Consider the following 136,876-nt stretch of genomic DNA (forward strand, 5'->3'; position numbering starts at 1 on the left):
ACGTTAAGTGCAGAACCACATTCGAAGGGATGGACGTGGGTTTTTTTCTTTCCAGTCATTGCTAATAGGGGCCGAGATCGTCACACCATCTCACCTGTGATGATAAATAATAGGACTTTACCCTTTCTGGCAATAACACTGGGTGTGTTAAGCTGTTCAAACACCAGATGTCTTTTGCGAGGGATCAAGTGTGCATTAACCACACGTACTTGTGGCAAAACATGCATACATCATCATGTTTTATACTGGCAGAAAAGGTCCCGTAGATATAACTTCTCTACCCGATCTATAAGTGTTTCGATAGTTGCATCATCTTTGTGGTGTTCGCCTTTTGGCATTCTCTGGTCTGACACTGGTGAGACTAGGCCATGAAGAAAGCCGTCTCTGGTGTAGGCCAATCAGTTTCAAACACAATGCTTGTATATTAACACATTCCTGCGGAGGGATCTGGTAGGAACGTTGGGTTGCTCGGTCAATGGCCAGGGTCAACGACGGCGTGGTGTATTCCGCAAATATGGCCGACTGTGAGGGCGGGCACAAGCCGGCGTGAGTAGGTTAAACGTTGAGTTTCATAAGGGCACCACAGGGTGACCAGCCCCTCCCCACCCAGCCCCACCCCTCCCACCCCCCACCCAGCCCCTCCCCACCCTCCCCTCCCCACCCAGCCCCTCCCCACCCTCCCCACCCAGCCCCTCCCCACCTTCCCCTCTCCACCCAGCCCCACCCCTCCCATTTTTGGATGCACGACGGACGGACGGACACAATTATCCCCTGTGGGCTGGTGGAACCAGGTGGTTCCTACCAGTATCAGAGTTATGTTTGTTTGCATGTTTTGCCACAAGTATGCATGGTTAATGCAGACTTGATGCCATTCAAAAGGTATATATGTGGTGTTAGAACATCTTAACACAACTGTTTTATTGAAAGGGTAAAAGCTATTCTTGTTTTTCATCATTTTTGATACTGGCAAAATAGTCCCATAGGCAGTCACCTCACCTATGTCTCTGTGTCTGTGGGTGTCCATGTGTGTCCGTGAGTATGTGATTCTGCATGAGTACAGTATATGAGTACCGTACTATATCTGGTATGTATGCGAGTCTATATATAGGTGTTGACTCGGTAAATATTTACCAATATAAAGGAAATTAAAGTGAACATTTCTATTCTCGCTGTATTCCTCGGATTATAAGACGCTCCGGAAAGTGACACAAATATGGTCGCACGTGCACCGGTTTATAAGACGCACCCTGAACTTTTACTTTAAAATACAGGGGGGGGGGGGGGTAGGAAAGTGCGTCTTATAATCCTGAGAATACGGTATTTAATCATAATCAACATCAGCCAATCCAATGAATGTGTCCTTGAGCAACCACCATCTCTCACGACCCTGAGATGTTAATGATAGTCCACATGCCCGGTAGTAAACGTGGGACGTTGGTGCAACGTTGATCCAACGTGGGCATGCTTACTGGGTAACAAAGCGCCCGCGCACGGAACTGGTTTAATCGCTCCATCTGCTCCTCGGAGGAGGGATAAGGATGACCTCCTGTTGGATTCGTTCCATTGGCAAAATTTATCATAACCATGAAAAAAATGATCAGATTATAATTTATGAATGCGTGATTGTGATCCTGAGCAACGGTCACGATGACCGTTTCCTGGACCTGCCTCGCATTTCCTGTAGCAATAACCGAGCGAGTAGTGTCCGTCACGAGGCACATTTCCCTGCTGCTGCTGCTGTTGCAATAAATTGGATACGGGAAGCAGCGCTTCCAATAAGCCATTTGTAATCGCGCTGGGCTCAAATTCAGTCGCTATTTAAAGATGCACGTTTCATTGGGAGCCGCAGGGTGTGCGTTCGCAGTGGTGGTAAATACGAAAATAGCGGCTGGGAGTGGGAGCCAAGGAGCGAGTGAATGGCACGCGTGCCGCGTGGGAGAATGGAGGGATGATATCACTGCTGGATTCAGCGTTGGATCAAAGCGGCTTCTTTTTATCCAGCATTGGAGGCATACCATCCCGCAGTGGATTTAGCATGTCTGCTGCTGCTGATGATGATATAATCGCAGGGTTGCGGCACGGTAATGACAACTTGTACTATTTAAAACTAAAAAAACATTATTTTTACGTTACCAGGTAAGGGCTATTAGATATATAGCTCTTTTTCAGAAGCGACCTGGCCACAATTGATAGCTCAACGAAGTGGCTTCTCATCATCGTGTGGAAATGTTATAGCAGCCAACAACTCTGAACGCGTGATGTGGAGGGCGTCAGGGTCGCGAACGAACCCACGACCTCCTGTACACCAGGCGAGGTAGTTAACATCTCCTAGCCACCGTGGTGGACTGTACCTCGAAGCAAAAGGCGCCTGGGTCCCATTCCCGACTCATGTCATGTAGAGTTTGTATGTTCTCCACCTTTGCTCGAGAGTGAGGTATTTGTCTTAGTGTGAGTCTTGTGTTGTCCCTTCCTGCCCCTCCTATTCCGCACGGATTTCTCCAAAAACTCTCCATAAACAATGTCACTGGTAATGACCAAACGTTGCCCAAGTGCTGGTAACACATCATGCAGTCGTAGTAGTTGTAGTTAATAACACAGGCTAACATCCCCTTTGTCAGTCCACTGCTGGATGAAGGCCTCCCTATGCAGTACTGCGTCGGTCGTGGGATTTGGCCGTCATTCCGTGACCGGTCTTGAGCATTGGGCCACCTTCTGGTGCACACTGTCGGCGGCATAAGGCGGTGTTCTTCATCGCAAGTGCAGGATTAAGCTCGTGCTTGGCCTGTAGCATATGTTATAAATGGGCCCTAAATGAAAAAAAAGGAACACGTAAATATTAAAACATACAATTTTCGTAACTTGCATAGTGAAGTAATTGTGTTTTTTTTAATTCGCTATACAGCCAGATAATACGACAAATGGCGAAGCTGAAACACCCAGTCGTTCATAAAAGTTAAAGGCGGTATAGTACTATAGTAATAGAGCAAGTGCAGAATCACTGAACCGGAATTGAAAGCGTGAAAGTATTTAGCGTGGGGCCCTTGAAAGTGCGGGAACCCATAGCATTACGTAGCTACTTTAGCTACGAGGATAATCCGGCACTGACGTGGTCCCCCCCCCCCCCCCCCATTATCATCATCATCATCGTGCTGCTGTCAAGCCCCAACAATGGTTTTCAAATGTTGTTGCGGCCCTCCTCACACCGATTGACGTCTGAGCGGCGAAGGTGACGAGCTCTGTAAATTAGTGACGAACGCTGTCGCAATGTGTCCTGCTTGCCCACGGCCACGCTCGCTTCTGAACCCCAACAAGGCGACGCGTCTGTTAGAAGCCTGTCCCAGACGCGTCGCCGTCTCTCGACGCAATGACAAGCACGCATCCATCTCTCTCACTGTGCGTCTGCATTTCTATCTCCTTGTTCATCACCCTTGGCTCAATTTGGATCGCAATCTTAGGCGGTCACATTCAGGATCTAGATTATAAAATTCGTTTTTTGGAACGTACTTTTTTGCGTTTAGTTCCTTGGCAATTCCCGCACACGCGGATCCGATCGGCACGGTTGGCTACGTACGGCGCGAAAGAAGTTCAACGGACGTGCTCGTGCATGGTCTCGGAAGAGTAAAACTCTTCGACCGTGAGAGACGTCGGCACACGTTTTTCAGACGTGTCCACGTGTCAGTGTTCTACACTCCTGTGAATGATAACAACAATAATGCGTTACGTATACTGCACCGCGTTTTAGTTTTGGCACTTTCATTCTGATAGCGCGCGGTTATCAGGATGGAAGGTACTGCACTCTTATCAGGGTTTGCAGGAGTTGCTAAGTAGCGGCCGGTGCAGTAATTTGCGGTGAAATCTTTCGAATACAGTGCGGGTACCGCATTGCTAAATTATGATGAATGCAGCCGAAGTATAGTATTGAGCATCACCAGAGCATACTCTTTGGGTTTTTCGGTAAAGTCACGTAGGTAAAACAATCAATAAAACAATACATGGAAACAACTAAATTTAGAATAAAAAATTAACAATTTTTAGTTGTTTTCATTTATTACTTTATTTTATTGATTGTTTTACCTACGTGACTTTACCCAAAAAACCAAAGAGTATGAATCCTTGCAGTCACGAAAGCTTCAAATCTCGAATCATCAGAGTATATTGTGGAGGAATCCGATGATCAAAAATGCGCTTTTTCCGCAGATGTCCAGTGGGGGGCAGGTCCGAACGTTACAACAACAAACAACAACAAACAACAACAAACAACAACAAACAACAACACAGACACACGATACGAGTGCAAAGTATAGGAAAGGTAATCAAATGACTTACAAAAAGATATATATACACAGTGCAAATAAAACTAAACTATTTGTTTTTATCTTACCAGGCCAAGCCCACTGAGCTATTGACTTATCGTGTTTTAGAAGCGACCTGGTCACAACCGACAGCTCAACGAAGTGGATCATCATTAACCAGTGCGGCCTGCTGGATTCGAACGGCGAGCCTCTGCTTACAAGCGGCGAACGCTCCCGTTGCCGTCTGTATAGATGTTGCCAAATATTTGCCGGGATGCGTGCTGTACAAACGTGAAATGTAGCAAATCTGGTCTAAATGTAACAATAACTTACGAAGACTTTGAGCAAGGCTATGTGTGTGTGACATGCGTAATGCGAATTGCACTTTAGACACATTCCTGCGGAGGGAGCTGGTAGGAACGTTGGGTTGTTCGGTCAATGGCCAGGGTCAACGGCGGCGTGGTGTATTCCACAAATATGCCTGACTGTGAGGGCGGGCACAAGCCGGCGTGAGTAGGTTAAACGTTGAGTTTTATAAGGGCACCACGGGGTGACCAGCCCCTCCCCACCCAGCCCCCACCCCACCCCTCCCACCCAGCCCCTCCCCATCCTCCCCTCCCCACCCAGCCCCTCCCCACCCAGCCCCTCCCCACCCTCCCCTCTCCACCCAGCCCTACCCCTCCCATTTTGCATTCACGACGGACAGACGAACACAATAATCCCCTGTGGGCTGGTGGAACCAGGTGGTTCCTACCAGTATAATAAACATCTAAATGGGTTTTTTTTCGATTTAAAGCTTTCGTGACTGCAGGGATTCATCTTCTTGGTTCTTTCGGTAAAGTCACGTAGAAGGGAAGTAATAAAATAATAAAAATAAAACATAATACAACAATTCTCACGACGTTTCGGCCACAACGCAAGCAGCCGTCCTCAGGTGAAAACCAGGTCCGTCGAGGCGACAGAGTCTGAATGAAACAGCACACGGGCTTAGAGCATATATATAAGCTGGGCGCATTGACAAAGGAATTTGCATATCAACAGGAATTTAGCATATTTATGGGAAATGCAGGAATGTAATTAGTACTGCATATGCATGTGCATTATGCAGGATTAACAGCATCAAAGGGAGCTGCAGTTACTGCTGCTGCAGCAGTTGCTGCTGCTGCTGCAGTTTCTGCTGCTGCTGCAGTTGCTGCTGCTGCTGCAGTTGCTGCTGCTGCTGCACTTGCTGCTGCTGCTGCACTTGCTGCTGCTGCTACACTTGCTGCTGCTGCAGTTGCTGCCTTATCCATTTTAATATAACACTATGTATTATTCTACCCACCCTAATGTGTATCATACTGCTATATGTTTACTGTACAATTACGACACCATACATTACTCTGCACACTGCACCATGCCAGTGAGTGGAACGCGGTCTGAAAGTCACCGTTAACGTGAACACAATCAGTTAAGATCCGACTTTCAGACCGCGTTCCACTCACTGGCATGGTGCAGTGTGCAGAGTAATGTATGGTGTCGTAATTGTACAGTAAACATATAGCAGTATGATACACATTAGGGTGGGTAGAATAATACATAGTGTTATATTAAAATGGATAAGGCAGCAACTGCAGCAGCAGCAAGTGCAGCAGCAGCAGCAAGTGCAGCAGCAGCAGCAAGTGCAGCAGCAGCAGCAAGTGCAGCAGCAGCAACTGCAGCAGCAGCAGCAACTGCAGCAGCAGCAGAAACTGCAGCAGCAGCAGCAACTGCTGCAGCAGCAGTAACTGCAGCTCCCTTTGATGATGTTAATCCTGCATAATGCACATGCATATGCAGTACTAATTACATTCCTGCATTTCCCATAAATATGCTAAATTCCTGTTGATATGCAAATTCCTTTGTCAATGCGCCCAGCTTATATATATGCTCTAAGCCCGTGTGCTGTTTCATTCAGACTCTGTCGCCTCGACGGACCTGGTTTTCACCTGAGGACGGCTGCTTGCGTTGTGGCCGAAACGTCGTGAGAATTGTTGTATTATGTTTTATTTTTATTATTTTATTACTTCCCTTCTACGTGACTTTACCGAAAGAACCAAGAAGACATCTAAATGGGCTAAATATTAACTATTTTGCTGCTTTACATTTCCACGTGATAAGCCACTTCGTTGAGCTAGAATGCATTTTGTGGTCAGGTGGCTTCGTAAAAAATAAGTTCATAGCTTCAGTGGGCTTTACCTGGTAAGATTAAATAGTTCGGCTTTATTTGTCAATTTATCTTAAAGTGATTTGTGTACCTTTGGTATTTTTCGATTTAAAGCTTTCGTGACTGCAGGGATTCATCTTCTTGGTTCTTTCGGTAAAGTCACGTAGAAGGGAAATAATAAAATAATAAAAATAAACCAATAAAATAATTCTCACGACGTTTCGGCCACAACGCAAGCAGCCGTCTGAAGCTGTCTTTCCGACAGACCTGTTCTTCACCTGAGGACGGCTGCTTGCGTTGTGGCCGAAACGTCGTGAGAATTATTTTATTATAATGTTAGATTTTTATTATTTTATTATTTCCCTTCTACGTGACTTTACCGAAAGAACCAAGAAGACCTTTGGTATTGTTTCTTGTTGTCGCGGCAACGTTCTTATCGTATTCTGGTCGTGCGCGTGTCACACACCGCCCCTGTGCAGTAGTAGCACCTCACTCATTATTATCTGGCGATTCACAACTAAGGGGCCGTCCATAAATGACGTCACGCGATTTTGAACGATTTTTGACCCCCCCCCCCTTTGTCACACGGCGTCACAAAAAGTCATACCCCCCCCCCTCAAATATGACGTCACAAAGCTCTGCCCCCCCCCCCTAAAAAAAAACATGATTCAAATCGCTTTAAACTATTGTCATTGCAGTGCGTATTTAATGTGGCTCTGCACTCTGATGTTGTCGGAGAAAACATTTATATTTAATTAAGTAGAACGTGTTGTCTATTTATTTAAAGTTGCGCATTTTGATGTGACGTCAAATTTCTCAACCCCCCCCCCCCAGGTGCGTGACGTCATTTATGGACGGCCCCTAACCAAACAAAAGAAAGACGCAACGCGTTCGTCAACAACACTGCATGGCCCTTAATCTGAATAAACACACACACACACTGGATAAAATATATGCTGTGTGTGGACGATAGAAAGCTGTCAACCCCTGATCAGTGCCCTAATCTCATTAGAGACCAATTAAGACATTGATGATCACCCCGTGCCCCTAATACATCTTCAACGTTCACCCTACAAAAGTCCCATCACAAGGGAGAAACACGAACAAATAGAAATCACCACCACTACAAAGATCCCCCGTATAGCCTTAACAGACTGTGGGGGCAAGTGCTGTTAGCGAGCACCTATGAAGGCCGGAACAGTACACGAGGGGGTGGGTTAGCCAGCACCACGCCCGACCGCCTTTGTCTCCCCAGTGGCGATGTTTACACACCGCACTACTCATTTCAAGCTGAGTCGACCTAGGGGAGGCCCAGGACCGGTTCAGATAATCGTCACTGGCGGTGTTGGCCATGAGCGGGAATCGAACCCGGGTCGCCAGGTTCATAGCGCAGCGCGCTAACCGCTACACCACCGCTCCCACTACACTCACCACTGCACCCCCGTCAACCCCTCATCAGTGCCCTAATCTCATTAGGGACCAATTAAGACATTAATTGGTCACCCCGTGGCTCCTAATAAACCTTCAACGTGCACTCATCACGTGGAATAAAACACAGACACACAATTTGTTTGGCCCGGAACGAAACGGCTGTACGTCCGTATGGACCTGAAAACTCAATCTACCCGCACGACAATACGGGGTATAACCGTGTGTGCGTTGACGCGGCGTTAGGACAATAGACGACGTTTCGGGCAGTGGGACCTCCCGCGGAGCACGTGGCCCATATAAGGCTCGAGCCGCGTTTCCGGCGGAGACGGGAAGTGACGTCACGGTGAGAGGCCACGCCCATCGCCCCACGCCCAGAGCTTGCAGCGGAGCCGAGCGGAGCACAGGTGGGGAACAGCGACTCGGTGTGTCTCTGTGTGTGTCTCTGTGTGTCGATCTACACACACAGAGACACACACACAGACACAACTACACACAACTACACACAGAGACAGCGACTCTGTGTGTCGATCTACACACACACAGAAACACACAGACACAACTACACACAACTACACACAGAGACAGCGACTCTGTGTGTCGATCTACACACACACAGAGACACACAGACACAACTACACACAACTACACACAGAGACAGCGACTCTGTGTGTCGATCTACACACACACAGACACACAGACACAACTACACACAACTACACACAGAGACAGCGACTCTGTGTCTCTGTGTGTGTCGATCTACACACACAGACACGCACAGACACAACTACACACAACTACACACAGAGACACATAGAGACACACAGAAACAGCGACTCTGTATGTCTCTTTGTGTGTCTGTGTGTCGATCTACACACACAGACACACAGACACAACTACACACAGAAACAGCGACTCTGTATGTCTCTTTGTGTGTCTCTGTGTGTGTCGATCTACACACAGACACACACAGACACAACTACACACAGAGACACATAGAGACAGCAACTCTGTATGTGTGTGTGTCTGTCGATCTACACAGAGACACGGAGGCACACATAGACACATACATAAAGACAGCGACTCTCTGTGTCGATCTACACACAGACACAACTACACACAGAGACACATACACACAGAGACACATACACACAGAGACACATACACACAGAGACACATACACACAGAGACACATACACACAGAGACACATACACACAGAGACACATACACACAGAGACACATACACACAGAGACACATACACACAGAGACACATACACAACAGAGACACATACACACAGAGACACATACACACAGAGACACATACACACAGAGACACATACACACAGAGACACATACACACAGAGACACATACACACAGAGACACATACACACAGAGACACATACACACAGAGACACATACACACAGAGACACATACACACAGAGACACTACACACATACACATACACAGAGACACATACACACAGAGACACATACACACAGAGACACATACACACAGAGACACATACACACAGAGACACATACACACAGAGACACATGCACACAGAGACACATACACACAGAGACACATACACACAGAGACACATACACACAGAGACACATACACACAGAGACACATACACACAGAGACACATACACACAGAGACACATACACACAGAGACACATACACACAGAGACACAGACACACAGAGACACAGACACACAGAGACACAGACACACAGAGACATAGACACATAGAGACGGCGACTCTGTGTCGATCTACACACAGACACAACTACACACAGAAACAGCGACTCTGTGTACAGCTACACATAGACACAGCTACACATAGACACACAGACATAGAGACACAGCTACACATACACACAGAGACAGCGACTCTGTGTATATCTACACACAGACACATAGACACAGCTACACAGACACAGCTACACATAGACACAGACACAGCGACTCTGTGTCTATCTACACACAGACACAGCTACACACACAAACACAGAGACGGCAACACGTGATGCACGGACGCTTAAGATGGTGGCGAGATGTTAACTCCCTCGCCCGGTCTGCAGGAGGTCGTAGGTTCAATCGATGTACCCTGACGACGCCTGCTACGTATTTGGAGTTTGCGTGTCTGTCTCTCTCTCTCTCTCTCGCTTCTGTCCCCGTGGGTCGTGTGGATTTCTCTCCAGGTCCTGCGGGTGTTTCCACCTCTCCACATTCAGAATCAACGCCACGAGTTTAGAGTATGTGGCTGCTCTGCTGTGAATGTCCACGTGATAAGTCACTGGGTTGAGCTATTGTCGTGTGTGTGTGGGGCTCATGTGCAGGGTGTGTGTGTGTGGGGCTCATGTGCAGGGTGTGTGTGTGTGGGGCTCATGTGCAGGGTGTGTGTGTGTGGGGCTCATGTGCAGGGTGTGTGTGTGTGGGCTCATGTGCAGGTGTGTGGGGCTCATGTGCAGGGTGTGTGTGTGTGTGGGGCTCATGTGCAGGGTGTGTGTGTGTGTGGGGCTCATGTGCAGGGTGTGTGTGTGTGTGGGGCTCATGTGCAGGGTGTGTGTGTGTGTGGGGCTCATGTGCAGGGTGTGTGTGTGTGTGGGGCTCATGTGCAGTGTGTGTGTGTGTGTGGGGCTCATGTGCAGGGTGTGTGTGTGTGTGGGGCTCATGTGCAGGGTGTGTGTGTGTGTGTGGGGCTCATGTGCAGGGTGTGTGTGTGTGTGTGGGGCTCATGTGCAGGGTGTGTGTGTGTGTGTGTGGGGCTCATGTGCAGGGTGTGTGTGTGTGTGTGGGGCTCATGTGCAGGGTGTGTGTGTGTGTGGGGCTCATGTGCAGGGTGTGTGTGTGTGTGTGTGGGGCTCATGTGCAGGGTGTGTGTGTGTGTGTGTGGGGCTCATGTGCAGGGTGTGTGTGTGTGTGTGGGGCTCATGTGCAGGGTGTGTGTGTGTGGGGCTCATGTGCAGGGTGTGTGTGTGTGGGGCTCATGTGCAGGGTGTGTGTGTGTGTGGGGCTCATGTGCAGGGTTTGTGTGTGTGTGTGGGGCTCATGTGCAGGGTTTGTGTGTGTGTGTGGGGCTCATGTGCAGGGTTTGTGTGTGTGTGTGGGGCTCATGTGCAGGGTTTGTGTGTGTGTGTGGGGCTCATGTGCAGGGTTTGTGTGTGTGTGTGGGGCTCATGTGCAGGGTTTGTGTGTGTGTGTGGGGCTCATGTGCAGGGTTTGTGTGTGTGTGTGGGGCTCATGTGCAGGGTGTGTGTGTGTGTGGGGCTCATGTGCAGGGTGTGTGTGTGTGGGGCTCATGTGCAGGGTGTGTGTGTGTGTGTGGGGCTCATGTGCAGGGTGTGTGTGTGTGTGTGGGGCTCATGTGCAGGGTGTGTGTGTGTGTGTGTGGGGCTCATGTGCAGGGTGTGTGTGTGTGTGTGGGGCTCATGTGCAGGGTGTGTGTGTGTGTGTGGGGCTCATGTGCAGGGTGTGTGTGTGTGTGTGGGGCTCATGTGCAGGGTGTGTGTGTGTGTGTGGGGCTCATGTGCAGGGTGTGTGTGTGTGTGTGGGGCTCATGTGCAGTGTGTATGTGTGTGTGGGGCTCATGTGCAGGGTGTGTGTGTGTGTGTGGGGCTCATGTGCAGGGTGCGTGTTTGTGTGGGGCTCATGTGCAGGGTGCGTGTGTGTGTGGGGCTCATGTGCAGGGTGTGTGTGTGTGTGTGGGGCTCATGTGCAGGGTGTGTGTGTGTGTGTGGGGCTCATGTGCAGGGTGTGTGTGTGTGTGGGGCTCATGTGCAGGGTGTGTGTGTGTGTGGGGCTCATGTGCAGGGTGCGTGTGTGTGCGGGGCTCATGTGCAGGGTGCGTGTGTGTGTGGGGCTCATGTGCAGGGTGCGTGTGTGTGTGGGGCTCATGTGCAGGGTGCGTGTGTGTGTGGGGCTCATGTGCAGGGTGTGTGTGTGTGTGGGGCTCATGTGCAGGGTGTGTGTGTGTGTGTGGGGCTCATGTGCAGGGTGTGTGTGTGTGTTGGGGCTCATGTGCAGGGTTTGTGTGTGTGTGTGTGGGGCTCATGTGCAGGGTTTGTGTGTGTGTGTGTGGGGCTCATGTGCAGGGTGTGTGTGTGTGGGGCTCATGTGCAGGGTGTGTGTGTGTGGGGCTCATGTGCAGGGTGTGTGTGTGTGGGGCTCATGTGCAGGGTGCGTGTGTGTGTGGGGCTCATGTGCAGGGTGCGTGTGTGTGTGGGGCTCATGTGCAGGGTGCGTGTGTGTGTGGGGCTCATGTGCAGGGTGTGTGTGTGTGTGTGGGGCTCATGTGCAGGGTGTGTGTGTGTGTGTGGGGCTCATGTGCAGGGTGTGTGTGTGTGTGGGGCTCATGTGCAGGGTGTGTGTGTGTGTGGGGCTCATGTGCAGGGTGCGTGTGTGTGTGGGGCTCATGTGCAGGGTGCGTGTGTGTGTGGGGCTCATGTGCAGGGTGCGTGTGTGTGTGGGGCTCATGTGCAGGGGTGTGTGTGTGTGTGGGGCTCATGTGCAGGGTGTGTGTGTGTGTGTGGGGCTCATGTGCAGGGTGTGTGTGTGTGTGTGGGGCTCATGTGCAGGGTGTGTGTGTGTGTGGGGCTCATGTGCAGGGTTTGTGTGTGTGTGTGTGGGGCTCATGTGCAGGGTGTGTGTGTGTGGGGCTCATGTGCAGTGTGTGTGTGTGGGGCTCATGTGCAGGGTGTGTGTGTGTGGGGCTCATGTGCAGGGTGTGTGTGTGTGGGGCTCATGTGCAGGGTGTGTGTGTGTGGGGCTCATGTGCAGGGTGTGTGTGTGTGGGGCTCATGTGCAGGGTGTGTGTGTGTGGGGCTCATGTGCAGGGTGTGTGTGCGCGTGTGTGGGGCTCAAGTGCAGGGTGTGTGTGCGCGTGTGTGGGGCTCAAGTGCAGGGTGTGTGTGCAGGGGGCGTGTGTGGGGCTCAAGTGCAGGGTGTGTGTGCAGGGGGCGTGTGTGGGGCGTGTGCGAGGGGTGTGACTGTGTGTGTGGGGCGTGTGCGGGGCGTGGTTGCAGGGTGTGTGTGCGCGTGTGTGGGGCGTATTTTGTGCGGGGTGTGACTGTGTGTGTGGTGTGTGTGCGGGGCATGTGCAGGCAGGGTGCCCAGGAGGTGCCTCTGCTTTGTTCCTGCCCCGTGCTGTGAACTTAGGCGCGGCTCAAACGCCATCGTCGCTTTGTGGAAAGAGCACGGCTTTTTACTTTCACTGGGTTTGTTTGTCTTTGTTTCTTGGGGCGTAGTCGTTGGGTGTCGTTAATTGTGGGTGAGGTTGGTTTGGGGTCTGGTTGGGTGAAGTTTGGGTCTGGTTTGGTTACGTTTTTGGGTCTGGTTGGGTGACGTTTGGGTCTGGTTTGGTGTGGGTTGACTCCGGATGACACGAGAACTGAGGTTTGGTGTTTGTCTGGTTCGTTGTGGCCGAGTGCGGTTGGGACTGGCTAGGGTTTGGTTCACTCTGGATGATGGGCGAGTCTAGATCCGATCCGGCCCGGCTGGGTCCGTTTCTTGCTCGGGTCTCCATACGGAGGAGCGTCTTTGGCGCTGCTGGGTGGGATGGCGCCGTCCATCGCGGTGACGCGAGCCCAGCGCTGGCTCGCGTCACCCAGCGTGGTGACAGCTGCGGGGCCTTCACGTGCCTCCCCTTCTCTCCACACGCTGCCCGAGCCTCCCCGAGCCTCTTCCATGCGGTGTCGTCCTTCCACATTCCTTCCCTGCTCCCAACCCCCTCTGTGCCTCCCATTGTCTCCCCGTGCCTCCTCCTCAAGGCTCCCTGTCCGCCGTGGCTCTGCGGGCCAATGCCATTCCGCCCCACGTGGGCTCCCTGTCCCCACCCCCCCCTCATCCCCATGGCTCTCTGTTCCTCTTCCTGCCTTGCCGTTACCCTCCCTGTACTTCCTCTCCGCGACTCCACTGGTTAAAGGGTTATTATGAAAATGTGTTCCTTCACACGGTGCGCGTAATAATGTTGGGCGGTTCACCGGTTGAGCGAGTGAGTGGCGAGCGAGTGGCAGGTTGATAAGTTCAAATCCTGGTTTTGGGGGTTGACTCTGCCCATCTTTCCTGCAGGGTCGATAAAATGCGTACCGCTTTAGTGCGAAAGTTCACGGCGCTGTGGCTGTCCGGTGGAGAGACCCGTGACCCTCCCTGCGCCCCGCCATTGGAATGTGGAATTTCCACCACTGGCTCAGGGTTGTAACAGGGGAGACGTGCACTGCATCAATGCTCGTTTTGTGCAAAAAAAAAACTAATGCGGACCCCAACACACGCAGGCACGCACGCACAGATCCCACATATAACCCTAATGCGATGTCTTGATGCGTTGCACAGAAATGCGCGCTATGAATAATGAATGATGATGAGGACGACCGTCAGGGCGAACGCCGTTAGCGGAGCGCCCATTGAGGGCACCGCGATGCGGCAGCTGTGGAGTTGAGGCGGCGTTGGGCCTCGGCGACGACGCGTGCCCCGACCACCTTTGTCTCTCTAAACCCAGCCCTGATGTTCAAGTCAAAACAACAGCGACAACAACCCACGTGCACCGCCGGCGCGGCCACCACGCATTCCCCGCATCGCTCCGAGTTGCAGTTTGAGCTCGGGTGTTGATTTTTGTTTTTTTGTTTTAAACGCTCCCAAGGTTTATTTTTTTGGGGGGTTGGAAATGTGAAACGTTTTCAGAAATGGAGCACGGCGGCCATGGCAGTCGCGCGAAGCTTCGCGAGCTTTTTGAAGCGGATTAACGAAGGAGGGAAAAAAAATATCTCCTGAAATAATAATAGCTTCTCGATATAATTGGCCCTTTGTGTAAACGAGCGGGAGGAGGAGGATGTTATTCGCTGCTGGGCGGCAGGACGCGGTAATTTATTTGAGCCAAGTGGGGGGCCGGGGGGCGGTGAGTGGGTGAGTCACGCAGTTTAAATAAAAGCTGTCATTCATATCACCGCTTTCACCCGATTCGTAAGACGCTCCGGGAAATAAGACGCACGCCGAAAACGTCTGTGGCCCCGTGCCGGGTGATGCTGCACGAGTCTGGTGAAGCGCGTGCGCCTTACTCGGGTAACGTAACACACATTAACAAAATTGTTAATTCAAATTCAGGGATGGGAGGGGTGGGATGGGAGAAGGGGAAAGTGCGTCTTATAATCGGGAGAACACGGTGCTTGTTACCATATCCGGCAGGTGGATGGCACGTAGCATCATGTCATGAACCCGGCAGCCTGAGTTCGATTCCTGCCCCGTGGCCCCAAGATAAGTTGGGGAGTGATATCCATACAGGCGTCTTCACCAACCCACGGTTGATCGTCGTGGTGGTGTACGATCAAGCAACCTGCTGAGACTGATACTGATACGTGTTCGGGGGGGGGGGGGAGAGGCCTTTCATCCAGCAGTGGATTGATGGAGGGGTGTTTATTATCGTTGTGTATGATCTAACAACGTGGTCAACTTTGTGGAAAGAGTGTGTTTTACTCTCCGCCTTGCGTTTTCGGGTTGCGGCACCGCGTGTCGTTGGGGCACGATGTCTGACGTTCCGCGCCACGCACTGCGAGCTTCTGCGGGGGAAGAATCGGTGCGGAAGCGTTGTTGTGCGTCAAAATCGCTGTTGGCCTGAAGCCAACGGTGGAAATTCCACATTGTTGAATTACTAAACGGTGGGGGAGGGTGAAAAAAAAGTTAATATTTTCCATTGCACGTCGTAACGATTGCGACTGACTTGTCGTCGTCGTCATCAGCCGTGGTCAATTTACTGCTGGATGAAGGCCTCCGTAAGCCGCCACCACCACCTCACTATCCCCGCTGATAGGATGTAAACAATCCATCCGGCAGTCCGCGCGCGAAATGATTCCATCAAAACTGAAACTCTTAAACTAGTTTTATTTCTCCTTGGTCATTTCACCAGGTAAGGCCTGCTGAGCTATACAGCTCTTTTTTTTTAAGCGACCTGGCTATCATAAATGATAGCTCAACGAAGTTGGCTTAACGAGTAGAAATGTATTGCAGCCAAATACTGTAAATGCTTGATTCTAGATATGGAGTGAAAAACCGGAGGACCCGGAGAAAAATACATGTGACCAAGGGGAGAACATGCAAACTCAAAAAATATAGCAGGCGTCAGGGTCGGGATCAAACCCATGAAACCCCTTGTATACCTGGCGAGGGAGTTAACATCTCACCACCGCCAGTGGATGTCCTCTTGAACGCGTTTCGTTACCTCTGCTGCACATTTCTTGACCAAAATTTTTTATAATAATTTCCTGCTGCTGCTGCTCATTGTCAATCCGCTGCTGGATGAACGCCAGCCCCCATCCGTGGCGCCTGTGCGCGGGGGAGGTGGCGGGGGGCGGCTGTGCCGTGTTCGAATGACCGATAAGTGCATGCCCGGCGACTACAATGGGGGCATCTGTTGTTCAGCTGAGCGGTTATTCGCTCGCGAACTGACGGCGATTGTGCCCGGCTTTTATGGCGACGTTGGGTTTGGGCTTTTTTTTCTTTTTTCCCCGCTTGTCGCGCACGCGCCGATGTTCGGTGCTAACCCAAGCCCGTCTCGCCGACGTGCGTGGTCTTGGTTCAGCCCGTGCCAAACCGCAGCCCGGCATCGGTATGCGCGGAGACAGAGGCCCTGCCGGGTTACTTTGCGTGCCAAGAATTCCCTCCCCGTTCGCCGCCCAAAGAATCCTGCCAGGGCGGTTGAAGTGGTGGCGACGGCTGAAGTGGTGGTGACACTGGGGTGGTTAAATTACAGATGGTAGTCATTATGCCCCGGTGGTTAAAGTATTTGGTGGTGGTGGTTAAAGTGGTGGCTGAATCAGTGGTTGTGGTAATGCTTTGATGATTTAAAATTGTGGTGGTGTTTTTGGTTGGGTCGGTAAAACTGGTGGGTGGTGGTGGTGGGATGATTCTGGGCCAGTGAAAGTGGTTGTGGTGGTGCAGCTGGAGTCTCCACTGCTGGGCTTGTGGATTGCGTTGTGTGTGTGCACGCAAGAGGTGGTGACTTTCGGGGTTAGTAGAGCAAGTAGGTTGCTGTCTTTTGTGCGAGTTGAGGGGTAGCGGTAGTGTAGCCCTGCGCTACGAACCCGGCTACCCGACTTCGATTGTCTGAACCGATTCCTGGGCCTCCCGTAGGTCGACTTGGCCTTAAATTAATTCCTGGTGCGGTGTGTAAATGTCACCACCTAGGGAGAAAAAGGCGTCCAGGCGTCATGCTGGTCACCCACCCCCTCGTGTGCTGTGTCGGCCTTCAAAGTTGCTCGCTAACAGCACTTGCCCCAACAGTCTGAGACTATATGGCATATCTTTGTCTTTTTGTGTGATTTGTCTCTGGTAATGCCTAATTTATTGACACTTTTTAAAATAATGATACTTATCCTAGGGTTTAGGCCGCACCTGCAAATAAAGGACCCTCCTAAAAATGAGGCATTAAATTCAACAGGGCTTTTGACGCAGTCTCATCGGACGCGCATCCATTTTGAACGTTTTCCGTCCATAACACAGTATCACCATCCGTGATAGTTTATTATTTTTTGGGCTAGACCACGTCAACGATCGCTGACCAAAAACGTGTGTCGTCGTGAACCCTCGGCCACCCGACGCAGCCGAACAAATTCTGATTCGAAATGGGTTGGCTACGTACGGTGCGAAAGAAGTTCAACGTAGGTACATACGCACACAACGCGCCAACTGTAATTGTTTCGGTTGGTTCAAGGATTATCCTAGATTTGAAGCTTTTGTGACGGCAAGGATTCATACTCTTAGAGTATCAGATACTCTGCTTTGCTGTGCCTTTTTACACCTGATGAAGGAAGCTTGTGTTGCCTCCGAAACGTCGTGATTATTTTATTTCTATTATTATTTCTAATATTATTTATAATTTATTTTTATTATTCACTTATTTTTACCTACGTGACTTTACCGAAAAAACCAAAGAGTATCAAGGATAATTCTTGCAGCCAACTTCAGCAGTTGGTACTCGTGATGGTCCAGTACGAGCGAACTTGTAGTCGTCTGGCTTCCTGAGGTTTGGTTTTGTTTGTTCCGACTTCCCTGAAGATGCTTTTTGCCGCGGCTATCTTCACTCTTCTGTCCCTGAACGGATCGCCGGAGAAATCACCGATTCTGCTTTTCGGGCTCTCAAATGCCGAGCACCACATGGACATCTGCTAACGTCACCACACTCCTTGTAGGGACTGAATCTTTGAGCTGCAGTGAACCAATGATTATGCCCCTTAGATGTATTATTGGGCACGATTGTACCCGGTAAAAATAATAACTCTCCAAACGAAACGTGACGCGTATATTTAGTCGAGCGGTGAACTGAAACAACAACATGAACATGTATAAATAATAAGTATTAACAATTCTTAAAGCAACTCTGAAACCGGCGTTCGCTTGTTGGGTGGTGGACGGTTTGACAACACAAATTTGGCCGGATGATTGAAGTGGCCTAACCCCGACGCCCAGTGGTGAATTTGTCACGTGGCTATTTTGGGGTCTCTGTCCAATTGAACAAAAAACAGTCGTGTTGATCGTAGGGTAATTTCCGAACGTTTGGGAGACTAGGAACAGCAGCGCTAAAAGGATAAACTTTAAAGACAAGTACAGGGACGAGTTTTGCTCTGGGACTGTCATTGGAATTGGGAGGTGGTGGGAAACGAGTGGGTGGGGGGGACGTTGGGGGAGGTCATAGTAACTTTGAGATGTTAACTACCTCGCCTGGTATATATGGAGTTCGTGGGTTCAATCCCGACCCTGACTCCTGTATTTTTGGAGTTTGCGTGTCTCTCTCCCTGTCATCGCTTAGCCTTTCCGGGTCCTCCGGTTTTCCCCCTCTACATTCAAAATCAACATCGCGCATTTAGAGTATTTAGCTGCTGCAATAAATTTCCACACGATCAGCCATTTTATTCATTATCTGTGGTCAGGTCACGTCTGAAAAAGAAACGTATCTCAGTGGGCCTTTAATAGTAAAATGAAATGGTAGTTTACAGTTTGAATAAAAGCGCAGCGTAACGTGCAAATCGCCCCATTTGAACCGTGCATCTTTCAAGCTAGTAGTGGCATTGAGGCCTGCGCTGTGAGCAGTGGCTATAAACGGAAGAAGCACAGAGTGTTGTGCAGACACGGGAAGCTAAGAAACAAGGAAGCTTCTTTCCTTCTTGGTGGTATGTGGGAGGTGGTATGGGGGGGAGTGGGGGTTGCAGCGTTTTGGGCGCTGCGCTACGAACCTAGCGTCCCGAGTCTTGATTCCCACTCGCGGCCAACACCAGTGACGATTATCTGAATCGATTCTGGAGCCGCTCCCCCTAGGTTGACTCGGCCTCAAATGAGAACCCGGTGCCGTGCGTGAACATCATCTCCACTGGGAGAGACGAAGATTGCCAGGCGTGGTGCTGGCCACCCACAGCCCTCGTGTGCCAGGGGTGCCGGCCTTTCGCAGGTTGCCGCTCGCCTACAGCACTTGCCCCCTAACAATCTGTTACAGGCTACACGGGGGTGGGTGGGGCATCTTTGGTGAAATGATTAGCTCGGTGGACTTGCCGATACGAAACTTAGCCGGTTCTGATTCCGCCTGCCTTGGCGCGGCCGTCAAAACGTACACCGCCGCCTCCTGCCCACTCGGTAGGACGGATGGGTGCAACCGCAGTCAACCTGCGATTGGCGGCAGGCCATGTGTGGTGCGTATCCCATCGCCACCCCCGCCAAGGCATCTGGCCGGCGTGGACGAGTAGGCCAACAAAGCTCCACGGTGCGGCCTTTCTCTGCTTAGATTCCCCCCCCCGCCCCGGCAGCGGAGGCCCCTTTCGCGGGTGGTGGTGGCGCGGCGGCGGCGGCGGCGTGAGCCAAGCAAATTGCAGGGAGCTGCTGCACCTTTTACCCGTTATGAGTGAATTTCATTTATTGCTTGCGGTTGAGATAATGGCGGGCTGGGAGAGGGAGGAGATGGGGAGGTTTGCTGTCTGTACGCGTGGTGTAGCGGTTAGCACGCTGCGCTACGAACCCGGCGACAAGGGTTTGATTCCCGCTCAAGGCCAACACCGGTGACGATTATCTGAACCGGTGCTGGGCCTCCCCTAGGTCGACTCAGCCTCAAATAAGTACCTGGTGCGATGTGTAAACATCGCCACTAGGGAGACAAAGGCGGTCGGGCGTGGTGCTGGCCACCCACCCCCTCGTGTACCGTTCCGGCCTTCATATGTGCTCGCTAACAGCACTAGCCCCTACAGTCTGTTCAGGCTATATGGGGGTTCTTTGTGTGTAGACAGTGAGAGATGCTTGGCACATTGGAAAGCGTTGGGTAATCCGTGCACGTGTGCGAGGCGTGGGTTTATCGCTTTTGGCCCCTTGTTTTTTTACAATCGGAATATTTGTTTATACTGGAGTAGGAGGAATCTGAGCCGGAAAGTTATTTTTCACCGATACCCAGCAGGGGCACGGGGTCAGAACATCACAACAACAACAAACGATACAAAGGCACGTTAGGAGTGCAAAGTATAGGAAAGGTAAGAAAATCACTGAAAAAATATAACAAAAAATATTTTTTTTTTGCCTTACTAGGTAAAGTTATTACCTTCTTTTTTCAGAAGGCGACCTGGTCATCACAAACGACGGCTCGATGGAGTCGCTCATCGCGTGGAAATTTACGGCGGCTGCTGAAAATTCAAAATAAATTTAGAAACGCGCGTTTTACAAATTTAATAAACACAGCGACGACTTGGCAGAGGCGACCTTTTTTAGCGAGAGCGGTCGAGCGCCGATCACTACGCATGCAGTTGGGGGGTGGGGGAGGGAGCTCGCGGCGATTTATTTATTACTTTAATTCAGTATCCCCCCCCCCCCCCCCACAGGTCCTTTAAACATTTAACGGGGAGGCCCGGTTACGCGAGTTCGTGCCCTGCATTTTTTTTTGCTTTTGCTTGTTGTTGCATGGAGCCACAGCGATCGGATTCCCGCTGCGATTGGTTTTCCACCGCGGGAATTTCCTGTGGGAACTTTTCCGCCGATTTTCTTTTTCTTTTTTTTGCGTTTCTCGTCGTTTTCCGTCGTCCGTCAGCCAGGGCCCTTCCACCGCTGGTCGCAAGGCCCCCCTCCCTATGGCATTGCCGCCATCGCTGCCTCTCGCGATCCTTGCGATTTAAAACGATAACACCGAGCACATGCCCGTCTCCTCGGAGGACGTCGTCTCCGACGCGTTCCATTCCTCGGCTGCCGCTCCTGGGCGCCACGGTGGCGAGATGTTAATTCCCTCGCCTGGTCGTGGGTTTGATCCCAGACCCCCCCCCCCCCCCCCCTTTATATTTGGAGTTTGCATGTCTCTCTCCCAGTGGTCGTGCGGATCTTTCTCAAGGTCCTCCGGTTGTTCCCTCCAAAGTTAGAATCAACGTTCATTCATATTTATTTGGCTGCTATATATGTCCACACGATAATCGGCCACTTTGTTGAGCGATCGTTCGTGGTCAGGTCGCTTCTGGAGAGCTATTCAGCTCGGTGGGCCTAACCCAGTGAATAAAAATAGTCGTTTAAATAGTTAATTTGATCATTTTTGGCCACCGGATCATCGTGGACACGTCTTGCCCAAGCCCACTCACTCTTCTCAAGAGTCAATATGAACGTCGCCATCTCTTGTGTTGTTCTCTGATGCGTCTCTATTCCTGTTTCCGCCTCTCCATGTGATTCCAAGCGCGCAGTCAGTCTCTCTCTCCGCCTCTCCAGTTTTCTCCACGCTTCTGTGCGCACTTTTCAGCGCCACAACCCAGCGACCTGAACATATCAGTTCCTGGCCACAGCAATCATCTATATTGAAAAACTCATTGCTTTCAGAGCTGCCTTTTGTTGTGTTTAGTTTGTTCTTTCCCCCGCACTTCCGATTTAGCATGGTTGGCTACGTACGGTGCGAAAGAAATTCAACATGCATACGTGACTTCTGGACCCTGTCCCATGAGGCACTCCCCTAGGTCGACTCGGCCTTAAACGAGTACCTGGCGCTGCGGTTTGTTGAAAACATCGGCACTAGGGGCGACGGGTGGGGGGGGGGCAGCGGTTGGAGGGGCGGTGCTGGGGGTTAAAGTGCGTCGTACCGTGCCGTGCCAACCTCGTCCTCAATAGGCACTTGCCTGTGTAGGCGACATGATGGTGGGGGGCTGGGTGGTGGGGGGGAGGGGGAGCACCTTTTCCTTTGTAACCACCTGCACGCTCACTCCATCTTTGGGCGGCTCGCCCCTCTCGCCACGCGGTGTCCGCGATGCTGCAACCACCGCGGCCCTTTCATGGCCGTCCCCACCGACCGACCGGCCGTCGGGCGAGAGACGCGGTCGCGGGTGGGCGTCTAAATATTTACTCGACGCGCCGCGGAACGCTGGAAACAACAAGAAGAAGCACGCGGGTCGTGACCTCGTTAATCTGCACCGTCGTCGCCGTCGCTTCGTCGCCTCGACAGCCGCTGCGACGATGTAACCGAGCGCACGTCCGCCGTCACCCCCCCCCCCCCCCCCCCCTGTCTCGTTATCGGCCGTCTGCTTCGCTGCCTTCTCGCTTATTCTTGTCCGCACAACCCCCAAGCCACCGCTCCGTCTCTACATGCATTGATGCATAGCCTTTAGTTGGACGGTTGAGGCACGGACTGTTTCGTCACACTGACACACTGTGTGGAACCACTGGTATTGTCTCAGGGCCCAACGATAAGCCAGGTCACTCTCTCCTCGCTCGGTCGCTCGCTCACCTATCGACCCACCCACTCAGTCACTCACCCAACCACTCACCAATTCACTCACACGCTGTCACCCATTCAGTCACTCAACTCTTCACTCAACCACCCACCAATTTACCCACACACTTGTCACTTATTCTGTCACTCACCCACTCAGTCACTCACCACACTGCAGGTCACACCACTTCTAGCCACTCTTATGGAATTCCCCCCCTCTCCCTTCCTGGTCTCATTTTCGCCAAAGCTCTCCGTGTAACCCCGCTCAAATCAAGACGTGTGTTTTAAAGCGTTTCTATTTAAACTTTGACCGCGCCTATTGTTGCTGGCTGCTTGACGTATTCGCCCCTTTGGCCCTGTGCTCTGCAACTGTGTGCTTTTTTTAAAGTAGAATGTGTGCTTTTTTTTTAAGTAGAAACAAAAAATGTGAATAGAAAGATCAGACGAGATGAGAGAAAGGGACATTCTGGACGGCCACAGCAGACTGGACGTACGACACCAGCGCACACGAGGCCGTACGGTACAAACGAGGTCCGAGCGAGAAACCGCGGGAAAAAAAATCCAACCCATGAAAAATCGCAATTGACACCTGATGACCGAATGACTGTTAATTACAATGAGTTTGTTTTCATGAATTACAAAAAACAACTGCCATTAAATAAATAAATATCCCAGCAGGCCGCTGTAACCGTACGGTGTTGCTTCGTAGTCGTCAGGTTCGAGGGGGGATTTTGTCTTCAATTGTCCGGGGGACGAGAAGTCGGCGCCTCTGGTGCCGTGGGCGGGTCTCGCGCGGTTCACATTTTGACCATACTTCACCCAAGCTTGGTCAGCGCGCCAGAGGTGGTTGGGGAAAGGCGGCAAGCGTTGGCGTGGGGGACGCGGGGCGCGGAGAGGGGGCACGGTGGACGTGGTGGCGGGATGGGGGTGACCTGGCATCGCCTGCTGTCAGAGTTCACCTAGCCTGGCACAAGCAGCACCGTGATGACGCGTCCGCCACTTGGAAGCGAATGGCGGTTATCGTCGTTGTTGTGTGCTTGTCACGCGCGGTTGTGGTGATTGAGCTGTAAAACTTCAAACAAAAATTGTTTGAACAGGTGAGGCCCACTGATCCATCTGGCTCGTTTTCAGAAGCGCTCTGGCCCTCACAAATGATAGCTCAACGAAGTGGCTTGGCGTCGTGTGGACATTTATCGCGGCCGAACGCTCTAAACCGCGTGATGATCATTAATGTGGCGGGGAAAACCGGAGGACCCGAAGAAAAATCCACGCGGCCAAGGGGAGAACGCGAAAAACTCCAGATATCTAGCAGGTGTCTGGGTTGGGATGGAACCCACGACCTCCTGTATACCAGGCACTGTAGTTAACATCTCGCCAACGTGGTGCCCTGTGTGATGGATGATGATGATGAACAACCGTGTGTTGCTGGTGACGGTGGTTGCTGCTGGTGGGGGTGGTGACTGTGGGCGCAGTTTGCATCACCGATTGCGAAGGTCTGATTTTGTTTCTTCACTCGAGCGATTTTTTTTGCGTGTTGCGTGCGTGCGCGTGTTTAATTTTCGCTATCGCGCCAGGCCACGCGGTGCCCGCCGTTTCCTTTTGCCGGCCGCGTTCGTGGCGCGGTCACCAACTTCCCTGCGGACGATTCCGCTCGTTTCCTGCACGAGGTGGGTGGTGGACGACGACCGCTCCAGCTCTCTCCCTCCGTTCCACCATCTCACTTCACTCCGTCCCTCCTCCACGCGACTTACCCCGACATATTCACCGCCACGCTCGCTCGTCGTCGTCGTCTTGTCCGGCGCGTCTCGCTCGAAGGGCCCGAGATGCGTACCGTGAAATTTGCTCGGGGAGCGAACGCTTCGTTAGAACGATCGTCGTGTTCCCATTGACTCCCCCCCCCCCCCCCCCCCTTTTTTTCTTCTTGGTTCTTTCGGTAAAGTCACGTAGAAGGGAAGTAATAAAATAATAAAAAGAACCAAGAAAATGAATCCCTGCAGTCACGAAAGCTTTAAATCGAAATCAAACCCTTTTTGCTAACGCGAGAAAGACAAATTGCCGAATACATTTTAAAGTAACAAAACATCAAACTGTAACACCCCGCCACGCACGAACAATCGCAGTGCAAGATTCCCCGCCCCCCCCCCCCCGTGTAGCCCCCCCCCCCCCCCCCGTGATGTCACCTCCTTACAGCCACATATTTGAAATAAACACTCGCTCGCTTCTCTTCGCCGCTCAATCACAAAGCGCCTCTCTCTGGCTCTCTCGCTCTCTCCGTGACACACACATCTACACCCCCAAAGACAAAAATCCCCCGTATAGCCTTAACAGACTGTTGGGGCAAGTGCTGTTAGCAAGTAGCACCTATGAAGGCCGTGATGTTTACACCACACCACGGACTCATTTGAGGCTGAGTCGACCTAGGGGAGGCCAGAGTCGTCACCGGTGTTTGTGGCCGTGAGCGGGAATCGAACTCGGGTCGCCGGGTTCGCAGAGCCGCGTGATAAATATTGGGGCCACCGCTCCCCACACTCACCCATTACAGTGGCACCAACGAGGCCCCCACCCCTCATCCACCCACCCACCCACCTGCCCCTCCCCACCACCCACCCAACCGCCCCTCCCCGCCACCCACCCACCCACCCCCCTCCCCGCCACCCACCCACCCCTCCCCGCCACCCACCCCTCCCCGCCACCCACCCACCCACCCCTCCCCGCCACCCACCCCTCCCCGCCACCCGCCCACCCCGCCACCCACCCACCCCGCCACCCGCCCCTCCCCGCCACCCACCCACCCCTCCCCGCCCCTCCCCGCCACCCACCCACCCCTTTCCGCCACCCACCCGCCCCTCCCGCCACCCGCCCCTCCCCGCCACCCACCCACCACTCTCCGCCACCCACCCGCCCCTCCCCGCCACCCACCACTCCCCGCCACCCACCCACCCCTCCCCACCACCCGCCCCTCCCCGCCACCCACCCACCCCTTTCCGCCCTCCCCGCCACCCACCCACCACTCTCCGCCACCCACCCGCCCCTCCCCGCCACCCACCACTCCCCCACGCGGTTCACGCAGCACGGCATCAGTTGTTTTACCAGCTGGGCCCGTGGTGATGCGCCCCCTGCCGCAACGGGACGCAAATCAAATCGGATCGATCGGTCGGTCTCCTTGTTGCGCGATGCATTTTTGCTCGTTTTTCCGAACAAACTGGGCAAAATTCAAAGTGCTCGCCAGAGAGAATTCTCATTAAAAAGAAGAACGCTCGTTGCAATAACTAAAACTTGACTTCTTTCTATTTTACCAGAATTAGGCCATCTGAGCTATACAGCTTTTTCAGAAGCGACCAGACCACAAAATGATAGCTCGATGAAGTGGCTTAACGAGTGGAAATGTATACCATTAGCCAAATACTCTAAACGCGTGATGGTGACTCTAAATGGTGAGGGTGACTCTAAATGTGGAGGGGAAAATCGACACGACCCCGGGGAGAACTTGCGCGCAATTCTTAAGCGAGGACACGCCCCGTACACCGTCATCCTTCTCGTCAGCTCATCTCATCCCATTATTCGACGGTACAAATCGCTAATTCTTTGTTCGGCGCCTTCGCCAAGGCGCTGTATAAATTAAAATAAGATTAGATACAGCAACGCGCAGGCGCGTTCTTGTCTATCTTCCAAAACTTATTTTGTTTTTATTCTCAAATTTTGGTTTGTGCCGTCGGAGAATGTCGCGATGAGCCGTCACGGCCCTCAATCGGTGACGTTGCGGAACTACTCTCCTGGTATTGCATCGTCGTCGTCGTCATCCATGCTCAATTCGCTGCTCGATGAAGTCCTACCACCTCCAAAAGCCGCCTCTGACGATCGTGCGGTGGCGACATTCCACCTGGCGACCGCCGGTTCACTTCTTCAGTCGAGCCTCTTAGCCGCGTGGTTACTTGCGCACATTTAATCACCGTTGTGACTGTTAATGAGAACATGTACGTATTATCTATGTAACACGATTTTTGTTCATGGGTAGTAAGCGTTATATGCCTCAAGTATAGAAAATGGCTGTTATTCCCCACAAACTTTGATTTTGTGACCAGGACTTTACGCGAAGGAATGGCACAAATGCACACCACGTTTTCTCATTGAAAATAGGTTCATTTCAAAATACCACTGTCCTGGTCACAAAGGCAAAGTTTGTGGGGAATAATAGCCATGTTCTGTACTTTTGAGGCATAAGCAATTAGGAAATAACACTTACTACCCAGGAACAAAAAAATATGTATTTTTGTTACGCAGTGATTTTATCATTGAGACCGAGTGTCGTCGCTGTGTTTCCAGGAGACGAATTTGCAGGGAGACTTTGTTTTTTCAATTGCGTGTGCCCTGAATAGAGACTGTGTGGATGTTGTGTCGGGGAGCGGTGGTGCAGCGGTTATGTTCTTTCGCACCATATGTAGCTAACCGTGCTCTACGAACCCGGCGACCCGGGTTCCACTCCAACCTCACGGTCAACACTGTGATCTGAAACCGGTCCTGGGCCGAGTCTCAAATGGGTACCTGGTGCGGTGTGTAAACATCGCCACTGGGGAGACAAGGGCAGGCTGGGCGTGGTGCTGGTCACCCACCCCCTCGTGTGCCGTGCTGGCCTTCATAGGCGCTGCTCGATAACAGCACTTTCCCCCAAACCGTCTGTTCAGGCTATGCGGGTGATCTTTGTGTTTTTGCGTCACGTGTCACTTGCATCAAAGCTATAAATCTATTCCAATGGCTTCTGTCAATGGTAAGGCATTGTAAACAGAAAATTGTATGCAGGCGGAAACTAACAAGCGTAATAAGAATAATAATACACGCCAAAGGTGCTTTATAGGCGGCAAAATCCGCGGTTCTGATCACATTATCAGTGCTCCCATCGTGCCTTGCATGTCACCTGACTTCCCCCTACTGTGTGTACAGTATCATGCACACATTCTGTATTAGGCCACTGACTCAAACCGCAATATTTCGCAAGATTCCCGGAGCTTAAATTGTCAGAATTGAGAGTCCAAATAAGTAGATGTCATCGGCTCGCGATGCCACTGCAACTGTTTTGATTCCGGGTTTGATTGCAGTTTAATTCAAGGAGTCTGGCCAAAACTTGATGAAGACGTTTTAGTAAAAAAACACATTACTCCTGCGGAATGAGCTGGTAGGAACGTTGGGTTGCTCTGTCAATGGCCAGGGTCAACGGCGTGGTGTATTCTGCAAATATGCCCGACTGCGAGGGCGGGCACAAGCCGGCGTGAGTAGGTTAAACGTTGACTTTTATAAGGGCACCACGGGGTGACCAGCCCCACTCTCCCCACCCAGCCCCTCCCTCCCCTCCCCACCCTGCACGACGGACACAATAATCCCCTGTGGGCTGGTGTAACCAGGAGGTTCATACCAGTAAAAAACTATGAAATAGAGGTGGCTGGGTGGTTCAAAGTGCACATAATGGCCATGTCGGATAAACTGAGCATTTTCCAGTGATATTTTGGAGTCTTATCCATAGGTCAAATGCAGTCTATCCATAATATACTGTAAATCCATATCACACAGACAAAGACATCCATCCATAGCTATCCATATCTTTCCACATCCTGTGGAGTCTATCCATAGACACCTATGGAGTGTAGCCAAAGGTCTATCCATAGGTCAAATCCATAGATTATGGAGTGTATCCATAGGCCCAAACCACTTTCGGATTTCCCACAAGGGAGTGCTTAATTGATTGACCCCGAACGAACGATGGGCTGAGTCGATCCCTCCCAACCAAGATTCGAACTCGCACCCTTGCGGTTGCGAGCCGCTCGCCCGACCGCCGTGCCGCCTGACCGGATGAGGTGGCTCGGTGTGGACCGGACAAAGTGGGCGAGCGGGCAGAGGCCGTACGTGTCTCCTTCCCTTATCCGACTCGCCGCTTGGGGGGAGAAAAAAAAAATAGGAGAAAAATTACACAACCCATCGGCCCCACGGCCTGCTGCTGGCTTTGCGTAATTTCAGCAGCGTTGGTTCATCACGGCGCGGAAAGTCCTCGCTTAACGCGCGGCGTTCACGCAGCGACACGTTCCCGCTTCAACGTGCTTTGTCCGTTCGGGAAGACTTTTCGCACAACGCACCATTATAACGTGGATCGCGCCCCGTTATAACGCGGTTTCTGAGCGGCCGACGACGAACTACTTTCCCGAGCTGCGTGGTTGATCGGTACAGTTATACAGTAGTCGGAGTGATACAGCAGCGTGGTGGCGGCGCCGTACCCTCGGCTGTTTGTCCCGCCATCGCACCGCGCGATGTGCGTAGTAGTAGTGGTTCACTTTTCGCGTTTTCCGCTGAACGCAGCTCTTTTCAGCAACACCTGCTTCCCGCGCTGAACGAGGAGTTCTACTGTACAGCCACACACAGCGGCCCAGCCGGGATCGCTTAAATCCATGGCCGGTGAATCGCCAGCTGACGTTGGTCAAGGGACCCCTCTCTTCACGATTGCGGATCGTAGCCCCTGGTGTTGACGTGGCTCCGTGGTGTCACCTGCCGGGGCTCTTCCCTGACCACCTATCTTCACCTCGGTCGCGTAGTGGTTAATTCGCCATCCTGGGCCTCCCCCTACGTCGACTCGGCCTTAAACAAGTACCTGGTCACGTCGTTTGAACGTCGCTGGATGTGTGGGGCCGGGGGGGGGACAAGGGCGACCGGGCGTGGTGCTGGCCACGCCGTGCCAGCCCCCGTAGGCGCTCGCTCGACGCCACGTTGACCCGACAGCCTGCGTCAGCTATACGGGGTGGGGGGTGGGGGGGGATTTTTGTCTATTTTTGGTTAAATAAATAAATGTATCGCGTCATCCACAAACGGGAGTTCTGCATTGTGGCAACGTAAATGCCACCGTAGCCTGGCCTCCAGTGTGAGCGTCACTCCCACTCTGATCTGAGTCTCAATCCCACTCTGATCTGAGTCTCAATCCCGCTCTGATCTGAGTCTCAATCCCACTCTGATCTGAGTCTCAATCCCGCTCTGATCTGAGTCTCAATCCCACTCTGATCTGAGTCTCAATCCCGCTCTGATCTGAGTCTCAATCCCACTCTGATCTGAGTCTCAATCCCGCTCTGATCTGAGTCTCAATCTCGCTCTGATCTGAGTCTCAATCCCACTCTGATCTGAGTCTCAATCCCACTCTGATCTGAGTCTCAATCCCACTCTGATCTGAGTCTCAATCCCACTCTGATCTGAGTCTCAATCCCACTCTGATCTGAGTCTCAATTCCACTCTGATCTGAGTCTCAATCCCACTCTGATCTGAGTCTCAATCCCACTCTGATCTGAGTCTCAATCCCACTCTGATCTGAGTCTCAATCCCACTCTGATCTGAGTCTCAATCTCGCTCTGATCTGAGTCTCAATCTCGCTCTGATCTGAGTCTCAATCCCACTCTGATCTGAGTCTCAATCTCGCTCTGATCTGAGTCTCAATCCCACTCTGATCTGAGTCTCAATCGCACTCTGATCTGAGTCTCAATCGCACTCTGATCTGAGTCTCAATCTCACTGATCTGAGTCTCAATCCCACTCTGATCTGAGTCTCAATCTCGCTCTGATCTGAGTCTCAATCGCACTCTGATCTGAGTCTCAATCTCACTGATCTGAGTCTCAATCCCACTCTGATCTGAGTCTCAATCTCGCTCTGATCTGAGTCTCAATCGCACTCTGATCTGAGTCTCAATCCCACTCTGATCTGAGTCTCAATCCCGCTCTGATCTGAGTCTCAATCCCGCTCTGATCTGAGTCTCAATCGCACTCTGATCTGAGTCTCAATCGCACTCTGATCTGATTCTCAATCTCACTCTGATCTGAGTCTCAATCTCACTCTGATCTGAGTCTCAATCTCGCTCTGATCTGAGTCTCAATCTCACTCTGATCTGAGTCTCAATCTCGCTCTGATCTGAGTCTCAATCCCACTCTGATCTGAGTCTCAATCCCGCTCTGATCTGAGTCTCAATCCCACTCTGATCTGAGTCTCAATCGCACTCTGATCTGAGTCTCAATCGCACTCTGATCTGAGTCTCAATCCCACTGATCTGAGTCTCAATCCCACTCTGATCTGAGTCTCAATCTCACTGATCTGAGTCTCAATCCCACTCTGATCTGAGTCTCAATCTCGCTCTGATCTGAGTCTCAATCCCGCTCTGATCTGAGTCTCAATCCCGCTCTGATCTGAGTCTCAATCGCACTCTGATCTGAGTCTCAATCGCACTCTGATCTGAGTCTCAATCGCACTCTGATCTGAGTCTCAATCGCACTCTGATCTGAGTCTCGATCTCACTCTGATCTGAGTCTCAATCTCGCTCTGATCTGAGTCTCAATCTCACTCTGATCTGAGTCTCAATCTCGCTCTGATCTGAGTCTCAATCTCGCTCTGATCTGAGTCTCAATCCCACTCTGATCTGAGTCTCAATCCCACTCTGATCTGAGTCTCAATCTCGCTCTGATCTGAGTCTCAATCCCACTCTGATCTGAGTCTCAATCCCACTCTGATCTGAGTCTCAATCCCACTCTGATCTGAGTCTCAATCGCACTCTGATCTGAGTCTCAATCTCACTGATCTGAGTCTCAATCCCACTCTGATCTGAGTCTCAATCTCACTGATCTGAGTCTCAATCCCACTCTGATCTGAGTCTCAATCTCACTGATCTGAGTCTCAATCCCACTCTGATCTGAGTCTCAATCTCACTGATCTGAGTCTCAATCCCACTCTGATCTGAGTCTCAATCTCACTGATCTGAGTCTCAATCCCACTCTGATCTGAGTCTCAATCTGACTCTGATCTGAGTCTCAATCGCACTCTGATCTGAGTCTCAATCGCACTCTGATCTGAGTCTCAATCGCACTGTGCTCGCTGAGCATGAACCATGCTACTGTGGTACAGTGTGCTTGTTTTTTGTGAGTTTGCGTTGTTCACCTTTGTGGCTTGTAATCTGAATTCCCGGAGCTGGGAACAGTGTGGTTCATGGTGGGCACACGCGCAACATTTACCAACTCTGCGCACTGCCGATGATGGTGCTGATAGTGGTTGGTGGTGGTGCTGCTGATGGAGATAGCAGTTGTGATAGTGGTGGCAGTGGTAGTGGTGGTGATTATCGTGGTGTTTCCATTGGTCTGGTCTGAGTGGGGAGTGGTAATGTAGCGGTTAGCGCGCTGCGCTATGAACCCGGCGACACGGGATCGACTCCCGCTCACGGCCAACACCAGTGACGATTATCTGAACCGGTCCCGGGCCTCCCCTAGGTCGACTCGGCCTCAAATGAGTACCTGTTGGGGGGGGTGTGGTAAACATTTCGTGGTGCTGGCCGTCCCACTCCCTCTCGTGCCGTGCCGGCCTTCATCAGTGCTACTCACTAACAGCACTTGCCCCTACAGTCTGTTAAGGTTACCCCAGGGTGGTGGGGGTGGTGGAGGCAAGGGAGCAATATTTGTCTTTGGTGCTAAAACTGGTGGTGCTGCTGGTGGTGCTGTGATGGTGCTGGTGGTAGCGGTGGTAGTGGTTGGCACTGCTGGTGGTGCTGTGATGGTGCTGGTGGTAGCGGTTGGTGGTAGCGGTTGACACTGCTGGTGGTAGCGGTGGTGCTGGTGGTAGCGGTGGTAGCGGTTGGCACTGCTGATGGTGCTGGTGGTAGCGGTTTGCACTGCTGGTGGTGCTGTGATGGTGCTGGTGGTAGCAGGTTGGCACTGCTGATGGTGCTGGTGGTAGCGGTTTGCACTGCTGGTGGTGCTGTGATGGTGCTGGTGGTAGCGGTGGTAGCGGTTGGCACTGCTGGCTCTCCGTCACTGCCTCTCACAGTCGCCGTGCTGCTGCCGGTGGTCGTTCCCGTCTGCGATGCACTTGCTGCTGCTGCTGCTGTGAGCGTGCTCTTGCCACCGCTGGTGGTGCGAGCAGAGGAAGCTGCCGCTGCTGTTGCTGCTGCAGCTGCTGCTGCTGCTCAGAATCCGAATCTGCTATTCCTACTATTGCTGCTGTTATAGGGGAGCGGTGGTGCAGCCGCCGCTGCTGTTTCAGCTGCTGTTATCACCGCAGTTGCTTTTGGCCGCTGCCATTGCTGCAGCCGCTGGTATTGCACTCACTGTGACTGCTGCTGTACCGCTGCTTGTGATGCCGGACCGCGCGTGGGTGTGTGTGCGCGCGCGTCCGTGCGTCCGTGTGTGCCTGCGTCCGTGCGTCCTGCGCACGTGCGTGCGCGTGCCGAGCGCCGCCCGAGCGCCGGTGCTAGGGAGGTGACGTAATGCTCTGAGCAGCAGCAGCGGTCGCTGAGCTCATCGGCGAGAAAATCCGCACAGGATCCCCCGCTAGCGGCCATCCCCCCCCCCACCTCTATTCCCCCCCTCCTCCTCATCCAGCCCAGATCTTCTCGCGGACACTCCCTCCGCCTGCAACCACCGAGCACAGCTGCTGTCTTCCTTTCATCATCACCATCCTCGTCGTCAGCGTCTTCAGCATCATCATCATCATCATCATCCTCCTCGTCGTGGTGGTGGTGGTGACCTTTATCACCTAGATCGGTTGAGCCGGCGACCGCTGGAGTGAAGGTTTGAATCTGAGGCGGTGGTGGTGGTGTAGGGAGGGAGGGAGGAGCGAGGCTACCGTTGTAGGTGTGGTGCCGTTTGCAGCAACAGAGCAGGAGAGGCGATTGCCGAAGCTCAAGGGGGTAGGGTGGGGGGGGAGGTAGTTGTGCAGCGGTAGCGGGGAGCGAGAGGAGTAGGCGGAGGAGGAGGCGCTGCTGCTGCTGCTGCTGCTCCGATGCTGGAGCTGGGGCTGTGCGGGGTGCCAGCGCAGGTGCTCGGGGTGGTGCAGGGCGCGCTGTGTCGCAAAGGTGAGCGGCACGCGGCCCCTCCACCCCCTCCTCCCAGCCCCTCTAAGCCCCCCCTCTCCTCCTCAATCCCCATTCAGATCATCCTTTTCGTGATTGTCATCCTTCTCATCCCGATCATCATCATCATCATCAGCCTCCTATTATTCCTCATCCTTGTCATCTTCATCGTTGTATTCGTTCTGGTCATTATCATCATCCTTATCATCCTGTTATTCCACATCGTCCTCCTGATCATCCTCCTCCACCTTATCATCCTCATCGTCGTCATCATCCTCCTATTCCACCTGTTCCCCTCCTCTCCCTCCTGTTCCTCCTTGCAATCTTCCTATTGATCCTTATCATCATCATCCTCCTCCTAATGTTCCCCTCCATAAACTACCACCACCACCTCGTCACAGAGACAAACTCGCAGACAACGGACGGGTGCTAGCCGCTCTCATCCATCCGTGTGTACGTCGTGGGAAACGCCCAGTGTGGTGTCTCTCTCTCTCTCCCTTTCTCTCTGGCTCTCACTCTCTCTCGCTCTCTCTCGCTCTCTGATTCTCTCGCTCTCTCTCACCTCTCAGCATCTCAGGGGTTCCTCCACCGTCACACCACCACTACCACCGTAAGATAAAAGCTATTTTTTGTGTTATTAAATTTATTTCTGGTTCATTCATTCGTGTTCTTTTTTTTTTACGGGATTTTTTGTTATTTTATGGCATCATTCTGTGCTGCGAGGGGCGCGTGCCACTGTGCTGGTTGCAGGGTGGGGCAGGCGGTCGGACGGGTGGGTGAATGTGAGGCATCGTCTGTGTGGATGTACTTGTGTGGTTGTGTGCGTGTGCGCGTGTGGGCAGCAGTTAGCGCGCCGCGCCATGATACACGGCGACCCGAGTTCGATTCCCGCTCGAGGCCACCACCAGTGATGGTTATCCGAACCGGTTCTGCTCCTCTCCTTGCTCGACTCTGCCTCAAATGAGCACCTGGTGTGGTCTGTAAGAACGTCGCCACTGGGGAGACAAACGCGGCCGGGTGGGCGTGGTGCTGGCCACCCACCCCCGTCGTGTGCCGTGCCGGCCTTCATAGGCGCTGCTCGCCAACAGCACTTGTCCCAACAGTCTGTTAAGGCTATGCGGTGATCTTTGTCTTTGCGGGGTGTGTGTGTGTGGGGAGCGGTGGTGCAGTGGTCCGCACGCTGCGTGACAAAGCCCGGCGACCCGAGTTCGATTCCTGCTCACGGCCACCAACGCCAGGGGGCGGTGATCTGAACTGGTCCTGGTCGACTCGGCCTCAAATTGACCATCTCGTGTGATGCGTAAACGTCGCCACTCGGGAGGCAAACGCGGCCGGCCGTGGTGCTGGCCACCCACGCCCTCGTGTGCCCTGTCGGCCTTCATAGGCGCTGCTCGTAAACAGCACTTGTCCCCATCAAGGTCTGCTAAGGCTAGACGGGGGGGGTGGGGGGGGGGATCTTTGTCTTGCTTTTTAACAATTGCTGAGCACAGGACCAATGGCCCAACATGCAAAGCGGCCAGCAATAAACAGCGCAGCCGTAGTAGATAAGAGTGCGACGCGCCTCCTGAATGGAGCAACGTCATTTGTTATAAGAGCTCGGGGAGATGAGATGATGCGAGAGGATTCCAAATGTGTGGAGAATGGCAGACGCGGAACGAGAAGCGTTGTGACCAGCCGTGTGGTGAGCGGGTGGGTGGGTGAAATGGTGTTCTAACTCAAATGAGTACCTGCTGCAGTGTGTAGCAAACATGGTCAGTGGGGAGACGAAGGCGGCCAGGCGTGGTGCTGGCCAACCACCCCCTTGTGTGCCGTGCCGGCCTTCATAAGTGCTCGCTTAACAGCACTTGCCCCTGCGGGTCTGTTAAGGCTATATGGGGTGGGGGAGTGTTGGGACCTGCAGTGTGGTGGGTGGGTGAGTGTTGTGACCTGCAGTGTGGTGGGTGAGGTGAGTGTGACCTGCAGTGTGGTGGGTGGGTGAGGTGAGTGTGACCTGCAGTGTGGTGGGTGGGTGAGTATTGTTGTGACCTGCAGTGTGGTGGGTGGGTGAGGTGCGTGTGACCTGCAGTGTGGTGGGTGAGTGTGACCTGCAGTGTGGTGGGTGGGTGAGGTGAGTGTGACCTGCAGTGTGGTGGGTGGGTGAGTATTGTTGTGACATGCAGTGTGGTGGGTAGGTGAGTATTGTTGTGGCCTGCAGTGTGGTGGGTGGGTGGGTGAGTATTGTTGTGACCTGCAGTGTGGTGGGTGGGTGGGTGAGTATTGTTGTGACCTGCAGTGTGGTGGGTGGGTGGGTGAGTATTGTTGTGACCTGCAGTGTGGTGGGTGGGTGGGTGAGTATTGTTGTGACCTGCAGTGTGGTGGGTGGGTGGGTGAGTATTGTTGTGACCTGCAGTGTGGTGGGTGGGTGGGTGAGTATTGTTGTGACCTGCAGTGTGGTGGGTGGGTGGGTGAGTATTGTTGGGACCTGGGTGGGGGGGGGGGGGGAGACACTCCTCCGACCCTTTGCGACGGCGTCGCTAGTGAGCTCACTTCCTGCCGCTCCCTCGGCAGCCGTAAACCCACCGGCGCGCGCTTTTAGCGGCAAAACCCTCGGGGGGGGGGGGGGGGGGGGAGAGGCCGTTCACTGGCCCCGCCAGGAACTACGGCCACGGCACGGCGGTTCACCACGGGAGGGGTCGCGCCATCACTCTCTCTCGGCCACGCGGCCCCCTGGCCCCCGCCCCACCACCCCCCACCCCCCACCCATCGCTCGATAAACATCCCTCTTCGTCATCGTGCCACGGATCAATAACCGTGTCACCGCTGGGCGCCGGGGCCTTCGCTGCGGAGTGGGCCACGAGGTCTAGGTCGGGACGAGAATCGCCAAGCCGTGCTAATGGCTACGTAGGGTGCCAAAGAGGTTCGACGTACCCACACACACTTGCGGGACCGTGAAGTGAGCACCGTGCCCGTGCGTGCGCGTGCAGGAGGAGCGATGGCGGCCGAGTTGGAACCCACGCCCGAGCAGCTGGCGGCGATCGCGGTGGAGAACGAGGAGGAGGACGCGCTGGACTACAAGCCGCCCGCCCAAAAGTCCATCCAGGAGCTGGTGGAGCTGGACAAGGACGACGAGAGCCTTCGCAAGTACAAGGAGACGCTGCTGGGGGCCTCGCCCATCGTCGCCGGTACCCTGGCTCCGTGTCTCCCTGTCTCCGTATCTCTCAATCTCTGTCTCAGTGTCTCCATTTGTTTCTTCGTGTCTCCGTGTCTCCCTGTCTCCGTATCTCTCAATCTCTGTCTCAGTGTCTCCGTTTGTTTCTTCGTGTCTCAGTATCTCCGTGTCTCAGTGTCTCCCTAGCTCCTCATCTCCATGTATCTGTGAGCTTGTGTCTCCGTATCTCATTGTCTCCGTGTCTCATTGTCCCCCATATGTCAGCGTCCCTCGCACCTCTGAGTCTTCACACCTCACAGAACCCCATGTCGCCAGGAGCGTGAGTACGGCATGACTTGCGCAACTCTAGACGTCGCGTCGGCTCAGCCTCGTCCTCGCTGCAATTCCCTACGGGATTGATGCAAGGTGAATTGCATCAATTCAGTGGGAACTTCAGGGGTGATTGGGCACCATTATGTATGTCCTCACACACCCGCAGAAAGATAAAGATCCCCCGTATAGCCTGAAGTAGACTGTTGGGGCAAGTGCTGTTAGCGAGTAACACCTATGAAGGCCGGCATAGTACACGAGAGGGTGGGTGGCCAGTACCACGCCCGGCCTTTGTCTCCCTAGCAGCAATGTTTACACACCGTACCAGGTAGTAATTTGAGGCCGAGTCGACCTAGGGGAAGCCCAGGACCGGTTCAGATAATTGTCGCCGGATTCGAAGTGAAGCGTGCTCAACCACTGCACCACCGCTTCCCACCACACAGCTCCAATTAGCGCCACGAACGGTGCAAACAAAGTAAAAAATGCATACATCTAGATGCACACGCACATACACACAGGCACACAGGCAGAAACCTACAACCACATGGTCAACACTCGCATACACTCTTTCCACACAGACGCCCACTGTCATAAGTGGATAAAGATCTCCCATATAGACTCTTAACAAACTGTTAGCGAGCACCTATTAAGGCTGGCATGGCACACATACTCTTTCCTGCACACGGTCAATTTATATTTCCACGCAAAGTAGCACACGCACACACTCGCACAAGTTAAAACATTGATAACACAAATATGAAACTTGCCACAGCCCCGCTGAACAAACCAGGCGATGACGTCATGGCAGCCATGTTGTACAGGGATTTCATGGCAGCCATGTTACATGGGGGGGTCATCTTCCTGGCAGCTGATTGGTTGGTGTGTGGCGGGAGTGGTGACACTTCAGATTTGTCATTTTCGCAGTCGGATTGACACCCTGTCCCCGTGCCCCCCCCCCCCCCCCGTGTCCCCCTCCCCATGTCCCTCCCACCCCCATGCCCCTCCCACTCCCGTGTCCGAACTGGCAGATCCCACGGTGGCAAACGTGCAGGTGACGCGACTCACGCTGCTGTGCGAGACGGCGCCTGGGCCTCTCACCATCGACCTCACCGGTAAGAGCCACTGCACTCACCACCGCACTACCACACTCACCACCGCACTCTCACACTCACCACCGCACTACCACACTCACCACCGCACTCTCACACTCACCACCGCACTCTCACACTCACCACCGCACTACCACACTCACCACCGCACTCTCACACTCACCACCGCACTCTCACACTCACCACCGCACTCTCACACTCACCACCGCACTACCACACTCGCCACCGCACTACCACACTCGCCACCGCACTACCACACTCGCCACCGCACTCTCACACTCACCACCGCACTACCACACTCACCACCGCACTCTCACACTCACCACCGCACTACCACACTCACCACCGCACTCTCACACTCACCACCGCACTCTCACACTCACCACCGCACTACCACACTCACCACCGCACTCTCACACTCACCACCGCACTCTCACACTCGCCACCGCACTCTCACCTCACCACCGCACTACCACACTCACCACCGCACTCTCACACTCACCACCGCACTCCCACACTCACCACCGCACTCTCACACTCACCACCGCACTACCACACTCGCCACCGCACTCTCACACTCACCACCGCACTACCACACTCACCACCGCACTCTCACACTCACCACCGCGCTACCACACTCACCACCGCGCTACCACACTCACCACCGCACTACCACACTCACCACCGCGCTACCACACTCACCACCGCACTACCACACTCACCACCGCACTCTCACACTCACCACCGCACTACCACACTCACCACCGCACTCTCACACTCACCACCGCACTCTCACACTCACCACCGCACTCTCACACTCACCACCGCACTCTCACACTCACCACCGCACTACCACACTCGCCACCGCACTCTCACACTCACCACCGCACTACCACACTCACCACCGCACTCTCACACTCACCACCGCACTACCACACTCACCACCGCACTCTCACACTCACCACCGCACTACCACACTCGCCACCGCACTCTCACACTCACCACCGCACTACCACACTCACCACCGCACTCTCACACTCACCACCGCACTACCACACTCACCACCGCGCTACCACACTCACCACCGCACTACCACACTCACCACCGCGCTACCACACTCACCACCGCACTACCACACTCACCACCGCACTCTCACACTCACCACCGCACTACTCACACTCACCACCGCACTACTCACACTCACCACCGCACTACCACACTCACCACCGCACTACCACACTCACCACCGCACTCTCACACTCACCACCGCACTACCACACTCGCCACCGCACTCTCACACTCACCACCGCACTACCACACTCACCACCGCGCTACCACACTCACCACCGCACTACCACACTCACCACCGCACTACCACACTCACCACCGCACTCTCACACTCACCACCGCACTCTCACACTCGCCACCGCACTCTCACACTCGCCACCGCACTACCACACTCACCACCGCACTACCACACTCACCACCGCACTACCACACTCACCACCGCACTCTCACACTCACCACCGCACTCTCACACTCACCACCGCACTACCACACTCACCACCGCACTACCACACTCACCACCGCACTCTCACACTCACCACCGCACTCACACTCACCACCGCACTCTCACACTCACCACCGCACTACCACACTCACCACCGCACTCTCACACTCGCCACCGCACTACCACACTCACCACCGCACTCTCACACTCACCACCGCACTACCACACTCACCACCGCACTCTCACACTCACCACCGCACTACCACACTCACCACCGCACTCTCACACTCACCACCGCACTACCACACTCACCACCGCACTCTCACACTCACCACCGCACTACCACACTCACCACCGCACTCTCACACTCACCACCGCACTACCACACTCACCACCGCACTCTCACACTCACCACCGCACTACCACACTCACCACCGCACTCTCACACTCACCACCGCACTACCACACTCACCACCGCACTCTCACACTCACCACCGCACTACCACACTCACCACCGCACTCGCTTGCCACCACACTTGCCACCACACTCACCACCACACTCGCCACCACACTCACTCACCACTGCACTCGCCACCACACTCACCACCACACTCACTGACCACCACACTCACCAACACACTCACTCGCCACCGCACTACCACACTCACCACCACACTCACTCACCACCACACTCACCACCACACTCACTCGCCACCACACTCACCACCACACTCGCTTGCCACCACACTTGCCACCACACTCACTCACCACCACACTCGCCACCACACTCGCCACCACACTCACTCACCACTGCACTCGCCACCACACTCACCACCACACTCACTGACCACCACACTCACCAACACACTCACTCGCCACCGCACTACCACACTCACCACCACACTCACTCACCACTGCACTTGCCACCACACTCGCCACCACACTCACTGACCACTGCCTTCTGGAGTTCGTGATTGCCAGGTTGACACCCCGAATCGGTTGGGCGACGGCCCTACACTATAAATGCTTTGATGTTTTTTCTAAATGTGGACCCGGATAAAAATCCACTTGACCACGTGGAGAAGGAGACATATGCAAACTCCAAATATACAGCAGTTGTCAGGGTCGGAATCGATCCCACGACCTCCTGCATACTAGGCGAGGTAGTTAACATCTCCTAGCCACCATGGCACCCACTTGGTGGTGGTACGAGGCTCTGTGTACACGGCCAAAGCGAGTGGACCGTGTGGGAGCGCGCTCGCCGAACGATCTAATTTTGGCATCTCGGTTGGTACCGACAAGGACAAATATTTGGTCTGGGCCCACGCTTACCAACTAATCGTGTGACGTCCCAAGCGATGGCTGTGCTCTGTGAACATTTTCCCAAACGCTGCCTTCCACCGCCCCCCACTCTCCCGCTGCGTCTTTCCCCTCTCGACGCGAGGAGAAGCGGTGGGGGGGGGGGGGGGGGGGGGTGTCAACTCTCAGCTCTGGCCCCGTGTTTATTTTCTCTGCTCCGTGGACTTCGACCGCGCCCGTCACGTGTCTCCGTGTTTCCCGTCACGTGTCTCTGCCTCTCCAGTCACGTGTCTCCATGTCTTTGCGTCGCTGTCGTCTCCGCCGCCTGTGGGCTGCCTTTATCTCAATAGAGCGGCGACAATAGTGCGTGCGTGCGCGCACGCACGTGGATTACATTTCTAAATTACGTCTCCAAATCGCCGCCGTCTGAAGGCGTGACGCCCCGGCGCAGGGCGTGGTGCGAAAATCCACAGACCGGGGCACCTGGGGAAGGCAGTCGGCAGAAACGGGCAGCTCAAGCGCCCTCTGGTCCTATTTTGGGATGGTGGCCCGCGAATGTTTCGTCCATCCATGGGCGGTTTTCGCATGCGGGTGGGCGGGGGGGGAGAACACCCGAAGAAAATACGGAGGTAACAATCAAACCCCGAGCGGGTGGTTAATGAACCCCACTTGCTGTACTGCCACCATAACCCCGGCAAGCCCGGGAAATGGGCAGTTTTACAACGCAGCATAGCCACCGCCACAAAGACAAAGATCCCCCGTATAAGCTCTCACAGGCTGTTGCGGCAAGTGCTGTTTGCGAGCAGCTAATGAAGGCCGGCAAGGCACACGAGGCGGTGGGTGGCCAGCACCACGCCCGGCCGTCTTTGTCTCCCCGGTGCTTGTGTTTGCTCAGGACCGGTTCGGATATTCGTCGCACGTGTTGGTGGCTGTGAGCGGGAATCGAACCCGGGTCACCGGGTTCGTAGCACGGCACGCTAGCCGCTACACTACCGCTCCCCACACACACACCACGCACCCGCCCACCGCCTCCTCCTCCTCCCCATGCCGCTCTCCCTTCCCGTGGGTTCTCTCTCTGTGCGTTTGAATCGCGCTCTTTGTTCGGAGGGAGTTGCAAGGGGAGGCCGGAGGAGATCCTTGAACGCAGGGCCGCTTTGAACCCTGGCCTCCCCTACGTTCTCGCACACACGGAGCCCTTTGTGTGTTCACCCGGACTGGAGAACACCGTGAGCGCCGTGAAGATACCGTCGTCGTCATTGTCACCGTCATTGTCGTCGTCGTCGTCGTCATCATCACCATTCGTCGTCATCGCTACCTGGCCAGGTTGCTCAGCTGTAGAGCGAGCGGCTCGCAATCGGAAAGTTGCGAGTTCACACCCTGGTTGGGGGGGGGGGGTGGCGGGGGTTGACCATCCCCACCCGCACCCTCCACGGTGCCAGCGCACACACGCGGACTCGTGTCATGTGCACGCGGACGCACGCTGGGAATGTGCCCGCTGGCCCGTTTGCTGGCACGCATGCCGATGCAGGAAATTGCAACCGCCCCGAGCCCTTGCCTCTGTCGCCCCCTGAGAGCCCCCTCCCCCCGGCAGCCTCGGGTTACGAGCTCGCATTCCCCAAACGATGATGAGCGCCGCTGCCGCTGCGTGCTCTCTGCTCCCCCCCGCGAGTTGCGGTGTGCACGGGGGAAGCGCTTGGCGTCGCGGTCCGTGCTCGCTGCGCCGGGCTGCTGCGAAAAAACAACCTCGGCCGCCCGAGTTTGATTCCTCAGATCCCTCCTCCTCCTCCTCCTCTCCCCCCCTCCTCCCCGCTTCTCGTATTTGACCATACTTCACCCCACGCTGGTCAGTGCGGGTTTTGGTGACGACGTTGGGGGGGGCCCTCTGTGCGCAACGTTCATCGCTGACAAACGCGGGCCACGGCCGTTCTGCACACGGTCTACGTCCGGTATTGTGCGTGCGTTGAACTTCTTTCGCACTGTACGTAGCCGACCGCGCTGATCGGAGGTGCGCAGTCGTAGGACGGCAAGCTAAACGCAAAAAGCACGTTCTCAATAAATAAGCATTCAATCTAGATCCTGAATATGACCGCCTAAGACTGCGATCCAAGTGAGCCAAGGGTGATGAACAAGGAGATGGAAATGCAGAAGCACAGTGAGAGAGATGGATGCGTGCTTGTCATTGCTTCGAGAGACGGGGACGCGTCTGGTACAGGCTTCTAACAGACGCATCGTCTTGTTGGCGTTAAGAAGCGTGCGTGGCCGTGGGCAAGGGTACATTGCACCAGTGGCTTCCTCCTATATCGGGAGGAGAAGAGCGCTCCAGACGGCCGCCGAAGCCTGTCCGAAAAGCGCGCGATGGACGTGGTGACCACCCTCCGGATGGCTGGAGGAAGTCGTTGTAGTTTGATGGTCCAAGGTTTAGCAATCCATTGAATGCAACTCGCTGACCCTGCCCCCCCACGCCCCCGCTCCCCTCCACAACCACCACCGTGTCCCCCTACTTGGACGTCTGCGGAAAAAAAAAGAGCTTCACAGCTTATCGGATTCCTCCGGGATAAATATTCTGATAGCAATAGGCGCTCGCTAACCCAACAGCCCGTGTGGGCTAGCGTGGGTGGGGGAGGGCGGCGCGCCGGGCCGCTAAAACACAGCCGGTCATCTCGGCCGGTCATCTCTGTCGGTCATCTCGTTCGGTCGACCCGTGGCACCTGCTGGGGTCTGTCCCGTGACCTCCTGCCAGCGGGCGTTCATACAACTTCACCTGGCCCTTCAAGTGCACCTGGCCTGGCACGGGCGCCGTGGTGACATCCACAGCCACTTGGTGGCGGTTGTTGTTGTTGTTGATGTCGTCTGCTTGGTCAACGGCCTCCCCTCTCCCCCTCCTCCCCTGCCCGCCCCCTCAACTCTGATCACGTGGCCTTATAAGGAAGGGCAGCCATGGAGGCCGGTTTTTTTTTGTTGCTGCGGGGCAGCACAGTGAGAGAAGGTTCTGGAATGAGCTGGGCGTGTTGCCGAGGTTCATGCCGGACCAGAGGTTGTTTTTTTTTCTCTCTCGCTTCTTTTCAATCCTGGAAAAATCACGATAGGATTTTTTTTAATCGAAATTTTTCTCTTGTTACGAAGAACCATGTGATTATGAACTGCACTCTCTCTCGTTCCTCTCTGGCTCGGCTGGATGACGGTTCAACTGCTTCAGTGTCCGGGCTATCATTGTGGTGTTTTGCTTTGTGCTATTTTGCTTTGCAAAACAACACAATGATACCGATGACCCCAGGGTCACTCTTGCATGTGTAGTGTTGTACAGACGGACTCTTCAAAGTCTTTTGTAGCACACACTTTTATTCGTCTTATGAACACAGTCCCGATGCACTGAGGGGTATACGGTCCCCTCACCCGTTACACTCAGAACGTACAAGCCTCCGCACCCTACAGGCTACTTAATATCCCGCTCTTTCAGTGTCCTCTGACTGGACCTAGGGGATGTCTCTCCGACCACTGGTTACACTGAACCCTAGCCCTTATAAGGGCTGGAGGGCTTGGTCCAGGGTCCTAGGCTTCTTCCGCCGTCTTGGGTCTTCGTGTCGTCGAACTCCCCCAGAGCTCTGAGCACTCTAGCTTTATACTTGTTCGTGGCCGGGTTGTCCAATCCCCGGCCACCTTGTGGAACCCTGTGATTGGTCGTTCCCAATCTGCTTTAGGATCCCAATTCGCCCTATCTGACCCTGACCGTTAGGTCGCGTGGGAAAACCTTGTTTACGGTCAGCTCTCACAGCTTGTGAGACCCTGACCGTTAGTTTGAGCGGGAAAACCTTGTCAACGATTAGCTCTCCCTGTTTGTGAACATCGAGTAGGTAACTCTACTACACATGCGGCTCGTGCTGTGCTCCAGCGGGTTCTCGCCAGGCGAAACGAAATCTACTTCTGTAAACTTACGGAGGCCTCGAAAACACCGGGGCGTACGACTGGCAACGCTCTTTCAGCCAGAAATGTTTTTCGTGAAGATGATCGCAACTTGAGGTGTAGACCCGGTGACTCGGGGGGAGGGGGGGGGGTTAGAGTCGCTGAACCGGCGCAGCTGAGAATCCTGGGTTTTTGTCCAGGTTTTGGCCGCACAGCGTCGATCAGCGTCGATCAGCGAGGGGAAGGATTAAGGGCAAGGTGGCGATGAGACTCTGAAGAGTGGTCCTTGTCGAGTTCAGGTGGTCACGGCTTGAGAGGTTTGAGCGCTGGCAGAAAGTCCTTAGCCAGGATAGGTTAAAAAAAATTCTATTAAGGCGTCACGTGAGTCTTTAAAAGAAAAAAAGCGACTAAATTAAATACAGCAACAAAAATAAATCCAAGACACCGACGTTACAGGAAAAACCAGAAATACCGCACACGCGAAAATCAGTGTGTTAGTAATGCACTAGCTTCATGTCGAGTATCGGTGTGTTAGTAATGCACTAGCTTCATGTCGAGTATCGGTGTGTTAGTAATGCACTAGTTTTACGCTGTGTGTTAGTAATGTATTAGTTTTACACTGTGTCGGTGTGTTAGTAATGCACTAGCTTCACGCTGTGTGTTAGTAATGTATTAGTTTTACACTGTGTCGGTGTGTTAGTAATGCACTAGTTTTACGCTGTGTGTCGGTGTGTTAGTAATGCACTAGCTTCACGCTGTGTGTCGGTGTGTTAGTAATGCACTAGCTTCACGCTGTGTGTCGGTGTGTTAGTAATGCACTAGCTTCACGCTGTGTGTCGGTGTGTTAGTAATGCACTAGCTCACGCTGTGTGTCGGTGTGTTAGTAATGCACTAGCTTCACGCTGTGTGTCGGTGTGTTAGTAATGCACTAGCTTCACGCTGTGTTCGGTGTGTTAGTAATGCACTCGCTTCACGCTGTGTGTCGGTGTGTTAGTAATGCACTAGCTTCACGCTGTGTAGTCGGTGTGTTAGTAAGGCACTAGTTTTACGCTGTGTGTCGGTGTGTTAGTAAGGCACTAGTTTTACGCTGTGTGTCAGTGTGTTAGTAATGCACTAGCTTCATGTCGAGTATCGGCGTGTTAGTAATGCACTAGTTTCACGCTGTGTGTCGGTGTGTTAGTAATGCACTAGTTTCACGCTGTGTGTTGGTGTGTTAGTAATGCACTAGTTTCACGCTGTGTGTCGGTGTGTTAGTAATGCACTAGTTTCACGCTGTGTGTCGGTGTGTTAGTAATGCACTAGTTTCACGCTGTGTGTCGGTGTGTTAGTAACGCACTAGTTTCACGCTGTGTGTCGGTGTGTTAGTAAGGCACTAGTTTTACGCTGTGTGTCGGTGTGTTAGTAATGCACTAGCTTCATGTCGAATATCGGTGTGTTAGTAAGGCACTAGTTTTACGCTGTGTGTCGGTGTGTTAGTAATGCACTAGCTTCATGTCGAGTATCGGTGTGTTAGTAAGGCACTAGTTTTACGCTGTGTGTCGGTGTGTTAGTAAGGCACTAGTTTTACGCTGTGTGTCGGTGTGTTAGTAAGGCACTAGTTTTACGCTGTGTGTCGGTGTGTTTGTAAGGCCGTGCAAGTGGAGTGCAGCAGACGGGCTTTGCAGCCCTCTACTGACCCACCCAGTCTTTTATCTTTCCCCGTTGCAACGTGCGTCCAGGTGTCTGTCATGCATCGGAGACGCTTGCTGTTTTTTTACATTGGCCATTTGTGCGAAGGCAAGCATCCCACACGATCCGCCACGGTTTGTGCGAATGTGATCCGTGGTTTGTTGAGTCGGTGTGTGTGTGTGACCAAGGAGCGGTGCGCGTAGCGGTCAGCGCGCCGCGCTACGAACCCAGCCACCCGAGTTCGCTTGCCGCTCGCGGACAACACCGGCGTGACCCGTTATCTGAACCGGTCCTGGGCCTCCCCGAGGACGACTCGGCCTCACACGAGTACCCAGTGTGTGGCGTGTAGCAAGCGTCGCCACGTGGGGAGACAAAGTCGGCCGGGCGTGGTGCCGGCCACCCACCCAATAGTCTGTTAAGGCTCCACGTGGGGGGGGGGGGGGGGGTCTTTATCTTGTTTTGTTAACCTCAATGCGCGTGCGTGCGCGTGCGTGGTGTCTCGTGCAGGTAATCTGGAGACGTTCAAGAAGGAGTCGTTTGTGCTGAAGGAGGGAGCCGAGTACAAGATCAAGATTAATTTCAAGGTGAGACCACGGGTTTGGGCGGTGATGGACGGTGGCGGGGGGGGGCAGGAGCGGGGGGGGAAGGTGGGGGAGGGAAGGTGGGGGAGGTGGATAAACCCTCGCGATCGGTGTTGGAAATGTGCCGCTGTGCGACGATACGCCACAACAGGCACGGCCATCGGCTCCGTGTGCCTAGCGGTACCGGTCCGTGTTGGCCGATGTTTCTGCAGCGAGTGCGAGAGGTGTGCGCGGGTGTCTGTGTGTGGTAGTGGTAGCGGTTAGCGCTTCGCCGCGCTATGAACCTGGCGGCCCGAGTTCGATTCCCTCTCACGGCCAACGCCGGTGACTATTATCTGAACCGGTCCTGGGCCTCTCCTAGGTCGACTCGGCCTCAAATGAGTACCTGGTGCGGTGTGTACACATCACCACTAGGGAGACAAAGGCGGCTGAGTGTGGTGCTGGCCACCCACCCCCTCGTGTGCCGTGCCGGCCTTGATAGGTGCTAGTCGCTAACAGCACTTGCCCCAACAGTCGGTTAAGACTATGGGGGAGGGGGGGGGAATCTTTGTCTTTAGTGTGAGGATGTGTAATCTTAGTCCCTTGTCAGCCATCTCAATTCATTCAAACCTTGGCACCCTGGGTCTGTCCTGTGACCTCCTGCCAGCGGGTGCTCGACACTTCACATCGCCAGGTGCATCGCCAGGTGCACCTGGCCTGGCGCAGGCACCTGGTGACGGTCACCGTCACACGCGCACATTCGTGTACACGCGCACGCATTTACGCGCAAACTACACACACGCAAAGACTAAGTTCCCCCGTATAGGCATTTGGGGCAAGTGCTCTTAGCGAGCACCAATGAAGGCCGACACGGTGCACTGAGAGGGTGGGTGAGTGCCACTAAGTACTCATTTAAGACCGAGTCGACCTAAGGGTGGCCCAGGACTTGTTCAGATATTCGCCACTGTTATTGACTGAGCGAGAATCGAATTCAGGTCGCCAGGGTTGGTAGCGCAGCGCCGCTAACCACGACACTACCGCTCCCCGTGCACGCTTGCATACACGCACGCAGGAAATGCAGCAGCAGCAACAACAACCCAATCGTCATTCGCACACAAACACACGCACGTGTACGCGTGCGTTCGCTTATTCCCGTCAGCAGCACCCGCGATTCCGGTAACGGGAACGTAGTTCACAGCGCAGGACTTGGACCCTTATAAGCGCACGTAGAGCGGCAATAAAATAATAAAAAGTGGCTCGTACAGCAAACCAGGGTCTCGCCCGGCGGCCGTAAATATAAAAAGTAAACATTCTAGGCCATTAGCCTCCTCGGCCTTGGGGGACGAAACATTTTCCCGGCAGCGTTTTGTTCGCTTTGTTGAAGCGGCCAAACTCCGGGAGGCCGGTTTTTGACTTCGACGAGTCTCATCGGCCTACGAAACGAAAATAATGCCACAGCGACGATACCGCGAGCAATGACGATAACGCAAGTACCTTCGATTCCGTGAGCAGCGGCGGTACCGCCAAGTAGCGACGATACCACGAGCAATGATGGTAACGCAAGTCCCTTCGATACCGCGAGCAGCGATGGTCCCGCGGCAGTCTCGTGGCGGTGCGGTCCCTCCCGTTGAGAGTCGTCTGCCTGCGCGTCTCGTTTGCAGGTGAACCGTGAGATCGTGTCCGGCCTCAAGTACATCCAGCAGACGTACAGGAAAGGCGTCAAGGGTGAGTCCGCGCACTCATCATCCCTCCCTCCCTCCACACGGTGGTAGGTAAAATAAGTACCGATTTGGTTGGGAAGTCGACAAACTGCCCGCCCCACCTCCCGCCATAGAAATGTAGAATTTCCACCACAGTGCCAATGCTCCTCCAGTGATTATTTGAGCAGCAGGAGATCTGCTTTAAATAGAACAACCGCTACTACAACAACCGCTACTACAGCAACAACCAATACAACGGCAACCGCTACTACAACAGAAACAACCGCGACTACAACAACTACTACAACAACAACCGCTACAACAATAACAACAACTGCTACAACAACAACCAGCCACAAGGAATCGGCACTCGAGAAAAAATATCTTACAGTCCTTGGGGGCTCGTTTGAATGGGAAGTCTAAGATTTTGAAACGTTTACAGTAATTGGCTGCTATAAATGTCCACGCGATAAGCCACTTTAATTGTGCAAACATCATTTGTGGCCAGGTCGCTTCTTAAAAAGAGCTGTTATAGCTCAGTGAGCTTTATCTGCTTTTTTGTGTTTTATTTGTTGTCCTTTTCCCGGCACCTACAATTGGCACGGTTGGCTACGTGTGGTGCGAAAGAAGTTGAACGAATGTACACACAGTGCGGGAGAAACGGTGAACCTCGTCGGAGAGAACGCCACGCTTGCCAGGCACAGTGTCTTCAAGTACCTGGGCCTGGATCCCAGGGTTGTTATCGCCCTTCTCTGCTCGGTGTCTCCGACTTGAGAATTTGTCTCGGACCCCCGAAATCTCGTCATCATCGTCATCATCGCCACCGTCGTCGTCATCGTCATCATCATCACCATCATCATTGTCGTCATCTGTTAGCGACGAACGGGGCATCACGAATTCCTGCTGCCGCTGTTGTTTTTACGCGCCTCGTGAAATTTTAAAAAATTGTATCTGGTTATTGTGCCCCCCCCGTGTCAACCCCCCACCCATCTACCCCTCCCATCTCTACCCCCCCCCCCCCTTGGCACCCCGCAGTGGACAAGACGCACTACATGGTGGGCAGCTACGGTCCGCGCGGCGAGGAGTACGACTTCACGACCCCGCTGGAGGAGGCGCCCAAGGGGTTGCTCGCCCGCGGCACCTACAACGTCAAGTCCCAGTTCACCGACGACGACCAGCACGACCACCTCTCCTGGGACTGGAACATCACCATCAAGAAGGAGTGGAAGGACTGAGCGGTGGCGGCGGCGTTGTCGGGGGGGGGAGGGGAGAAGGAGGAGTAGAGGGGAGATGGTGGGGGAGGGTAGGGAGGGAAGGAGGAGTAGGATAGATGGGGGGAAGGAGAGAGATGGGGGGAAGGAGAGAGGAGAGGGGAAGGAGGAGGGAAGGGGTGTTCCCGGCAGGGCTTAATTTCAACCGGTATCTTCGTGCGCATCACGAAAAAAAAAGACTCGCATGTGTACGTGCTGACGACGCTGTTGCTTTGCACATCTTTAGTGTACGGCTCTTGACTCGACGCACGGTACCCACGCACACGGCGTGCGCGAGCGGTGACGGCGATTGTCAGGGGTCGCGGTTCATGCGGAATTTTCGCACCAAGCGTAAATTCTATTAAAAAAAACTAATTTCAACTCGGTTCCTCGTTTCTGATACTTGCCGGCGGTGATGTCACCACCGCCGCCGGACGGCGACGCCCCACGGCCCTTTGCGCTCGCGATCCGCCAACTTCCCGTTCGTGCTGCCATCTTGTAAAACCACCGCCTTGTAGCCGCGCGCCGCCATTCGGCCGTGCAGGTGACGAACGAGCGATGGTTTTATCGGCTCGAACCTTTCGGGCCGACGACTCCGTCGGGTCTTTCGTTTTTCTCTCGGATGACGCGCCGCGATGGTTTTCTGATTTGGATTTTCGTCATTTCTCTGCGAAACTCGTCGGGACTGAGAACGCCACGTTCACCAGGCGTGTGCCGTGTCTGCAAGCAGCTGGGCTTGGATGCGAGGCTTCTTATCGTCCTCCTCTGCTCGCTGTCTCTGACTTGAGAATTCATCTCGGACCCCCGTACTCCCACCGCCGTCACCACCGTCAGCTCGTTAGCGACGAACGGGGGGGGGGGGGGGGGGGGGCCTTCGGAATTCCTGCCACCGGTTTTTGTTGTTGTTTTTGCCGTCGCAAACATCACTCGGGTAGCCGTCACCGGAGAATTCTACTTTTTAGTTTGCGTCGGTGACCCAGATAATAATATTTCCGCGCCCGGTACACTGCGTCCAGTATTTTTCTCCTCGCTGTTGCCGTGGCTTTTACACCACTAGCCGACGCGTGCCTAACTCTGGCGCAGCATGCCAACAACACGGAGACTGAAAAAAGAAATATTTCATTTTGAGAAATTAAACCCTGCTTGTTGTTACTGCATGGTCAGTGCGGGGGGGAGGGAAGGGGGAGAGTGTGCTTCGCATGGCGTGTGTGTGTGTGTGCGTGTGTGCGTGCGCGCATCCGCGAGTCTTTGTTAATCGTCGTAGCTGGTAACTCGGAGGGGGGGGGGCATGGTTTGGAGTCTGCGGCTCTTAATTGTTTCCATGGTCCGGACGCCCTCCGCTCTTGACTAACGATACAAATCATCGCTGCTGCCGTCGCTCGCTCTCGATATTTTGCATTCTGAAAGCATTCCAGCAAAACCCCGTCGCCTTATGATTTTTCGACGATGTTTCTAACCGTTACCACTGGGGTTTTCTTTTTGTTTAAATATCCATTCCTCTATCTGCTTTGCGTTTGCTCGTTTTTATTTGCGTTATTGTCGGTGTGTGTGTGTGTGTTTGCGTGTGTGTTTTGAACTTTCAAGTCCCGTCGGTTAAAAACGACTTCTAACTGCAACTGACTACTGCTAACGCGTCAAACTTAAATGGGCTATCGACTCACAGGGCCAGCACCCACGTGGTCTGGGAAAAGGGGGCAGGGAGAGGGAGGGCAGCACCATCCCCCATTGTCTCGATGACCACGCCTCCAAACTCAAAGCACCAATAGCAGCCTCCTCCCATTGTCCCTCTAGCTCTGCCCCCTCAAACTCAAAGCACCAATAGAAATCCTCCCATTGTATCGCCTCTCCCCATTGGCCAGACGCCTCCTCCCAGTCAGCGAACGAGCTCGCACCCCCCGCGTTACCATTGGCTGGTGCCCTGTGCAGCTGTGGAGTCGATGGTTCCACGGTGGCGAGATGTTCACCACCTCACCTGGTCTACAGGAGGACGTGGGTTCGATCCAAACCCCTTGACGCCTGCTGCTGTATATTTGGAGTTTGCGTGTTCTCCCTGTCGCTCCCCGTGATCGCGTGGATTTGTTTTTTTTCTCCTGGTCCTCCACATTTAGAATCAACATTGTGCATTTAGAGTGTTTTGGCTGTCTGTACATTTCCGCGTAATGAGAAAAGCCACTTCGTCGAGCTATCATTTGTGATGGCCAGGCCGATTCTTAAAAAAAAAGCTATACAGTTCAGCGGGTCTTACCTGGTAAAGTAAAATAAAAAATAGTTTAGTTTTAGAAACGAGTGTCCCATTCACTTTAGCAGGGTTACAGGCGCAGCCCTGCAATAGCTTGGCTCACCCCACTTGGTGGAAGGGCTCCCACTGGAGGGAGCTCCTCGAGAAGAGGGTGATTTGGTCTACTCTTTCACATTGACCGAGACGCGTTGGAAGAGCCACCTTTTCGATGAATCGGGGTTTAAAGTGACCTCCATTGTCGCTTGCGTTGAAACCTCGATTGCGTTTCCGAATCACTTTCAATAATAATCGCGGATTATACTCGACGCCAAATGGCTGAGCAACCGCTGGGCGAAATGCGGTGCTGTTCGATTCACGTTTGGACAATTGATGGGGACATTGATTTACAAATTGTGGATTCACCATTCCCGTGTGGTGATACAAGCTCGAGGCCAAGTCTGCTTGGTGCTCTTTAATGTTTGCTTTAATTACCTCTCAAATAAATGCGTTGATGACGTAACTAATGAGAATGCAACACATTCGTCAACAACAACAACAGCAATCAATTCCACGATCTGCCTAATTGTATTCGGTCCTTTTACGGCAACTGTTGTTGACAAATGTGTTGGGAGCATCGAAGCCAAATTCCATCGCGCGATCACGGGCGGGGAAGTGGACAGCGAGAGTCCAATCAATGGGACACGCACGTGATTCGTTTCGTCCGACCGCAGGTGGGATTCTGCCTCGTCAGGCTATGAGGCAGACAGCAGACAGCCCCCCCCCAGAAAGGCAACAACAACAACAACAAAATCGGTCGCTGTGCACAACCAACACAAGAAGTGAAACCGAACCGCAAAATCTTACAGCAGTCGCCGGATCGCAAGACGCGTGCCCCGGGTGTTCATTGCCTCGTCTTGTGCACGCGAGGTCTGTGGGTTCGATCGTGGCCCTGACCGTCTGCTGCATAAGTTGCATGGACGGTTTGCGTGTCTGTCTCTCTATCTCTCTGTGTGCCGTGGTCGCGTGGATTTTTCTCCGGGCTCCTCCGGGTTTCCCCCCCCCCCCCTCCACATTTAGAATCGACATCACGCGTTTTAGTGTATTTGGCCACTGCTATTCCCGCGTGATTATAAGCCACTTCGTTGAGCTATAATTTGTGATAGCTATGTTGCTCAGCGGGCGAAATAAAAATAAAAGTTTCGTTTTAATAATTTAGTAAGACGCACCTACTTGACACAGCGCCGCACCAACCCCTCTCAACAACAACATCAACAACATCGAGCCTCGTTTGTGCCCGAGTGCCAACACAGTTACACGTCTCGTCTCGCGCGCACCCCCCACCGGATTATCACAATCGCACGGCACCACGCACGCCACAACTTGTGCTAGAAATCCAGCGGGTGGCGAAAGTGCGTCCATTCATAATCCGCCGAAGGAATCGAGCCAGCGGTCTTGCAAACACAAAAAAAGATTTCCCGATCCGGAGATCGTTTCCATCCTCGAACCCAGTGGTTTTTCACGAATGTTCACATTGGGGGGGGGGGGGGGGGGGGGGGTGGGACAGGGGCGACTTTCGCCGGTAGGACGTCAATCTGTGTGAGGAGGGCCGCGACACAATTTGAAAACCATTTGTTGGAGTTTGACAGCGGCACGATGATGATGATGGGGGGGGGGGGTATCACAAGGCGTGTGCATTGTCGGGGTGGCCCGCTTGAGAGGCAGCGAGGGGGCCGCCAGTGTCCCCGCGAGACTTGCAATGAAGAACACCGCTCTCAGCGCCCCCCCTCCCCCTTCCTTCGTCTCTTCTCCCAGCTCGTCCCCATGCGTGCTCCATCCTCGTGCGCCCCGCTCCTCTCTACAACATGCGTTACTGCATCCCCCCCCCCCCCAAACCTCACCCCCAAATCGTCCTCGGCTGCGTCCATGTGACAGCAGCAGCAGTGGAGGACCCCCCCTACCCCCTCTGCCCCCCCCTTCCCCCTCCGCCCCCCCCCTTCCCCCTCCGCCTCCCCCTTCCCCCTCGGGCCCATACCCATCGTCGTGTGTGGATGTCCGCGTTGTGGTTGCTGGTCATCGTCGTGGTGGTGGTGGTTGATGACGCATCGCTTGCTCGTTCGTGATTTCGTTTCGGGTGCAGAGCCAGGAGGAGGAGAGGTTGGGGGAGATGATGGGAGATCAGTGTGGGGGGGGGTGTTGGTTCATGAGAGATGTTTGGGGGGGGTCCACCCCCCCCCCCGCCGCCTCCTGGTTGATGTTGTCCTCCTGTGATCATGTCCCTTGGGCTCCCTACTTCCTCTTGCTGCCTGGTGCGTTACCGCGGTGAAGGATGTCAATAAAGAACCGGAGTTGGGTCCGTCCGTGCTCTCACGATCGCCTGCATTCTCCTCCTCCTTTGCCCCCCCCTTCCCCCTCGGTTCCGATTCGAAGTGAGCGGCAGGTCGTCGAGCGCGGGCTGCAAAGAAATAAAATGGCCCAAAGCTCCCTTAACGGACAGCAACAAGCGGCACTAGTTGTGGGCGCCGCTAGGAGATGTTAACTACCTCGCCTGGTTACAGGAGGGTCGTGGGTTCGATCCCGACCCCTTGGCGCCTGCTGTAGATTTGGAGTTTGCGGTGTCTCTCTCTGCCTTGGTCAACGTGGATTTTTCTCCGGGTCCTCCGGTTTTATTCTCTCCACGTTGAGAATTAAAATCGCGCCTTTTAGAGTGTTTGGCTGCGTTAAATGTCCACGTGATTCTAAGCCACTTCGTTGAGCTGTCGTTTGTGGACAGGTGGCTTCTGAAAAAGAGCTCTGCAGCTCCGTGGGCCTTACCTGGTAAAATACGAAAACTTAGTTTCGTTTGAGTAATCACCCGGCCGCATGGCTCGGCGATAGTGAGTTGAGCGGCTTACAATCGAGAGGATTGATACGATGAGTGACAACTTTGTGTGGAAGTCAACATAGGAATGTGAATGAATGGACTCACCCCCGTCATAAGAACGTGGAATGTCGACCACTGGCTCAAGGGCTGTACACAGACGATGAGTGCCGTATCATGGCTCGTCAGAGCAGGGCACCACTTTTGCGTCACTCGGTAAAGGGTTACTGGATGCAGGGTTACTAGGTAAGGAAACACTTTGTTGAACTGAGGTAGTTTGTAAGAACCTGCTAACACGAGAGGCGATGTTGGGTGTGAGCGAGTTCAAAAGTGGATCGGTGAGGGGAAAGAATGGTTGTGACCTGCAGTGTGGTGGGTGAGTGGGTGAATGAGTGAGTGTGTGAGTGAGTAAATGAGCTGGAGAGTGAGTGAATGAGTGGGTGGCTGAGGGAGGGAGGGAGTGGCCGAGTCAGGGGGTGAATGAGTTGGTGAGTGAGTGAATGAGTGGCACAGTTAGGGGGCAAATGCGCTGGTGAGTGTGTGGTTGAGTGAGCTGGTGGGTAAGTGAATGAGTTTGTTAATTGAGTGAGTGAGTGGCTGAATAAGGGGGCGAGTGGTTGAGTGAGGAGTGAGCGAGTTGGTGAGTAAATGAGTGGCTGAGTGAGGGGGTGAATGAGCTGGTGAGTGAGTGAAAAAGTGGGTGAGGGAGTGAGTGGTTGAGTGAGTGATACTTTGGCCTGCAGTGTCGTGGTGATTGAACACAGTGGTGGGTGAGTTGATGAGTGAGTGGCGGATTGAGTGACTGATACTATGGCCTGCCGTATGGTGGTGGTGTTGGTGGTGGATGAGACGAAATGGGTTAGTGCCTTCCATGATAAGCTGAACTTCCATGAGAAACTGGACTTCCATAGTAAACTGGAATGCCATAATAAGCTGGACTTCCATGATAAACTGGACTTTCAATGTGAACTGGACTTCCATGATAAACTGGACTTCCAGGAGAAACTGGACTTCCATGATAATCTGGACTTCCAGGAGAAACTGGACTTCCATGGTAAACTGGACTTCTATAGTAAACTGATATTCCATGATAAACTGGACTTCCATGAAAAACTGGACTTCCATGATAAACTGGACTTTCATGGTGAACTGGACTTCCAGGAGAAACTGGACTTCCATGATAATCTGGACTTCCAGGAGAAACTGGACTTCCATGGTAAACTGGACTTCCATAGTAAACTGATATTCCATGATAAACTGGACTTCCATGATAAACTGGACTTCCATGATAAACTGGACTTTCATGGTGAACTGGACTTCCAGGAGAAACTGGACTTCCATGATAATCTGGACTTCCAGGAGAAACTGGACTTCCATGGTAAACTGGATTTCGATGGTGGACTGAACTCCCATGGTGGACTGGACGTCCATGGTGAACTGGACTTCGTGGTAAACTGGACTCCAATGGTGAACTGCACTTCCGTGGTCAGGGGTCTGCAACCCAACCAGCAAGAAGAAGAAACTTGTATTTTGTAGAGCCGCACTGCGGCCCTTAGAGAGCCACGTGGAGATCCAGAGAGGCAGGTTGCCCTGCACCCCGGGCGATACGGCCTTCACTGCAGGCGGCCGAGCGTTGTGCTGACCACCCACGCCCCTCTCGTGAGCCGTGCCGGCCTTCTTTAGGTGCTCGTGAACAGCACTGGCCCCAACAGTCTGTTAAGGCGAAACGGGCGACACGGTGGCGAGATGTTAACTCCCCCACCTGGTGTACAGGAGGTCGCGGGTTCGGTCTCGACCCTGACGCCTGCTGCTGTATATTATTTGGAATTTGCGTGTCTCTCTCCCCGTGGTCACGTGGATTTTTCTCCTGGGTCCTCCGGTTTTTCCCTCCACGTTTAGAATCAACATCACGCCTTCAGAGTATTTCGGCTGCTATAAATGTTGGGGGCATTTATGGCTGCTGTACATTTCTGCGTGATCAGCCACTTCGTACGGCTATCATTTGTGAGAGTGCAGGTCGCTTCTGAAAACAAAGAGCGACATCGCTTCGTGGGGCCTTATCTGGTCAAAAAAAAATATTCTTGGGTCTTTCGGTAAAGTCACGTAGATAGGTTCAAAGAAAATAACAAAAAATAACAACCTATCTACGTGACTTTACCAAAAGACCCAAGAATATGAATTCCTGCAGTCACGAAAGCTTTAAGTAAAAAAAATAGTTCAGTAGAGTTTTTAGTTGATCTTTGCCTTCATACTCTTTGGTTCTTCCGGTAAAGTCACGTAGGTATAAAATAAAATAAATTGCAACGTTTCGGGCACAACACGCGTCCATCATCAGGTGCCTTCATATTTACTGCCGCGATGTCACGAGCGCGGGGCGCCTCTGCACGCAAGTTACGGTGCTGTTTAGCCACGCCGCGATGCGGCTAGTGGTGGGTGGGTGGGTGAATGAATGAATGAGTGAGTGGTGGGTGGGTGAGTGGGTGAATGAGTGAGTGGGTTTCCCGTAAACGCGGACAGATGGATCGTCCCTTACCGTCTGTGTGCACGGCACGCGCAAACTCGCGGGGAACACTCTCGAAGCAGCACGGGGTGTGTGCGTCTTTGAATTGCATTGTATGGAGGCTTTAATTATTTACTGCAGAGCCGTATACAATTACAGATTTGCATTGTTGGTGTATGTATTCGTGTTGAACTTCTTTAGACACGTAGCTAGCCAACCGTTCTAATCGGAGGTGCGGGGGGAAAGGACAACACGAAAAAACTGCTCTCAAGAAAATGAGCAGAGGCATCGATCAGCCTCCCCTTGTACAATATTTGTACCAGATGGGAATTCCTCTGGCACTGCCATGGAAGGCTTCTCAAACTACGTGGTCTAAAAAATATATTCAATAATGTAGGAGCCAGCGGGCATCCCTGTCGCACCGCAAAGTGAACAGAAAGTAGCTCTCTCTCCCAGCCACGCGCAGCTTTACCCGAGCCAGCCCAACATCATGAAGGTCCTCAATGATTGCAAGCATGTACGTACGTGTCACGAACGCTGTCTCTGGTGTGGACCAATCAGTTTCAAAGACAATGAATATACTATCAGAGTATGTTCTTTGTTTGCATTTGACCACACGTTTTTTGTGGTTAATGCAGACATGATTCCTTGCAAAAGGTTTCAGTTTGGTGTTTTAACATCTTAACACCCGTTTTATTGCCAGAAAAAATGGGGAAAACCTATTCTCATACGTATGTATGTTTAACTTCTTTCGCACCGTACGCCTGCCACCCGTGCTAATCGGAGTTGCGTGGGAATGCCAAGGAACTAAAAACAGTAGCAAGAGCGAACGTAAAATGAACGGGTCACCCGTAGTGTAACGTCTAAGCGTATCTTCTCCATATACGACAAATTACAATTGGAAAAGAATGAAACATAAAGATAACACGATACGCTCGTCACTGTGGCCTCAAGAGAACAACAATATACGCGTTGTAAATGTCGACGTTTCGGGCTATGACCTTTCTTCGTGGAACCCGTACGAGGCTTGCAGCCGGGCACATCCGCGATGCCCTTTTCGCTGTGGAGGGTGAGAGGCCACGTGTCCTCAACTCGTTAGAGTCGGGGGCCCGGCACGGTCGCCCCGACTCGCCACACCCTCGGGACAGCTTTGGCAAGAGTCGCCTGTGGGTCACCAGCGTGACACAAGCAACAGATCCCAAGTCTAACCCTCGCCCGCGTCTAAACACTCACCCCCACCCCTACCTGGACTCGAACTCTCACTCCGACTTAAACATTATCCTCTACGTAACCCTCAACGTACCCTGAGGCATAACGAAGGGGTCCGGCAACCTGGTGGTACCAGAGCTGCATGCGGGGAGTCTCTTTAGAGGCTGCTTCGTGACGGTATCTTATGAAGGAGCCACCGTCTCTCGTGTTCACCACGTGGCATTGCGGCTCTTGAAAGATTGAGTTGTGTTGGGTTTTTTTAAAAAATCGAATTGTGAAAAAAAAGTCTCGTCGTTAATTTTGTTTGCCGACCGCCACTGGGATGTAATCATGACTCAAACTTTAGTCTCAACCCCAGAACAACCCTGACCTGGGGACGTGTCAAGTTTATTCTGTTTATTAACCAGGAGATGACTTAAGAGGCAGAGACAAACAGACAGAGAGAGAGAGAGAGCAGGACAGGACCTCAGAATAAGATGCTTTAGTTATTCTGGATAAATCCGATGAGCTATGAAGCTCTTTGTTTTCACAGTTATCCATCCGCAAGAGTGGCCTGGGTCACTAACGTGACTGTAAAGACTTTAAGATTAACAAACAACAACAACATCGCATGCGTCAACAACATCGTGTGGCTTTCAAAATAAAAACATTTCTATAAATCTTGACGTAAAACTTTCGTGACCGCAGGGATTCATATTCTTTGGGTCTTTCGGTAAAGTCACGCAGGTAGATTCAAGTTAATAAAAATAAAATAAAACTACGACGTTTCGATCACAACACAAGCGATCGACATCATCGTCCTCCTGATGACGATCGCTTGTGTTGTGATCGAAACGTCGTAGTTTTTTGTTTCTTTAATTTATTTTTTATTTTAAGGGGACGTCCATAAATGACGTCACGCGATTTTGGACGATTTTTGACCCCCCCCCCCCCCTCGTCACACGGCGTCACAAAAAGTCAACCCCCCCCCCTAAAATATGACATCAAAAACCTCTACCCCCCTCCAAATAAAACATGCTTCAAATAACTTTAAACTATTGTGATTCTAGTGCGTATTTAATGTGGCGCTGAACTCTGATGTTGTAGGAGAAAACATTTATTAAAAAGTCTATTTAATTAAGTAGAACGTGTTGTCTGTATTTATTTAAAGTTGCGCATTCTTATGTGACGTCACATTTCTCAACCCCCCCCCCCCTCGTCACACATCGTCCCAAATGTCTGACCCTCCCCCCTAGGTGCGTGACGTCATTTATGGACGGCCCCTAACCTATCTACGTGACTTTACCGAAAGACCCAAAGAATATCAAATAAATATAATAGGCGACGTTTCGGGCAAATACCTCGCCTCTTCTTTACATCACAGAGAGAGAGAGAGAGAGGTCAGATAGGTGGAGACAGATAGTGTCAAGTCGAGTTCTCATGGGGGGGGATAAGCGGTGTCGTACAGCATCAGCTGCGTCCAGTTGATAACCGGCAGAGGCGACGGGGCGCGTGGCTCTGAATGCAGACCGCGAGTTTTAGGACAACCAAGGTGCTGTTGAAGTTTTACTGTGCACTGCAGATGCCTGCGTTGAAATCGGACCCATACATCTACGAACGGATAGGGAGGGCCCTTTCCTGTAAACACTTGGCAGTTCACCAGAGGTGGAGTAAGCGAGCGTGACTGCTGATGAGATTCTGAATGTCGAAACCAGACCTTGCCTAGACGCACCTGGCACTGCACCAGAGGTGGAGTAAGCGAGCCTGACTGCTGATGAGATTCTGAATGTCGAAACCAGACCTTGCCTAGACGCACCTGGCACTGCACCAGAGGTGGAGTAAGCGAGCCTGACTGCTGATGAGATATTGAATGTCGAAACCAGACCTTGCATAGACGCACCTGGCACTGCACCAGAGGTGGAGTAAGCGAGCTTGACTGCTGATGAGATACTGCATGTCGAAACCAGACCTTGCATAGACGCACCTGGCACTGCACCAGAGGTGGAGTAAGCGAGCCTGACTGCTGATGAGATACTGCATGTCGAAACCAGACCTTACCTAGACGCACCTGGCACTGCACCAGAGGTGGAGTAAGCGAGCGTGACTGCTGATGAGATTCTGAATGTCGAAACCAGACTTTGCCTAGACGCGCCTGGCACTGCACCAGAGTTGGAGTCAGCGAGCCTGACTGCTGATGAGATACTGCATGTCGAAACCAGACCTTGCCTAGACGCACCTGGCACTGCACCAGAGTTGGAGTAAGCGAGCCTGACTGCTGACGAGATACTGAATGACGAAACCAGACCTTGCCTAGACGCACCTGGCACTGCACCAGAGGTGGAGTAAGCGAGCGTGACTGCTGATGAGATACTGAATGACGAAACCAGACCTTGCCTAGACGCACCTGGCACTGCACCAGAGGTGGAGTAAGCGAGCCTGACTGCTGATGAGATACTGCATGTCGAAACCAGACCTTGCCTAGACGCACCTGGCACTGCACCAGAGTTGGAGTAAGCGAGCCTGACTGCTGACGAGATACTGAATGACAAAACCAGACCTTGCCTAGACGCACCTGGCACTGCACCAGAGGTGGAGTAAGCGAGTCTGACTGCTGACGAGATACTGAATGACGAAACCGGTCCAGAGTCTTGCTCGTATTAAGCCAAACACGCTTCTGCTGAAATTCCGTCTTCCCAGAAGGCCGTGCGGCACCTTGCAGCCTTGCTTAGACCACCAACTCAAGATCCCCACAATCGTTGGCCGCGTGATTTTAACGAGAGGCAGCAGAACAACGAGACAGCAGCATAACAAACCTGTTTCGTCCTCGTTAGAAATCATCGGTGAATTAGAGCCATCACTGCCTGGTCCGTGTGAACGAGCTACCCCGGCGCACTGTGGTGGTGGTGGGGGAAGATTTAGCGCAACCCTCGCGGAATTAATTTCATCCGGGCCATTAGCAACTGGCACACCACATTAAGTACGCATATCGCTGTGGTTGTTTCAGTTTCATTTATTTGGTATAGCTCTGTGAGCCATTCGGCGCTTGAATCAGGTGCAACCGCAACAAACAAAAAACGAAAACATGAACAAGAAAACATTTTAAAGTGACTATGCCCAAACAGAAAAATCCAGGAAAAAACTGCAGAAATCTTCCGAGTGGTTGCGTGTCATCCACCGACTCCAGTCTACCCAGTGACCCAGTAACGACATCATGAGCTCACGGGGTGCTGCAATCGGTCAGGCCCGCCCGCCCGCCCTCCCCCAATATTTCATTTGTCTCGAGCGGTCGCACTTAGGCAATATTATATCGAGGCCTTCCTCTCGCCTAATCACATCCACGTTACCGTCGGCACAACCACAGCGAATTGAAACACTGTCGTTGAAAACAGATCTCAAGGTGGTTGCCAAGGGGGCCTCAGCTCCTGGGTCTACCAGTCAACGTGGAAATTAATTTGAAAAAAAATGTTACGTAACCCCAGTGGCGAATGAAGCCACGGAGATTCCGATGATCGCATTGCAACCTCATCCGCGGCTTCTATCCCGTTCCCAAAAACGAGAAGCCCGGCAGCAGACATGGAATCATAAACGTGACTGGCAGTTGGGTTTAGTTTATATTCAAGTACCCTGTGAGATAAGCGGCTCCTAAGTCGGGCTTCGTCAATAAAAAAAAAACACTCACACACCCTTTCAGAGAAAAATAAATGAGCACAAAAAAACTGATGAATCAATATTATTCATAGTAAATGTTTTGGGTTAGATCGCGTAAGTACAAATGTTGTGTCGAAACCCTCCACCACCCGACACAGCCAATCAGTATAAAAATGCAAACTAGTTACTCGTGTGGTGTATCGGTGGAGGCTTTCGACATTTTTACTTACGCGATCTTACCCAAAAACCTTTATTATGCAGATAACAAATAATATAATTTCAAGTAAATAAACATTTCTTCTAAAATGTTTAGCCAATTAAGGAACCCCAAAAAAGTGCGAGATTAAGGAAATAAAAGGTGTCAGTGGTAAAACACGGCGTTACCCAAGAAACACTCAATTTAAATCTCTAATAAATCTTTTTTAAAAAGTAGAAATTCGCTATCAATCAGAGGGGGCTACAACGTGGAGGATGGTACTGGTGAGAGGTGGGTGGGGCGCTGGGAGTTCGATGGGAGCGAAGATTGGGTAAAGCGGGGGCGGGGGGGCCATGCGGGGGTTGGAGGGGGGAAGAGGGGGTGGATGCGGGGAGCGGGGGAGGATGTAGGGGGAGGGGCTTTGGGGCGCGAGGGGCTATTGGGATTGGCGCGTGGGGAGTGATACGACCATGGGATGGAGACACTGGACACAGGGGGACACGGGGGGGACACGGGGGGGGGGGGTGGACAATGATAAGGGGGGCGGGTGATGGGTTGATGAGAGTGGGGGGGGCTGGAGGAGCTGTTGGAGGGGGGGCCGGGGGGAGGGGTGGGAGGGCGAGGGGAGGGGTGGGGGGAGGGGGCAGGGCAGGGGAGGGTTGGGGGGAGGGCATGGGAGGGTTGGGGGGAGGGCGAGGGGAGGGGTGGGGGGCAGGGCAGGGGAGGGGCGGTGTACACGCGATAGTTTTAGTGGAAGTCTCCGTGACTCAGTTTTACGGAAATCCGAGGCGAGGGTGCCGCTCCGCGTCTGCACGGCACGACGGGAGGCAGCGAGCGTTCAATTATTCAGGGCGTCATTCACCCTCGACCGTTCATTCAACACGCGCACCGATTCACTCACCCGTTGACGCGGCAGAGAAATGAAAGTTAAATAATGGTGTAAAAAAAAATCGTCAAATAAATTATTTTCGCTCTTTTCCTCCTTCCGCTTGTTGAGCAGACGAATCCGTTGCCACTCGAGTTGATTGTTCGTTGTGAAAGTGTTGTGCTTTGCGTGTGGGTTCGATCGCGTAGATATGTGTGTCGTTAACCCACCACCACCACCAACAACAACCCTGTGTCGGCTGGTGGCGAATTTACGACACATTTTCGCGATCTAACCCACGCAAAAACAAAACCACTTTATTCTTGCATAATATTGGTCGCGAAAGCCCACTACGCGTTAAATTCAATCGATTGGCTTTGTTGGGTAGTGAACTATCATATCTATACGGGACCCTTGTTTCTCATCATCTTGATCGTACAGGCAAAACACATTCCTGCGGAGGGAGCTGGTAGGAACACGTTGGGTTGCTCGGTCAATGGCCAGGGTCAACGGCGGCGTGGTGTATTCCGCAAATATGCCCGACTGTGAGGGCGGGCACAAGCCGGCGTGAGTTGGTTAAACGTTGAGTTTTATAAGGGCACCACGGGGTGACCAGGCCCTCCCCACCCAGCCCCTCCCCTTAAACCCCCCACCCAGCCCCACCCTCCCCAGCCAGCCCCTCCCCACCCTCCCCTCTCCACCCAGCCCCACCCCTCCCATTTTTGGATGCACGACGGACGGACGCAATAATCCCCTGTGGGCTGGTGTAACCAGGAGGTTCCTACCAGTAAAAGGGCCCCATACATCTATAACTGCTCAACAACCCGAGCTATGAATGCTTTGATCATTGCATTGCCCTTGTACTGTTCGCCTTTTGACATTGTGAATGCTACACGGGGGGAGAAAGGGAGGGGAAATCTTCGTCTTTTGTTGGTGGCACGAGCGGTGGCGAAAGGTGACCGTGGGTTGCATCGAGAAAACGCCTGTGCCTGTGATCCACACAGCGAAGAAAGGGAGCGATGGGTTCATCCAGCAGTGGATCGTGACTATAAATTGTCTGGAGTAGGGGGGAGGGGTGGTGGTGGTGGTGGCCGCTCCTCCTCTTCCCCGAGGAGCCTCCCTCGGCCCCCCCCCCCCCCCCCACGTCCTCCCGTGGCTTCCCGGCTACGCCCGAGCGGGAGGTGGCGCTGCGAGCCCGGGGCGCCGCCGCCGCCGCCACCGCCGCGGTGCCGAGAAGCCCGCGCGGTTCCTGGAAACAGCGGCGCCCCGAGGGGGGTGGAGGGGGGAGGGGGGTGATAGGAATGATGGTTGCTGGGAGGTGTGAGAGTTCGATTATGGGAGGGAGATGATGCGAGGCTTTTGATGATGGAAGGGAGACACTGATGATGGTGATGGTCGTGGAAGGGAGACACTGGTGATGGTGATGATGCGAGACTGATGGTCGTGGAAGGGAGACACTGATGACGGTGATGGTGACGTGATAATGGGGGCAATTATAGACAGGACATAACGTTGACAATGATGAGGGTGATTGACGTATGTGCCATGATGAAAAAGGGCCATTGACGAGTGTGTTGAGTTTTTCTTGTTGTTGTTGTTGTTGTTCACGGTGGACAGGAGAGGAGGACGACGACGATGATGATGGCGATGGTGGTGCCAGGAGTGGTGAAATACGTCGGTGGTTAACGATGCTGACGAGAAGGAAGAGACATATAAAAAGAGACTTTTGACTGTTAAACAACTTTTATTGCCGCCAGCAGCAACAGCACTGGAGGCGATTCTGATATGAAATACACAAAGTCACCAGCAACACAAATAAATAAACGCTACAAATCCACGCGCTGTGGCGCTAAATGCACCGCGCACGACACAAAAGAAAAGTCACGTGGTGGTGGTGTTCATCGCGCACGCCACGGTGACGAGCGAGCGCTTTAGAAGGTGAACACGAGGGTGCCGTCCACGCTGGTACAGAGGGGGGCTTTTCCTGAAACACAGAGAGGGGCTTTTCCAGCCCCCCAGCGTTCGAAGAAGACGCGCACATCACCGACATGTGTGTGGTACGTGGCGTGCTCCAGCCGGAGCCGCGCCTTGAGCAGGCCCCTGAACACTGAAAGCACAGAGCAGCCGTCAGTGTCACCTTCAAGCATTTTTTCCTCGTTCTGTACACCGCGAAGTTGGCGAGGTCATGGCGCTTGTTAGCCAGGTAAGGCACCAACCCCATATACGAAGCTGCTGCTGTTGTAGAAGGGCACCCCCAGTTTCCTGAAGATGTCCCCCAAAAGGCGGAACATTGGTAAGAGCCGCTGGCAGCGTAAGTACCGGTGGGGCAGATCCTCCCTGGCACCGAAGGACATGCACAAATCTGTTACCCCTGGCGAGATTTGGCTGAGCCACACGGCCGATGGCAACGTGCAGTGTGCCAATCTCCACTGGAGGTCACCGCAGCGTTTGGCTACGGGAGACTTTGTACATTTGTTTCCACTGGGGGGCGGCCGCTATGAGGGGGAGAGAAATGGTCTCTCAATTTTGTGTCCGGCCGGTCGGCCAGGTCCCGGGAATGCAGCGCCTTGACACAGCACGTGTAGAGCGCCTTGACACAGCACGTGTAGTACGCCTTGACACAGCACGTGTAGAGCGCTTTGACACAGCACGTGTAGAGCGCCTTGACACAGCACGTGTAGAGCGCCTTGACACAGCACGTGTAGAGCGCCTTGACACAGCACGTGTAGAGCGCCTTGACACAGCACGTGGAGAGCGCCTTGACACAGCACGTGTAGAGCGCTTTGACACAGCACGTGTAGAGCGCCTTGACACAGCACGTGGAGAGCGCCTTGACACAGCACGTGTAGAGCGCTTTGACACAGCACGTGGAGAGCGCCTTGACACAGCACGTGTAGAGCGCTTTGACACAGCACGTGGAGAGCGCCTTGACACAGCACGTGTAGAGCGCTTTGACAAAGCACGTGGAGAGCGCCTTGACACAGCACGTGTAGAGCGCTTTGACACAGCACGTGGAGAGCGCCTTGACACAGCACGTGTAGAGCGCTTTGACACAGCACGTGTAGAGCGCTTTGACACAGCACGTGGAGAGCGCTGTGTTCGGGGCACTCTTCAGGGGCACGTTCCTGCAGCCTCGGAGCTTCAGTAGCTTGCCGGAGTCGCTGTAGCCAGACAGAGCGTGTAAGAAAAAGTGTAAGAGAAATAGAGAGTGTGAGAGGGAGAGTGCGCGAGAGAGTGAGAGTGTGTGTGAGAGTGTGTGAGAGAGAGTGTGAGAGTATGTGAGAGCGGGAGAGTGTGAGAGAGAGAGAGAGTGTGAGAATTTGAGAGAGTGTGAGAGGGAGAGTGCGCGAGAGAGTGAGAGTGTGTGTGAGAGTGTGTGAGAGAGAGTGTGAGAGTATGTGAGAGAGGGAGAGTGTGAGAGAGTGTGAGAATGTAAGAGAGTGAGAGAGTGCGTGAGAGAGAGAGTGTGTGTGAGAGAGAGTGTGAGAGAGAGAGTGAGAGTGTGAGAGTATGTGAGAGAGAGAGTGTGAGAGTATGTGAGAGAGTGAGAGTGTGTGTGAGAGAGAGAGTGTGGCGTAGAGCGTCATTCAATGGGCGGATCAAGCGGCACGGGGGAGTGGAGAGAGGGAGGAGAGCGGCGGGGGGTGGAGTGGAGAGAGCGAGAGAGAGAGAGCGGTGGGGGGTGGAGTGGAGAGAGCGAGAGAGAGCGGCGGGGGTGGAGTGGAGAGAGCGAGAGAGAGAGAGCGGTGGGGGGTGGAGTGGAGAGAGCGAGAGAGAGAGAGAGCGGCGGGGGGTGGAGTGGAGAGAGCGAGAGAGAGCGGTGGGGGGTGGAGTGGAGAGAGCGAGAGAGAGGCGGGGGGTGGAGGGAGTCGCTTTATGAGCTCGGAGCGCCGCTCACTCGAGCGACATTTCTTCCAGTCTCGCTCAGATCTCACGTCGTCCTCACCCTCCTCCTCACCCATCAGCCTTCCTCACCTGAGCGCCCAGGTGTTGACAGAGGATGGAGCTCTGTAGTTGAGCGAGGGTGTTGGCGTACACACACAGCACGCGTACACACACACACAGCACGCGTACACACACACAGCACGTGTACACACACAGCACACACAGCACGCGTACACACACACAGCACGCGTACACACACACAGCACGCGTACACACACACACACAGCACGCGTACACACACACACAGCACGCGCACACACACAGAGCACGTGTACACACACACAGCACACACAGCACGTGTACACACACACAGCACGTGCACACACACAGCACGTGTAACACACACACAGCACACACAGCACGCGTACACACACACACAGCACGCGCACACACACACAGCACGTGTACACACACAGCACACACAGCACGTGTACACACACACAGCACGCGCACACAGACGCACAGTCGTACAATACACAGACACGTGAATAAGGACACATAGGCATATACGCACGCTACAGTTGATACGTATCGTGTTCACCAAAACAATACAAACCACACACACCACACAAACACACACACCACACGCAACTCTCACACACACACACCTCACACCCCACACACACACAACTCATACACCACACATACAACTCACACACCACACATACAACTCACACGAACACCCCACACACACACAACTCATACACCACCCACACACACACCACACACACAACTCATACACCACCCACCACCACACACACACCACACACACACACAACTTATACACCACCCACACACACACACCACACACACACACAACTTATACACCACCCACACCACACACACCTCCCCCCACACACACAACTCATACACCACCCACACCACACACACCTCCCCACACACACAACTCATACACCACACACACCACACACACACACCCCACACACACAACTCATACGCCACACACACACACACCACACACAACTCATACACCACCCACACCACACACACACCCCACACACACAACTCATACGCCACACACACCACACACACACACCCCACACACACAACTCATACGCCACACACACACCACGCAACTCACGCGAACACCCCCCACACGGACACACACCTTGGCACGCACAGCGCCACGCACAGCCAGCGCCCGCCTCCTCACTCCATGCGGCCCGAGGGAGATCCGAAGTCTCGGCTGTGGGGGAGCGCGGGGGAGGAGGTGGAGGAGGTGGACGAGGAGGAGACGAGGAGGAGGTGGACGAGGAGGAGGCGGGGGAGCGAGGGACATGGGCCCCGGGACCCCCACGGGCCCCGGGGGCCGGGGCCCGTGAGGAGACGGAGAGAGCGCGGGGAGAGCGGGGAGAGCGCGCGGCGGCGGCGGTGAGCGAGAGAGGTGAGAGACAGGGGGGAGTGAGGGGGGGGGGGTGAGGGGGGATGGGTGGGAGAGTGAGGGGGGGTGGTGAGGGGGGAGAGTGAGGGGGGTGGGAGAGTGAGGGGAGAGTGATGGGAGTGAGGGGGGAGAGGTGGGAGAATTAGGGGAGAGTGAGGGGGGAGTGAGGTAGGGAGGGGGAGAGTGAGGGGGGAGAGTGAGGGGGGAGGGGTGGTAGGGAGGGGGGAAAGTGATGGGAGTGAGGGGGCAGAGGTTTGAGAGTGAGGGGGGGAGTGAGGGGGGGGGGGGAGAGTGAGGGGGGGGAGAGTGAGGGGGGAGGGGTGGTAGGGAGGGGGGAGAGTGAGGGGGGGGGAGGGTGATGGGAGAGTGAGGGGAGAGAGTGAGGGGGGAGAGTGAGGGGGGAGAGGGAGGGGGGAGAGTGAGGGGGGAGGGTGAGGGGGGAGAGTGATGGGAGTGAGGGGGGAGAGGTTGGAGAGTGAGGGGGGAGAGTGAGGGGGGAGAGTGAGGGGATTGAGGGGGGAGGGTGAGGGGGAGAGTGATTGGGAGTGAGGGGGGAGAGGTTGGAGAGTGAGGGGGGAGAGTGAGGGGGGGAGAGTGAGGGGGGGAGAGTGATGGGAGTGAGGGGGGAGAGGTTGGAGAGTGAGGGGGAGAGAGTGAGGGGGGGAGAGTGAGGGGGGGAGAGTGCGGGGGGGAGAGTGATGGGAGGGAGGGGGGAGAGGTTGGAGAGTGAGGGGGGAGAGTGAGGGGGGAGAGTGAGGGGGGGAGAGTGATGGGAGTGGAGGGGGAGAGGTTGGAGAGTGAGGGGGGAGAGTTGAGGGGGGAGAGTGAGGGGGGGAGAGTGAGGGGAGGTGAGGGGGGAGAGTTAGGGGGGGAGTAGTGAGGGGAGTGAGGGGAGAGTGAGGGCTTGAGGGGGGAGGGAGGGGGAGGAGTGAGGGGGGAGAGTGCGGGGGGAGAGTGATGGGAGTGAGGGGGAGTGAGAGGGATGGGAGAGTGGAGGGGGGAGAGTGATGGGCGTGAGGGGGGAGAGGTTGGAGAGTGAGGGGGAGAGTGGAGGGGAGAGTGAGGGGGGAGAGTGAGGGGGGGAGAGTGATGGGAGTGAGGGGGGAGAGGTTGGAGAGTGAGGGGGGAGAGTGAGGGGGGGAGAGTGATGGGAGTGAGGGGGAGAGGTTGGAGAGTGAGGGGGAGAGTGAGGGGGGGAGAGTGAGGGGGGGAGAGTGAGGGGAGTGAGGGGGGAGAGTGAGGGGGGGAGAGTGAGGGGAGTGAGGGGGGAGAGTGAGGGGATGAGGGGGGAGGGTGAGGGGGGAGAGTGAGGGGGGAGTGGGGGGGAGTGAGGGGGGGGAGGGTGATGGGAGAATGATGGGGGATGTGGGAGACGTTCAGAGTTCCACAGTGGAATTCGAGGTGGGGGTGAAGGGTTTCACACGGCACAAACCCTGTGCGGTTCATCCGTCTCTTCCTCGATGGTGTTTCTAATCAATGGAGGCCACGTAGCGGGGAGACGCGTTCCCGAGTTACGGTGATGATGGTGGTAGTGGTGATGGTAGTGATGATGATGGTAGTGATGGTGACGTTAGTGATGATGGTGGTGATGGTAGTGATGGGAATGTTAGTGGTGATGGAAGTGATGGTGGTGGTGGTCGTGATGGTGGTGGTGATGCTGTTGGAGTTTTCGTTAAAGCTGAAGAGAGACCGCGACCAGCGGCACGCCTGGGAGATCGTTTTCTATACTCTCAGTTCTTTCGGTAAAGTCACCATGTAGGTAAAAAATGAAACGAAAATGAAATAAAAAACAATAAAATCACGACGTTTCGGAGGCAACACAAGTCTCCGTCATCAGGTGGGACCTCCGAAACGTCGTGATTTTATTGTTTTATTTTTATTTCATTTTTGTTTCATTTTTTACCTACGTGACTTTACCGATAGAACTAAGAGTATGAATCCTTGCAGTCACGAAAGCTTCACATCTAGATCGTTCTCTGTGTGTCTGTGTGTGTCTGTACGCGAGTGTGTCTCTGTGTGTGTCTGTACGAGAGTGTGTCTCTGTTGTGTCTGTACGAGAGTGTGTCTCTGTGTGTCTGTACGAGAGTGTGTCTCTGTGTGTGTCTGTACGAGAGTGTGTCTCTGTGTGTGTCTGTACGAGAGTGTGTATCTGTGTGTGTCTGTACGCGAGTGTGTGTCTGTACGAGAGTGTGTCTCTGTGTGTGTCTGTACGAGAGTGTGTCTCTGTGTGCGTCTGTACGCGAGTGTGTCTCTGTGTGTGTCTGTACGAGAGTGTGTCTCTGTGTGTCTGTACGAGAGTGTGTCTCTGTGTGTCTGTACGAGAGTGTGTCTCTGTGTGTGTCTGTACGAGAGTGTGTCTGCGTATATGAGGGAGTGTCTCTGTATGAGCGAGTGGGGAGCGGTGGTGTAGCAGTCGGCGCGCTGCGCTACGAACCCGGCGACCCGAGTTCGAAGCCCGCTCACGGCCAGCATCACCGGTGACGATTATCTGCACCAGCCCTGGGTCTCCCCTAGGTATACTCAGCCTCAAATGGTGCAGTGTGTATTAAACATCGCCACTGGGGAGACAAAGGCGGCCGGGCTTGGTGCTGGCCACCCACCCCCTCGTGCGCCGTGCCGGCCTTCATTGGTTGCTCCTCGCTAACAGCACTTGCCCCAACAGTCCGTAAAGGCTATACAGGGGATCTTTGTCTTTGTGTCAGTGACGTGGTGTAGCCGAGTTGCACTGCCACAGAGCGTTACGAATCGTGCCGAACTAGTCAGGGCAGTGGGAAAACTACCGAAGGTAATAATCGTCACCGGTGTTGGCCGTGAGCGGGAATCGAACTCGGGAACTCGCCGGGTTCGTAGGGCAGCGCGCTAACCGCTGCACCACCGCTCCCCACGATCACTCGCCCACAGCGAGAAGGGGGCGGGGGGGGGAGCCCCGGGTTCGACTCCCGACTCGGACGCTTCCCGTGCGTGGAGGTCTGTGTCTTCTCCCTCTCTGTTCTGAGCGCGGATTGTCTCCGATGTGCCGGGTCCCCTCCGATTTCGAGCGGTATTTTTTGGCAGCTAGAAAGTTCCACGTGCTGATGATGAGCCACTTTGTTGAGCTCTCATTTGTGATTGCCATGTCGCTACTGAACATTAAGAGCCTTACTCCTAGGTTTTTTTTTTCGGTGAAGTCACGTAGGTAAAAATAAATAATAAAATGATAGAAATAATAATAGAAATAAAATAATTACTTTATCTATAAAAAATAAATATTAAAATTATAGAAATAATAATAGAAATAAAATGATTCTTTTATTTCTATTACCGTTTCTATCAATTTATTATATAATTATTTTATTTTTATTCTTCGTTATATCATTTTATTATTTATTTTTGTTATTTATTTTTACCTACGTGACTTTACCGAAAAACCTAGGAGTATGAATTCTTGCAGTCACGAAAGCTTCAAATCTAGAATTAAGAGCCTTGCCTGATGAAATCAAATTAAAAATTATGTTTGAGCAGTTTATAACGAAAACAAAGCCTACCAAACGTAACATCCAAAACATTTTTACAATGCGGTCAAAATGACCCACGAGAAATACTCACCGCGTCTCAAGGAGGGTTCTGCCGAGTTTGCTCAGTAGGGGGTGATGATGATGATGCTGTGTGTGTGTGTACGAGCCCAATCGAGTGCGACACGGTGACGAGATGTTAACCACCTCGCCTGGTATACGGGAGATCGTGGGTTCGACCCTGACGCCTGCTGTATATTTGGAGTTTGCGTGTCTCTCTCTCTCCCCGTGGTCGCGTGGATTTTTTTTCTCTGGATGGCCGGACTTTCCCTCCACATTTATAATCAACTTCATGCTCAAAAATTTTACACATGACGGTAAGCCACTTCGTTGAAATACATTTTTTTAGGTCAGGTCACTTTTCAGTGGGCGTTACCTGGTAAAGTAAAAAAAAGATTATTTCAGTGATTGGCAGTTTGGTCAATACCCAGTGAAATTACACGTTTTGTTTTATAGCGATGATAACACAGACGAAACCCACGCAGAATCGAAGAACAACAACATGCGAATCCCTCTTGCGCTATCGATAATCCCCTAACCTTCAGCGGAACGCAGACCTTCACCCAAACCAAATCACATAACCCCTCAACCTTGACCCTCATCCAAACCCGGAGCACTATCGGTAAATCTGAACGTTCACACTCTCGCCGTGGCCACGAGCCCTATCCCACACAGCATCCATGACACTGCCCCCGCTCCCGCCTGATAACACCCAACTTTAATAGGGATGTTTATTTCTGCCCGCACCCCTACAAGAAGCGTTCCCACCCGCACCCCTACGGAACGTTGACTCTCGCCATGGCCACGAGTCCTATCCCGCACGCTCCCACCTTCAACAGTGTGCCGTTTGTTACCGGACGCTTGGCATATTACCCGTGGCAACATCCCACCCCCCAAACCCCCCCACTGGTACTCCTGTAGACTGCGCGTGCTGATCACCCTGCGTCGATACCAACTCTCCTGCATAATGACAACGATAATGATTGTAATTGTTCTCTCCAGGGACCTCTGACCCTGACCCGGAGCCATCGACCTCAGGGCTGGAGCTGCTAGCGCCACTCCAGCCAGCACCACCCATCCTCCTGCCAGGGTACAGCAGCACCAACAGCGGCAACAGTAGCAGCAACAGCAGCAACAACAGCAGCAACAAAATCAGCAACAGCAGCAGGATTAACAGTTGCAACAGCAGCAGCAACAACAGCAACAACAGCAGCAACAGCAGCAACAACAGCAGCAGCCACGACAGCAACTGCTGCTGTAGGAACATCAAGATTAACAGCAGCAACAGCAGCAGCATTAACAGCAGCAACAGCTGCAACAGCAGCAGCAGCGGCAGCAACCCTCGGCAGACATCACCATGTGGCAGCAGTGCGTGGCTCTCTGTGCCAGCATCGCACACATTACCACCATCATCGCCATCGCCACCACCATCGCCACCACCATCATCACCATCACCGCCGCCACGACCGCCACCACGGCAGCCATCGCCACACCTGCCATCGCCACACCCGCCATCGCCACCACCACGGCTATCGGCAGCGCCGCAGCCGATGGCGCTGGGCGCGGGGCGGCCGGTGACCGCCGCCACCGGCGCCGAACCCGAAAAGTTGAAGCGCGACCGGCGGCGGCGGGGGGGGCAGGCGTCGGTGGGGAACGGCGGCGATCGCGGCGTCGCCAACGACAACGGTAACGTCGGCAACGGCCGCGGCAACCGCGGCGGCACCGGCGGCGTCAGCGGTAGCGCCGGCGGCGACGGCGGCGGGGTGCGGACTCACTTCCACACCTTCCCGTGCCTGGAGGACTTCTGCGCGGTGCAGCGCAGCCACCGCATGCTGGAGGAGAGCGGCTTCTACTGGGGCCACCTGTCCAGCGCCGAGGCGGCCGCGGCGCTGCTCGGCAAGCCGGTGGGCACCTTCCTGGTGCGCGACAGCCGCCACGGGGCCCACTTCTTCTCGCTGAGCGCCGTGACGGAGCGGGGCCCCACCAGCGTGCGCGTACATTTCCGCGCCGGCGCCTTTGCCCTCGACACGGTGCAGGAGGCGGTGCACGCGGCGCCGCGCTTCGCCAGCCTCATGGAGCTCATCGAGCACTACATGGGCGAGTCGCGCCGGCTCGACCGGGCCGGGGGGGGGGGCGGCGGCGACGACGACGGCGGCGACCGCCGGCACCGGCGCCGCGACGGGGCGCGCTACTGCGTGACGCACGACGACGGCACGCGCCTGCCGCTGCTGCTGTCCCGCCCGCTGCCCCGCCACGCCGGGGCGCCGCCGTCCATGCAGCACGCGTGCCGCCGCGCCATCCACCGCGCCGTGCCCGGCGAGCGCCTCGCCGAGCTGCCGCTGCCCGCGCCGCTCCGGGACTTCCTCGAGAGCTACCCGTCGCAGGTGTGAGCCGGAGGACCCGCGGGGGCGGAGGGGGGCGGGGGGTTGACGGGGCGCGATGGGATGGGGCGGGCGGCTATCCCCTCTTGGAGGTACCCGTCTAAACGTACAACCCCACCCACACCCCAAAGACAAAGATGCCCCGCGTGTCCCATTAACAGACGCCGAATGAAGGCCACTGGCGCTGCGGCACACGACGGGGTGGTGGGCGGCCAGCACCACGCCCGGCCGCCGTCGTCTCCCGCAGTGGCGACGTTTGTTTTACCCACATCGCACCGGGTGCTCATTTTAGGGGAGGAGGCCCAGGCCCCGGTGCTGGTGGCCATGAGCGGGAATCGAACTCGGGTCATAGCCGGGTTCGTGGCGCGGCGCGCTGGCCGTTGCACCACCCCACACCCCACCCACGGTGGAAGTGGCGCTGCCTCTCGTCGCCCCCAGAGGAGTCGGACTCACAAACTGCGTCGAAGAACAAGACCCGGAGTTGGCCTCTGAACTCGAGGATCGGATTTTGGGATTTGCGGCCGCCGGAAGTCCGCTGACAGTCGAAGCCGCACGCTGCTGCATCCAAGACCCAGATGCGGCGAAGAACTCAGAATCTGGATTTGAATTCGCGCTGTTCCATTCAAGACCCGGAATTGGTTAATGACCTGGATCAGGATTCGAATTCACGCTGCTGCTCCCAAGACACGGATCCGCATTAGGACCCTGGATCAGGATTCGAATTCACGCTGCTGTACCCAAAACCCGGATGTGGATCGGGACTCTGGATCTGGATTCGAACTCACACTGCTACATCCGGACCGCGATCTGCATCTGGACTTTTTGTGCACCGTGCGCAGATCCAGACCTTGAGCCAAACTCACAATCTGCACCTCAACTGGAAATCGAACCCATGCAAGTTTCCACCCAGAGTCAAAACATGAACATCGCACGTTTGCTGGGCGTGAAGTCAAACCCAAACACTCCTCAGGCACCTTGACCAGGAGTCAAACCCAGGCTCCGCAGCCGGATGTGCAGTCGACTCTGCTCTTGAACGCGGGAGTACAGAGTGCAGAGTTGAACATTGATTTCATTTAACTCGTGAGAGCGGGCTGGAGAGATGGCCAGGAGTAACCTGACCTGGGCCATCTGCAGCAGTGACCTGGGTAAAACCTGGAGTCGAACTGAATGTGGGGATATCCGGAGTGTGTGTGTATGGGAGTGTGTGTGTGTGTAGGTGTATGGGGGTGTGTGTGTGTATGGGGGTGTGTGTACGTATATGAGAGTGTGTGTAGGTGTATGGGAGTGTGTGTGTGTAGGTGTATGGGAGAGTGTGTAGGTGTATGGGAGTGTTTGTGTGTAGGTGTATGGGAGTGTGTGTATGTGTAGGTGTATGGGAATGTGTGTGTGTGGAGGTGTATGGGAATGTGTGTGTGTGTAGGTGTATGGGAATGTGTGTGTGTGTAGGTGTATGGGAATGTGTGTGTGTGTGTGTGTGTAGGTGTATGAGAGTGAGTGTGTGTGTGTAGGTGTATGGGAGTGTGTGTGTGTAGGTGTGTGTAGGTGTATGGGAGTGTGTGTATGTGTAGGTGTATGGGAATGTGTGTGTGTGGAGGTGTATGGGAATGTGTGTGTGTGTAGGTGTATGGGAATGTGTGTGTGTGTAGGTGTATGGGAATGTGTGTGTGTGTGTAGGTGTATGGGAATGTGTGTGTGTGTGTAGGTGTATGAGAGTGAGTGTGTGTGTGTAGGTGTATGGGAGTGTGTGTGTGTGTGTAGGTGTATGGGAGTGTGTGTGTTGTTGTTTTTTGAAATCCATTACAGAGTTTGTGCAACAGGGGACCGAGTGAGGGATCGAACTGTTTGCCCGAGAACTCCGCGTCACACGGCACCAGCGGGCATGGCAACTCACACGCGATGCATTCGTTACGGTTTCTCGAGTCGGGCTACTTGCTACCGATTGTACGCTATCTGCTTAAGAACTCTTCTTTGACATAAAAGTAAGTCCCCCAATTCCTGTTCAGGTGCAAGAATTACTGAAGCACAACGCAAGCGCGCGTATATAATCGCGGCGATACCAAATTCTGATCATATGCAGGGATATTTATGTATGTGTAACAGTTGATATATTACGTTACGGTATAGGGTGGCTGCCATAGCGGTGTTACGGTTATCACCGCACTGTCACTCGCGATCCAGAGGTTGCCGGTTCGATTCCACGTCCTGGCGCCCTGGGTGGTTGAAACGACGTTCCTTGAATTCTCCGCGAGCCGCCGCCACCACCACCACCACCGCAACCACCAACACCGCCACCACCGCCGCTGTCACCACCGCCACCACCGCCAACACCGCCACCACCGCTACAATCACCGACTCCATCTCCGCCACCATCGCCACCACTGCCACCATCGCCACCACCGCCACCATCGCCACCACCGCAACCGCCAACGCCACAATCACCGACTCCATCTCCGCCACCACCGCTACCGCCACCACCGCCACCACCACCGCCACCACCACCGCAACCGCCACCACCGCCACAATCACCGACTCCATCTCCGCCACCACCGCTACCACCACCACCAGCACCACCACCGCTACCGCCACCACCGCAACCGCCAACACTGCCACAATCACCGACTCTATCTCCGCCACCACCACCACCGCCACCGCCTCCGTCCACCCAGCGGAGTGAATTGGTCCGGCACGGTCGGACAGTCGATCCATCGATGGGCAGGTCGCGTCCGGTGAGGTCAAATGTGGCAACACGTGGGTGTGTGTGTAGGTGTATGGGTGTGTGTGTATGGGTGTGTGTGTACGGGTGTGTGTGTATGGGTGTGTGCGGGTGTGCGTGTGGTGCTCGCTAACAGCACTTTTCCGAACAGTCTGCGAAATACTATCCAGGGGATCTTTGTCTTTGTGTGGGTGTCTGTGTGTGTGCTGCTCGCTAACGGCACTTGCCCCAACAGTTTGTTAAGGCTATACGGGGGATCTTTGTCTTTGTCTCTTCTATGGGAAGCGGTGGCGTAGTGGTTAGAGCACTACGCTATGAACCCAGGCCAACCGAATTCCTCGTTCCCGCTCAAGACCAATAACAGTGGGCAATATATGAACTTCTCCTGGCCCTCTCCTAGGTCGACTCGGCCTTAAATGAGTACCTAGTGCGGTGTGTAAATATTATCAACACTGGGGAGACAAAGGCGGCCGGGCGTGGTTTTGGCCCCCACGTGTGCCGTGTCGGCCGTAATAGGTGCTCGCTAACAGCACTTGCCCCAGCAGTCTGTGCAAGGCTATACGGGGGATCTTTGTTTCTTGTCCGTTCTCTGAGCAGGTATTCTTCGGGCACACCCATCTCCTGTTTACAGCCCTGAGCCAGTGGTGGAAGTTCCACATTCCTATGGCGGGGGCGGATATACACCCCGCGTGACAACCACCTGCCGTGCAGAAGGGAAGAGAAAAAAATGTTGAAATGCAAAAAAATGTCATCAAAGTTTTGTCTCGAGAGACGTTAATTTGGCCGCAGAAAATCTATGGATGCAAGGACGTCAACCAAATACACGACGTTAATCGTCGTCATTTTGATCTCGCCAAGTAACCGTCGTGTATATAATCCGCACACAGACGCAGCCGAAGACCAACAACCACGGCGTTCGTGCCAGGCTAGGTGCACACAGCCCCGGCACAAATACACGCACGCACGCGCCTCGATTTACAATGACACACGCAGACAGACTCACGTTCACACACACGCGCACGGATACATCTAAATAAACACACGTACCGAATTACATGCGTGCAAAAACAGATCCGCAACACACAGTTTTTGCGACCACATGCAGAGACACGCCAACACGTGCACGCGGGTCCAAACGCGTGCACGTACACACACACACATGTACATATGCGTATTTTATAAACACGAAAACACGCGCACATATATAGATACATACCCCATAAGGTATTTGTGTTGTGACGTGCGTTGTATTTTTTCAAGAAAAAGCGCCACTTAATTATGTTTATTTATCCACAAGACACACACACACACGAGTATGTGTGTGCGTACGTGTATGCGATATATTATTGATTAAGTCATAATGTCATATCGTACATTTTAACTTTGAAAATTGCACACATTAAATATTTATTATAACAATCAGAGCTGCTTCCTTGTGACCTCTCTTATACGGGGACGTTGAGTTCAGAAGAGCGGTCTCTGTGTCTCTGTGTCTTTAGACAATGGCAGAGAGAGAGAGCGGTCTCTGTGTCTCTGTGTCTCTAGACAATGGCAGAGAGAGAGAGAGCCGTCCCTGTGTCTCTATGCAATAGCAGAGAGAGCCGTCTCTGTGTCTCTAGACAACAGCAGAGAGAGAGAGAGAGCGGTCTCTGTGTCTCTAGACAACAGCAGAGAAAGCTTTCCCTGACGACAAATTCAACTTTCTCCTCCTGGATCACAAAGTCAAATCCATGTCCGCACACGCGCGCGTGCTTGCGTGCTACCTAGCGTCATTAACTCGAGGAAGATTTTCCACTTTTCAGATCTCTTCAAATCCTCTCGGGGAGTTCTTCAAGAACCCCCCCCCCCCCCCCCAACTTTAGGAGGCGCGGTGGCAGACGGAAGGAGACGTCAACATTCGAGTGATTTCATGCTCAAAGATTCAGCCATGCCGCACTCATCCTGCTGTCCACAGCCATGCAGAGCTAATGGTGGGGATTCTAAATTCACATGGTGGAAGCGACACTCTCCATGCATATGACGACGACTGTGAGCTTCCCCACAAAGTGGTACTCTATTTATCGACCCTGAAAGGATGATGGGCTGAGTCTCCGTGAACGTTTGTGCCGCTGTTCCAGTCACATTCACTGCCCTTACATAATCACCCATTGACACACACAGTGACCAAATAGACTTGCACAGACTCACATGGTCACATAGACACAAATTCTTACATAGAGACTCATAGACTCATGTACACTGACACGATCTAAAGAGGACGACAAAGAGTAAACGGATATGTACACAGAGACCCGTAGACTCACATAGTCATAGAGACTCATAGACTCGCACAAATAATCATAGGCTCACACTAAGACCCATAGACTCGCATATGCATACATGATCCAAGGACTTACGCACAGAGACCCATAAAATTGCAGAGACCCATAGACTCAAATCGTCATCGAGACACATAGACTTACATAGAGACCCATAGACTCACGTACATTTACACAATCTATAGACGACGACAAAGCGTAAACTGATATGTACACAGAGACCCGTAGACTCACATTGTCAGAGACCCATAAACTAGCAAAACGACCCATAGCGCTTGCGGTGGGGGGAACGGAGGGGCGGTGGGGTACAGGAGATGGTGGTGGTGGGTGGGGGGTGAGAAGGATGGGGGGGGGTCGATGAGAAGGAGATTTGGATGATGTTGACATTTTTTTGGTCTGTGCTCGAGTCCTTTGACGTCACGGGTAGAGGAACTTAATCCGGCCTCAGAGAGGCGGCGTCTAGAAACGAGCTCAGCCACGCGTCCATTCATGCGCCGGCAGCAAAGACAAAGGTCCCCCGTGTAGCCTTCAACGGAACCTGCCGAATGAATTTACATCTGACACAGATACAACGGAGAGGCTGATCGATGCCCGGGTGGGTGCGGTCGAGGGATGGCTCCCTATTGGTCAATCACGTTATGTATGCCAATAATTTGGTAATTGCTGCTCACTCCGAGGAGGAGTTGAAGGCGCAGCTACTTAACCTGCATGGAGCGTGCCACTAAGAGGTGGGATCTTACCATTAGCTCCACCAAAACTAAGCACCTGCCTGGGTATTTTTTGCCACACTCCACCCCTCAACTCCCCATTGGTGATGGAGCAGTTGTGGAGAGAGTGGAGAGTTTCCCATGCCCGGGCAGTGTGCTTATGACCAGCTCCGGTTTGACAGCAGAGGTCTCATTCTGAATCGTACGGGTGACATAATCTTTTCATCGGCTGCGTAACGCTGTGTGGAAACTACCTGGTCTGTCACTCCGCACGAAGTTTCGGGTCTTGTCGGCCACAAGCATGCCCTCCCTTCTCAATGATTGTGAAACATGGACCCTCTAATGGAACACCTGCGCCAGTTATAAACATTCAGGCTGGCATGCTTACAATCCACCCTGGGTTTAACCAGGCTGGATTGTGTGAGGAGCCCACAAATCCTTTAAAGACCAGGACACATTCCATCAGTGAGCTCCTCCGGCAGGCAAGGCTCCGTTGGCTGCGTCATGTCGCCCGCATGCCCAGCCACCGCATGCCCAGCCACCGCATGCCCAGCCACCGCATGCCCAGCCACCGCATGCCCAGCCACCGCATGCCCAGCCACCGCATGCCCAGCCACCGCATGCCCAGCCACCGCATGCCCAGCCACCGCATGCCCAGCCACCGCATGCCCAGCCACCGCATGCCCAGCCACCGCATGCCCAAGCAGCTTCTGTTTTGCCGCATAGAGGGGGCTAAACAGGCACGGCACGGGCTGGAGCAGAGATGGAGCTGATGCGATACGGAAGGGTGTGGAGCTGAGTGGACTTGCCGATGACTGGTACCAGCGGTGTCAAGATTGGCCTCTGTGGAGGAGGCTCGTGAAGGACGCTGCTACTGGGCAGTTGGAGGCAGTCGCCCTCCAGCAACAACGGAGGGCAGAGGAGCGACGCTCACAACAACGAGCGAAGCGCCGGGTGGCTAAAATGCTGCAAGTTGGCACAGTAGGGGGTACAGCTGGTGTGCATCTTCCGGTCATTTCAGTCAGCCAACCCATGGCACCTGCTGGGTCTGTCCCGAGACCTCCTGTCAGCGAGCCTTTGACATTTCACGTGGCCTCAAAGTGCACCTAGCCTGGCACAGGCGCCATGGTGACGTCACCTCGTGACGAATGGCGGGGTGTTGGTACCGGGCCTGGGCCTCCCCTAGGTCGACGCAGCCTCAAATGAGTTCTTGGTGCGACGTGTAAACATCGCCCACTGGGGAGACAAAGGCGGTCGGGCATGGTGCCGGTTTTAATAGCTGCTCGCTAACTACTTGCCAGGCGGATTAGCGAGTTCAAACCCTGGCGGCTGGACGGTGGGGTGATTGACTCCGACCATCATCCATCCCTCCCTCCGAGGTCGATAAATTGAGGGTTTTTGTTGTTGTTGTTTGTTTGTTTGTTTTATTGCGTGGGCAAGTCGACAGTGGTTGTCCTATGGATGGATATCCTCAAATATCCGCCGTAGGAACGTGGAATTTCCACCAACTTGCTCCACACGACTGTAAAAAAAGAATGCGGAGCATCAATGAGCGATTTGGCATGTCCCCCCCCCTCCTCTCGAACGCCACCGGTTGCGAGAGACGTTGCGATTGACAAAATAGATAAGCGGATGACGACCCCCACCCCACCCTCACCCCCACTCCCACCACTACCACCCCCACTCCCACCCCCAATCCCACCACTACCACCCCCACTCCAACCCTCCTCCCACCCCCTACCACCACCACCACCACCACCCCTCCAACCCCACTCCCACCCCTTCCCACCCCCCCTCCCACCCCCCTCCCACCCCCACTCCACTCCCACTCCCACCCCCCTACCACCACCACCACCCCTGCCCACAGCCCCACCGCCATCACCCCACCCCCTGCACCCTTCCCGTATCTCTCCCTCCGTCGGAAATAAGCCAACGACAAACAGAAAAAAAAACACGCAACTTTTTGTGCACATCCCATCAGAGGCCACGCGCGTCCCTGCAGACTGGTCCGCATCGTTTCTAATCGAAGCTTGTTGATGGGTTGGTCCGACCTGCGGCTCATCTGACGTTACGTGCGAAGGGGCCACCGTCCAGTAGTCACCACCGTGAATTTGCGGCTCTTGAAATCATTGAGTTGTGGATTTTTGTTTGTCTGTTTACCGAATCCAACACAGAATTTAGCTCCTGCTATAAGATGTCCACGGGGAGTTTTGGGGGGGGAGGGGGGGCACGGGGGGGGACAATTCCCACCAAACTGAGCAAATGTATGATTTCATTTTCAGGAGTTGACAATTAAGATGAAAAAAATAAATGAATGATATGCACCCGCGATTCTTAATGCGAGGGGCAAAGCGAACCCCACCCCTCCCCCTCGAATAGAGAAGTCAAACTCCGCCGATGTTGCCACGTGATCATGCTGTTGCTGATGATGATGAAGCCACTTCGTTGAGCCATAATTTGTGATGACCAGGTAGCTTCTGAAAAAGAAGGAACAGCTACTACGACGATGTAGAAGCTCAGCGTGGTCTCGCGCGGTATAAAATTGCGGATCGTTGTTTTAACGCAGTGGGCACACACGACATTGATGTTTCCAAGACGAAGATACTCTGCACAAACCCACTGGCTATCATCAGAGATGTGTTCATGAAGCCATCCAGATATATAGACACGGATACAACTTCAACCGAGAAGATGGGTACAAATTGAGCAATCATTGGAAGGACGCGATTAACCAGGTTAAGTCAACCTCCTGTGATGTTTCCATCCTTGCTGCGATTTTAGCCGACTCTCTGAGTTGCATTATACTGGTAGTAACCTCCTGGTTACACCAGCCCACAGGGGGTTATTTTGTCCGTCCGTCGTGCATGGAGGAGCTGGGTGGGGAGGGAGGGGCTGGGTGGGGAGGGTGGGGCTGGGTGGCAGGGCTGGGGCTGGGTGGGAAGGGACTGCTCACCCCGTGGTGCCCTTATCAACGTTTAACCTACTCACGCCGGCTTGTGCCCGCCATCACAGTCGGGCACATTTGCGGAATAGACCACGCTGCCGTTGACCCTGCAGGCCATTGACCGATCAACCCAACGTTACTACCAGCTCCCTCAGCAGGAGGAATGTGTTTAGGTTGGATGTCTTTGTATTGACGGGCTGGAATGTCCTTCTCGCCCAGTCACCGATGCTACGGCATACGAAGCTCGTGCATTCCCATGCTAATCTCTCACAATACAACAGCCACCTCCACAGCCTCAGGCAGACCATCTCCAGCCCCGCCCGCTTACCCTGAGGCTGCACCCATCTCAGGCCTACATAAGACCTCGTGTCTCAGCAGATCTCTCTCTCTCTCTCACCTGAAGACGGTGGCTTGTGTTGCGATCAAAACGTCGTGATCTATTAATTTCCTATCTACGTGACTTTACCGAAAGAACCAAAGAGTATATATATAGAGAGTAATAGCTTAGTTTAAAAGTTCCAAAGAACGTCAGGCGGCCAACAACCATCAGCACTATCGGAAATATGTTCAGACCGGGGGGAAGGGGGGGGTCTGGTCGGTAATGAAAATTACGCAAAGGAGCCGCGTGTCTTTCTTTGTTTTTCGAATTCGGTCACAAGAAGTGAGAATCTCCAAATGATTTCAAAGTTATTCTTGGTTCTTTCGGTAAAGTCACGCAGAATGTAAAGTCACGTAGAATGTTTCAAAGTTACCGCCCAATGGCACGTGGCGACTGCGAGATGGTGGCGGTCGCTTGCTAATCAAGTTCAAGTTCATTTATTAGGTGTAGCCCTGTGAGCCATTCGGCTCTTGAATCGGATGCAACCGCAACAAACAGAAAACAAAAACATGAACAAGAAAAACATCAACGACGCCACGAGGGACACGGCGAGTCCCTCAAAGAGCTGCGTGCTTCTGCCGAGCCCGTGGCATGAGAGGCAACATTTGATACATTTAGTGGCTTCAGCAAAGTTATTGTTTGTGTGGGTGGGTGGATGGGTCGGGAAGGAATGGGGAAGAGAAGATAGAGTTGGGAGGAGGGAATTCCGAATGAGTGCAGCAAGAAGAGAAGTAGTGGACGTGTGTGTGTGTTGCGTTCATAGGATGTGCGGGGGGAACGACAAAAAACTAAACACAACGCGTAGCTCTAAACAAGCGAGTTTGTCGGTGTGGATGACGATGATTTCAAAGTGCCACAGCTACCCCCAGTGGCTTCCTAATATCGGAAGGAAGACGCGTTCCAGACTGACGCAAAACCGTCTTTGTCCGATGGCCAGACAAAAGTGACTGCTGGCAAGATGACGCTACGGAGTTTGCGTGATGGTGGTGGTGGTGGTGGTATGCTCCTTGTTCAACGTGCAAACGCTGATCGGAACCTAACGACGTTAGTACCACGGCTCTCGCACAATGTCCGTGCTGCAGTCATTCTTAGTCTGCCGATGGTCGGCGATGCGGCAATCGACTCATCTCGACGAGCTGTACACGATGCAACTATTCAAAGTTGGATTTTGCGATGACGGATTTTTTTTATGCTGATGTTTGGCGTTTCGACATCGCGGAGTGTGGCACCGATTTTGCGTTGATTGGTAACCCAGTCGCCGAGTTAAGTACATCCCTGGAAAAAATAGTGTCCCAGAAATAAAATATTTAATTGCCTCGACCATTTTGTGTTCTTTGGTACCCCGGGATACCGCCATGAGGATCATTTGGTGGTGTGACCAGCAGCGTGGTGAGTGGGGTGGTTGAGTGGAGTCGGTGGGTGAGCGAGAGATTAGGTGAAGGGGTGAATGAGTGAGCGGATGTGTTGTTGTGACCTGGTGGTTGAGTGGGTGGGTGAGTGAAAGAGTGTGTGGGTAAGTGTGTGAGTGAATGAGTGTGTGGGTAAGTGTGTGAGTGAATGAGTTGTGTGGGTGTGTGAGTGAATGAGTGTGTGAGTGAGATGAGTGGGCGAGTGAGTGAGCGGATGAGCGGGTGAGTGTATGGGTGAATGAGTGAATGAGTGTGTGTTCGTGTGAGTGAATAAGTAGTATATGGAGGATCTTTGAGTGAAATAGTGTGTGAGTGAGTGAATGAGTGGGCGGGTGAGTGAGTGGATGAGTCGGTGGGTGAGTGATGTTGTTGTGATGGTTAAACACAGCATGGATCAATACAAACGACCAGTCTGCTCTGAGCGAATCCTCAACACGAGTGAAGTTCAGGCTAATTGCAACAACTATTTAACATGTAGGCTTTCGCGACCAATATCCAAACGAGAGGGGGTTGTTTTTGCATTCGATCGCGTAAATATGAATGTGTCGTTAAATTCGTCACCACCAGAGACAGGCAATTGGTCATGTTTGTCACATCAACAAAACAACGCCAATTCGTTACTAGTTCAGCACACGGAGTAACACTCATGGTTGATGTGGCGATTAGGAGTTTGCGAGCACCTATTAGATAGGGCACAGGGGAGGGAGAGGGAGGGAGGTACGCGCCGGCCACGTGTTCTTGATGGGCAGAGACTGTTTGCAGAGAGAGATTGAATAAGTTTACCGTAAGACTGCCAGGGTTTCTGGGAAAGAGGGGGAAGCCAAGGCAGCCCCGCCCCCGCCACCCACTCCCATCACCACCCACCCCCGTTGCCCTACCATCACACACACACAGACACACACACAGAGGTGTACACACACAGACAGTGGAGTACACACATACACACACACAGGAGTACACAGACACACACACGCACACGGTGGGGTACACATCATACACACGGACACACACAAGGGTACACACAGGGGTACACATACACACAGACACAACAAAGATAAAGATCCCCCGTGTAGCCTTAATAGACTGTAGGGGCAAGTGCTGTTAGCGAGCACCTATGAAGGTCGAAACGGTACACGAAGGGGTGGGTGGATAGCACCACGCCCGACCGCCTTTGTCTCCCCAGTGGCGATGTTTACACACCGCACCAGATACTCATGTGAGGCTGAGTCGACCTAGGGGAGGCCCAGGACCGCTTCAGATAATCGTCACACAGACACACACAGGGGTACACACACAGTGGGGTACACACAGACACACACACAGAGGGATATACACAAAGGCAAATATTCCCCATATAGCCTTAACAGACTGTTGGGGCAAGTGCTGTTAGCGAGTAGCACTGATGAAGGCCGGAAAAGGCACACGAGGGGGTGGGCGGCCAGCACCACGCCCGGCCGTCTTTGTCTCCCTAGTGGCGATGTTTACACAGCGCATCAAGTACTCATTTGAGACTGAGTGGACCACATAACATACACACGAACACACCGGGGTATACACTGGCACGTACCAACAGACAAAGCTCCCCTATCGAGCTGCGATCGGTATTTTCATTTTCTCTTTCTCTGTCTTCGAGTCCCGAGTTTGTTTTGCTTAAATGTCAAATGCCGCCTCCTCCTCCTCCTCTTCCCCTTCCACGTGACGCACGTGCAAAGACGCCTGCGACACGTTGGACTTCTTTTCGTGCTCATCGGCGGTGCGGACGAAAGGACAACATAACTAAACAGGCGACAACAACAAAAATCAGTGAAAAGAAATGAGTTTTCAATCTGGACGACTTATGAGTGCATTGCTCACAGGAGCGTTCCAGACGGCCGCAGGAGCGCATCTGAAAGCGCGCCACGCGGTGACCACCGTCTCTGTTCGACGACCAACGAGGAGGCGCTGCTGCTGCGATGCTGACCGGGGAATTCGCGCGATGATGGTTTATCCTCATTGACGTGCGCGCACGTGACATACGTGGCGACAGACGTGACATACGTGCGCGCACGTGACATACGTGTACCAGATGTGAGTGTCAGTTACAAACGACATTCGTGACCTTCTCCACCCCCTCCCCCCTGTCTCTACCCACCCCCCCCCCCCCCCGCTGTCCTTGCACGTCACTGTAAACCTACAAGATGTTTACATCTTCCTTCATCCTGCGTATAGGTCTCATGCAGTGCAAGCGCTTTAGCCAAATTCCAAACCAAATTCTCCCCCCCCGCCCCTTACTCCCGGTCCCGTCCTAATCGAATCTTCTGCTGCCCACCCACAGCTTCATCTGACACGGGGCATGCGGGACATGTCTGTGTCGATAATGATTGATCAATCCACGGGTACGGTTATGTGTTCATTTACATGCGCGCGTGTGAGCGTGTGTGTTTTTGTAGACGCAAGCTAAAGGCGCAGCCCCTGAAATCGCTTGCAACACTTTGTACGTTGAACTCCTTTGGCGCTGCACGTTGTCGAGCCGTGCTCATCGGACGGCTCATCGATGCCGCATTTCGTTTCGCGGAAATGCATTTACGTTTGACGAGGTGCGGGTAATGCTCACGGAGCTACCTATCGCGACATGTGGTTCAGAAGCGACCTTGTCACAAGTAACAGTTTAGCCAAGTGCCTTATCTTGTGCAAATGTAAAGCAGCCAAATACTATAAACACATGATGTTGATTCTAAACGCGGAGGGGAAAAACGCTGGAGGACTCAGATAAACAAAAATCCACACGACCACGGGCAGAGAGAGAGAGACGCGCAAACTCCGAATCTGCAGCCGGCGTCACGGCAGAGACCGAACCCACGACCTCCTGCATACCAGGCGAGGTAGTAACCATCTCGCCAACCCTGGCGATCCTCCTCGCTGTTGTGGAAGGAGATGGAAGGAGAGGGAGGGATCGAGAGCGAGAGAGAGAGAACGCTGTCTGGAGGCACCTCTCTTCGAGGGAGAGGAGATTTGGTTTCCCTCTTCCGCCGGTATTTCGAGTCGGGAATGCCCAACACTGTATCCCACACGCGGCGTTGGACTCCCCACGAATCGTGTAACCCTCCATGTCCTGACTTTTGGGTCAGTCTATGTAATAATAACCCGATGTGTCCTGATTTGGGCCACCCTATAAAATCATAAACAGACTCCTGCGGAGGGAGCTGGTAGGAACGTTGGGTTGCTCGGTCAATGGCCAGGGTCAACGGCGGCGTGGTGTATTCCGCAAATACGCCCGACTGTGAGGGCGGGCACAAGCCGGCGTGAGTAGGTGAAACGTTGAGTTTTATAAGGGCACCACGGGGTGACCAGCCCCTCCCCACCCAGCCCCACCCCTCCCACCCCCCACCCAGCCCCACCCCTCCTACCCCTCACCAAGCCCCACCCAGCCCCTTCTCACCATCCCCACCCAGCCCCTCCCCACCCTCCCCTCCCCACCCAGCCCCACCCTCCCCACCCAGCCCCTCCCCACCGTCACCTCCCCACCCAGCCCCTCCCACCCCACCCAGCCCCACCCCTCCCTTTTTTGGATGCACTGACGGACGGACGGACACAATAATCCCCTGTGGGCTGGTGTAACCAGGAGGTTCTTACCAGTATAACCCTATGTTTCTTGACTTTTGTGCCACCCTATCAAATAATACTAATGATATCCCTACGCAGCCTGACTTGTGGGGCACCCTGTATCATGGCAATAGCCCCGCGTATCACGCTCAGCACGAAGGGAATCCCGCGGGAGTTGTGGTGGCGATAGATGTATGAGCGAGGACGCCCCGTAATTGAACTGCTCTGTCCGACCGCACGATGTTGTCGTCGCTATAATTGCGGCGCGTCACGTGACCTCCTCTGAGGCCACAATAAATGCTGGCAGGGTAGGCCAGTGATGATGACCCTCGTGGCTCACAGCGAGTAGGGTCTGGGATCGATTCCCCGACACGGGGGCCTTTCTCTGTGGCGTTTGTATGGTGGGTGGAGCGGTGTAGGGTCCACCCAAACCCCTCGTGTGCCGTAGCCGGCCTTCATAGGTGCTACTCGCTAACAGCACTTGCCCCAACAGTCTGTTCCAGGCTGAGAATTGAACTGTTAAAACGAACATGCGGTAATGTTTAAACCTTGCAGAGATTGGGCACGTGTGTGTACGTGTTATTGATGTGTGTGTCTGTGCGAAGAGTTCATTCGGGGATGGGGAGTGTATGTGTGTGTCAGTGTGTCAGTGTCTCTGTGTGGTGAGCGGTGGTGCAGCGGTTAGCGCGCTGCGCTACAAACCCCGGGAATCAGAATTTGATTCCCGCTCACCGCTAACACCATTGACGATTATCTGAACCTGGGCTTCCCCTAGATCGACTCAGCCTGAAACGAGTACCTAACGCGAGGTGTAAACATCGCGACGAGGGAGACAAAGGCGGCCGGGGTTCGTGCTAACCACCCACGCCCTCGCGCGCTGTGCCGCCCTTCGCTGATACTGGCGTGTACGCGTGTACGTGTGTACGTGTGTCTTTGTCTTTGTATGTATACGCGTGAGATGGGAGATGCGTGAGACGGGAGATGCGAGTGGCGTGGTTCAAGGAGCAGTGGGCGATGGAGGAGTCCGTGTGCTCGGTGGCAGATGACGGGGAGCTCTGCATGCTGATGTGAGCTACCTGTCGGAGGCCGTCGGACTACGAGAAGGGCTGCGTGCAGAACGAGAGAGAGACCGAGAGAGAGAGCGAGAGGTGGGGGGTTACATAAAGCAAAGTTATCATCTTCTTGGTTCTTTCGGTAAAGTCACGTAGAAGGGAAATAATAAAAGAATAAAATAATAAAACATAAAGTAATATAATATTTTATTACTATATTATTATATTATATTAATATATTATTTTATTATTTTATTATTTCCCTTCTACGTGACTTTACCGAAAGAACCAAGAAAATGAATCCCTGCAGTCACGAAAGCTTTAAATCGAAACAAAATTATTATATATAAAAAAAGTACGAAATGATGAACGAAGCAAAGTGCCGACTACACCGAGCATCTTCTTGTTTCCACTGATCGTAAAAAAAACAGAGATGCGAGAGATGGATCGTGGCGGTGTGAGGAGTCGGGGCCTCCATGCGGAGAGAGAGGAGGAGGAGGAGGCGGTCGCGTTGTGAGGAATTCGCGGGGTGTCTGTGGGGAGAGGGAGAGTGATCATGGCTCTCCTCGCTCTCCTTCAACTCTCCCCTCTCCCTCGCCTCTCAATGTATCCTCCCTCTCTCTCTTATCCCTTCACTCTCCCTTTTCTATCTCTGGTATCTCTCTTCCTTCACTCTCCTTTCACTCTCCTCCTCTCTCTTTTTTTTTACGATCAGTAGAAACAAGAAGATGCTCGGTGTAGTCGGCACTTTGCTTCGTTTATCATTTCGAATTTTTTTGTTTTGAAATAACTTTGCTTTATGTAAACGCCCACCTCTCGCTCACTATCTCGGTCACTCTCTCGCTCACTCTCTCGTTCACTCTCTCGCTCACTCACTCTCGTTCACTCTCACTCACTCTCTCGCTCACTCTCTCGTTCTGCACGCAGCCCTTCTCGCAGTCCGATGGCCTCCGACGGGTAGCTCATAACTGCATGCAGAGCTCCCCGTCATCTGCCACCGATCAAACGGCCTCCTCTATCGCCCACTGCTGCCAGCGGCTCAACCCAATGTTCCGCCTTTTGGGGGACATCTTCAGGAAACTGGGGGTGCCCTTCTACAACAGCAGCAGCTTCGTATATGGGGTTGGTGCCTTACCTGGCTAACAAGCGCCATGACCTCGCCAACTTCGCCTGTGCTCAGGCGAAGTTGGCGGTGTACAGAACGAGGAAAAACATTCTGGAAGGTGACACTGACGGCTGCTCTGTGCCTCCAGTGTTCAGGGGCCTGCTCAAGGCGCGGCTCCGGCTGGAGCACGCCATGTACCACACACATGTCGGTGATGTGCAGCGTGTCTTCTTCGAGCGCTGGGGAGCCGGACAAGCCCCTCTCTGCACCAGCGTGGACGGCACCCTCGTGGTGTTCACCTTCTGAAGCGCTCGCTCGTCACCGTGGCGTGCGCGATGACCACCACCACCACCACGTGACTTTTCTTTTGTGTTGTGCGCGGCGCATTTAGCGCCACAGCGCGTGTGTTGTTTATTGTGTTTGGGTTATTTGTGTTGCTGGTGACTTTGTGTATTTCGTATCAGAATCGCCTCCAGTGCTGTTGCTGCTGGCGGCAATAAAAGTTGTTTAAAAGTCAAAGTCTGTGGAATCTCGGTCGTAACTTTGTCACTCTATCACTTCTCAATGCATCTTCTCTCCTGCCTCCCTCCCTCCCACTCATCCTTTATCTTCCGCTGACCTCTCTCTTGATTGGGCCCGGGAAAAGCCTCGTCCCCGTCCCAAGGGTCATTCTCTAGGAGGGTCCAGCCACACAACGGGGATTTGTTTGGCGCAAACATCCCGTTCTGAACGAGGAGAATGTTATTGTTTGTAGTTGTTGTTATTGTTTGTAGTTGTTGTTGTTACTTTTGCCTTCGTGTCGGAGGGAGAACCCGGAGAACGACACTCATGGATCCGCACAGATGGTTTCAAGAATCCATTGCCACGTCGACAAGACAACGATATTCCCCCCCCCTCCTGCCGAGCTTCCCCCGATCTGATGAGATCGGACGCATTGGTCGATGGTGGTGATGGTGGTCACTCTCAGTGGTGGTGATGGTGGTCACTCTCAGTGGTGGTGATGGTGGTGATCACTCTCAGTGGTGATGATGGTGGTGATGGTGGTGGTCACTCTCAGTGGTGGTGATGGTGGTGATGGTGGTCACTCTCATTGGTGGTGATGATGATGATGGTGGTTGATGATGATGATCATAATCGCGATGATTATTAAGGTGATGATGATTATCATGATGGTAATTATGATAATGGTGACGATTATGATGATGATCATTATGGCAATGTTGACCATCATGATGATGATAGTGATCGTGATTGATGGTGGTGATGTCAGTGATGGCTCCCCAAGCCAAACCATAGGTATGTCAATAAGGGAGACGATGATATACTCCACAACTTCGGGAATTCCACATTCCTATGGCAGGAGCTATGGGGTAGGTGGAGGATGAAGGGGATAGAGGGGGTAGGGAGCTAGGGGGTAAGTGGGGGAGGGAGGATAGAGGGGGTAGGGAGCTAGGGGGTAAGTGGGATGGGGCTAGAGGTGGGGGCAGGCGGGGTTGGGTAGTCACAGGGAGCGAGTGGGGAGGGGGGAGGGGGCGAGGGGGGAGAGAACGAGGGGGGCGGGGGCGGGGGGGTCGTGCTAATTCTGTTACTGGAACGCGACAGCAGTTGTGCTTACGGGAAACACGAATATTCACACACCCACACACACGCAGGGCACACAAAGACACGCACACGACACACACAGGGCACACACACACACATACAAAGATCCCCAGTGTAACCTTAACAGACTGTAGGGGCAAGTGCTGTTAGCGAGCACCTATGAAGGCCGGCACGGCACGCGAGGGGGTGGGTGGGCCAGCACTCCGCCCGGCCGCCTTTGTCTTCCCATTGGAGATGTTTTTGCACACCGCACCAGGTACTCATGTGAGGCTGAGTCGACCTAAGTGAGGCCCAGGACCGGTTCAGATAATCCGTGAGCGGGAATCGAACTCGGTTCGTCGGAGCGAAGCTCACTAACCGCTCCACGACCGCTCCCCATTAATATACACACAGGGTACACGCAAAGATCCCCCGTATAGCCTTAACAGACTGTAGGGGCAAGTGCTGTTAGCGAGCACCTATGAAGGCCGGAACGGTACACGAGGGGGTGGGTGGGCCAGCACCACGCCCGACCGCCTTTGTCTCCCTAGCGGCGATGTTTACACACCGAACCAGGTACTTATTTGAGGCTGAGTCGACCTAGGGGAGGTCCATGATCGGTTCAAATAATCGTTACTGGTGTTTGCCGTGAGCGGGAATCGAACCCGGGTCGCCAGGTTCGTAGCGCAGCGCGCTAACCGCTACACTGCCGCTCCCCACAATACACACACACCCACCCACACGCGCAGAGTACACACACCCACCCACATGCACAGAGTACATACACACCCACACAACAGGATACACAACAACAACAACAGCCGCCATTCGCCACGAAGTGGCGGTGACGACTCCACAGCGCCTGTGCCAGGCTAGGTGCACTTTGAGGCCACGTGAAGTGTCGAGGGCTCGCTGACAGGAGGTCTCGGGACAGACCCAGCAGGTGCCATGGGTTGGCTGACTGAGATGACTGGGAGATGCACACCAGCCGAACCCCCTACTGTGCCGCTCCTCTGCCCTCCGTTGTTGCTGGAGGGCGACTGCCTCCAACTGCCCAGTAGCTTCCTTCACGAGCCTCCTCCACAGAGGCCGATCTTGACACCGCTGGTACCGGTCGTCGGCAAGTCCACTCAGCTCCACATCCTCCCGTACCGCATCAGCTCCATCTCTTCTCCAGCCCGTGCCGTGCCCGTATAGCCCCCTCTATAAGGCCAAACAGAAGCTGTTTGGACATGCGGTGGCTCGGCATGCGGTGGCTGGGCATGCGGTGGCCGGGCATGCGGTGGCCGAGCATGCGGTGGCCGGGCATGCGGTGGCCGGGCATGCGGTGGCCGGGCATGCGGTGGCTGGGCATGCGGGCTACATGACCCAGCCAACGCAGCCTTGATTGCCTCGCTGATGGGACTGTGTCCAGATCTTTCAAGGCTGTGGGAATTTGTCCAGATCTGTCAAGGCTGCGTGAGCTCCTCACACAATTAAGCCTGGTCAAGCCAGCCTGAATGTGTCTAACAGGCGAAGATGTTGCATTAGGGGTGGGGGGGGGGGGTGTCCACGTTTCGCAAGAATATAAAAGAGAGGGCATGACTGTGGCTGATAAGACCCGAAGCTTTGTGTGTAGTTACAGGCCAAGTGGCTTCCACACAGCGTGACGCGGCTGATGAGAAGCTAATGCCGCTCGACTGATTCGGAGTGAGACCTCTGCTACCAAACCGGAACTGGTTATAAGCACACTGCCCAGGTATGGGAATTACTCCACTCTCTCCACAACTGTCTCATCACTCATGTGGAGTTGAGGGCGTGGAGTGTTCGATGACATAAGATGCCCATAGTTCTATATTATCAACATCTTATATTATCAGCAGATCGGGCCTTTGAATTATTCATTGTCCTGTCGCGATCCCTGATCTGACCCTCTTGAGATCTACTTTTTGTGTTTAGTTTGTTTTCCTTCCCCCGCACCTCCGATTAGCACGGGTGGCTGCGTACGGTGCAAAGGAAGTTCAACATACATACGTGCTCACAATCATTAAGGACCTTCATGATGTTGGGCTGCTTCGGGTAAAGTTGCGTGGCCGGGAGACAGAGGCACTTTTTGTTCACTTTGCGGTGCGACAGGGACGCCCTCTGGCTCCTACATTATTGAATATATTTCCATGGCTGTACCAGAGGAATGTCCATCTGGTACAAATATTGTACAAGGGGAGGCTGATCGACGCCCGGGTGCAGTCATGGGATGGCTTCCCAATTATTCAACCGTGTTATCATGCACGGTACACGCACAGTGTACAAAGACAAAGACCCCCCGTGTAGCCTTAACAGACCGTAGGGGCAAGTGCTGCTATCAAGGCACACGAGGGGGTGGGTGGCTAACACGACCGCCTTTGTCTCCCTAGTGGCGATGTTTATACATCGCACCAGGTACACGTTTGAGGCTGAGTCGACCTAGGGGAGGCCCAGGACCGGTTCAAATAATTGTCACTGATGTTGGCCGTGAGCGGGAATCGAACCCAGGTCGCCAGGTTCGTCGTGCGCCACGCTAACCGCTACACTACCGCTCCCCCACCCACACACATATATGCACACACATATACACACATACATACACACGCATACATACAGACAAAGACATGTACACACACATACATACACACACATACACACACATACACACACATACATACAAAGACATGCACACACACACATACACACGCATACATACAAAGACATGTACGCACACACACATACACACACATACTTAGAAAGACATATACACACGCACACATACATACAGACAAAAACATGTACACACATACGCACACATACACACGTACACACACACACTCACATTTTGGTGTCTGGCCGTTACCGGGAATCGAACACGTGGCATCTCCATATCCCCAATGGCATCGTGTGCGTCGGGTGGAGGGCGCTGCACGACACACCGTCGTGAATGACAACATTGGTTGCGACTGTGAGATCATGGGAATTGCGTCACTTTATCTTCCTGTTTATTCTCGTGTCTCACCGTGTCTCCGCGTGTCTCCACGTGTCTCGGTGTCTCCATATGTCTCCAGGTGTCTCCACGCGTCTCTAGGTGTCTATAGATGTCTCCACGTGTCTAGGTATCTAAAGGTGTCTCCACGTGTATACAGGTGTCTCCACGTGTCTCTACGTGTCTCCCCGTGTCTCCACTGTGTACCCCACGCGCCTTTCTTCCTCTCTCCGTGCCTCCACTCGTCACTCCGCTATCACCACGCGTGTCTCTGTCCCCACGTGTCTCCCTGTGTCTCCACGTCCACGCGTCTCTCTATCTCCCGAGTGTCTCTCTGCGTATCTCTGTGTCTCCACGTGTCTGTGTGTGTGTGTCTCTCTCTCAAAACATATGTCTCTGGCTTCAACAAAGTGAGGGTCAATGATATTAGTGAAATAATATAAGTTCCATTATTATTATTGCTACTTACGTCAGTCTGTCTTTTGCTTTAAGCTTCAATGATTGTTTTTCCAATTCATTGTTAAGAGATAAGGGAATTCCTCGCGCGTAACGACACCGAAATGCCACTGGGAGCGGAACTCAACGCAAGCGTAATGCTGATCGGAGGGCTGAGATAGTGCAAGTGGAGGAAGGTGATCATTGTGGTGATGGTGGTGATCATGGTGGTGGTGATCATGGTGGTGGTGGTGGTGATCATTGTGGTGGTGATCATGGTGGTGATGATCATGGTGGTGGTGGTGATCATGGTGGTGGAGATCATGGTGGTAGTGGTGATTATGGTGGTGGTGGTGGTGATCATTGTGGTGGTGATAATGGCGGTGGTGACAACGGTGGTGGTGGTGATCATTGTGGTGGTGATCATGGTGGTGGTGGTGGTGACAACGGTGGTGGTGGTGATCATGGTGGTGGTGGTGACAACGGTGGTGGTAGTGATCATGGTGGTGGTGATAATGGCGGTGGTGATCATGGTGGTAGTGGTGGTGATAATGGTGGTGGTGATCATGGTGGTGGTGATAATGGTGGTGGTAATAATGGTGGTGGTGGTGATCATGGTGGTGATGATCATGGTGGTGGTGGTGGTGATAATGGTGGTGGTGATCATGGTGGTGGTAGTGGTGATCATTGACGTGGTAGTGGTGATAATGGTGGTGGTGATCATGATGGTGGTGATAATGGTGGTGGTGATCACGGCCACCAACCCCAGTGATGGTTATCTGAACCGATCCTGGGCCTTCCCTAGGTGGACTCAGCCTCAAAAATGACTACTTGGTGTGTAAACATCGCCACTGGGAAGACAACGACGGCCGGGCGTGGTGCTGGCCACCCACCCCCTCGTGTGCCGTGCCGGCCTTCGTCAGTGCTACTCGCTAGCGGCCCTTGTCCCAGCAGCCTGTCCAGGCTGCAGGGGACGTGGTGATGTGGAGATGTCATGAGCATCTCCGTACGTATTCGACACAGGGGAACGCGGATCCTCTCACTCAAAATCGATCATTACATTGCAGGTGGAGTTGCTTTTTTGTCCATCCTCGTCCTGGAAGAAAATTGACACCGGTGGAAACTCGACATGAAAACTAAAAATAAACGATTTTACTTCACCAGGTAAAGCCCACTGAGCTATTTTTTTTCTGAAGCAATCTGCCTACCACAAACGATAGCTCAACGAAGTGGCTTATCGCGTGGAAGTGTATCGCAGCCACAATGATCTAAACGCGTGATGTTGATTCGAAGCGTAGATGGAAAAACCGGGGAACCCGGAGAAAAATCCACGCGACTGCGGAGAGAGAGACATCGCAAACTCCCAAGTGTACAGCGATCAACCTCCCCACCTTCGATTAAAGCGGTTGACTACGTACGGTGCGATAGAAGTTCAACATACATACCTACAAACCCACGAGCTCCTGCATACCACACTGTCATGGAAGGGGCCATGACATTAATCTAACTGGGTGATCATTCAGTGATGACTTTCCACAAAGTGGTGCCGATGGTTGTGTTGCTCTTGCTGCTACTGCCGCTGTTGCGATGATGATCACGATGATGATCACGATGATGATGATGATGTAATTTATTGGTAGGAACCTCCTGGTTACACCAGCCCACAGGGGACTATTGTGTCCGTCCATCCGTCGTGCAGGGAGGGGCTGGGTGGGGAGGGGCTGGGAGGTGAGGGAGGGGAGGGGAGGGTGGGGCTGGGTGGGGGGTGGGAGGGGTGGGAATGGGTGGGGATGGGCTGGTCACCCCGTGGTGCCCTTATACAACTCAACGTTTAACCAACTCACGCCGGCTTGTGCCCGCCCTCGCAGTCGGGCATATTTGCGGAATACACCACGCCGCCGTTGACCCTGGCCATTGACCGAGCAACCCAACGTTCCTACCAGCTCCCTCCGCAGGAATGTGTTACTGCAGGAGGAATGTGTTACTCAGGGAAACGCCTCATTGAGTTTCGAGGCTCATTTTCAAGAGGGCCTGGTCAGGTGACTCGCCCACAGAGCGGGTAGCCCGCACACTGGGAGTTGTTTAATCTACATTGTCTCATGGTTAGACCTCCTTTGCCAGTACCAAAATATAATGATAGGGGTTTTCCCATTTTTTTTGGCAGCGGGACTGAAGCCTTTTTACAAGGATTAATGTCTGCAATGCATATATTATCATAGTGTGTTTTTTATTTGCATTTTGACTGCAAGTATTGTGGTTAATGCAGACATGAATCCTTGTAGAAGGGTTTCAGTTTTGTTGCCGGAAAAAGGGGGGGAAACCCTATTATTATGTCTTATGGTTGTTATTGTTTGACTTGCATCATATTGGGATTTTTGCACACAGCGTTGTAATACAGTGTTTATTTTTCTGGAACATTTGCTGGTTTTTCCAGGATGTTTCTGTTGCGCGTCGTCGCTTTAAGATGTTCTCTGTTCATATTTTGTTTGTTGCGGTTGCACCCGACTTAAGAGCCGCAAGGCTCACAGGGCTATGCACCTAATAGATGAAAAACAACTTTTAACTTGTTGGAATTCTTCAACATCTGGTTGAAGGAGGTCGGCTCAGCTAATCATCCCCTTCCTCCGGGGTCGATAAAATGAGCATCACTTGGGGGGGGTGGGTGAGTCGACATTAGTTTTCCTGTGGATGGACTCGTCCTCGTCAGAGGAATGTGGAATGTTTCACCGCTGTCTCAAGGCTGTAAACGGGAGATGAGCGCCACCTCGTTGATAATGTGAGCTCGAAATCACCCTCAACAAACAACTATAACCTACAACCACCACAACTACATCCACCACAACAACAACCACCACCACAACAACCACAACAACCACAACTACTACAACTACCACAACTACAACCACAACAACAACTACAACAACCACCACAACTACCATAACAACCACAACTACTACAACTACCACAACTACAACCACAACAACAACTACAACAACCACCACAACTACCATAACAACAACCACAACTACTACAACTACCACCACTACAACCACAACAAGAACTACAACAACCACCACAACTACAACCACCACAACAACAATCACAACTACAACCACCACAACAACAATCACAACTACAACCACCACTACTACAACCAGAACAACTACCACAACCACAACTACAACCACCTCAAAAACAACCACAACTACAACCACCACCATTACAACCACAACTACAAGCACCATTACTACAACTGTAACGGGTTCCGGAGACACTTGTAGATGTACTTCTTTATTACAATACAACACTCCAACAGTACTCCAACTCTCCAACAGTCCTGATACTCTGTTACAGCCTAGGTACACAGCCTAGCTACACAGCCTAGATACTCTACTCTGGCTACGCTCCGGAACTCGCCCTCACAAGGTCGTAGAGTCGGGAGTTCCAGAGTCCCAGCGCTGGCTCTCACAGCATCCCAGGGTCTTCAGATGGCTGGTCGTGGGTCTTGGGTCTTGAGTTACAACTGGGCCCTGATCGTCCAGGGAGCTCTCCTTTTATGCCTGGTCCAACGAGGGGTGGGGCCGTGTGCGCCACCAGACATCCCACAGAGCACACACAGCCCCCCCCCGTTGGCGGCGCCTAGGGGATTAAGCGCCTGGGAACTCAACGCCTGGCGCCCAGAGGCTTAAGCGTCTGGACCCCCTGGGAACCCAGCGCCTGGCGCCCAGAGGCTTAAGTGTCTGGACTCGCCTGGGATCCCAGAGCCCCCAGCAGCCCCTCCCTTCTTATGTCACTACACAACTATAACCACAACAACTACTACAACCACAACCACGACCACAGGCAACTCGAGCAGCCACTCAGAGAACAACCACAGCCATGCGGGGCAAGGGCTTTTGTGTTTCTCGGATCTCTGGGAGTTCACGTCGCGGGGGGGGGGGGGTGAAGGTGGGGGGGGGGGCTTGAGTTGGGGGGAGGGCTTGAGTTGGGGGGGGGTTGAGTTGGGGGGACTGAAGGTGGGGGGGGCTTGAGTTGGGGGGGCTGAAGGTGGGGGGGGGGCTTGAGTTGGGGGGGGGCTTGAGTTGGGGGAACTGAAGGTGGGGGGGGGGGCTTGAGTTGGGGGGGGGGCTGAAGGTGGGGGGGGCTTGAGTTGGGGGGGGGCTGAAGGTAAGGGGGGGGGTTTAAATAATGAAATAACAACTTGAACGAAACTCGCTGGCTCTTGCCTCCCTCCCCACGCCGCGTGTGTTTGCCATGGGGAGGCGGCAGGAGCTCCGTTGTTTGACCAAACTCCACCGCGCCGCCGCCACTTAAACGCGGCTTGGTGAACGTCTGTCAGCACCGTCACACTCGTCCCACTCTCCACCACCACCACCGCCGCCACCGCCACCGCCGCCACCACCACCACCGCCACCGCCACCACCACCACCGCCGCCACCGCCACCACCACCGCCGCCACCACCACCGCCGCCGCCACCACCACAACCGCCACCGCCACCACCACCGCCACCACCGCCACCACCACCGCCGCCACCACCACCACCGCCGCCACCACCACCACCGCCGCCACCACCACCACCGCCGCCGCCACCACCACCACCGCCACCACCACCATCATCATCATCACCACCACCATCATCATCACCACCACCACCACCACCATCATCATCATCACCACCACCACCATCATCATCACCACCACCACCACCACCACCATCATCATCACCACCACCACCACCATCATCATCATCACCACCACCACCACCATCATCATCACCACCACCACCATCATCATCATCACCACCACCACCATCATCATCACCACCACCATCATCATCACCACCACCACCACCACCATCATCACCACCACCACCACCACCATCATCATCACCACCACCACCACCATCATCATCATCACCACCACCACCATCATCATCATCACCATCGCCGCCGCTGGTCTCACGGCAGCGTCGATCATCGCCACGTGGAGCGCATCGCTCCCGGCGTCACCCGCCGGTCCGTCTGCGGCGATGCTGCCGGCTCATATGGACGTAGCCACCACCATCATCATCACCACTCTTTCCCCCACCACCACCACCACCATCATCACCACTCTCTCCCCCACCACCACCACCACCATCATCACCACTCTCTCCCCCACCACCACCACCATCACCATCCTCATCACTACTCTCCCCCACCACCACCACCATCATCATCACCACTCTCTCCCCCACCACCACCACCACCATCATCATCACCACTCTCTCCCCCACCACCACCACCATCATCATCACCACTCTCTCCCCCACCACCACCACCACCGTCATCATCACCACCACCACCGTCACCATCACCGCTTTGACTCCCACCCCCATCACTATTCTCTCCCCCATCGCCATGACCACCCCCACCACCATCACCATTTTCTCCCCCATCACCATGACCATCACCACTACCATCACCATTCTCTACCCCATCACTATGACCACCCCCATCACCATGACCACCCCCACCACCATCACCATTCTCTCCCCCATCACCATTCTCTCCCCCACCATCATCACCATTCTCTCCCCCATCACCATTCTCTCCCCCATCACCATGACTACCCCCACCACCATCACCATTCTCTCCCCCATCACCATGACCACCCCACCATCACCATTCTCTCCCCCATCACCATGACCATCACCACCACCATCACCATTCTCTCCCCCATCGCCATGACCATCACCACCACCATCACCATTCTCTCCCCCATCACCATGACCATCACCACCACCATCACCATTCTCTCCCCCATCGCCATGACCATCACCACCACCATCACCATTCTCTCCCCCATCACCATGACCACCCCCACCGCCATCACCATTCTCTCCCCCATCACCATGACCACCACCATCACCATCACCATTCTCTCCCCCATCACCATGACCATCACCACCATCATCACCATTCTCTCCCCAATCACCATGACCACCACCATCACCATCACCATTCTCTCCCCCATCACCATGACCATCACCATCACCATCACCATTCTCTCCCCCATCACCATGACCACCCCCACCGCCATCACCATTCTCTCCCCCATCACCATGACCACCCCCACCGCCATCACCATTCTCTCCCCCATCACCATGACCATCACCACCATCATCACCATTCTCTCCCCCATCACCATGACCATCACCATCACCATCACCATTCTCTCCCCCATCACCATGACCACCCCCACCGCCATCACCATTCTCTCCCCCATCACCATGACCATCACCACCATCATCACCATTCTCTCCCCCATCACCATGACCACCACCATCACCATCACCATTCTCTCCCCCATCACCATGACCATCACCACCATCATCACCATTCTCTCCCCCATCACCATGACCACCACCATCACCATCACCATTCTCTCCCCCATCACCATGACCATCACCACCATCATCACCATTCTCTCCCCCATCACCATGACCACCACCATCACCATCACCATTCTCTCCCCCATCACCATGACCATCACCACCATCATCACCATTCTCTCCCCCATCACCATGACCACCCCCACCATCATCACCATTCTCTCCCCCATCACCATGACCATCACCACCACCATCACCATTCTCTCCCCCATCACCATGACCATCACCACCATCATCACCATTCTCTCCCCCATCACCATGACCACCACCATCACCATCACCATTCTCTCCCCCATCACCATGACCACCCCCACCGCCATCACCATTCTCTCCCCCATCACCATGACCACCCCCATCACCATCACCATTCTCTCCCCCATCACCATGACCACCCTCACCACCATCACCATTCTCTCCCCCATCACCATTCTCTCCCCCATCACCATGACCACCCCCACCGCCATCACCATTCTCTCCCCCATCACCATGACCATCACCACCATCATCACCATTCTCTCCCCCATCACCATGACCACCCCCACCCCCATCACCATTCTCTCCCCCATCACCATGACCATCACCACCATCATCACCATTCTCTCCCCCATCACCATGACCACCACCATCACCATCACCATTCTCTCCCCCATCACCATGACCACCCTCACCACCATCACCATTCTCTCCCCCATCAACATGACCACCACCATCACCATCACCATTCTCTCCCCCATCACCATGACCATCACCACCACCATCACCATTCTCTCCCCCATCACCATGACCATCACCACCACCATCACCATTCTCTCCCCCATCGCCATGACCACCCCCACCGCCATCACCATTCTCTCCCCCATCGACATTCTCTTCCTCCATCACCATCATCACCCTTACCAAAATATCTGGGCCCCATTCTCCCCCCCTCTCTCTCGCGCGCAATTTCCGAGCATTGTCAGTGAAACGAATTCCCACAGTCGCAAACACGACGCACTCACAGTCACGCGCACTCAGAGTCACGCGCACTCAGAGTCACGCGCACTCACAGTCACGCGCACTCAGAGTCACGCGCACTCAGAGTCACGCGCACTCAGGGTCACGTGCACTCAGGGTCACGCGCACTCAGAGTCACGCGCACTCAGAGTCACGCGCACTCAGAGTCACGCGCACTCAGGGTCACGCGCACTCAGGGTCACGCGCACTCAGGGTCACGCGCACTCAGAGTCACGTGCACTCAGGGTCACGTGCACTCAGGGTCACGTGCACTCAGGGTCACGCGCACTCACGGTCACGTGCACTCAGGGTCACGCGCACTCAGAGTCACGCGCACTCAGAGTCACGCGCACTCAGGGTCACGTGCACTCAGGGTCACGCGCACTCAGGGTCACGCGCACTCAGGGTCACGCGCACTCAGGGTCACGCGCACTCAGGGTCACGCGCACTCAGAGTCACGTGCACTCAGGGTCACGCGCACTCAGGGTCACGTGCACTCAGGGTCACGCGCACTCAGAGTCACGTGCACTCAGAGTCACGCGCACTCACAGATGCAATAAATGCGGCTTAAGAAGATTCATCTCAAAGTGCTGAACAGAAGGTGTGGGTATATATTCAATAGAGAGAGAGAGAGAGGCATCGAGACCCATACAGTTACATAGAGACCCCATAGACTCACACAGAGACCATAGACTCAAATAGAGACCCATAGACTCACATAGAGACCCATAGACTAGCATAGAGACCCATAGACGCACACAGAGACCCATGAACTCACAGACAGACCCATAGACTCACACAGAGACCCATAGACTCAAATAGAGACCCATAGACTCATATAGAGACCCCATAGACTCACACAGAGACCATAGACTCACACAGAGACCATAGATGCACACAGAGACCCATAGACTCACATAGAGACCCATAGACTCACATAGAGACCCATAGACTCACATAGAGACCCATAGACTCAAATAGAGACCCATAGACTCACATAGAGATCCATAGACTCACATAGAGACCCATAGACTCACAAAGAGACCCATAGACGCACACAGAGACCCATAAACTCACAGACAGACCCATAGACTCAAATAGAGACCCATAAACTCACACAGAGACCCATAGACTCACATAGAGACCCATAGACTCACATAGAGATCCATAGACTCACATAGAGACCCATAAACTCACAAAGAGATACACAGTCACATCACGATCCACGCAGTGCACCCATTGCACGCTTTGATGCACAGAGGCCAATGAGTTCAACTGCCGCGCCTCGGGATCGACAACGAAGTCGGCGACTTTCAAATCCAGAGGGTTACCAATGACACCACGACAGCTCCCTTCCCCAGTGCCGATGTTTACACACCGCAGCAGCTATTCGGTTTCCGGCTGAGTCGACCTAGGCGAGGCCCAGCACCGGTGGTGGCCGTGAGCGGGAATCGAACTCGGTTCGCCGGATCCGTAGCGCAGTGTAGCGCTAACCGCTGCGCCACCGCTCACGACTCAACAACAACAATCGCCATTCGCCACCTCGTGGCGGCGGCGTGACCACGGCTCCTGTGCCAGGCTAGGTGCACATTGAGGCCACGTGAAGTGGCAGGAGGTCACGGGACAGACCCAGCAGGTGACATGGGTCGACTGACCGAGACGACTGGCAGATGCACCACCACCTGTGCCTCCACATTGTGCCAACATGCTGCGTTTTACCCGCCCGGCGCTCCGCTCGTTTGTTGTGAGCGTCGCTCCTCTGTCTTCCTTTGTTGCTGAAGGGCGACTGCCCCCAACTTCCCAGCAACGTCCTTCACGAATCTCCTTCACAGAGGCCGTACCGTGACACCGCTGGTACCACTCATCGGCAAGTCTGCTCAGCTCCACATCCTTCTCCCTGTATGGTGACCTGACGTCGCACCGTGCGTGCTAATCGGAGATAGGAAGCAAGCACAACAAGCGAAACAAACACATACGAAAGCAAGTTTCTCAAGAAATGAGTTTTCAACCAATATTATTTCCAAGTGCCGTCTGAAATATCGGAAGGAAAGAGCGTTCCAGACGGCCACAGAAGTTCGATGACGTAGCGAGAAGCCGCCGCCGCCGCCGCCGCTGCTGCTGCTACGAGGATGACACCCGGAGTAGTCGTGAGGGTGGTTCACGATCTTTCACCACCCCGTGCCGCGCCCGTTTGCCCCCATCGAGCCGGCCGTATGCACGCGCACGCGCACGCACGCACGCACGCGCGCGCGCACACGTAACGAACAGCCGTGCACACAAAGACAAAGATCCCCCGTCTAAATGTTGACTTAAAACTTTCGTGACTGCAGGGATCGATGTGCTTTGGTTCTTTCGGTAAAGTCACGGAAGTGGAAAAAAAATGTTTATTTCGATTATTATTTTTTCTTCTGTCTACGGGACTTTACCGAAAGCACAAAAGAATATGAATCCCCCGTATAGCCTGAACAGGCTGTTGGGGCAAGTGCTGTTAGCGAGTAGCACCTATAAAGGCCGGCACTGTGGTACACGAGGGGGTGGGGGGCCAGCACTACGCCCGGCCGCCTTTGTCTCCCTTGTAGCGATGTTTACTGCACACCGCACCAGGTACTCATTTGAGGCTGAGTCGACCTAGGCGAGACCCTGGATCGGTTCAGATAATCGTTACTTGGTGTTGGCCGTGAGCGGGAATCGAACTCGGGTCGCCGGGTTCGTAGCGCAGCGCGCTAACCGCTCCCACCGTATACAAAGACAAAGATCCCCCGTATAGCCTCTAAAGTCTGTTGGGGCAAGTGCTGTTAGCGAGTTGCACATATTGAGGCCGGGCACGCACACACGCGAACACGTGCGCACACACACACTCACACAAACACCCTCACCCACACACTCACACACACACGCACACACACTCACACACACACACGAACACGTGCACACACACACACTCACACACACATACTCGCACACACACACGCACACACACTCACACACACACTCACACACACACGAACACGTGCACACACACGCGAACACGTGCGCACACACACACTCACACATACACACTCACCCACACACTCACACACGCACGCACACACACTCACACACACACACACACACACGTGCACACACACACACTCACACACACATACTCACACACACACACGCACACACACTCACACACACACTCACACACACACGAACACGTGCACACACACGCGAACACGTGCGCACACACACACTCACACATACACACTCACCCACACACTCACACACACCCGCACCACACTCACACACACACGAACACGTGCACACACACACTCACACATACACACTCACCTACACACTCACACACACGCACACACGCGAACACGTGCACACATACACACACGAACACGTGCACACACACACACTCACACACGCGAACACGTGCGCACACACACACACTCACACACACACACGAGCACGTGCACACACACACACTCACACACGCAAACACGCGAACACGTGCACACACACTCACACGCGAACACGTGCACACACACACACTCACACACTCACACACACACGAACACGTGCACACACACGCGAACACGTGCGCACACACACACTCACACATACACACTCACCCACACACTCACACACGCACGCACACACACTCACACACACACACACGAACACGTGCACACACACACACTCACACACACATACTCACACACACACACGCACACACACTCACACACACACTCACACACACACGAACACGTGCACACACACGCGAACACGTGCGCACACACACACTCACACATACACACTCACCCACACACTCACACACACCACACACTCACACACACACACGAACACGTGCACACACACACACTCACACATACACACTCACCTACACACTCACACACACACACACGCGAACACGTGCACACACACACTCACACACTCACACACACGACCACGTGCGCACACACACACTCACACACACTCACACACGAACACACGCACACACACACACGCACACACACACACACACGAACACACACACACACGACCACGTGCGCACACACACACTCACACACACACACACACGAACACACGCACACACACACGAACACACACTCACACACACACATACACGCACACACACACTCACACACACACGAACACACGCACACACACACGACACACGCACACACACTCACACACACACATACACGCACTCACACACACGCACACACACACGAACACACGCACACAGACGCATCATTGGGCCGTGGTAACTCGTGAACTCGAGACGTCCACTCGATTTGCATGCGGCGGGACGAAGGGAGGAAAGGGCAGGGAGAGTCGCGCCCTTGGAGAGGCGGTGGGTCCCTTTCGTCTCTCGGCCTCTGTTGGGATTGGTGCCAGTCGAGGAGGAGGAGGGGGTGGGGGGGGGGGCTCGAGGTGGATTGGGTTGGGGTGGCTTAAGGGGGGGGGGGGGTAAAGCACACGGGGCGTCGTTTGCATATTCCGGATATTCCACGCTGAATGGGGAAATTCGAATCGCGGTGATGCCCGTGGCGGCGTTGGCGCTGTCGATAAGGATGCATCGGGGTGGTGTGCGTGGCGTACATCTCGCGTGCTGTGCACACAAACTGGGGGCGTCGGGGTGGTGTGCGTGGCGTACATCTCGCGTGCTGTGCACACAGACTGGGGGCGTCGGGGTGGTGTGCGTGGTGTACATCTCGCGTGCTGTGCACACACACTAGAGGCGTCGGGGTGGTGTGCGTGGTGTACATCTCGCGTGCTGTGCACACAAACTGGGGGCGTCGGGGTGGTGTGCGTGGTGTACATCTCGCGTGCTGTGCACACAAACTGGGGGCGTCGGGGTGGTGTGCGTGGTGTACATCTCGCGTGCTGTGCACACAAACTGGGGGCGTCGGGGTGGTGTGCGTGGTGTACATCTCGCGTGCTGTGCACACAAACTGGGGGCGTCGGGGTGGTGTGCGTGGTGTACATCTCGCGTGCTGTGCACACAAACTGGGGGCGTCGGGGTGGTGTGCGTGGCGTACATCTCGCGTGCTGTGCACACAAACGGCAGGCGTCGGGGTGGTGTGCGTGGCGTACATCTCGCGTGCTGTGCACACAAACTTCAGGCGTCGGGGTGGTGTGCGTGGGGTACATCTCGCGTGCTGTGCACACAAACGGCAGGCGTCGGGGTGGTGTGCGTGGCGTACATCTCGCGTGCTGTGCACACAAACTGGGGGCGTCGGGGTGGTGTGCGTGGCGTACATCTCGCGTGCTGTGCACACAAACTGGGGGCGTCGGGGTGGTGTGCGTGGTGTACATCTCGCGTGCTGTGCACACAAACTGGGGGCGTCGGGGTGGTGTGCGTGGCGTACATCTCGCGTGCTGTGCACACAAACTGGGGGCGTCGGGGTGGTGTGCGTGGCGTACATCTCGCGTGCTGTGCACACAAACTGCAGGCGTCGGGGTGGTGTTCGCTCATTTGCATCTTACTCGAGTCCAGAGATTCCTCTGCGCGTCACGGCCTCTCGTCGCTCGACTTTCGATATCCGACGTCTCGGGTGGCGTCAAGGCGCCGACGAATGTTCGCGACCCGTGCCGACGCGTAGTCACTCTGTGTGTCAAAGTCACTCTGTGTGTCAAAGTCACTCTGTGTGTCAAAGTCACTCTGTGTGTCAAAGTCACTCTGTGTGTCAAAGTCACTCTGTGTGTCAAAGTCACTCTGTGTGTCAAAGTCACTAAAGTCAAATCGCCCGCGACTGCTTTGCCCACGTCCTCAGCGAGTGGTTGCGCAACGCAATCGTCGCCTTCGTCCACGTCCTGAGCGACTGGTTCCGGCCAACTCAGTCGTCCGCGACTGCTTCGTCCACGTCCTGAGCGACTGGTTGCGCAATCTCACTCATCGCCTTGTGCACGCATCAGCAACGAGTCGTCGCCCCCCCCCCCCCAACTCAATCGCGACGGGGAGATGATGCGGCGTGCGATCCGGGGCCGGATTGCACCAACGTCCATTCACGCGGCAGCGGCGGCGAAGGATCGCGTCGCGTACCGTGAGCTGCAACCGGTTGCGCTAATAGCCAATTGCCGGTCGCGCGCAAACCGGCGGCAGCCGACGTCCACGTGCAAAGCCACGATGCGGTTCCGCGCAACCGAGTTGCCCGGTTGCCCGGTTGCCCTGCTCAGGTGCGGACCCTCCATCCCCTCCCCTCTCCTCCCCGGGGGCATTCGTGTCTGATATGCGCCTTCATCCAGCAGTGGATTGACTTTGGCTAAGGATGCTGCTGCTGCTGATGATGATGATGGTGGCGGTGGTGGTGATGGTGGTGATGGGCTGGTGTAGTGGGTAGCGCTACGCCGCGCTACGGATCCGGCGACGATTATTTGAGCCGGTCCTGGGCCTCCCCTAGGTCAACTCGGCCCAAATTAGTACCCGGCGTGGTGTGTTAAACATTGCCATTGTGGGGAGACAAAGGCGGCCGGGCGTGGTGCTGGCCACCCCACCCACGTCGTGTGCTGTGCCGGCCTTCACAGGTGCTGCTCGCTAACAGCACCTGCCCCAACAGTCTGTTGAAGGCTACACGGGGGGGGGGGGGGGGTGCAAGTGTTGTTTGGCGAGTGCCCTACGAGCCACACGCGTGTTCGTCTCTCCAATTGCGAACAATGTCGACAGCGCTGCTGTTGCTGCTGCTGCTGTTGCTGCTGCTGCTGTTCACATTTGGCTGAGTCAACCTAGGGGGGGGGTGGAGGGAGGTTGAGGGGGAAAGCCTCGACGCAGGAGGAGCTCGTCGACCCGCACAGCGATGTTAATCCGGGAACGGGAATCGAACGGGAATCGAACCGACACAAAGCCACCAGGTGTGGTGCTGGCAGAGTTCAGTGTTTGGTGGCGGTGGTGCTGGTGGTGGTGCTGGTGGTGGTGTTGGTGGTCGTGTTGGTGGTGGTGTTGGTGGTGGTGTTGGTGGTGGTGCTGGTGGTGGTGCTGGTGGTGGTGCTGGTGGTGCTGGTGGTCGTGTTGGTGGTGGTGTTGGTGGTGGTGTTGGTGGTGCTGGTGGTGGTGTTGGTGGTGGTGTTGGTGGTGCTGGTGGTGCTGGTGGTGGTGCTGGTGGTGTTGGTGCTGGTGGTGGTGCTAGTGTTGGTGCTGGTGGTGGTGTTGGTGGTGGTGCTGGTGGTGTTGGTGCTGGTGGTGATGCTGGTGGTGGTGTTGTTGGTGGTGGTGCTGGTGTTGGTGCTGGTGGTGGTGGTGTTGGTGTTGGTGGCGGTGTTTGTGGTGGTGTTGGTGGTGGTGGTAGTGCTGGTGGTGGTGTTGGTGGTGGTGTTGGTGGTGGTGCTGGTGGTGTTGGTGGTGGCTTCGCGTCGTTTGCTAAACCACGACGCCGCATGAGCCACACACGCGAACGCGGCGCACGGATGCCTCCGACAGAGCGGGTGCCCCCCCCCCCCCTGTGCGCTTGCTCGAGTGCTGTTAGCGAGCGCCTATTGAGGCGGGCACGGGACGCCAGGTGGACTGTGGGTGCCCGACCGCCTTTTATCTCCTCCGCTGCAAGATGTTCTTGTTGTTGTTTGTTTGTTGGTTGTTGTCGTTGTTGACACACCGGCAGGAGACACTCATTTAAGGCTGAGACGACCTAGGAGGAAGCCCCAGACCGGTTCAGACATTCGTCACAGCTCAGTGCGCTAACCACTGCGCCACCCCCCCCCAACACAAACATACACACAAGACGAAAATCCCCCGTATAGCCTTCAACATACTTTTGGGGCAAGTGCTGTTGGCCAATAGCGGCTGTGAAGGCCGAGAGGGTCAGGGGGGTGGGGGGAGAGGTTAATGGGTGGGTGGCACCACGCCCGGCCGCCTTTGTCTCACTCAGACACTGCTCCCCCACCCACCCCACCCACCCCACCCACCCACCTCTCGCCCTCCCCGTGTCTCCTCTTTTGTTCCACGACCACCGTCGCCCTCCCTCCCCAGTGAAATAAATAAATAAACATTGCCCAAGCCGCCGCCGCCGTCGAGATAATAATTAAATAATTTGACTAAACAAATGCCCCCCCCCCTCTCTCTAGGCCGAGACGTTTCCAGTAAACGAGTGGGGTGCATTTATTTTGTGTATTTCCCCTTCGCTTGCTTCAGCGGTCGTCGCATTACGATAACTCGACACGTGCGGAGCAGGAATTGTTTAGTGTAGGCCTATGGCAGCAGCCACGGCAGCTGCAGCAGCTGCAGCAGCTGCAGAATCTACAGCAGCTACAGCAACTGCAGGAGCTACATCAGCTGCAGCAGCTGCAGAAGCTACAGCTGCAGCAGTTCCAGCAGCTGCAACAGCTGCAGCAGCTGCAGAAGCTACAGCTGCAGCAGCTACAGCAGCTGCAACAGCTGCAGCAGCTACATCAGCCGAATAATTATGCATCTGTTTAAAAAAAACGTTTAAAAAACATTAAATCGAAAAATCCCAGTTTACCCACAAAACCTCAGCCGAGATCTGCTCTCGGCGTTTGGGGCACCGATGGCATCGTGGTTCGCCTCGGGGGCCAGTTGTTGGCAGCTGGTCTCGGGAATGCCCCTGGCAACATCACCATCAGCAGCATCAGTAGCACCAGCAGTATCACCATCATCAGCAGCATCAGCACCATCAGCAGCATCACCACCATCAGCATCACCACCATCACCACCACCAGCAGCATCACCATCAGCATCACCAGCATCACCACCATCAGCAGCACCACCATCATCAGCATCACCAGCATCAGCAGCACCATCACGAGCAGCATCACCATCACCAGCATCACCATCAGCATCACCATCATCACCTGCATCACCATCAGTAGCATCACCATCATCACCATCATCACCATCACCAGCATCACCATCATCAGCAGCATCAGCATTACCATCATCACCTGCATCACCATCAGTAGCATCACCATCATCACCATCAGTAGCATCACCATCAGCAACACCACCACCATCAGTAGCATCACCATCACTAGCAGCATCACCAGCATCACCATCAGCATCACCATCACCAGCAGCTTCATCAGCACTATCAGCACCATCACCATCAGCAGCACCACCATCATCAGCACCACCACCATCATCACCATCAGTAGCATCACCACCAGTAGGCGTGACTTGGAGTAGGGGTGTATTGGCGTAAGGGACTACGACGAGAGTACAATGCACGTGGTCCAACAGAGTTTTGTGTGTGTGTGTATTTTGTGTGTGTGTGTGTATTTTGTGTGTGTATATTTTGTGTGTGTGTATTTTGTGTGTGTGTGTTTTGTGTGTATTTGTGTCTGTGTATTTGTGTTTTGTGTGTGTATTTTGTGTGTGTGTGTATTTTGTGTGTGTGTATTTGTGTGTGTATATTTTGTGTGTGTATTTTGTGTGTGTGTGTTTTGTGTGTGTGTTTTTGTGTGTATGTGTATTTTGTGTGTGTGTTTTGTGTGTGTGTATTTGTGTGTGTGTGTTTTGTGTGTATGTGTTTTGTGTGTGTGTTTTGTGTATTTGTGTGTGTATTTGTGTGTGTTTTGGTGTGTATTTTGTGTGTGTTTTGTGTGTATATTTGTGTGTGTATATTTGTGTGTGTGTATTTTGTGTGTGTGTTTGTGTGTGTGTATTTTTGTGTGTATGTGTATTGTGTGTGTGTGTTTTGCGTGTGTGTATTTGTGTTTTGTGTGTATGTGTTTTGTGTGTGTGTGTGTTTTGTGTGTATTTGTGTGTATTTGTGTGTTTTGTGTGTGTTTGTGTATTTTGTGTGTGTATATTTGTGTGTGTATATTTTGTGTGTGTGTATTTTGTGTGTGTGTGTGTTTTGTGTGTGTGTATTTTGTGTGTATGTGTATTTTGTGTGTGTGTTTTGTGGTTGTGTATTTGTGTGTGTTTTGTGTGTATGTGCGTATTTTGTGTGTATTTTGTGTGTTTGTGTATTGTGTGTACAGTATTTTGTGTGTATGTGCGTATTTTGTGTGTGTGTATTTTTTTGTGTGTTTGTGTATTGTGTGTACAGTATTTTGTGTGTGTGTGTATATTTGACCACAATAGTTCGAGGGCCGCAGGGCTACTTGAACGCAGACGCAGCAGCAGCAGCACGGCAAGGTGACACACACACGCTGACTTAAACACACACAAAATAGCTGATCGAACAAACCGCGTCTTTTATTATTTGTATTTAACAATACAATACAATGCATCCATTCCCTGTCCTATTTAAGCAATTATCTCTAAGTTAATTACGGGGGGGGGGGGGGGAACTGTTTTTTTAGTTTAAAACACGGCAGCCCGCAAGGGGGCAGCCAACGAGCCACACCCCACGTGGTGCGTGAGCCGCGGTGCGAGCTGGGAATGCGGTTGGGTGGCGAAATAATTCCCGGAATGGAAATTTCCCGGATTGTTGCCGTGTGAAATGAAATGTTTCTCTGCCTCTGGACTCTCTATCTCTCTCTGTGTGTGTGTGTAGCGGTTATCGTGCCGCGCTACGAACCCGTCTCACGGCCAACACCCAGTGACGGCCCTGGGCCCTCCCCTAGGTCGACTCAGCCTCAAATAAGTACCTGGTGGCGGTGTGTAAACATCGCCACTAGGGAGACAAAGGCCACCCACCTCCTCGTGTGCCGTGCCGGCCTTCATAGGTGCTCGCTAACAGCACCTGCCCTTACAGTCCGTTAAGGCTACACGGGGGATCTTTGTCTGTGTCCGTGTGTGTGTCTCTGTGTCATTGCGGGAGGCTAAAGCACAGCAAGTTGGCACAGTAGGGGGCACAGGTGGTGCATCAGCCAGTCATCTCGGTCATCTCAGTCAGTCGACCCGTGGCACCTGCTGGGTCTGCCCCGTGACCTCCTGCAGGCGGGCGTTCGACACTTCACGTGGCCTCAAGGTGCACATGGCCTGGCACAAGCGTCGTGGTGACGTCACCGCCACTAAGTGGCGAATGGCGGTTGTTGTGTACTGGGGAGCGGTAGTGCAATGGTTAGCGTGCTGCGCTACGACCCGAGTTCGATTCGCCACTCACGGTCAACACCGGTGGCGAACACCTGAAGCATGTCTGGACCTCCCCTCGGTCGACACAGCCTCAAATGTGTCCCTGATGAGAAGTAATAACATCGCCGCTGTGCAGATACAGGTGGTCAGGCGTGGTGCTGGCCACCCACCCCCTCGTGTGCCGTGCCGGCCATCATAGGTACACGCTAACAACACTTGGGGGGCCGTCCATAAATGACGTCACGCGATTTTGGACGATTTTGACCCCCCCCCCCCCCCCCCTAGTCACACGGCGTCACAAAAAGTCAGACCCCCCCTCTCAAATATGACGTCACAAAGCTCTGCCCCCCCCCACCCCCCGAAATGAAACATGCTTCAAATCGCTTTAAACTATTGTCATTGTAGTTCGTATTTAACGTGGCGCTGCACTCTGATGTTGTAGGAGAAAACATTTATTAAAAAGTCTATTTAATTAAGTAGAACGTGTTGTCTATATTTATTTAAAGTTGCGCATTTTGATGTGACGTCACATTTCTCACCCCCTTCCCCCCCGTCGTCACACATCGTCACAAATGTCTGACCCCCCCCACCCGCCCTAGGTGCGTGACGTCATTTATGGACGGCCCCTTGCCCCAACAGTCTGTACGGTGTGGGGATCTTTGTCTTTGTTAGCTGCGAGGAGTGAGTGGTCGTCGCCCCGATACGCGTGTCAACTGCTGAGTATTTGTGTCACGTGAGCACAACGAGCCGATTCGTCACTCGTACGGCCCACTGGCGCGTTGGAGATTAAACCCCACCTAATCTACAATTCGAGTGCTACTGTTTTATATATAGATAGATGTTCGTTAAATGAAGTTTCTGTGTAACGAACTTTTGAATTTTTGTGACCGTAAAAAAGTTAATTCAATAAATAAACGCGTTAACACAATGTATGTGTAAATTAATCAATAAACGCGTTGACTCAATGTTTGTGTAAATTAATAAATAAACGCGTTGACTCAATGTTTGTGTAAATTAATAAATAAACGCGTTAACACTGTGTTTGTGTAAATTAATAAATAAACGCGTTGACACAATGTATGTGTAAATTAATAAATAAACGCGTTAACACAATGTTTGTGTAAATGTATAAATAAACGCGTTGACACAATGTATGTGTAAATTAATAAATAAACGCGTTGACACAATGTGTAAATGTATAAATAAACCCGTTAACACAATGTATGTGTAAATTAATAAATAAACGCGTTGACACAATGTATGTGTAAATTAATAAATAAACGCGTTGACACAATGTTGTGTAAATTAATAAATAAACGCGTTAACACAGTGTATGTGTAAATTAATAAATAAACGCGCCCATCTACGGTGAACTATTAATAAGAATAAAATTTCGTTTCTTTTGATTTACATCTTTTCATATCTTTTTTTATTCTGTATTTTTAAAAAAATCATCATAAAGTGACTCTGCTTACGATACGAATGGTACATCACGAAGTGTCTGTGGTATCTAATGGTTAGCTCCGAAGACTGGGGACGCTTTTTACACGGAGCTGTAGGTGAGACATTAGGGAAAAATCTACCCAGCAGAGGAAAATCTTAAACTATAACAATGGTAGTATTGATGATGATAAATAACCACGTGGCGAGCGAGTGGGATTACCTTAGCTATTTAAAAATGTTAAATCTGCTATGCTTGTGGGCGAAATGGGGGATTTTCTTTTCGTGCTGTAATCTCCAACTAAGTTGGTAAATTCGATGCAATTTCCTTCCTCGAGATTGCCACGACGCTGTTCCTCGACACCATTTTAACTTCTTATAAAAGCTGACCAACAAAATGCCGTTGCGCGACAGGGTTTCCAGCGGGGTTGAGACGCGGCTCCAAATAGTAGAAGGTCGAACACGCGTGCCATCGTGCGGGACTCGATGAGAATTCCCCTGCCAAAGTTTGAAGGATGATTGGTGATTGATGGTAGTGATGTTGATGATGGTGATGATGATGAGGATTATGGTAGCGATGATGGTAGTGATGATTATGGTGGTGGTGGTGATGGCAGTGATGATTGTGGTGGTGGTGATGATGGTAGTGATGATTATGGTGGTGGTGATGGTAGTGATGATTATGGTGGTGGTCTAATGATGATGGTAGTGATGATTATGGTGGTGGTGGTGGTGATGATGGTAGCGATGGTGATGATAGTAGATGGTGGTGATGATAGTGATGATGATGGTGGTGATGATGATGAGATCGGCTCGTGCGTAGGTGCGCGATGGATTGTTGCAGCATCGCCGGACGATAGAAGGTGGCGGCCACGTGACACGGTCTTTATCCTGCAGTGGGTTGGATCATGGCCGAACAAAGATGGCGATTGTTGTTATTAATTTTCAAAACACATTTTAAAAAAGGAAGAAAATGCCAAATGTCCCTGAGCAGGACCCTCCTGAAAATAGTCTTCATACACCAGCAATTAATTGAGATTATTTCATTGAGTTTTTTGTTGTTGTTGTTGTTGTTCAAATTACCCGATATATTTAAACATTCTAGATTTGAAGTTTTCGTGACTGCAAGGGTCCATACTCTCTGGTGTTTTCGGTAAAGTCACGTAGGTAAAAAATAAAATTAAAATAAATTAAATCACGACGTTTCGGATGCCACACAAGAAGACGGAAGCTTGCGTTGCCTCCGAAACGTCGTGATTTAATGTATTTGCATTTTATTTCATTTTTTACCTACGTGACTTTACCGAAAAAACGCAAAGAGTATATTTAAACATGTACGACATCATCATCATCGTCGTGATGATGATGATTGTATCACAATGGTCATTTCCTGTGATTCAGAGCGTTCTGCTCGCAACCAGAAGGCATCCTCACTGAGAGTCGTGCGCAGTGAACCCATCTCACCGCCACCAAAGAAAACAAAGTTCCCTCTTAGCAAGCTGTCGGAACAAATGTAACACGGAGGCTTTCGCGACCAATATCCCCCCCCCCCCACCTTTTTTGATTATGTGGAAGTTTTGTACAAAACTAGCTACTACTGCCCAAGACTAATTAGATAATCTATCGAAATTGAAAGAAATCCAAATAACTTTAACCGTTTGGATAGCTACCATCTTAGTGCTGTGTGGAAGCGAATCATCAAATAATATATTTTTTAAATGCATGCCTACAAAGGGCAGCGTACTTCAATAGGAATTAACGTTGGTACGGCTATTTTAATAAACACAATAGACAGGAAGGACAAGTTAAAAGGACTCGCATAATGCACATGCATAATGTAATTGACTCAGTAATCCCCCCCCCCCCACACACATTGCGCAAGAGCGCAGAAGGGTGGTCAACACATCTACGCCTCGAAATAAGGAACGAAACAGGTGGACGTCTCCACACAATCTGGCTGTCGCCTGATGAAGCTGGTTGTAATTACTGGCGAAACGTCGTACTCAGTTTGTAAATGTAGTGGCTTGGCTCTCCAACACACCGGTGTGCTGTACTAGTATACTACACTATACACTACACTATACACTACTATACACTACACTACTATACACTACACACTAGTGCTGTATTAGTATACTACACTATACACTACACTATACACTACACTAGTACACTACACTATACACTGCACACCAGTGTGCTGTACTAGTATACTACACTATACACTACACTATACACTACTATACACTACACTACTATACACTACACTAGTATACTACACTATACACTACACTAGTACACTACACTATACACTACTATACACTACACACCAGTGTGCTGTACTAGTATACTACACTATACACTACACTATACACTACACACTAGTGCTGTATTAGTATACTACACTACACTATACACTACACACTACACTATACACTACACTATACACTACACTATACACTACACACTAGTGCTGTACTAGTGACGAATTGGCCACGTTCTGTTTACGTGACAACCCCTTACTAGTTGGCTGTGTCGGGTGGTGGCGGGTTTTAACGACACGTTTATATATTTACGCGATCTAACCCAAACAACCTCTATTATGTTGGGACAAATGTTGCGAGCAAATAGCGCCAACGAAATACAACGGCGCGGCACACGAGGGGAGGGTGCTTGTGTGGGCGGGCAGCACCACGCCCGGTCACCTTTGTCTCCCCAGTGCACCAGGTCCTCGTTTAAGGCTGAGTCGACCTAGGGCATGCCCAGGACCTGGTTCGGCTATTATTCATTGATGGCGATGATCATGAGCGGGAATCGAACCCGGCTTTTTTTGTAGCACAGGCTGCGCTGCACCACTGCACTCCGCACTTCGTGAGCATCATCAGCGCGAGCGTGGTTTCACGAATCCATCTGTGCGGAGTGAGTGTTACCCGCTCGCATGCTTTTCTCCAGGTCTTCCGGTTTCCCCCCTTCACACCAGGCAAGCCACTCCTTGTCGAACGACTGCCCCGACAGATTTCTGAACGTCAAAGTGATTTCCTGCTCGCGTGACCATTGATGCCTCGGTGCTCATCATATCTCTCATTCACAGCCCTGCAAGAACCGGCGGTGGACATTCCACATTTCCTATGGCCCTTGGCGGAATTCCCATGCACAAAGTGCTGCTCATGTTCACGAACGCGGAGAGGCGATGGGCTGAGTCGACCCCCCCCCCCCCCCTCTCGACGTCCCCCTTCCGTCTCGAGACGTACGCGGTGCTTTTCCCTTTGTCGTGAAAGTGACATCACCGCCACCACCGGCGTCGTTATTGATCATCGCCGTTACGTTCGGCGGTGTCGGAATCAAGAGCGCCGCGTGGTGGCGAGTCAGCAGGCGGACTGGTGACCCGATCACGCCTCGTGTCATGGTTCGTGCCGTGACAATGTGGAATTTCCACCAGCGTGAAACTGCAGCGGGAAGACGTAATCGCCGTGGACACTGATGACCGCGTAAATTTTGATCGTCGCCAGTAGCCATGATCACTCCACTGATGGATGACGGCCTCTCTCTCTCTCTGTACCAGCGTAGAGGGCACCCTCGTGGTGTTCACCTTCTGAAGCGCTCGCTCGCCACCGTGTCGTGCGCGATGACCACCACAACCACCACCACAACCACCACCACCACGTGACTTTTCTTTTGTGTTATGCGCGGCGCTTGTAGCGCCACAGCGCGTCGATTTGTAGCGTTGATTTTCATTTATGTTGCTGGTGACTTTGTGTGTTTCGAATCGAACTCGCCTCCAGTGCTGTTGCTGCTGGCGGCAATAAAAGTTGTTTAAAAGTCAAAGTCTCTCTGTCTCTCTCTCTTTTACGATCAGAGGAAGCAAGAAGATGCTCGGCGTAGTCGGCACTTTGCTTCGTTCATCATTTCGGGGTTTTTTCAACGCTTTGCTTTATGTGCCCCCCCCCCCTTTTAAATGACAGATTTCACAAAAGACTTCACGCTCTGCTCTCCTCCTTCTTACCCCTTCCCTCTCTCTCTCTACCCCCCCTCTCTCTCTCTACCCCCCCTCTCTCTCTCTCCCCCTCTCTCTCTACCCCCCCTCTCTCTCTACCCCCCTCTCTCTCCCCCTCTCTCTCTACCCCCTCTCTCTCTCTACCCCCCCTCCTCTCTTCTCTCTCTCTCTACCCCCCCTCTCTCTACCCCCCTCTCTCTCTACCCCCCCCCTCTCTACCTCTCTCTCTACCCCCCCCCCTCTCTCTACCCCCTCTCTCTCTACCCCCTCCTCTCTCTCTACCCCCCCCTCTCTACCCCCCCTCTCTCTCTACCCCCTCCTCTCTCTCTACCCCCCCCTCTCTACCCCCCCTCTCTCTCCCCCCCCTCTCTCTACCCCCCCCCTCTCTCTACCCCCTCCTCTCTCTCTACCCCCCTCCTCTCTCTACCCCCCCTCTCTCTCTACCCCCCCCCTCTCTCTACTCCCCCTCTCTCTACCCCCCTCCATCTCCCCCCAGGCCGTCTTGATCTCTCACGAAAAATAATCCAATCTAGCGTCTGCACTCCCACTACGAGCTGATTCCATCGCTCCGTCTCTCTCTGCGCTGTGGGACGACGTCCTCTCGGATGAGTCGCATCGACTCTGGCTGCCGCTCCGCTCTCATTCTTGACCAGCGGATATCGCCCCCCGCCCGACCCCGCCCCATCCCAACACGTAGCTCCCAGCTTTGATCACGACCCGCCGTGCATCAGGGAGACGTAACGATTCATCTTCTTGGTTCTTTCGGTAAAGTCACGCTGTCTTTCCGACAGACCTGTTCTTCACCTGAGGACGGCTGCTTGCGTTGTGGCCGAAACGTCGTGAGAATTATTTTATTATGTTTTATTTTTTATTATTTTATTACTTCCCTTCTACGTGACTTTACCGAAAGAACCAAGAAGATGAATCCCTGCAGTCGCGAAAGCTTTAAATAGAAATTTAGACGTAACGATGTTAGACTTCTTCCTCCTCCTCCTCCTGCTGCTCGTGTCTCCTGTCCATCCTCAGCACGGTGGTTTCTTCCCAACATTCTGCGCGGGCCAACCCCTTCCGCCGTCTGCACCACGGCCACGTCTTGAGGAGTTGTCACTGCGGTTTGGCTGCAGGGCATCTCAGGAGAGGTGACCCACGTGATGTGCGTCTCCTGACCAAGCGCATTGTTCGGTTGTGCAGCAGAAGGTCACCCCCCCCCCCCCCCCCCATGATTTCATGAGAGAGTTGCATCTGCTGAGACTCCACTGAGCCATTTGGAATTGGAGCCAGATGCGAGCTCCACGCTTGGGGGAGGGTGGTGAGGGTGGGGGGTGATTCCTCGTCGGCTCCATTCAGCAACTTTAGATAGCGTCATTGTAGGACACGGTGGGGGTGGGTGGGTGGTGGTGATGACACGGATATCTACCGGTCATCTCAGTCATCCAACCCATGGCACCTGGGTCTGTCTCGAGACCTCCTCCTGTCAGCGAGCCTTCGACACTTCGCGTGGCCCCAAAGTGCACCTGGCCTGGCACAGGCGCCGTGGTGACGTCACCGTCACTTTGTGGCGAACGGCGACATGGCGACATGGCTAGGATTATCCCAGTAGCAAAAGTAGCTACATCATGCTTTGAAGGGCCCGCGCGCTAAATACTTTCAAGCCATCAATTCCGGTTCAGTGATTCTGCACTCGCTCTATTACTATAGTACTATACCGCCTTAGACTTTTACGAACGACTGGGTGTTTCAGGTTAGCGATTTGTCGTATGATCTGGCTGTATAGCTAATGAAAACATACAATTACTCCACTATGCAAGTAAAAAATGTGTGTTTTAACATTAAAGTTTATTTTATATTTCGGCCCCCTTCATAACAACACACGCTACAGGCCCCGCACTAGTTTACTCCGGCACTGCGTACGGATAGCGAACGATGACGCGGTGGCTTGCTTGATGGGTGATTGGTTGGAAGGTTTTGCGGGAATATTTGAAAGAGGCAAATGGTGGTGGTGCAAGGGGAGAAGAGGGATTTGTTAAAAGGGAGGGACGGGGGGCGGAGATTTGAGAGGGTCGAAGAGGATAAAACGTGGGCGGGGGGGGGGCGAGAAAGGTTGCGAGGGAGAGAGACGTGAGGGAGATGCTGTTGGCTGCTGGTGGTGGTGTTGACTGGTGGTGGTAGTGGTGTTGGCTGGTGGTGGTGTTGGCTGGTGGTAGTGGTGGTGGTGTTGGCTGGTGGTGGTGGGATTGGCTGGTGGTGGTGTTGGCTGGTGGTGGTGTTGGCTGGTGGTGGTGTTGGCTGGTGGTGGTGGTGTTGGCTGGTGGTGGTGGTGTTGGCTGGTGGTGGTGTTGGCTGGTGGTGGTGTTGGCTGGTGGTGGTGTTGGCTGGTGGTGGTGGTGTTGGCTGGTGGTGGTAGTGGTGTTGGCTGGTGGTGGTGTTGGCTGGTAGTGGTGGTATTGGCTGGTGGTGGTGGTGGTGTTGGCTGGTAGTGGTGGTATTGGCTGGTGGTGGTAGTGGTGTTGGCTGGTGGTGGTGGTGGTGTTGGCTGGCGGTAGTGGTGTTGGCTGGTGGTGGTGGTGGTATTGGCTGGTGGTGGTGTTTGGCACTGGACGTTGTTGTTAAGGACAATCAACTTTATCCAACAAGTGCCGCCTTCGGAGTCCTTCATTGCATATACATTCAATGTTCCACTTAAGCGGTCGACGACTTTCTTGAGCTGAGCGGTACTGTGACGAAGCAACGCGGAACGATACAGTAAACGTGGCGGCGTACCCCCCAGTTATTTGTCCCGCCATTTTACTGCGCGTGCGTGGTAGTAGTACATCGTATATCACGCCAAACGTCGTCGTTATTACACAATTTACGAGGAAATCGTTTTTAATTCACGCATTTTTCGCTTAACGCAACACTTTTCAGGATACTACCGCGTTAATCGAGGAACTACCCGTGTAGGTCGCACTCGCCGCAACACAAAGCGCTCCCCACAAATGAACAACAAAACGTTGCCGATCTCGTCAAGGGGCATAAGCCGTCACGCGAACTCCGCTCGTCCTCGAAGCAGCGACAGCGGCTTCTGGACGGCCATCGACCAACGACCGCCACCGCTTCGCGTGCTTTCAGGCGTGCTTCTACGGCCGTCCGGAACGCTCCCTCGTTCCAATATTCGGAAGCCACTGGAGAAATGCACTTTTAAATCGTCGAGGTTGTGTGTCGTCCTTCCACCACACCTCCGATTAGCGCGGTTGGCCACGTACGGTGCGAGAAAAAAATGTCAACGTACCGTACGCACAGACGTACGTAACGGTGCCCGATTCATATTCTTAGGTGTTTTCGGTAAAGTCACGTAGGTAAAAATTTTTGTTAATAAAAATAAAATTAAAATCACGACGTTTCGGAGGCAATACAAGCCTCCGACTTCAGGTGGAACCGTCACAGCACGATAGCTGTATCAAGTGAGAGAAATTCCAAGAACACAGTATTTCTGCCCCCCCCCCCCCCCCTCAGATGTCGGCTCGCCTCTGCAATTCCGTCGCAAGCCTCGACCCGCCTGTGGCTCGTAGTGTAACCACGCGCGCCCTGTACTGAGTTGGTAATGTAACAGGAGGAAGATGAGTCACGGCTTCCCGTGAGTTTCCTAGACCACGTGCCGGCCCCGAGACCGCGTGGGCCCGGCTACACGTGGCACATTTCCAGTGTGGTGACATCACAAGGGCTACGTTTTTAATTGGCGGGGAAAGCACCGGGGAAGTGGAGGTGGGGGCAAGGTGGGGGGGGGGGGCAAGGTGGGGAGGGCAAGGTGGGGAGGGGCAAGGGAAGTTGGAGGGGGGTGGGGCACCGGAGATGGAGTGTGGGGGAGGGGGTGGGAGCAAGTCACGTTCCGGGTGACTCAACTCATTGGTAAATAACACCATCACCTTACGTTTTTGGAGAAAATATATAGCAGGCGGCGTTTCGGGCAATGCCCCTAAATGCGTTTAACTCCATGGGGCCCCGCTTGTGTTTCAGTGTCGCCTCTCAGTTCATGCGCACGCGGTGATTCAGGGCCGTTGCCCGAAACGTCGCCTATCAATTATATATTCCCCATTCAAGGCCACACACAGTGTCGTTGATGTTGTTGCTGCTGCTGCTGTTGTTGCTGCTGCTGTTGCTACTGCTGCTGCTGCTGTTGCTGCTGCTGCTGTTGCTGCTGCTGCTGTTGCTGCTGCTGCTGTTGCTGCTGCTGCTGTTGCTGCTGCTGCTGTTGCTGCTCCTGCTGTTGCTGCTGCTGCTGTTGCTGCTGCTGCTGTTGCTGCTGCTGCTGTTGCTGCTGCTGCTGTTGCTGCTGCTGCTGCTGTTGCTGCTGCTGTTGCTGCTGCTGCTGTTGCTGCTGCTGCTGCTGTTGCTGCTGCTGCTGTTGCTGCTGCTGCTGTTGCTGCTGCTGCTGTTGCTGCTGCTGCTGTTGCTGCTGCTGCTACACACGTGCGCCCGGTGAGCGCTGCTGTCTGGTGAGCACACCGGGAGAGGAAGTGAGCAATTAGAAGAGAGTTGGCGGATGCATAGCAGCACGTGTTGTGTGTGTGTGTCTGTCTGTATGTGTGTCTGGCAAGGATTATTCAACATCGCCTTGCTAGGCACGCTGAGGAGAGGCTTGCGGAACCCCAATGCGGTTTCAGGAAAGGGCGGTCCTGCACAGATGCCATATTTTCTGTCCGTCTGCTACAGCAGAGGTGTAGGGAATTCCAACAAGACCTACATCTCTGCTTTATTGACCTGGTCAAGGCCTATGATACCATCAGTAGGCCTGGGCTCTGGGTTGTTCTTCGTGCTTTCGGTGTCCCTGACCCTCTGCTCACGATCATTAAGGACCTTCATGATTTCGATTTAAAGCTTTCGTGACTGCAGGGATTCATCTTCTTGGTTCTTTCGGTAAAGTCACGTAGAAAGGAAGTAATAAAATAATAAAATGAAACATAATAAAATAAAATAATTCTCACGACGTTTCGGCTACAACGGCTGCTTGCGTTGTAGCCGAAACGTCGTGGGAATTATTTTATTTTATTATGTTTTATTTTTATTATTTTATTACTTCCCTTCTACGTGACTTTACCGAAAGAACCAAGAAGACCTTCATGATGGTGAGCGGGCCCGGGTAAAACTACGTGGCCGGGAGTCGGAGCCTTTCCCTGTACACCTTGGGGTACGACAGGGATGTCCTCTGGCTCCCACATTATTTAACATCTATTTCGACTGCGTAGTTCGTGAAGCCTTCAATAGCTGTACCGGGGAAATTTCCATTTGGTACAGATATAATGGGAGGCTGATCGACGCCCGGGTGCGATCAAGGGATGGCTCCCTAGTGGTCAACCACGTTATGTATGCCGATGATTTGGTAATAGCTGCTCATTCAGAAGAGGATTTGGAGACGCTGCTGCCACTAAGAGGTGGGGCCTTACCATCAGCTCCGCCAAAACTAAGCACCTGCCTGGGTATTTTGTACCATCGGACACTCCACCCCCACAACTCTCAATCGGTGATGGGGCAGTTGTGGAGAGAGTGGAGAGTTTCCCATACCTGGGCAGTGTGCTTATGACCGGTTCCAGTTTATCAGCAGAGGTCTCACTCCGAATCAGTCGAGCGGCAATATCTTTTCATCGGTTGCGTAACGCTGTGTGGAAGCTAACTGGTCTGTCGCTCCGCACGAAGCTTCAGGTCTTCTCGGCCACGGTCATTCCCTCCCTTCTCTACGCTTGCGAAACTTGGACCCCCTTAATGGAGCATCTTCGCCAGTTGGAAACATTTAGACTGGCCTGCCTACGATCTATCCTGGGTTTAACCAGGCTGGATTGTGTGAGGAGCCCACAAATCCTTGAAAGATCTGGGCAAAGTCCCATCGGTGAGCTCCTCCGGCAGGCAAGGCTGCGTTGGCTGGGTCATGTAGCCCGCAGCTTTTGTTCGGCCGGATCGAGGGGGCTAAGCGGGCGCGGCACGGGCTAGAGAAGAGATGGAGTGATGTGGTACAGGAGGACGTGGAGCTGAGTGGACTTGCCGATGACTGGTACCAGCAGTGTCAAGATCGGCATCTGTGGAGGAGGCTCGTGAAGGACGCTACTGGGCAGTTGGAGGCAGTCGCCCTCCAACAACAACGGAGGGCGGAGGAGCGACGCTCACAACAACGAGCGGAGCGCCGGGTGGCTAAAGCACAGCAAGTTGGTACAGTAGGGGGCACAGGTGGTGCATCAGCCAGTTATCTTGGTCATCTCGGTCAGTCGACCCGTGGCACCTGGGTCTGCCCCGTGACCTCCTGCCAGCGGGCGTTCGACACTTCACGTGGCCTCAAGGTGCACTTGGCCTGGCACAAGCGTCGTGGTGACGTCACCGCCACTTAGTGGCGAATAGCGGTTGTTGTTGTTGTGTGATTGGGAGTGTGTGTGTGTGATTGTGAGTGTGTGTGTGTGTGATTGAGAGAGAGGGAGTTTGTGGGAGTGAGTGGGTGTGTGATTAGGAATGAGAGTGTGTGTGATTGGGAGTGTGTGTGTGATTAGGAATGAGCGTGAGTGTGTGTGTGATTGGGAGTGTGTGTGATTTGGAGTGTGTGTGTACTCTGTATGTGTGTGCAGGTGTGTGTGATTGGGAGTGAGTGTGTGTGTGAATGGGAGTGTGTGTGATTGGGGTTGAGTGTGTGTGTGTGTGATTGGGAGTGTGTGTGTGTGATTGGGAGTGTGTGTGTGTGATTGAGAGTGTGTGTGTGTGATTGGGAGTGTGTGTGTGTGATTTAGACAACGGTAGTATAGTGGTCAGCGCGCACCACTACGAACTCGGCGTCCCGAGTTCAGTTCTCACTCACGGCCAACCCCAGTGACGAGTATTTATCTGAAACGGTCCTGGGGCTCCCCTAGGTCGACTCAGCCTCAAATGAGTACCCAGTGCGATGTTTAAACATCGCCACTGGGGAGACAAAGGCGGCCGGTCGTGGTGTTGGCCACCCACCCCCTCGTGTACCGCGTGGCGGCCTTCGTAGGTGCTCCTCGCTATCAGCACTTGCCCCGAAGTCTGTTGAGCCTACCCGGGGGATCTTTGTCTTTGTGTGATCGCACGTGGCAGAGTGCGTCACTCGTCGGTGAGCGGGACTGCGATCAGCTGACAGAAAATCCGGCTCTTAGTTTCCTATAAAGAAACACGTGAGTGTCACGGTGACTGTGTGTGTGTGCTGTGTGTGTGTGCTGTGTGTGTGCTGTGCTGTGTGTGTGCTGTGTGTGTGATGTGCTGTGTGTGTGCTGTGTGCTGTGTGTGTGTGCTGTGTGCTGTGTGTGTGTGATGTGTGTGTGTATCTGTGTGTGTGCTGTGTGAGTGCTGTGTGTGTGCAATGTACTGTGTGAGTGTGTGTGCAGTGTGCGTGTGTGTGTGCTGTGTGGGTGTGTGTGCAGTGTGCGTGTGTGTGTGCTTGATATGAGCCGTCGCGTAGCGGTTAGCGCTACGCCGCGCTACGAACCCGGCGAACTCCGAGTTCGATTCCCGCTCACGACCACCACCAACACCGGTTTACGATTATCTGAACCTGGTCCTGGGACTCCCCCTAGGTCGACTCAAACAAAAGCTATTTGGGGCATACGGTGGCTGGGCATACAGGCTAAGTGACCCCAGGCAACGCAGCCTTGCCTGCCGGATGAGCTCCCTGATGCAGAACGTGCCCGGGACCCTTAGAAGGGTCACCGAGAGCTGATCACAGGATCCAGTCTGGTTAAACACATGATGTGTGCGCGTGTGCGCGTGTGTGTGTATGTGGTGGTGGGGTGCTATGAACCCGGCGAACCCGAGTTCGATTTCCGCTCACGACACAACGACACCTCCTGACGATTATCTGAACCGGTCCCGGGCCTCTCCTAGGTCGACTCAGCCTCAAATTAGTACCTGGTGCGGTGTGTAATCATTGCCACTAGGGGAGACAAAGGCGGTCGGGCGTGGTGTTGGTCACCCAGCCCTTCGTGTGCCGTGCCGGCCTTGATAGGTGCTCGCTAACAGCACTTGCCCCTACAGTCTGTTAAAGCTACACGGGGGGTCTTTGTTTTTGTTGGGGAGCGGTGGTGCAGTGGTTATCCCGCTGCGCTACGAACCCGGCGAACGCGCGATTCCCGCTCACGGCCAACACCGGTGACGAACACCTGAAGCATGCCTGGACCTCCCCTTGGTCGACACAACCTCAAATGTGTGCCTGATGAGAAGTAAGAACATCGCCACGATGCAAACACAGGCGGCCAGGCGTGGTGCTAGCCACCCACCCGCTTCGTAGGTGCGGCTCGCTAACGGCACTTGCCCCAACATTCAATGCTATACGGGGGACCTTTGTTTCGTTGATTTTTTATTATTTTTTTTTATATTTTTTTGTCACGCACCTGCGGAGGAGGGCGTGCACCCAGCGACGAGCAACGTCACCCGCAGTCTTTATGGGAAGGAGATTTGAATCTCCCCTCCAGGCTCACGAGCCGGGAAATCCGCTCCGGGTTTCCAGGAACCCAGTCACGCCGGGCCACTAATGCGGTCACAAAGTCACAACACCCGGGGCCCATGCACCACCGACGTTGAGCGGTGGGTGGGAGGGAGCGGAGGGGAGAAGAAGGAGGGAGGGTGCGAGCGAGCAGAGGGAGGGAGGGAGCAGAGAGTGAGAAGGAGGGGAGGGAGGGGAGGGAGCGGAGGGAGGGGAGGGAGGGAGCAGAGAGTGAGAAGGAGGGGAGGGGAGGGGAGGGAGCGGAGGGAGGGGAGGGAGGGAGCAGAGAGGAGAAGGAGGGGAGGGAGGGGAGGGAGCGGAGGGAGGGAGGGAGGGAGGGAGCAGAGAGTGAGAAGGAGGGGAGTGGAGGGAGGGAGAGAGCAGAGAGTGAAAAGGAGGGGAGGGAGTGGAGGGAGGGGTAAGGGCGAGCAGAGGGGGACGGAGGGGAGGGAGGGAGGAAGCGGAGGGAGGGAAGGAGGGGGACACGTGCACAGGCTAATGGAGGGTAGGGTAAACAACGTGCAGGTTGTCCCAGCATATCCCGGCATATCGGTGTCTATTTGGTGTTTGGACATCATAACACGTCCCGGTTTTTTTTTCATTGCCGGAAAGGCTAAAGCCCATTTATTGATCGCGTCTGTGGGTTTGGCGTGGGTTGGGAGTGGGTGGCGGGTGATTGACAGAGGGCGACTTTGGTGGGTCGCAGGGATCGGTCCGTCTAGGCTAGAGGTGAGGCGCGGAGCCGAGAGGGTGGATGTCAACACATTCCTCCTCCTGCGGAGGGAGCTGGTAGGAACGTTGGGTTGCTCGGTCAATGGCCTGCAGGGTCAACGGCGGCGTGGTGTATTCCGCAAATATGGCCGACTGTGAGGGCGGGCACAAGCCGGCGTGAGTAGGTTAAACGTTGAGTTTTATAAGGACACCACGGGGTGACCAGCCCCTCCCCACCCAGCCCCACCCCTCCCCATCCTCCCCATCCAGCCCCACCCTCCCCACCCAGCCCCTCCCCACCCTCCCCTCCCCACCCAGTCCCTCCCCACCCTCCCCACCCAGCCCCACCCTCCCCACCCAGCCCCTCCCCACCCTCCCCACCCAGCCCCTCCCCACCCTCCCCACCCAGCCCCTCCCCACCCTCCCCACCCCACCCAGCCCCACCCTCCCCACCCAGCCCCTTCCCACCCTCCCCTCTCCACCCAACCCCACCCTTCCCATGCACGACGGACACAATAATTCCCTGTGGGCTGGTGCAACCAGGAGGTTCCAACCAGTAATAACGACGCATTTATATTTAGGCGATCTAACCCCAAACAAACTTTCATTATGGATGATACTGGTCGCGAAAGCCTCCTCCTACTACGAGCTGTGAAAATGCCATCCCCTATTAGGAGGTTTAAAACCTTTCGGTTTTATTGACAGCTTCGTGAGATGACGGAGCGATGACGTCAGCACGCGTGGATTGCCGGGTTAGTGGGGGGCGGGGGGGGGGCAATGGTTTCGGGGGCGGAGGGGCGGGGGCTTTCATCCAGCAGTGATGATGATTTGATGATGATTGTAGTGATTCGTGTCCCACACGTGTTCAGGTCTCCTTTAAACATTTTTTAATCCCGACTTTAGAATTCGCTCCCATCTATTAAATCTTATTAACAGCCTTGCTCAATTTCAAGAAACTTACTAAACGCTCGTCGCCATTACAACATTGAAACGCGCCGCTTGTTACTGGCCGTTTTGCCGTTTTGAGGCCAGCAAGCATTTTAACACGTTTTTTTTAAATATATATAATCCGCAAAGCCAAGTTTCCCCGGGATTCCGAATGCAGTCGTCTTTCGCAGCAGCAGTAGAAGCAGCGTCCACGTGGGGCGAGGTGGAGCCCACGACTGATGGGGCCGATAAGCAAACGGTCCTGGGATTGAACTTATCGCTTCCAGTAACCCTGGCGCGTGGGAGGTGGGCGAGCGTGTTTCTTAAACCTCGCTCTTACAGTAACGAGAGGGACGGGACGGATTCGTAATGGGTTCTGTAATGAACTTCACCCATGTTGGTTGATCGGTCTACCAGACGATTACGTCTCATCCACACTGCCGCTCAATCACCGCGTTCTAGGAAACAACAACACGCAGACTCACCCTTCTCACTCATTCACTCACTCATTCACTCACTCACCCACTCACCCACTCACTCAAGCACTCACTCACTCATTCACTCACTCATTCACTCATTCACTCACCCATTCACTCATCCACTCACTAATTCACTCACCCTGTCACTCATTCACTCACTCATTCACTCACTCATTCACTCATTCACTCACTCATTCACTCACTCATTCACTCACTCACCCACTCACTCAAACACTCACTCATTCACTCACTCATTCACTCATTCACTCACCCATTCACTCACCCACTCACTCATTCACTCACCCTGTCACTCATTCACTCACTCATTCACTCACTCATTCACTCATTCACTCACTCATTCACTCACCCACTCACTCATTAACTCACTCACTCATTCACTCATTCACTCACCCTGTCACTCATTCACTCACTCATTCAATCACCCACTCACTCATTCACTCACTCACTCATTCACTCACCCACTCACTCATTCACTCATTCACTCACCCTGTCACTCATTCATTCACTCATTCACTCTCCCACTCACTCATTCACTCACTCACTCATTCACTCACCCACTCACTCTTCATTCACTCACTCATTCACTCACCCACTCACTCACGGCACACCAAGTGAGGGATGGGTAGCCAGAACCACGCCCGTCCGCCTTTGTCTCCCCGAGTGGCGATGTTTTGCACACCGCACCGGGGTACTGATTTGAGGCCGAGTCGACCTAAGGGAGGCCCATGACCGGTTCAGATAATCGTCAGTGTGGCCGGGTCCCTCTCACTCAAACCCTCACGAAAAACTCCATTACATCCGGAGCTGTCGGGGGTTGAACTCCAGAAAACATAGCCCCCCCCCCCCCGCCTTTCCTTGCATGTCGGAGGATATCGTTGGGGGCGGGGGGGGAGAGATGTCTTAATAAAGTTTCTCATCCCATCAGCCACACCCAGCCTTCTGGGCGCGCATCATTTCAGCAGCATCGGTTTATCACAAGCAGAACGTCCGGACAGCTTTCGACCTTCAGTGTCTCGTCAGCAGAGAGTCGGGCAGTTACGCGGAGGGACAGCGATGGGATGATGATGATGATGATAATAATAATTGAGTATTAAACAGCATCATTCATTCTAGATTTGAAGCTTTCGTGACTGCAAGGATTCATATTCTTAGGTTGTTTCGGTAAAGTCACGTAGGTAAAACATTAAAATTAATAAAAGTAAAATAAAATAAAAATCACGACGTTTCGGAGGCAACACAAGCTTCCGTCTTCAGGTGGTCATTCATGCCAAATGTCATCTCGCAACGCTCTATGTTCATCACATTTAAGTGGGCTAAATCCCATTCGATGCAAATAATTACGAGAGCAAAATAAACCATCAGAAAAAAATGATATTGCCAACTCGAGAAATGGCATGCGAACAGCAAGCAACGGGTTGTCTGTGTTACTCTCAGAAGCAGGCGTCTGCGACCCGCATCTCGTGAGACGCATGCGGCCTCTTTCAAGTGACTGTCTCGTGACGTCTTTTACACTGGTAGGAACCCACTGGTTCCACCAGCCCACAGGGGATTATTGTGGCCGTCCGTCGTGCAGGGAGGGGGTGGGTGGGGAGGGGAGATTGGGGAGGGGCTGGGTTGGGAGGGTGGGGCTGGGTGGGGAGGGGCTGGGTGGGGAGGGGCTGGGTGGGGGTGGGAGGGGTGGGGCTGGGTGGGGAGGGGCTGGTCACCCCGTGGTGCCCTTATAAAACTCAACGTTTAACCTACTCACGCCGGCTTGTGCCCGCCCTTACAGTCGGGCATATTTGCGGAATACACCACGCCGCCGTTGACCCTGACCATTGACCCAGCAACCCAGCTCCCTCCGCAGGAGGAATGTGTTTCAGGACCCGCCGTCTCGCAATAGACCGCGTGGCATTGCGGTTCTTGAAATGTAGAAGGGGGCTTTTTGTTGCTACCGAATGGCTCTCCTTCTTCTCCTTATTATCTTGCTCGCCGACCCCTGGTCCAGAGTAGTCTCGAGTCGAGTCTCGAGCACTGGCGTGGTTCAGCAACCCCCTTTGGGTGAAGACGGGCCTCCCAAATCAAGGCCACTATAACCCCACGCACCCCTTACACGAACCCCATCCTGGATAAACGCCCCTGGCTGCGCGGTAAGAGATGGAACTCTGGCTCGCAGCACGCGCTCTCTCTCGCTCGCTCGCTCTCTCCTCTACGTTACTCCCCTCTATCCCTACGTGACCCTCCAACCCCCACCCCCACCACCACCACCTATCCGTTGCCGAAAGCGACTGCACAACTTCCCGTGTGAGTGATTTAATAACAAACGCCGGAGTGTTCACGCGCATTCCCGAAACCGATACAGCCTCGAATCCTGCCCGCCTCTCAGAGAGAAGAAACCTTAAAAGTCCTAAAGCAGCAGCAGCAGCAGCAGACATCCGAATATAATCTTGGAGTTTATTTATCCGCGAAAGTCGCAGTTTTAGTGGCGTCTGAAAGGCAATTTATTTTTTCAGGCAGGTTCCTATTTCATTTTTTTTAGATGTCTGGCCCCTAAAGTTCATCAGGGATTATATTTTTTTGGCGGGGGGGAGGGGGGGCGGTGGAGATTCGTGTGGCGATGAGGAAAGGAATCCCGAGAGCCAGCAGAACATCCACCAGGGCCCCCGTACGAGAAGGGCGTAACGCTCGCGATCACCCCCCGCCGTGCAGATGGATTCAAGAATCCTTTGCGATGCCGCCAAATGCTTGGGAGTGGTGTGCATTGCTCCGCCGTGAGCCAGACAGTGGTGGATATTCCACATCTCCGTCATCGTAGCTTTCAGCCATGGTCTATCCACTGCTGGGTGATGCCCCCTCCCCCCTCTCGCGGTCTCGTGGTGCCACCACGATCCACCGTTCCGCTCCGTCTCCACGTGGTGGTCCCTACTGCCGGGCTCAAACTTTCCGTTGAGTCGTCAATCTGTCACCGCTCCACGTCTCCCTTGGCCCATCGCCACTCCCGTTCCAGGTCCATTCGCTTAATCTTTCACATTCCAAATGATCTCATTCTCTTCACGTAATGGATGTGTGTGTGTGTACAGCGCCTCAACCGAGGCGATTTGCAGGGAATTGAGAACGGCACAACACTGACGCGCGTGTGAATGCCATGGCGGCGGGGGACGAGGTGAATGAGATCGGCGAGAGGGAAGCAATTGGGGCGAATCTGTGACGCGTCGATTGGGCGAAGGCGACATGGATGCGAGCGAATGACGACGTTCGCAGGCCGATCCACGCGTCCACCTTCGAAGGTCGATTCGGAGCGAGCGCATCTCACTCATCTCGCGGCACTTCTCGGTTTTCGTTCCATCCTCTTTCGTCAGCATGGCGGTGATCTAAGACAATAACAACAATTGTCTTGTCATTCATGCTCGTGTTCTATCGACCACGTATTGATGATGATGGTGATGATGGATTTAATCCAGAACGGGTGGGATTTGAACTCGCAAACTTTACCATTTTGAGAATCGATGGCTTGGTGCCAGAGCGCCATCTGTAGGATACTAACATATTAAACTGCGTTTTATATTGGTAGGGACCTCCTGGTTACACCAGCCCACAGGGGATTATTGTGTCCGTCGTGCAAGGAGGGGCTAGGTGGGAAGGGAGAGGCTGGGCGGGGAGGGTGGGGGGGGCTGGGTGGAGAGGGTGGGAGGGGTGGGGCTGGGTGGGGAGGGGCTGGTCACCCCGTGGTGCCCTTATAAAACTCAACGTTTAACCTACTCACGCCGGCTTGTGCCCGCCCTCACAGTCGGGAATATTTGCGGAATACACCACGCCGCCGTTGACCCTGGCCATTGACCGAGCAACCCAACGTTCCTACCAGCTCCCTCCGCAGGAGGAATGTGTTTTACCAGGTCATGGGGCCCTACTGACCTGTAATGTAGCTCTTTTTAAATCCTTTATATTAAGTTCGCTTGCTTGCTTGCTTACGACCGTGCAAACCTTTCGGTCGTTTTTTAACCCACTTCCCGTGATCCAATCGAGCTGACATTTTCCACACAGACTCGTTGTGTGTGACAATTAATGTTCGTGAAAAAACAATTCCAAAATTTTACACTGTTTAGGGAAAACAAATTAAATATTTAATTACCAATTGTTTAATACTGCAGACAATCATCTGACACATAGGTGGCAGCCATCTCAAGCCAGAGGACGAGAGGACTCTAGCCGCCACGCATATAAAGGATTTAGAGTGAAAAACTTTGTTTTTACGGGTTATACTTATTTAGACGCTACCTGGCCACACGTGATGATAGCTCAACTCGGTGGCTTATCGTGTTGAAATGTATTACAAGACAAATACTCTGAACGCACGTTGACAAATGAGGAGGGGGGGGGGGTGGGACAAATCGAACACTTTGATTGATCATTTTAGTCCATCCGCACCGCTGGATCACCGCACCGATCTTGATGCTGATGAGATACTGAACGTCGAAACCGGGTCCGGACAGCGTTTGGCTGGCATTGACCCAACGCTGCTGGTTAATCGTCGCACTCGCAAAAAGGGCCGTGCGTTTGACCGGAAGTGGTAATAAAAACGACTATTGCAGTCAAAGTGGAGAGGCAGATTTGAGGACGAGGTGTTTTTTTTTTTAACGTGGCACGCGACTGCCATCTGGCGGAAGAGTTAATTACTTCGTCAAATCAACGCGTCAGTAACTCTGAACCCTGAAAGTCAAACAAATGTCTATGTACAGTATACACATACACGAGGCGACGTTTCGGGCAATGGCCCCCTTTCTTCGTGGCAGAGAGATCGGTTTGGAAGAGTGGCAGCGCTAATTTGGCGAACGTGTTGCGTTTGTTTGCTTGGGCGAGATTCGTTCACAAGAGCTACCGCAGGGGAGCGACGAACTATGGATGTCTTTGACCCGTGTGTACAATAATATGCAGGATCGAATTGCCTACCGTCTATGATTTCAGTTGCACCGTGTGTATTTGGGGTTTGGAGGAAGACGATCACACGGTCACAGTATCCATGGATAAAGATTTAAAGGCAGAGGTACTCCTCTACTAACGAACAAGTTAGGTTCCAGAGGTCTGTTCGTGAGTCGATTTGTTCGTAAGTCCAACTTTACTCCAGTCGATTCCAAACGTGTTGTATGGCGTGTACACAAAACACGGGGAATGGCTTTAAAAGTTGGATCATCTCCTGTAGATGTAGATGCCACTGGTTCTTCATATTCTGCAGATGTAGATGCCACTGGTTCTTCATATTCTGCAGATGTAGATGCCACTGGCTATTCATGTTCTGCAGATGTAGATGCCACTGGTTCTTTATGTTATGCATATGTAGATGCCACTGGTTCTTCACGTTCTGCAGATGTAGATGCCACTGGTTCTGCACCTTCTGCAGGTGTAGATGCCACTGGTTCTTCATATTCTGCAGATGTAAATGGCACTGGTTCTTCACGTTCTACAGATGTAGATGCCACTGGTTCTTCAAGTTCTACAGATGTAGATGCCACCACCGCCATCTATTGCGCGGCGGTTGCACTTAGGGCTCTCTGTCCCAACTTGCAATCCGACATACGGGACAGGTTTGTTCGTATCTCTGAAAGTTCGTAAGTCGCGTGTTCGTAAGTAGAGGAGTACCTGTACAATAACTGACAAATAAGTTATCGTGCGTCTTGGGTGCGGGTGGATGAGGGTGGGTGGGGGTGCATGGAGTGGGTGGGGGTGCATGGAGTGGGTAGGGGTGGGTGGGGGTGAGTGAGGGTGGTGAGCGGAGTGGGTGAGGGTGGGTGAATGGAGTGGGGGGGTGAGTGGAGTGGATGGGTGAATGGAGTGGGGGGGGTGAGTGGAGTGGGTGGGGGTGGGTGAGTGGGGGGGTGAGTGGAGTGGGGGGGGTGAGCGTGGTGGGTGGGGGTGGGTAGAGGTTGGTGGGTGGGTGGGGTGGGTGGAGGTTGGTGGGTGGGTGGAGTGGGTGGCGAGCGGAGTGGGTGGGGGTGAGTGGAGTGGGGGGGGGGGTGAGTGGGGTGGGTGGGGGTGAGTGGAGTGGGGGGAGTGGTGAGCGGAGTGGGTGGGGGTGGGTGAGTGGAGTGGTGGGGGTGAGTGGAGTGGGGGGTCAGCGGAGTGGGTGAGTGGAGTGGTTGAGTGGAGTGGAGGGGGTGAGTGGAGTGGGTGGGGGTGAGTGGAGTGGGTGGGTGGGGGTGGGTGGAGGTGGGTGGGGGTGGGTGAGCGGAGTGGGTGGGGGTGAGTGGAGTGGGGGGGGTGGTGAGCGGAGTGGGGGTGGGTGAGTGGAGTGGGGGGGTGAGTGGAGTGGGGGGGTGAGCGGAGTGGGTGGGGGTGGGTGAGTGGAGTGGGGGGGTGAGTGGAGTGGGGTGGTGAGCGGAGTGGGTGGGGGTGGGTGAGTGGAGTGGGGGGGTGAGTGGAGTGGGGGGGTGAGCGGAGTGTGGGGGTGGGTGAGGGTGGGAATGGGTGGGAGTGGGTGGGTGAGGGTGGTGAGCGGAGTGGGTGGGAGTGTGTGGGGGTGGGTGAGGGTGGGAGTGGGTGGGAGTGGGTGGGTGAGGGTGGTGAGCGGAGTGGGTGGGAGTGGGTGGG

The 136,876-nt window shown here is 53.6% G+C and overlaps 2 protein-coding genes across 11 annotated transcripts; both read left to right on the plus strand.

Annotated features, from left to right (window-relative positions):
• The first annotated feature begins 8,232 nt into the window (after positions 1-8,232).
• Positions 8,233-54,498, plus strand: LOC133348056 (rho GDP-dissociation inhibitor 1-like). Of its 4 annotated transcripts, none has more exons than XM_061560894.1 (6): positions 8,233-8,312; positions 36,423-36,620; positions 37,945-38,028; positions 46,910-46,986; positions 48,624-48,687; positions 49,698-54,498. In XM_061560894.1, the coding sequence occupies exons 2-6, from the start codon at positions 36,431-36,433 to the stop codon at positions 49,895-49,897; spliced, it is 615 nt and encodes a 204-aa protein (XP_061416878.1). In that variant the 5' UTR covers positions 8,233-8,312; positions 36,423-36,430; the 3' UTR covers positions 49,898-54,498. The 4 variants fall into 4 exon arrangements, with proteins under 4 accessions (XP_061416878.1, XP_061416879.1, XP_061416877.1 ...); XM_061560895.1 differs by having other exon boundaries at positions 8,294-8,330; XM_061560893.1 differs by lacking the exon at positions 8,233-8,312 and adding an exon at positions 14,917-14,971.
• Positions 54,499-67,268: 12,770 nt separating this feature from the next.
• Positions 67,269-78,798, plus strand: LOC133348008 (suppressor of cytokine signaling 1-like). 7 transcript variants are annotated; one of them, XM_061560812.1, is made up of 3 exons: positions 67,269-68,734; positions 73,285-76,283; positions 76,366-78,798. In XM_061560812.1, exon 2 carries the CDS (start codon positions 73,833-73,835, stop codon positions 74,670-74,672), a length of 840 nt encoding a protein of 279 aa, XP_061416796.1. In that variant the 5' UTR covers positions 67,269-68,734; positions 73,285-73,832; the 3' UTR covers positions 74,673-76,283; positions 76,366-78,798. The 7 variants fall into 7 exon arrangements, with proteins under 7 accessions (XP_061416796.1, XP_061416792.1, XP_061416793.1 ...); XM_061560808.1 differs by having other exon boundaries at positions 67,857-68,734; positions 73,285-76,309; XM_061560809.1 differs by having other exon boundaries at positions 67,857-68,734; positions 76,422-78,798.
• Positions 78,799-136,876: the final 58,078 nt, after the last annotated feature.

This window comes from Lethenteron reissneri, chromosome 26 (genome assembly GCF_015708825.2).
Source record: "Lethenteron reissneri isolate LAM-NWPU_2019-01 chromosome 26, ASM1570882v1, whole genome shotgun sequence".
Classification (NCBI taxonomy): Eukaryota; Metazoa; Chordata; class Hyperoartia; order Petromyzontiformes; family Petromyzontidae; genus Lethenteron; species Lethenteron reissneri.

Coding starts and splice junctions, on each gene's coding strand:
- LOC133348056 (XM_061560892.1), top strand. CDS start 33,390: ATGCTGGAGCTGGGGCTGTGCGGGGTGCCAGCGCAGGTGCTCGGGGTG. Junction 33,463..36,422: donor GGGCGCGCTGTGTCGCAAAG/GTGAGCGGCACG, acceptor GTGCGCGTGCAG/GAGGAGCGATGGCGGCCGAG. Junction 36,621..37,944: donor GGCCTCGCCCATCGTCGCCG/GTACCCTGGCTC, acceptor CCGAACTGGCAG/ATCCCACGGTGGCAAACGTG.
- LOC133348008 (XM_061560812.1), top strand. CDS start 73,833: ATGGCGCTGGGCGCGGGGCGGCCGGTGACCGCCGCCACCGGCGCCGAA.